The sequence below is a fragment of the Balearica regulorum genome, chromosome 25, assembly GCF_011004875.1.
Source record: "Balearica regulorum gibbericeps isolate bBalReg1 chromosome 25, bBalReg1.pri, whole genome shotgun sequence".
NCBI lineage: Eukaryota > Metazoa > Chordata > Aves > Gruiformes > Gruidae > Balearica > Balearica regulorum.
The window spans coordinates 5060713-5166114 of NC_046208.1; the positions used below are offsets into that span (position 1 = coordinate 5060713).

The 105402-nt window shown below is 56.8% G+C and overlaps 6 protein-coding genes and 1 long non-coding RNA gene across 18 annotated transcripts; 2 read left to right on the forward strand and 5 right to left on the reverse strand.

Annotated features, from left to right (window-relative positions):
• Window positions 1–16098: 16098 nt before the first annotated feature.
• LOC142605200 (uncharacterized) lies at window positions 16099–18683 on the reverse strand. Its single transcript, XR_012838927.1, has 4 exons — window positions 18472–18683; window positions 16863–16940; window positions 16689–16758; window positions 16099–16258 (listed from the first exon to the last, which is right to left on the reverse strand). It is a non-coding gene; the product is annotated as an uncharacterized LOC142605200 (long non-coding RNA).
• A 525-nt stretch (window positions 18684–19208) lies between these two features.
• HMGA1 (high mobility group AT-hook 1) lies at window positions 19209–28457 on the forward strand. Of its 7 annotated transcripts, none has more exons than XM_075775839.1 (6): window positions 19209–19317; window positions 19538–19699; window positions 24463–24568; window positions 25395–25535; window positions 25970–26020; window positions 27317–28457. In XM_075775839.1, the coding sequence occupies exons 3-6, from the start codon at window positions 24467–24469 to the stop codon at window positions 27371–27373; spliced, it is 351 nt and encodes a 116-aa protein (XP_075631954.1). In that variant the 5' UTR covers window positions 19209–19317; window positions 19538–19699; window positions 24463–24466; the 3' UTR covers window positions 27374–28457. The 7 variants fall into 7 exon arrangements, with proteins under 7 accessions (XP_075631954.1, XP_075631953.1, XP_075631956.1 ...); XM_075775838.1 differs by having other exon boundaries at window positions 25395–25478; window positions 25970–26024; window positions 27320–28457; XM_075775841.1 differs by having other exon boundaries at window positions 25395–25478.
• On the reverse strand, window positions 28209–30998 carry SMIM29 (small integral membrane protein 29). Of its 4 annotated transcripts, none has more exons than XM_075775847.1 (5): window positions 30925–30998; window positions 29980–30152; window positions 29863–29888; window positions 29684–29789; window positions 28209–29286 (listed from the first exon to the last, which is right to left on the reverse strand). In XM_075775847.1, exons 2-5 carry the CDS (start codon window positions 30088–30090, stop codon window positions 29224–29226), a joined length of 306 nt encoding a protein of 101 aa, XP_075631962.1. In that variant the 5' UTR covers window positions 30091–30152; window positions 30925–30998; the 3' UTR covers window positions 28209–29223. The 4 variants fall into 4 exon arrangements, with proteins under 4 accessions (XP_075631962.1, XP_075631960.1, XP_075631961.1 ...); XM_075775845.1 differs by having other exon boundaries at window positions 29680–29789; XM_075775846.1 differs by lacking the exon at window positions 30925–30998 and adding an exon at window positions 30378–30501 and having other exon boundaries at window positions 29680–29789.
• Window positions 30999–39460: 8462 nt separating this feature from the next.
• Window positions 39461–66626, reverse strand: NUDT3 (nudix hydrolase 3). Of its 2 annotated transcripts, none has more exons than XM_075776185.1 (5): window positions 66367–66626; window positions 51593–51703; window positions 43721–43765; window positions 42840–42924; window positions 39461–41919 (listed from the first exon to the last, which is right to left on the reverse strand). In XM_075776185.1, the coding sequence occupies exons 1-5, from the start codon at window positions 66388–66390 to the stop codon at window positions 41750–41752; spliced, it is 435 nt and encodes a 144-aa protein (XP_075632300.1). In that variant the 5' UTR covers window positions 66391–66626; the 3' UTR covers window positions 39461–41749. The 2 variants fall into 2 exon arrangements, with proteins under 2 accessions (XP_075632300.1, XP_075632299.1); XM_075776184.1 differs by lacking the exon at window positions 66367–66626 and adding an exon at window positions 63825–64530.
• Window positions 66627–66771: 145 nt separating this feature from the next.
• Window positions 66772–72985, reverse strand: RPS10 (ribosomal protein S10). The gene is made up of 6 exons (XM_075776186.1): window positions 72848–72985; window positions 71626–71775; window positions 71014–71185; window positions 67797–67874; window positions 67419–67474; window positions 66772–66860 (listed from the first exon to the last, which is right to left on the reverse strand). Exons 2-6 carry the CDS (start codon window positions 71773–71775, stop codon window positions 66819–66821), a joined length of 498 nt encoding a protein of 165 aa, XP_075632301.1. The 5' UTR covers window positions 72848–72985; the 3' UTR covers window positions 66772–66818.
• A 994-nt stretch (window positions 72986–73979) lies between these two features.
• Window positions 73980–90236, forward strand: PACSIN1 (protein kinase C and casein kinase substrate in neurons 1). 2 transcript variants are annotated; one of them, XM_075775947.1, is made up of 10 exons: window positions 73980–74054; window positions 86225–86357; window positions 87076–87232; window positions 87365–87600; window positions 87744–87899; window positions 88244–88419; window positions 88743–88863; window positions 88946–89070; window positions 89352–89545; window positions 89896–90236. In XM_075775947.1, the coding sequence occupies exons 2-10, from the start codon at window positions 86295–86297 to the stop codon at window positions 90003–90005; spliced, it is 1338 nt and encodes a 445-aa protein (XP_075632062.1). In that variant the 5' UTR covers window positions 73980–74054; window positions 86225–86294; the 3' UTR covers window positions 90006–90236. The 2 variants fall into 2 exon arrangements, with proteins under 2 accessions (XP_075632062.1, XP_075632060.1); XM_075775945.1 differs by lacking the exon at window positions 73980–74054 and adding an exon at window positions 79728–79849.
• Window positions 90237–94508: 4272 nt separating this feature from the next.
• On the reverse strand, window positions 94509–103076 carry SPDEF (SAM pointed domain containing ETS transcription factor). The gene is made up of 6 exons (XM_075775685.1): window positions 102778–103076; window positions 96850–97323; window positions 95644–95841; window positions 95506–95553; window positions 94917–95057; window positions 94509–94827 (listed from the first exon to the last, which is right to left on the reverse strand). The coding sequence occupies exons 2-6, from the start codon at window positions 97295–97297 to the stop codon at window positions 94649–94651; spliced, it is 1014 nt and encodes a 337-aa protein (XP_075631800.1). The 5' UTR covers window positions 97298–97323; window positions 102778–103076; the 3' UTR covers window positions 94509–94648.
• Between the last annotated feature and the right edge of the window lie 2326 nt (window positions 103077–105402).

Below are 105402 nucleotides of genomic sequence, written 5' to 3' on the forward strand. Positions count from 1 at the left end.
CGCAGGGCAGCAACGAGGGAGGAGGCCCTCCCCAGAGCCACGTTGCCCCACACCGTTGCCCTTCTCTTCAGCCTCCCATAAAATGATGCCAGCACCCCGCTCCACACACGTGCCTGCGGAGCACGGCTCTTGCCTCCTCGCATCGCCTCCTTTCGCTGTCAAACCACCCCCCCCAGGCCCCGGCAGCTCTGAGGTCGTGGTGTGTCAATTCATTAATCCAGAGAAAACACAGCCCCCTAGTAATGGTCATTGACACATTAACTGCTCCGATCCATCACGGTAATGACTGCAAGATAATCGGTCACTGGCGCGATTAGGGAGTGCACCTGCCTGCACGTGGGGCTGAGGGAGCACCCAGCCCATGCAGGGACCCTGGGGGGAACCTGGCTGTGGGGAGGGCTCTCTGCAGCTCCACCTGCCCCTCCGAGCACCAAAAAGCAGAGCACAGCCCTTCCAACACGCATTTCCAGCCCCACCTGCCCTAAGGGTTGATTTGTGTTGCTTGCTTGGAATAGCAAAATGCCAGCCCTGGTGCGGGGTCAGCCAGGTCCCGCACAGGAGGGGTGCCACTGCGAAGGGCTTGGCGCTGGGGACGGCAGCCCTGTCACCCAGACCCTGTTTGGGAAGCTGGAGACGAGCTGGTTTTCCAGAAGCACTCAGGACTGCCCAGCTCCCAGCACAATGCCCTGGCCAGGCCTTTGAAGGAGCTAAGTGCTCTCCAGCGAGATGCACTTGCCTGAAAAGCTGGCCAGCCGCCCTCCTGCCATTAAAATAAGTGGCGTTATTCCCATGGATTCAGATGCTCACGGGATCATGCCCAGAGCGCTGTCTCCTGCGGAGATACCAGGCTGTTGCAGTGATTTCGTTTACAGCGAGAGCTGGAGAGGTTCTCATTGTTATTCTGCTGTGATGCAGAGAAGGGCAGCCCCGGGAGGGGCACAGCTTCATCCAGCCCCCGCAGACGAGCACACACGGTGTGCAACCCTCATCCATGCCAGCACCGATGCCACCTCCCCAGGAATCGAAGCAAAAGAACCTCTGCACTGTGGCTGATGGGGACACAAGGATGGAGGATGGTGACAGCCCAGCTCTGTCAGCTGCCCCACCAGGAGCAACCTCCTGTCCCCGAGCCGGGCTCCGGGGCAGCGGCTTTCACCCAGCATCTGCCTGTCGTGAGGGTCCAGCAGTTATTTCCAAAAGGCTCTCAGGAGGGCGAGGACTCTCCTGGGTCCTTCTGCGCAGGGAGCAGAGTGGCTGTGGGGCAGGGTCCGAACGTCGAGGACTCACGTTGTCCCCAGCGTGGGCAGCAGCTGAAACACTGCAACAGGGTCAGGCCACCCCCTGGGACCCAACAAAGGACCCACATCTGGGATCACCTGGTGACCCAAAGGGCTATTTGGACCAGCACGATGTAGGGCAGAATCATGGGCAGGAGGGGGGTCAGTGCCCATCGGTGCCCAGGGCCCCCGAGCCCCTGGGAGGAGAGGAGCCCCCCGCCTGCCCCAAGGCCGAAAGAGCCTCAGGGCACACCAGAGGCACCAGCCAGCGCCTCAAGCTCCTGGGTGACACATGAGACAGGGCTGAGGGGCTCCAGCCACGGCGGGATAAGCCGGGCACAAATCCCCTCGCCAAAAGCAGCTCTCAGAGGCACCCTGAGGTCAAGCTCCCTGCTCCAGGTCGGGTGAAGCCCTCGGCTCCCCAGGGGATTGGTAAGACACGTGCTCTGCCTTGGAGGAGGAAGGAGGACACCGCGCTCAGAGCCTGGGGTCTCACAGCGCCGGGGCAGGGCTGTACCCCCAGGCATGAGGACACCAGGCCAGCCTGCTCGGCTTTGCCCAGGTCCCGAGGAATTGCTGGGAGAAGGGCTCTGGGCTAACTTACGCAAAAGTTTGGACTGAAGCATCACCTGAATTGCTCCAACAACCTGCTCCCCCAGCTCTGATGGAAAATAATCATCATCCAACACCGCCCCCCAGCTCTGGGGAGAAGGGAACAGTCTCCTGGGGTTTTGGGGGATGCTCTTGCTGCCGTGGCTGCAGCTGGCACCATCTTGCCTCCTTTCCCCAAAGCTCAGGGACCACACATCTCCCCTTCTCACATGCCCCTCCCCACCGCCAGCCAGAATCAAAATATCGTCAGTGCTCGTGTGACCATCAAGAAAGTCAAAACACAATCAACATTTGGAAACCCAGCTCAGGCCGATGGGAAAGGCCACGCCGTGGTGGCTGAGGGGACGGGTAGACGGGCACGGGGATGGACAGGCGATGCCCCAGTGATGCTGGGGAAGCAGTCCGTGCACGGGGTTACCTCGAGAGCGGTTCAGCAAATCCCTCAAAGGTCACTGCTGCTGCGGCCAGGGCTGCTCCTCGGCACGTGGGTCAAAAGATGACCAAATACTCCAGGAGAGTTCGATACCGTCAGCAAATGGATGCAGTACCGTCCTCCGCAGGATCAATACAGCTTCGTCAGGCTCAAAACAAGAGGAACTAAACAAGTCGCTGCCTCTCCCTTCCCAGAGGCAGGGTTGGAGGGGTACGCCCCGAGCCAGTTCCCAGCTCTGAATCCGCATCCACGTGGGGACTACGGGGTGCTCCAGCATCTCCGGGGCCACCAGCGGCCTCTCCCCCCACCTCCAGGCGCTGCAGACCCCGGGCAGGAGGCTCTGGCGTGCCCCGAGCCCGCTCAGCCCACGGCTGTCTCCCAAACAGCCACAACTCCGGCCGTGTAGCATCAGCATCCACGGCCCAGGCGCCCAGCCAGGCAGGAAGGTCACTGTGTCCACTGCTAAAGCCACCAAGCACCACCAGCGAGACATGCTGCTTGCAGGTTTCTTTATTTTATTTTTTTTAATATAGGAAAACATGAAACCGCATCTTATGGACTGGACTTTCCGGCTCGGCTCTGCAGAAAGGCTTTGAATAATTTATGGCCAAGCCACCACTTCCTCCTCCTCCTCCTTCTTCACGGGTCACTCGTGTCAAAGAGACACAGTCCCAGGAATCACGCACGGTCCTTTTTATCTGTGGGTTCCGTTGCCAGCGCCTGCAATTGCCTTGGGTGTGGATTTAATTCCCTCCTGGATAGGAGGGTGGGGAAAATAAATCTCTAATTCAAAGTGAAATATTAATAGAACTGTAATTAGCTGTAATATCTACACAATTAAAAAGCAGGAGTCCCAGCAAGAGCTATTTTCATGTGTATTTAAAGAAAAATAAGTTTGCAGGGCAAGAGGGGGAGGGGGAGAAAGCTGAGGATGTTTTTCTGGTGTCCCACTTGTCTGTGGGAGAAACGTGGCTGGGAGGAGCAGCAGCAGAGGGACACAGGCTCCGGCAGGTCAAGGGCTCCTGGCCGGTGTCAGTGATGCAGGAGGAAGCAAAAGGCCAGTCTGCAAGAAAATAAAAGCGGAGGAAAAGGATTTAAGAGGGAAAAAGAAAGAAGAACACATCGACACTTTTGTCCTGCTCCCCAGGGGAGGTTTTGCAGCAGAAGGAAAGTTTTCACTGACAGAGGAGAGCTTCAGCGAGAGGATGGGGAATGGAAAAAGTCTCTGCTGGATGTTGGCAGGGTGTTTCAAGGCTGGGTGTCGAGTGGGGTGACCTGGGCTCAGCCCCCCACAGCTGTTTGCCAGCAGAAATAGCACGAGTTGGTTGCAAAAAGCCATCGAGTTGTCCTGTGTTGGGCAATTAGAACTGGAGATGGGATTTACCGAAGGAATAAACAAAATTGCAAAACAGAACCAAGCGACAAAATAATCCGACTTGCCCCCTGAAAAAGTACCTAAATAACAGGCCCAAGGAAAAAAAAAAATAAAACCAACAGCCTTGGATTTCTTTCCAGAAGAAAGGGACTCCTACACACAAACAGCACATGAATATGGGTAATAGATATGGATATTTCAGAGAGCAAAAATGGTACTGACTGCACTCTTATTGGATCAACATTCACACATCGAGTCCATGTTTCTCTTGAGGAGTGAGGATAATGGGATGCTGAACGTCAGACCATTTTAAATATATATAAAACTCATTATACGCTTCATGACTAACCAGATTTCAATGGAAAGAGTTGCATTTTAAAGAAATGGGGCGGGGGGAGGAAAGCCCATCCCGGCTTGCGGGGAGGAATTAGCAATGAAAGAGGGATGATTCGGCTGCAGACTGTGAGTGACAACTCCTCCTCCTCACCAGGAAGGCTGCTGTGACTGTACCACTGCCTGGCAGCCCCCCCGGTCGCCCCTGGCCCACCTTGGGGGCTGCAAGCCCCCCGCCAGTGGCTTTTCTGCAGCCCAGAGTCCTGGCTGAGGCAGGACCCCCAGCAAAACCCCGTTTGGGGCCAAGCAGCCAGACCCCTCTTCGCTGGAAGCCACCAAGGGGGGGGATTTTCCCTGGACTTGTGGGCTTCTCCCCCCCCCCAAAAAAAAAAAAATAAAATCAAAGCCCCATTCCAGCACTGGAGGGGATGGAGCGAGCGCTGGGGGCAGCGGCAGGCACCGCGGCTTGGTGGCCGTACCCCCCCGGCCGAACCTCCTCCAGCTGCCGTGTCGGGGGGGGGGGGGAAGGGGGGGAAGGGGGGGAAGGGGGGGAGTCCCCCCCGGTGCTTCCAGCCCGGGACGTCCCCCCGTGCGGCACCGCTCCGCGTTTGGGAGGACGAAGGATCCGCGCCCGGCTTCGCCGAGCCCCGGGCCGGGCGGCACCAGCGCTCTTCTCCTCTGCAACACTTCCATCTAACGGCGGGAGCGCCGGCAAGGAGACAGCGCCGGGCCGCGCACCCCACGGCCCCCCGGCACCCACAGCCCCCGGGTGCTGAGCAGAGGCCAGCACAGCTCAGTGCACTGATGGATCTAGCCGGGCTCAGACCTCAGTCGAGGAAAAGCTGCCGGCTTTGCCCCCAGGACTGACCTTGCGAGCAGGTACCGGAGGCTCCGGCAACGGGAAGTTTTGCTCGATTAAATAAGAAAGTCGGTTTTGTGACAGAAACGCACTAATCCGGCACACGTTGCCTGGACAGCGTGACGTTTCACCACATGCTTTGCGTTCGGCACGCCTGGCATCACTCGGGCCGCATTTATTCCCCACGCAACCCGTGACTTGTATCCCCGTGTTACACCGCTCTGGGGCCAAGCCCTGCCCTCGCAGCCCTTCCCGGGGGACCAAAGCCATAACCCGCACAAACGGGGGGTTTTCACCCCGCTGCTCCGGCCCTCGGCCGGCTCCATCCCCTGCCTCGCTCTTGCGGCTGCCGCTCCGGCACGGCTGCGCCAGGAAGGGAGAGCGGATTTGGGAGCCTTGCACCCCACTTTGCTGCTCACCAGGGACACGAGGGCTGCTGTCAGCAATCATCTCCAGTTTGACCCACTCGGTGTAACTGGTGATCCCACCCCAGTTAGAAGCTGTTGCTTATAAACAAGGATGAAAAGGAGCCGTTGCCTGATTCACCAGGGCTCCCCCCAAATCTGAGCTGCCAACCCAAGTGCTCAGCAGCCGAGCTGGTGGCAGAAAAAGCACCGAGTTATTTTACCCAGTACCAGCCTGGGGCGGGCTGGGACATCTCCAGACAGAAAGCGTCAGAGCTGTCCGTGGACACACATGCAAACGCTTTGACAAACACATTGATTTAATTTCCCCCCCGCCGCTCCCTACAGGGATCCGTGGCTGAGCGAGATGCCAGACCTCACCCAGAGGTAAAGAAAACTGGAAACCAGAGCCAACCCTTCTCCCCTCCCGCCCTCCTGAGAAAGCTGATGGGGAAGAGAAGGGAAAAGGGAGAAGAAGGGGTTTTGTCCCTCGAGCAGCAATCTGGGGCAGGATCCGGTCCCAGCATGAAGCACATTGACGCTTCTCCGGCTCATGCCAAGCAGCAGCAAACACCTCACAGCACCTTCCTGCTCTCGCCTCCCGCTGACATCCAGCCATCCCTCCTCAGCGCTAAAACCCTTTAAAAAGTCTTTAAAAATGAAATAGCCGTGACAGATTTAATGGTTTCGGAGGAGTTGCTCTGTGTCGGAGAGCGCGGGCTCACGTGGTGCAGGCCCAGGGATGCGGCTGAGCAGTGAGAGGCTATTTTGAGCAAGCGATTACTCTGGATTTTGGGTCTAAACAATACAGAAACATGAAGAGCTGAGGCACAATGTTCCGTTGGAAATCTCTCGTTATGCACCTTCAGCACCTTTTTTTCACTGGTGCTCCAGAGAGTGCAGGACCAAGCCCTGAAGCAGTGCAGAGGCTGCTCAAACTCATCACACCCGCACCCAGCTCACCCTGCAGCACCACGGGTTTGGGGATGCTGGCGATGCACCTTCGGTCAAAGCCGCCGTCCTGCTGCCACGGCAAAGACGCACGGTCAACAAGGGTTCGTGAGCCCCAGCGGGACGCGGGGCAGGACCCGAAGCACGGAGCGGCCTAACGAGCCGCAGCGCTGGCCACGCCAGTGTCATTAGCGCAGCCGTGTATTGCGGGCTCAATACCGCACCAAGCATTTGACTGGGGGCAACAGCGGGTGGGGGGGGTGTGTGTATGGGTTATTCCCATCCTAGTTTTAAAGCTTCATCTGGCAGCAAGAGCCTGGCATGGCAGAGAAGTCGCCCACCCCACCCCACGTAGCCTCAGAGGCTCTGGGGTCCCAGCGATGCTGCCCTGCTCCCCTGGACCGACATTCCTTTTCTCCTCCCCCTAATTTTCTCTTTAAAGCCAGAGACGTCCCCCCGCCCCCAGTGCAACGTCCCGGGGACACAGTCCTGTCCCCCAACCCCAGCGTGGGGGGGCTTTGGGGCAGACAGCTCCAGCTGCATTTCCATTTGGATGCAGGAGGAGTTTCTCCACAGGGATCATGGGCAGCTGGAAATGCTTTCCTAAAAAAAAAAGGGAAGGAGAGAGCACATTTGGTGGTAAAATTAACTGTGACGGCCAGACAGCACAGACTCCCTCTGCACCAACAGCACAATTAGAGGAAAATCTTTATGTATTAACTAACGTGAAAGCCACTGATGGTGGCTTTCTGCTCATGCCGGAGCAGAGCGGCAGCAGCGCCCTGGATGCAGGACACCGGCAGGGACAGGGCTGACCGGAGAGCAGCACCTCGCCAGCTCCCAGCCAGAAACAGCCCCCGAGCTGCTGGGGAGGGACCAGCGCTGGAAAACGGGGGGATGTTGGATGTGCCCAGCGCTGAGCATCGGCCTCTCGAGCACCCAGCCAGGCACGAGGATACGCAGGAGACAGAGCAAAGCAAGGAGAGCATGGAGCCAGCCAGTGAGGCTGCCATTGCCGGGCTTCTCCCCTCCAAGCGCTCGGGGAAGCTGCCCGATCCCTCTAAGACCTCCGAGCCAGCAGCGAAGGCACTCGTCCCACGTCCGACCCTGCGCGCAAATTGCCCCATTCACTGCGCATGCACCAACCTGCTCTGCCGGAAAGCAAACCGCCCCAAATTGGGATGGATTTGCACCAAGGGCTCCTCCAGCACCCTCTGCCTGCTGCAGCGGGGGGCAGACCTTGTCCCCCCACCCAGGGAAAGGGACCCCAGGCAAGCAAAGCCCTGCGGCGCCAGGGCAGCCTCCACCACGGAGCCTACCCCATCGAAACAACACCCGTCTTCTCCTCCCAACTTTTCCATAATTCATGCAACAACCTCCTGAAAGAAATATCCTCCTCGGGCATAAAATATTCATGGCCTCGTACTTTGCAAGGAAACACTGTCTTCCTTGGAGCCCGACCAAGTAGTCAAGGCCGGCACAGATTTGCCTTTGCAAGAGTAATTATGTTCCTCATCGATTGGGTGCTGCAATGAGAGGGGCTGCACCGGGAAGGGCCCCCCCCACCGGTATCAGCGTATCCCCCTCCCCGTGCAAGAAAGCAGCTTTCGGAAAAGGCTCGGCGCCATGCTCCGGGGGGAGCTGCCGGCCATCAAGGAGCTCGCTTCTGAGCAGCATTTTGGGGCAGCAAGAGTCCCACGTCCTCAGCCCAGGACCCCGCTCGTGGCACAGAGTGGCATCACCTCAGCCGGGGAGCCCAGAGCAGCCTCCCCACGGCAGAGCTCTCCTCCTTTCCTTGCATCAGCTCAGCACGAGCTGCTGGCGGTGGCTTTGCTGAAGCGACAGCAAGTGAAGCCGCAGCCCTTGCGGGGTGCTTGGAGGCACCGCACCCGGAAATTTAGGGTCGGTGCCATCGACTGAAGATGCTTTTATTACTGAGAGAACAGCTTCCCACAGAGAAACTGTTCTGACCTAGCTATTAAAATTAACTAATAAAAAATTCTCACCCATAAACCGATCAATTCCCAGGCAGTAAGTCAAGCCCCTGCTCAGGCCAGGCTCGCACGGGAGGTTCTGGCACCCAGATGTGCTTGGCAGCACCCAGATGTGCTCGGCAGCACCCAGATGTGCTCGGCAGCACCCGGGCACCAAACCCCCGGGGCAGGCGGGTCTGGGGGCTGCTGGCGTGGAGGGGACATCTCCCCGGCCACTGGCAGGGTGCGCTGGGGCACACAGGGACAGCCGCACTGAAGTGGAGCCCCCAGCCTGGTGACAGAGGGGTCCTTTAACTGCCACCGCTCGGGGACCAGCTGACGCCCAAGCGGCAGCATGCGTTTAATTACTCCCATCTTGTCCGGTACAATATGAGCTGTAATAAAACACGGCCCAGATTTCACGGTTCCTCACACCATAAGCCAATTTAAAAAATAAATAAAATAAAAAAAGCCTTTGCCACCAAGCCTGCTGCCAGCAGCCGAAGCTCGTCTCGAGCCAGGCGCTCCGGCCGTGCCAGGGCAGCGCAGCTCCTTGTACCCCGGGCGGGGGGTCCCGGGGGGCTCCGGTGTGCTGCCTATAGCGAGGTCCAGCAGAGCCCCCGTCCCCTGGGGCAAGAGGGGAGATGAAGGCAGCTGCCGCGCTCAGCTCCGAGGGCTCTTGGCAGCGAGGAAGGAGAGGAGGGGGCTGTGGGGTCCCAGGGGAGAGAGCGCCCCAGCAGCAGGGGATGGGGTTTACCAGGAGGGGGGCTTGGCACAGTGGGCTGGTTTTCACTGAGCAATGGAAAACGATCTGGAGAAATCTGTGCAGCAAGGATCAAGAGCCAGTCTCGGCGACGAATGGGTCCCAGGGGAGCACTGCCAGCCCGCAGGACCCCCGGCGGGGCTCACAGGCTGCACCACAGCCACGGTCCCCGCACCAGCGCTCCAGTCCCAAGTCTGGACCCAGCATCTCACATCCCCAACTTCTAGCAAAAGCCTCCAGTGCCTTCCTGTGGCAGCCGTCCTCACTGCAGCCGAGCGGCAGGACGGATCCAGCCACATCGGGCTCCCTTCAGGCCGGGGGAAAGGGAGGAAGGTGTTTGGGACAATTTGCTGATTTGCTGGCCTAACACCCCACGCACACATGGCCGCGGTGGGGACCGTCCCCTCCTGCCCCACGTGCAAAAGGTGTTGCACAGCGTGAGCACGCAGGTCCCACACAACCGGTCTCCCGTGACCCTTGTGCAGCAGGTGAAATGCAAGTCATGTTCTAACCCCCCCCAGGAGCCTTCCCTAAACCTCCAGGGAAAATCCCCCTTCCCAGCCGATGCACCCCCAAGGATGCTGCGGGGCAGGGACCCCCCAGGAGCCATTGAATACCTCCTCCTATTTCAGGGTGACGCGTGGGTGCTGGCCGGGGGTGGGCTGGTTCAGGGGTGTTCTCCCTCCACAGGGACCCCGGGGCTTCTCCTCGGGAATGGGAACACTGCTGTCCTCCCCCAGCTCCGAGTCACGCCGAGCCGCCCCCCAGCCTGTGCCGTCGTGACACTCCCCTTCGAGGGGAGACACGCACGCACCTCGTTTGGCTTCAGCACCTACATGCAGATTAGCAGTTGCTAAGCGAGCAATTAATCAGGCCCCGGAGCTGGCTGGGAAGGTGGGTGACAGCCTTGCAAACTCCCACCGAGCTGCTCCCGTGATGGATGGGGGGGACCGGAGCACGCGAGAAGCCTCCTGCCCCCCGCAATGAGCCACGAAGGCAGCAGGTGCCGTGCGGGACCCCCCTCCCACAGCCCGCTTCCCCCCCCGCCGCGGGTTTGGGGCATGGAGGGGTGGGATGCTCAGCCCCATGGCAGCTTCCAGCCTTGTGGAAAGTCCCCCAGCCCCTCACCCCTTCCCTTCGTGACCCCCCCAGCTCGTGCGTCTGTGCCATTTGAAAGATGACCCCCTGGCATCGCCGGGCAGCGTTCGGGCCAGGCACCACGTAACTGGAGCCGGGAACGACCGGTGACCACCCGGCCCGTTATAGCCAGACCTAATCCTCTGACCGGGCTGGATGTCACGTCCCCCCCCCCCCAGGGATGGATGAGCCACGTCGCAGGGTCAGGGACACACCACGTGCCTGGGTGTCCCCTGCTAGGGACAGACACGCTGCCCCTGCAGCCCTTGGGGGTCAAAGCAAGCAGCCTGTGGAGGGCTCAGCCCCGCAGCCGGCGTCACCAGCATCCCCTGTCCATCCCCTCCCCAGGGGACAAAGCAAGCCCCCACGGCGACTGCCATAGGCAGGCTGCCTGCTGGGAGAGGCAGGGACATGTTCCAGCCCTGCTCAGCCCCGCACACACCCCCCACCCCAGAACCATCCTGCTCCCCAGAGAGGGATGCTGAGACTCACCATGGGGACAGGCAGATCCTGCCTGCGGGCAGGGCAGGGTGCAGGGCAGGGCTGGCTCCTGCCCACTCTGCCTTTGAGGGGCAGGGACCAGCTGCCGGCGCAGCCCCCGTTCACACCTCCGTGGGCTCCCAGCTGGGCTCAATCCGCTGCACCCACAGCCGCAGCCCCAAGCTGGGTGCAGCCAGCCCGGCTGGAGCACACCCAGCAGCACCCACGTGTGGGCTGTGCTGAGCACCAGGACACCCAGGTCCCTTTCCAGCCGCAGCGCAATCAGCCCCTTGCGTGCCTCAGTTTCCCCTGGCTGCAGAAGGATGGGTGCCCCCACCCCACAGCTCCAAGGTGACGCTCCCTTCGCTCCAGCAGGTCTGACCCGCAGGGAGGACACAGCCCTCGGGTGACCTGTACCCCACGGCAGCATGCGCCCACCCCACGGGGAAGGAGGGCCCCGGGCAGGGTTTCCCCCCCCCCAGCCCACCCCGCTGCCGGAGGTGCTTCCCGTTAGGTGGCAGAGGGAGCCGGGCCGGCACCCCTGGTGCGGGTGGGCACGCACGGATCAGCCCCCGCAGCCCCAGGGGACGAGGCCGCTGGGGCCACCGACTCGGTGGGCACACAGGCTTTCCTTCCACCAGAAAAGAGGTTTCCAGCCCCAAAACCCCACTTTGGCAAGGTGGGGGTGTGTTGACCCCAGGAAAACCTGCCAGCTACCTCTCAGGACACTCTGTCCCACCAGCCCTGCTGCCTCTTGGGTCATTTATTGACCCATAAGGTGCTGCACCCGCTGTGCACCAGCACCCATCTCCCTCAAAGCCTGCTAATTAAACACCCCAGACCACGGAGGGGGACACGAGTCACAGCATCTGCAGCAGAGACCGCGGCTGCTCCAGCTCCCTCCTCTACACCAGCAGCCAGCTTGGCCCCGTTCCCCGTCCCGTCACCTCCGGCATCACCCGCTCCTCCCGTTTCCCTGCCTCTGCGGTCACCCCGGGCCCCCCATGCTGGCGGAGCGGGGGACGCTGCCAGCGTCTGAGTCACGCGTGACCACCACCTGAGTCACCGGGATGGAGGGAAGTCCCTCCGGTCCCCGATGCTTTTCCAACCGGAGCTGAGTAAAAGAGAAAGTGTCAAGGAATTTGGCTGGGAAAAATGTTTTCTTGGAGCCCCGACAAGGAGCAGCCTCTCCACCGCATCCCCTTTGCCACAGTGAACTCGGGGCCACCAGCAGCGAGCGCAACCCGGGGCAAACAAGTACCCGGTGCCTGCACCCACACACACACATGTGCACGGGGGCAGCACTGGGGCCACCCCCCGGGGGGGCAATGCGAAAGGACAGCAAGCGGCAGCAGATCCGGACACGACCATCCCCTCAGCTGGGTCTTCTGTCCCAGAGGTGCCAGGGACGCAGCTGATGAGTGTCCCCTGGGATGCTGCCCCGGGTGGGAGGATGAGATCCGGATGTGCCCCCCCCCCCAAAACTGGGTGCCCACGAGGGACAGCTCAGGGTGCCGGCTGGGGAGGGGGGGGGCTCCTTCCCCATCACATGGGGCTTGCGGAGACCCCAGGGGACAGAGGAGCCAGCCCTTCGACTGGGCAGGGCAGGGAAAACACGTCCCCTGTCCTTTGCACCGTGCGTCCCCCATCCCCTCACACTGCACGTCCTCCAGCCCCCTGCAAGCCCCTGGCAGCGTGTCCCCCCCGCCCATTGCTGCACACGTCCTCCGGCCCCTTGCACCGTGTGCCCCCCACCCCTTGCGGCACCTGCCTCCCACGTTTCCCCTGCACCCCTCGCCGAGAGGCTGCCGGCTGCCGCCAGCTTCTTCGCTGCCCTGTTTAGTTTTGATGTGCCACTTGCAATAAAATACCTTGATTAAAAAAACCGAAGGCAGCCAGACTCCCCTGCGAGCCAGACAGCAAGTCCTCAATTAATGACCCTTCACATTCTCTTCCGCCGCGTTCCTCCGTTAATGATTTACAGCAGTTCCTCCCCGGCCCTGTTACCCCCCTTCGCTAGCCCCCAGCCCCGGGAGGGGCTGCAGAGGGACAGGGGGCTCCAGCGAGGGCCCGCAGGTATTCCTCACCTGCTGCACGTGCCCTGGGTGCCCCTGGGGAGGACTGGGGAACGATGGTGGGGAGCTCTTGGTCTGCTGAGGATGGGGACCCCCAGGGTGAGGAAGGTGCTGGAGCCCCCACCTTGGCTCCTTGCACAGGGGCTCCCACGGGCACGGGGACAGCACATGGCTCCGTTCCTGGTGGTCCCCTGATTTATGCCACCCCTTTTCTAGCAGGAGCGATGTGATGCGGGACCCTGCCTCAGCTGGCGGCCGCCCACCACCCACCTGAGCCCCAACACACTCGGTGCACATGTTCCAAAACGTGGGGGGAGCTGGGAACAGGCTGGAGCTGCCCCCCCCAGCAGCCCCAGGCTTTGTGCTCCGGAGGCAGCCCCGAGGAGGTTTCATGTTACTGGGAAACTGGGATGGCGGGATGTTCCCGGGGCAGCCCCGCAGACAAAAGGCCATTGTGCACCGCAGCCATGGCTGCAGCCCGGAGCATCCCAGCTCCCCTGCCAGGACCAGAGCCGAGCAGCACACCCCAGGCCCCGGAGGAGGCACGGCCAGTGGCCGAGCAGCCTGCTGGACACCGAGCAGCTCCCCAAAGATAGCGGGATGCTCCACCTTGGGGTGCTCGAGCCAAATCAGCCCCCCCACACACACCCCCTTCCCCATCCCGCTGACAGCAGCACCCAAAATACATCCTTGCCATCCCAGGGAACGGGAGAGGCGCACGCTGGGCTCAGGCGGGTAAACCGGACGCGGGTGCAGCCGAGCGGGGGTGACAGGCAGGGACACATCCCCGTGGGTGCTGCAGGTCGGGGCACGCAGGCGGGGGGGCCGCCCAGGCACGGCAGGAGCGTCCCTGCCTGGGCCAGAGCCACTTTCCAGCCCCACCGGCTCATCCTGCTCGCCCTGTGCCGCGTGGGCTGCCACGGCTCAGCCAGCGCTCTCCCGAGCTGTGCACTGGGGGGTTACGGATGTATTGACATATACGGGGTTATACATTACAACCCAGGCACGCGGAGCCCAGGGCAGCGAGCCCCTCCAAGCCTGGCTCCTGCTGGCAGGGGATTAAAAGCAAATCCCAATTTTTGTTTAAAGAAGGGGGGAATTAAACCTGGCTTCTGGGATCGAGGCAGGATGAAGCCTGAGCCTCACGGCATGGAAGGCAGCACCTCAGCACCCAAGGGCGCCCAGCACCCCTGAAGCCAGGTTTTGTGGGGACTGTGAATAGAGGAAGGATGAGACACGGTGTGCGTGGGGACAGGGACAGGTCAGTGGTCACTCTGGCTGATCAGGGCGTCAGGGGCCCATGGCTGCCCCCAGCCGCTGTACCCCCATCAGGGAAGATGTGCCGTGGGCATGGAGGTGGCTTCCCCTCTGGTTCCTCTGGAACGGCTGCAGCTGCCTCATGCCGCAGACAAGCTCTCCTCAAAATCCCCAGCTCCCAGAGTCAGGGGATCTGGCCCCCATCGCCTCCCAGCTGCAAACACAAAACGCCACGTCCAGCAGCCGGGCTGGAGGGGCAGGTCGGGGCGGACGCCCGGCAAGCACCCGTCGGCGCTGGGACCAGCCTCGTGACTCTCCCCCCAGGCGGCCAAGCCGTCCCAGGGGTGACTTCCCAGCAGAGCTTTCAAAACAAGACAGCACCTGACATGCTTGGCTTGGTCCAGGCAGATTTGGCCACTTCTTTCCAGGCACAAAGGGCACCCACGCTCCTCGTCAGCCCGGGCCCCTCGACGCTGGAGAGTCAGGACAGGCATATAAGCCGTAATTTTCCCTTCCTTCCCCTCCAACTTTGCCCCACAGCAGGCTCCACAGAGACCCACGCACACACGGCAGCCCTTTTCCCCTCGCACCCCCCACCCCCGATTTCCACCCCATTGCCCCCCGGGTGTGGATGGGGGGCAGGCGCTCAGCAACCCGCACGCCTTGGCCCCGTACCACCCTCCAACAGCAAGCAGAGGAGCCGGTTGCCAGAAATATCTTTTCCTGGGGGCTAATTATTGATTGCAGCCAGTAATAAATATTTCAGCAGGGATTTGCACGCAAGCTCCGAGGTTACAGCAATGGAGGAGGGATGGGTCTCGTGTGCCCCGCTCCACTAGTGCCTCTCCTGCATGGACCTGGGCAAGTCCCTCTGCTTTTTGGAGGAAGGAGAAGTATTTCTTCTTGTCTGCTGGAAACTCTTCAGGACATGGTGAATCTCAGGAAAGCCCTTCCCCAGGGCTCTGGTCTCAGGAAGCTCCACATCGGAGATGTCCTCCCACGAGGAGTTCAGCCCTGCGCTGCCTTAAGAAACTCAGAAACATGGAGCATGGCAAACGTGATGCAAGAATTAATGAAAGGAGTTAATCATCTTGGACCCGTCTGCAGAGCCTTCCTGCTTGCGCAGCCATCACTTACCTTGCAGGGAAAGAGCAGAAATGGGTGGAAACGTGGGGGTCTCCACTCATGCCTGCAGCAACCGGAGGGACGCTGGGTCCCGCAGTGCCACGACCGTTGCTCCCAGCCATCAGCGCTCAGCTAACTCCTGCGCTGGAAGAGACGGACACGGCCAAAGCAGTAAGCCCAGCCCTGGGTCAGCCCTTGTTGCTGTCCTACCCGGCCTCGGGCACCTCCTAAGCCTGAGATGTGTTGTCCCGGCTAAGACACGTCCCCTCCCTGAGGACACCGGGAGCATCCGAGAGGCTGCACGGAAAGGGGCTCCTATATGCGGAGGAGCCAAATACACGTTCCCCTGCCCACGTCAACCCAAGGATGCTGAAATAAGAAAACTCGGCTTCAGAGCGAGACGGGTCCTGCCTGTGGCTTTGCATTTTGCAAACCCACTTGTGCAGGAGGAAGATCTTCAGCAAACGGTCCTCACGATGCAGCCGGGGACCAGGGCGATGCACGGGGATGCTCCAGGCACAGCATGAAACCTCCCTGGCCAGCAAAATCCCAGCGATGCTGAGTAAAGGCACCCGAGAGGGACACGGTGCACCCCAAGCACTGGGCCAGACACTAACATGGGTGAAACGTCTCTTCACCTGGCCTCAGACAAGTCACACCACCTCCGATCCGCACGTTTCCCCATCTGTGAAATGAGGGTAACGACACCTGTCTCCGCAAGGCCCAGAACGCGGATTAATTAACTGTTGTTCAAGAGGGCTTTGGAGGTGACAAACACACCACGCTTTTAATTAGTCGAGTAGCCCTTCCAATTACCCAGCAACCTGGGCTGAGATTTTTTCCAGAGCTGCCTTAGAGGATCTGGTTTCCCCTTTCCCAGGGAAATTAGCAGGAATTAGGCACCCAAATCCCGAACGCAGCTTTGTGGGGCTCGGTGGCAGTCACCGGGATGCAGGGCAGGGCAGAGCGAGATGTCCTCCCCCCGGGGCCACCCTCCAGCCCCTACATCCCCCCCCCGCCCAAGGCAGCTCTATTTCAGGGGCAGACGATCAGCACCTCCAGTTTTGCAGAGCCCTGCTGAGCTGAAGGAGCAGGGAATGATTTCAAGCACCTTTTCAGGGCACCTTTCTGTGGAGGCACAGCTTTTCCCAAGCGCTGGGCACCCATTTCCCCATCAGATCTCCTCCCAGGCCCGAAACATTCACTGAAAAGAAATAGGGATACCCAATAATTCATGTGTGCACCCCACATCTGCAGCTCATGCATCCCACATGCATCAGTGTGTCCTGCAAACCCGGGGCTCGCGTTCGCAAAAGCGGCAGCATTAAGCCTATAATTTATCAGGTGATTTAGGAATTTGTCCCCGGAATAGGGCTACAGGAAAACACTGCCCTGGTGAGTGCTAAATCTGCTCGGAGGGTGAGAAGGAAGGAGCTGTTTAATCAAATTAAAAGGACTGTTTCGGGGTGGGTCGGGGCTGTTTGGCCGCATGGGGCTTTATCAATGGGGCCGTCGGGAAACAAAGCCGGGAGGGGAAACAAAGGCCCCGTCCCCTCCCGCCATGGCCGGCCAGCCCCGCAACCGGGGACATCCCTGCCTGCGTCCCCGCGGCTTTCCCCGCTCGTTTGGCTCACCGGGATAACGTGGGCAGCACCGCTCGGTGCGATGCCGACCCCGGCACAGCACAGGCTGCTCCTCCGCATCCTGCCTTGGGGGAAAAAATAAATCACTTCTTGTTTCACTATTTCCAGCCATTTTCACTTTGTGGTCTTGCTGCAGAACTGAACTGCAGGTTGTGGGAACCTCACTGGTCCTGCTCCCAAATCCGCACCGGCCGCAGGCTTGAACTGCGGGAAAAGCCAACCCCTGGCTTTAACTCGGGAAAACTGCAAAAACAAAAGTGAAAATTATCTTCCTGGACCAAAATCCTGGCCGCAGCACTGAGCTCTGCTCAGATCCCAGCAGCCTCACGCTGCTCTGCATCTCACCCTGCCGCACAGGCATCTCCCCCCCGCCCCCCCCCCAGTTTCTTTCTATTTAAAGTGGGGGGCTCTCCCCCACAGCCCCCTCCCTGCGGGTGCAGACCTCGCTGCCATGTGTTGCCGGGCTATTTCTGAAATCCCCTGGGTCCTCCCATCCTGGCAAACACACTCTGAGCACCAAACAAATCCTATTTCCCCAAATCCCAATTTTCCCCCCCACTTTCCCCCATTGCACACGGCTGGTTTCCCATCTGGGCTTTGCTCCCGGGAGCATCTCACCGCTGCTTTTTAGTTTCCGGGGACCGCTGCAGCACTATTTAGCTTTAACGACCAAGTGGTCACCCCACGGGTGAACCCAGCTTGGGGGGGCTCCGATGGCCTTGGCAAGCGGGGAATGGCCAAAAGTTTCAGGGATCAAAGCAAGAAAGAGCAGCCCCGGTTATTCACAGCTCTCCAGTTACAGCCATTCACTGCCACGGCAGAATAAATAACGAGTGATATTAATAACAACGAGCCTCTGCCAGGGACAGAAACCAAATTCCTTGCCAGGCTCACGGCAAAGCGGGGAAGCCTGAGCACGGCCATGGGCAGGGCTGGGGCTGCTGCGGGCAGAAGGCACCCCGGCACCTCCAAGCCCAGGCAGGGCTGCCTGCAGCTGGGGGGGGGACATTGATTTTAGGAAGAAAAGAAAAAAAAAGAAAAAAAAAGATGCTCAGGGTCTGCAAGCACCACCTTGGCTGGATGCAAGGCCCTTGGGCGGAGGAGACCCACCACCACCACAGGGGCAGGGAGCCACGGCCGGGCTCAGCCCCAAAACACAGCGGTGCAAGCAGGGTGATGCCTGCTGGTTTTGCAGGCGTTTGAAAACAGCTCAGCCTCTTACAGGGTGTTTCCCCCCCCTTCTTTGCTTTCATTTTTTAATCGTCAGAAAGGGACACTGCTTTGATTGTGTTTTAGTCTGGGGAATTTGCAGGGGATTTTAAAAATCCAAATAACAACTAGCAAAAAAAGTGCCACAAGTCTTGCTCGGCTTGATTTGTTTCTTTCTACAGTGTAAATCTTCCCCGCTGAAGAAGTTTTGCACGTGCAGATATCGATACTTCAAAGCTTCACTTTTTTAAAGGTGCTTTTTTTAACAGACATGCCTGAAATCCAGCATCAGCCAGTCTAAAGTCCAGCTCCTAACTCCGGATTTCAACCCTTAGCGTCAGGATCGTCGAAAGCACTTAAATCGGAGTTTCCACTAAATTTGTGATCGGAGTTTCCACGTGAGTTTGGGGGAATTTGGCACAGTCCCATCACTGAGAAGATGCTGACCTCTGGATTTCCTTGTATCCCCTCAAAAAACCCCACCACGAGATCCCAGAGGCCTGACATGCCTTGGAAAACCTTGCCCCTGGCACAAGGGGGGGGGTCTGGGTTTTGGGGTACCTACCTGGAGACCTGATCTCGCCTCCTATTCCAGACTGACCTCAACCACTTCCAAAACAGATCACAGGAATTCAGAATAAAGCTCTTTTACTGCAGACCAAGCCCACCGCCTGCTTAAACCCCAGGAGAGCCTCAGGGCCGCTCGCCAGCTCCCAAAACCCCACGGCGCTGAGCCGTGCGGGACTTGCATCCACACTGGCCTCCCATTTCTGCAGTGGTGCTGCAATGAAAAATAAAATAAAATAAATATCGTGACAAAACCCGGCCGGCCCTGGGATGCCCCAGGGATGGAGCACCCGCGGGTGGTGCCTCAGATGGGGACCGGAGGCTCTTTTTGGGGGGGGGGGTTAACGTGACAGGGAGGCAGCAAAAGGAAAGAGCATCGTGCTTTGCCCACCGGTGCCGGACCCAGTGCACGGCACAGCCCCGGTGGGTGCTTGCCCCCACGGTGATGCCAAACCCCTCCACGCCAGCCCAAAACTGCCCCGGGGGGGGGGGGGGGGCAGCTGGGGCTTTACCCAGCGGCGAGGCCAGGTGGGGGGCACTGCGGGGTACCCGCGCCCCCCAGCCAGGACCATCCCCGGAGCCCCCCGGGGGGTGGGGGGGGCCCTCTCCATGCTCCCCCGGGGAGCCCCTCCGCCAGCCCCGGGGGGAGCCGCCGCCGCCGCCGCCCGCCGCAGCCCTTTGAACGGACCTATCGCTCCCGGCCCCGCCGCCGCCCGCCCCCGGCCGTGATGCAGCCCGGCTCCTCCTCTCCCCGCTCCGCAAGGCTGGAAGCTCCCCTTAGCCTGTTTGCCCTTATTTAATTTCGAGTGTGATTTTGCTATTTTTAGCAGCTGGATCCCCTCCAGTAAGGCTGGGAGCTCGCTCCTTCCCCCCCCTTCCCCCCTCTCCCCCCCCCCATATTTTTTTTCCTCGCTCCCTGCAAATGATTTTGACCCAGCTTCCTTCCTCCTGGAGCAATTTTTTTTTTTTTTCCTCTCTCTTTATTATTTATATAAATAAGAGGGGGGCCTGGCTGAGCTGTGGATGTGTGAGTCGCAGCCTCTCTCTCTGCCTTCTCCTTTCAGATCCGCATTTGCGAGCAGCAGCAGCCGCCGGGAGGGGGGGGTTTAATTCGCTTCACAACACAGACACGCCAGGAAAAAAAAACCAAAAAAACCAAAAAAACCCCCAAACCCCCCCACCCAAAACCACCACCCCAAGCACCCAGCTCCGAGATCAAGCTGACTGTGAGTGCCGGCCTTCCTCTTTCCTTTCTGCTCCGGGGGGTGCGGGGGAGGGCCGGGGGGTGCTGGGGGGGCCCGGGGCTCTGCTCCCCCCCTCCCCGCATGCTGTGCACGATCGCCCCCGGTTTGTTCGGTATTTGCAAGGACGCGCGTGTGCGTGCGGCGGGTCGGCTCTGCAATGCCTCTCTTTATTATTCTGGTTATTAATTATTGTTATTAATAGCGTGATGCACCTGGCGGGGCTGCCCGGGCCGTGGGGGGGGGGGGGGACGGGGGGGCACCGCGGGCCCCCGGTGCCGGCAGCTCCCGGCGCGGCGGGACTTTTCCTCCGCTTACCCGGTTTCGGGGGATGCGAACGCCCCGCACCGCCGGGGGGGGCCCCACGGCCGCGGGGTGCAGCCCCCGCCCCGGCCCGGGCTCGCAGGGTGCGTGGGGGGGTCGGTGCAAGGTGCGTGGGGCCCGGCGTAGGGGGCGCGGGGTCGGGACCGTGCGTGGGGATGGGACCGTGCAAGGTGCGTGGGGCCGCGGCCGGTGCATGGGCGTGGGATCAGGGACCGTGCGTGGGGCTGGGACCGTGCAAGGGGCCAGGCCAAGGATGGGGCGGGGGGGGGACACAGGTCGGTGCAAAGTTGCAGTGCTGGGGCTCAGCTGCCCCCCCACACACACCCCGGACAGTGCCCACGCTGCGAGACCGTGGGGCCCCGCAGCCCCCGCAGCCCCCGCACCCAGCCCTTCCCGGCGGGGGGTGATGCCACACCGAGCTGGCTCCGCCCGGGGTTTTATTGTACCCCGCAGGACAGGGGCTGCACAAAGCGTGTGATGGTGCCCTTCCTGCCTCTTGTCTTTCTCCCCCACCTCCCTCCTTCCTTTCTTTTATCACTTCCTTTTATTATGCATGCCCAGGAAGGAAAGGGGGGTGGACTTTCCTTAATAGCAGGCCTGGGGGGGCTTCAAAGCAGCCCCATGGAGGACTTGTCCTCATGAGGAGCCGCGCACATCCCTTCCCAGCCCTCGCACCCCTGCCGAACAGGCTCTTCAACTTCTGCTCCACTATTTCTTCCCCTCCTCCCTCTCCCGTCCTCCCTCTGCCAGGAGGTGCGGCCGGGATCCTTCTCCAGCTGCAATCAGGCTAGATTTCCTGGGCGTGAAGAGATATTTTTTTTATTATTTTTTTTTAAGATCTAAGCCACCGCCTCGTCTCCCTGCTTCTCCTGGGCTGGTTTGTTTTAATCTAAGAGTAGGTGGCCGGAGCGAGGGATTTATGGGGTTATTTGCACGGAGCGCTGTAAGCCAGCGCGGATGGGTGGGGGGAGGCGGGAGCAGGCCCAGGGCAGCGAGGAGCATCGCTCCGAGGGGCCAGGTTGCCCTTTTGCAACCCAGCCATCGCTCGTGCAAGAGGTGGCTGCTGAGAATGGCCCAGCTCGTGTCGTGGAGCAGAGCGAGCCGATGGGGCTGGGGGAGGAGAGTCCGGCGGCTCACCATCCATAGGGATGGAGAGGGGAGGAGTTTTTCATCCCCCAGCTCCATCGATCGAGAGGCAGATGTAGCCCCTCCACCTCCAAACCTTGCAGAGATTTATCTCTCCCAGCCTTGGGGGAGCCCGGCAGTCCCCTGCCCTCATCTCTGACCGATTCCTCCCTGCGCAGAAAGGTTTCTCTCTCGGCTGCTTCCTTTCCTCCATGGCAACACAGCTGCTCCCTCCCTCCTATACGGCTTTGATGCACGTGAGCGGGACCGGAGCTGCTTCCCGCGGCGTGCCCGGCATCGTCCCGTGGGCTCGGGGCGCTCCCGGGGCTGGGCAGGTGCCGCCAAGCCAGGGAGCATCGCGCCGAGCCAGGGCCGCTCTTGGGAAGAGGAGTGTGGGGTGGGAAGGTGCTGGGGAGGGGGAGAGGGGCATCCCCCATCTCCCGCCTGGGCATCCCCCATCTCCTGCATCCCCCTCTGCCGGAGTGGGGCACGGAGCCCCTGGGACGTGCCCGTCCTTTCCCCAGCACCAACAGCTTTGCGGCAGCAGGCTCTGGCTCGGGGGGCTACACCTGGTGGCGTCCCCACGGCGGGGAGGGTCCCCTCGGCATCCCTGGCCGGAGCCGCCGCGTGGGGCCCGTGCCCGGCCCCAGCGGGGTGGAGGGGAGCGCGGCAGGGTGGGGGCCGTACTGGGCCCATCTGTCTCCAGCTACGGGTGAGGGTACGGCACTGCGGTTCCCCAACCAAGATTGACTTAGAAAGAGACAGACCCTGGTGAGCCGGCCGGCGTTTTTCTTTCCTAAACCTAAACCATACTTTTTTTTTTTAAGAAACTCCTTGAAGGGCTCTGGGATGCTGTGAGTAATATTTTTGGGGTGTTTACATGACAGCATGGTTTCTGTCTCAAAAAAAAAAAAAAAAAAAAATCCGAGGGTGGTTTTTGTTGTTGTTGTTTTGCACTCGTGAGTCACTTCCAGAGGGGAGCGGGAGTTGACGCGTGTTTTTTTAAAAAGCCTCGAAGGTCTGAGCGTGGCTCCTCTCACCGTGTGTCTCACGCATACCTGCTCCAGCTGCCCTGATGGGCTCAGTTTCCCCGGGGGGGCTCAGCACCCCGGCTGCCCCCTGCTCTCCCCGGTAGCACTGTCCCAGCTGCTCTAACACCATCCAAACCGAAACCAGTTGTTCCAAACTAAGCGTTACTAACCTGGTAGGAAGAGTGCCCCCACCCTGGCACGCAGACCGGGCACACAACCTTGTATCTGCAGGAGAAGCCGGGCCGGGGGGCTGCCGTGCTCCGGAGACGTGGGTCAGAGCCGGGGCAGGGGCACAGGGACCGTGCCTGGAGGGAGAGGTGGCCCAGGGGCATTGCACCATCCACCCCAGAGCAACACGGTGATTTTCTAACCGGGTCTCCCGGGCAGCTCCAAGCCCCGCGCTTGCAGGCAGCGAGACCGGGACGCTGCTCTCGCAGCCCTGTGTCTGCTGGGAAACATCACGTCGCCGCTCTGCGCGGCAGCCCCCGCTCTGCATGGCCACGGTCGCCCGACCGAGAAGCAGAGCCGGCACCTTGCGCTCGGGGTCACGGGTAAGCGCCGGGGCTGCGGTAGCGATCCCGCTCCCTTCCAGCCCAGAGCCCGTCCTCCTGGCTCCTGGGCTGGGAGCTGGGCGTGGAACCGGCCCCACAGCTCTGGAAAAGCAGGTTTTCCCAGCGCCCCTGGGGAAGCATCAAGGTGGAGAGGGGAAGATGGAGCCTCTTCCTCCATGGGATTTCCCCATGAGCGAGGAAAGCCATGCAGCCCTTTGGGATGTGCACAGGGGAGGGGATGACCCGGCACCCCAGGACAAGTGACGAGCGGTGCCCGTCCCTAAACCCAGCCGGGGGGGCAGGAGCAGGGTCAGGGGTGCAGCACCCCACCCTGGGTGCAGCAGTGCCGGGTGTCGAGGTGGGGGGTGCTGGAGGAGGGCCGCAGGAGCCTGCACCTCCCTTCTGGGGCACTGGGACCCCCGTGGGGATGCCCGGAGGCCCCCGGTGCCATGCCATCGCTCGTCCTGTTCCAACTTGCCGGTGCTGACAGCATGTCTGGGATTTAAAGGGCTCCAGATTAAATCTGGAGCCGCTCTGCTCCTTCTGGGGAAAGGAGATGGGCTGTGGGAAGGGCTGGCCAAGCTGCCGCTCCCCAAATGCCTGCTGGGGACCCCGGGAGCTGGCTCAGCACCGGGGCACTGGCTAATTCAGCAGGGGCGTGTGTGCCACGGGCTTGGGGCAGGACCCCTTTGCTCCCCAGCCAGTGCCAGGAGGATGGAGGTTGCGTCCCCGGGAGGGATGCAGCTGCAAACCTACCATGGGGGAAGGCAGGGAGCAGGGAGGGGTGAGATGAGGTCTGAGCACCCAGAGCCTCACCCAGCTGGTGCGAGAGCAGCAGCCACCACATGGGGCTGGTCATTAGGGCCACGAGAGCGGGGAGCAGCACCGGCACCCCGTTGCCAGAGTCCGGCCCTGCAGCCTCAGACACGCCGCTCCATCCCCGCGCATCGGCGCTGGCCTGGGCGCTTTGCACCGGAGCATCGCCGCGAGGCACCGGCGGGGAGCGGCTGTGCGAGGGGATGCACAGCGGGGACCGGTGCGGGCCAAAGGTCTGTTTGCAGAAGGGACGCGGCTGCAGCAGGGGCGGTTTTGCAGATACCGTCTTTGCAGCAGCAGGAGGAAGGGTTGCGCCTGCCCGAGGTGCTCTGCGTTTCTGGGGCAGAAAATCCCTGCACCCCACAGCGAGGTGCCGCCCAATGGGCTCAAGGGGTTAAAAAATACAGGCGAGGGTCTCTTCTAGGCATAGCTCATCGTGGTGCTCTTGGTTTCGTGATGCTCTTGGTTTCTCTGCCGCGGGCACCCCGGCAGCGCCCCAGGCACGGGCTGGTCCCTGCTCAGGGAGAGCAGCAGTATGCGGGCGAGCCTCCGGGACGGGCTGGGGTGGGGCAGAAGCCGCTCTTTTCAGCTGAATTTTAATTTTAGGAGGCACTCTCAGAGGGGGGACCCTGCTCATTGTCACCTCCTGCCCCTGCTGATATCCCAGCGGCCCCCCCCAGCCCCACAGCGGGGCCAGGTGGCAGCCGGGGGTACCAAGCATCCTTCTGGGGGGGCAGGGGCACGGCCGGGCTGACCCCACGGGAGGCTCTGGGGGCTCCGCTCGTCCCTCGCAGCCCCCAGCGCCTGGGGCGAGGGTGGGGGGAATGGCACCGGCCGGCCTGGTGAGCCGTCACTGACCAACCTTCCTCCCCCTCCTGCTCCTCCTCACCGCTGCCGCCAGGACAATGAGCGAATCCGGCACCAAATCCAGCCAGCCCCTGGCCTCCAAGGGGGAGAAGGATGTGTCGGAGAAGAGGGGCCGGGGGCGGCCCAGGAAGAAGCCGCAGGTACGTGGGGGTCCCCTGGGAGGAACGGGGGGGGGCACCCCACTGGGCAGCTGTGCCCGCAGCGATGCCCACGAGGGCCGGGCACCCCCCAGGCTGCGGGGCAGCAGGAACCCCCCCACTCGCACCCAGGCAGGGGTGGGGATGCCCACCGTGCAGCCCTCGTTACCTCCCCAAGGGCTGCAAACCCCTCCTGGGGGGCTTCACAGCCCCCCCCCGGCCCTGCAACACCCCAGAGCTCCTCCACTGCCGGGGAGGGGCTGGAGGCCCCCCCTTGCTGCTCCCCGGGCTGCGGCTGAACGGGCTAATTAAAGCTCCATTAGCAAAAGCTGCTCAGAGGGATAAGATGCTGCTGGAGCCTTTGTGGTGCCAACTCCACCCCCCCACCCCCCCCCGGGGCAGGTGAGGTTTGTGCACCCCATTTTCCCACAGAAAAGGCGATTTGCGCTTCCCCGACACTTTGCCAGGCAGCGGCACCGACAGCGAGCTGGGGTCCGGGGCTGAGCGCCCCACGGGGACCGTCCGGCTAAGCCGAGGGATTTAATGCCAGGGCGGGACGGGTCACGTACGCGCCTGGCTGAAGGACGTGTGGGAGCCTGTGCCCGGTGCCCGACTGCTGATCCCAGTGCAACCAGTGCTCCCAGTACCGCTCATGCTCCCAGTGCCATGTGCAAGCGCATCCCCGCCCCAGTGGGGTCTGCTGGGCAGAATGGGGCTCCCAGCCCAGAGCATCCCGGGGTGCACTGCTGCACCGGGAGCTGCTCCAGGCCTGCATCCCTCCCCGCGGACCCCCAGTCTGCAGCGACCCCCCCCTCTGCTCTCCCTCCAGCAGGAGCCCACTGAGGCCCCGACCCCCAAGAGACCCCGCGGACGGCCGAAGGGCAGTAAAAACAAGGCCACCCCGAAAGGCAGGGTAGGTGGCCGGGGACGGGGGCTGCTCCGGCCAAGCAGCCGTGCACTGGGACAACAGGTCTGTTTTGAGCTCAATTATAGACAATTTGGGGCGGATGTACCCCGGGGGGGGCTGGGGGGGGGGGGGCTCGGTGCTGCCCCCAGGGAAGGTGGGCGGGGGGAGCCAGGGACCGCGTGTGTCAGTGTGCGGACACCCGTGATAAACCTGTTTGCAAAACGCGCGACTCACATCCTGCACCCGCCTTGTGACTCACGGGGCCGGGGTGTCCCGGGGCTGGAAGCTGGCGGGGAGGGGGTCCGGGGGGGGCTGGCTGCGGCCCCAGGGTGCAGCCGCCAGGGAGATGCCACTGGGGTGATGAATTCGGCAGTCGTGGGTGGCAGGAAGGGGAACGCTGCCCCCCCCCCCCCCCCCCCCCCCCCCCCCGCAGCATCCTGGGGACGAGGGGACGGCCCCAGCCTGACAAAAATGTCTTTTTTTTTTCTTTTGCTCAGAAAGCCACAGTCACACCAGGGAGAAAACCTCGAGGCCGACCCAAAAAATCAGTGAGTGGGCTTTTCCCTTCCTCCTGCCCCGGCAGGGCGCTGGGCACTTTGGGGGCACGGCAGCCCCCGGCTGTCCCCACAAGTGCGGGGGAGATGCTGCCGGGTTGGAGAGCAGAGCAGCGTGAACAAGGGGACACGGCACGGCTCTGAGCCCAGCCATGCTGTGCCCCGGCACGGGGGGTGCTGAGCCATCCCGGCCCCCCCGCCCCGTTCCTGGGAGCGGCGTGTGGGAGGCAGCTGGTCCTGCCCCCCCGGCGTGCTGGCACACGCCTGTCCCAGTGCCCGCTGCGTCGCTGGCACAGCGTTCCCGCAGCCTGTGCGCGCAGGAAACCCCCTCTGCTCCCACGCACGCGGCCGCCCGCTTATTTTGTGTTTCCCCTCCGCCATTTCATTCCGTCCCCGCTCTCCCCCTTCCCACCTTGGTTTGCAGCCCCCCGGGAGCTCAGGCAGCGGCCGAGCACCCACGAGCATCACCCAGACGGCTGGAAGCAAGTCTCCTCTCCCTTCCCGGCACGCGCATCCCACCGTCCCCAGGAGCTGCCACCAGGCACCGGGACACGCGAGCCACCACGAGCATCCTCACGGTGCGGCGGCTCTGCCCCGCGCGGGGCCTTGCCCCTGTCCCCAGCCAGGACCGCAAACCGCGGGGGGGTCACGTCCCGGGGTCTCCTGCACCCCCTGTGCCAACGCCATGGCTTGTGCCCCCCCAACGCTTTGGGGACCCCAGGGCAGGAAGCCGTTCGGCAGGGTGGGACCGAGCGGGTCCCGTGCCGGTGGGGCCGTGCCGGGGACACCGTGTCCCGCTCTGGCAGCTGCTGGCTGCGGTGGCTTTTTTATGAATGAAGCGGGAGGAAGCGGGGGCCGGCGCTGACTCACGCTCACACTCAGCCCTGACTCACCCCGCGATGCTCACGGCCGCCCCAGCGCGCGGTGCCGGACACGGACACCGGACCCGCCGCCACCCGCTCTCCCGCCCCCCAGCCCCCGGCAAGGGGGAACACGGCGGCGGCGCTGGGCACCGCGCTCGGGCGCTCGCAGGGTGTGTGTGGCTCCCCCCGCCTCGCTGCCAGCCTGCCCGGGGGGGGTGTTGGGGTGGGTGTCTGTCTTACCTGGGATTTAACCTGGAACGGTTAAACCTGGAGCAAGGGCCAGCGCCCAAATCCAGGAGGGTGCTGGTGCCTCAGTTTCCCTCTTTGCACAAGGGGCGTGATGTGCCTGGTCAGCCCTTCATCCAGAGATGACGGGGGGTGTCTGCAGCCCCCGGCGCCCCCCGAACCGCACTCCCTTGCCTTGCAGCAGCAGGACGAGGAGGAGGTGAACATTTCCCAGGAGTCATCCGAGGAGGAGCAGTGAAACCTCCCGAACCGGCGCTACCTCATCGCCCGACGGTCCCGCGTCCTCAGCGCCCGGGGGAGAGGGACGGGGAGAAACCCACCGCGCCGCCCTGGCTTTTTCCTCCTCCTTCCTCCGCTCCTTCCTCACCCTCCCACAACGGCAGCACTGGAAAATGGCCCGACCCGGGCGGCCCCTGCAGCCCCGCGCCTGGGGGGGCACCCGCCCCGGCTCCCCCCTCTCCCCAGCGCTGGGTTTCACTGGCAAAGGGGGTGCCTGGCAGAGAGCCGGGGCTGGGACCCCCCCACCTTTGCTGCCCCCCACCAATGCAGTGATCTCACCCATCCAAAGCGGGTGCTGGTTGCCCCCCCCCCCCCCCCCCCCAGCACCGGGCTTTGCACCGGAGCCTCTGCAGGGAAGAGGGGGGGGGTCAGCCAAGGCGAGACCCCCAAATGCGTTAGACCTTTGCTCTGGCCTGCTGCTACCCCAGGCAAACCCCCCCGTGTCCCCCCCAGTCCTGGGCGACCGCAGTGTGCGTGGGAGAGCAGCTCCCGCGGCGATGCCGGGGCTCGGTGCCCGTCCCCGGGGGTGCCCGAGTGGGGCCGGCTCGGGGCGCCCCTTTCCTCATAGCTTCTGGTATATATATTTTTTTTTAGTACTTTTTTTTTTCCTTTCATTCACAACTACCTCTGGATATTTAAGTTCCACTCTCTGAACTCACAGACGTGCTGCTGCTGTGCCGGCTGCCGGGGCATCGTTGGCTCGGTGTTTCCTTTCTCGGGGTGTCGCTAGGGGCTGCTGGGTATTTTTTTCCCTCCCCTTTTTTGGGCTTTTTTTTTTTTTTTTTTTAAATTGTTATTTTAAGGTCTGGGCTGCTCTGCTACTCCAAGGGATAGAGGCTGGCAGGGCGGTGGGGTGGGGGACCGCGGGATGCTCCCCCCACCATGCCACCCCCTGCACAACGGTTGCAGCAGGACTGGAGGTCGGTGCCAGGTGGCCCCGGTGGGGAAAAATTGGGGTTTGGGGTTTTTTTCTGGTCCACTGTTAACGACCTTTTGGTTTCCTATTTGCAGTTACTTGAATAAAACATTTTATGGATGTTTGACGCCTCTGCCCTGGACTCTGGCTGGGGTCCAGCCCCTGGCAGGGGGGGGGGGGAGCAGGATTTCTCCGTGCAGGGAGATCCCATGGGCACGGAGCGGCCGCTCCGCTCGGTACCTTCTCCACAGGGCCGTCCATGCTGGGGCCATCCAGCCATCCTCTGCGGGGACGGACGGGAGCTGCCGATGGAAACAGAAACAGGCAAAACCCCGCTGCCCCCCCAAACTCCCGTCCCCCGCGCCTTTTTATTACCAATCCGAGTCACGACGCTGCCGAGGCAGGGACGCGCGACGCCGACCGCCGCGACGTCGGGCTGCTCCACGGTCCGGCAGCGTTCGTGCTGCTGAAACCCTCCCTGCCCGACACGGGAGGCTCTTGGCCGAATGCAGAGAAACACGTTTATTTGCTGCAGCACGCGCGGCGCTGCTCCTCTGCGGGCATCCTGCCCCGCGCAGCCGGCAAAGCCCCGGAGCCCGGCTGCTCCCCCGCCGGGGTGCCAGCCCCGGCCGTCCTGCTCGGCGCGTTCTAAGGGGCTTGCGGGGCAGTTCAAGCAAAAAAGTGGCAAAACCGGGCACCGAGGTGGCAGATAACCCGTTATCGTCAGCGCTCGTGGGGTGGGATCGCTCCCAGGCAGCGGCCGCCAGCACCGCCGCACTACCGCGGGCGCATCCTGCCCTTCCCGGCGGACGGCGAAGGCAGCAGCGCCGGTGCTGACACCGTCCTCTCTTGCCTCCTGCGGGCAGGAATCGGCCCCAGCTCTCCGGGCAGCATCAGGACTTCCAGTCCCCCCGCGGGGGCCGATGTGCCGAGGGCCCCCCCCAGCCCGGCACCACCTGCAACAGAGAGCGTGCCCTCAGCACACTGGGGGCCCCAGCCCAGACCCCCGCCGGTGCCAACCAGGGGGGCAAAGGAACCCCGAGAGGCACCAGGGCGGGTGCAGGAGCCCCGGGGTCGCAGGCACCGGCTGCACAGCCCAACCCTCCCAAAAACCTCTGGATTATACCCAAACCCTCGCCCGGCTCCCAGCACGCGGTGCTCCCTTGGGGCGGGCTGGCACTGTGGGCTCCCTAACTCGCTGCGGCTTAATGCTAATTTTTCACGCAAAAAAAACCCGCAAAAGCAATTCCCGGCAGCACCGTGCGCGGCCGGTGAGCGACCCACGCAGCCGCCCCCGCCTGTACCCCGCCCCAAAACCCAGCTCGCGTCCCCGAAACGCGGCGGCTCACCCACCCGGGCGTCCTCGGCCTCCACCAGCAGCTCCTGCTCGGACTCGTGCAGCTCCTCGGCCGGGTCGTAGCTGTACATGGGCAGCAGCCGGTGGCGCAGGCGGTCAGACCTGGCGGGGGGAGGCGGCTGAGCGGCGACCGGTCCCACACCCCCCAACCGCAGCCCCGCGCCCCCGCGCTCACCTCCGCTTCTTCTGGACGTACATCGCCTGCAAGGAGAGCGGGGCAGGGCGTGAGTGGGCGCAGGGCTCGCGACGGTGTTTGGGGCCCCCCCCCCGTCCTGCCCACCCGCCCACTCACCGCGGCCAGGAGGGCGCCCAGGAGGGTGACGAGGAGGAAGGGTCCCAGGACGTAGCCCACCAGCGAGTCGCTCGCCGTGCCCGGGGCCGTGGGGGCCGTGGCGTTGCTCATGGCTCAGCGCCGGCTCCTCTCCGCATGGGGACGCGGGGGTCCGGCCCCGCCGGACGGGACGTCTGCGAACCCACGACCACCCGGTAATACCCACCTGGTAATGACCCACTGCCCGGTAATAACCACCTGCCCAGTAATAACCCACCGCCCGGTAATACCCCCCCGGGTAATGACCCACGGCCCGGTAATAACCACCTGCCCGGTAATAACCCACCACCTGGACACACCTGCCCGGCACAAACCACCCGGTACCGACCCCCGGGGCCGGGCAGGGCCGGTACACACACCCCAGCCAGGAGGATGCTCCCACGCCCGGGACGCGGCAGAGGGGTGCCCAGCGCGTGGGGAACCGCACTCGGGGCCGGGGGCGGCCGGCGTGGGGGGGTCACCCCGCACACACACCCCCCCCCCCGCACACGCACACACCTCCCTCCCCCCCCCCCCCGCAGAGCCGGGGTCGGGGGGGTTCCGCCCCCAGGAGGAGGAGGCTCGGGGGGCGGGGAATGCGCCAGCGGCCCCTCCACCCCACGCTCTGCCCCCCCCCAGCCCCACGCAGGACACTCCGCAGCCCCCCCCGCCCCCTGCACCCCCGTCCCTAATTCTGGCCGCGTTCCGGCCCCCCCCGCTGCATCCGTCCCGTCCCGGCCGTGCCCCGCTGCCCCCACTGCCCCCCATTCCCCCCCACTGCCCCCCATTGCCCCCCATTCCCCCCCACTGCCCCCCATTCCCCCCCATTGCCCCCACTGCCCCCCACTCCCCCCATTCCCCCCCACTCCCCCCATTCCCCCCCGCGCCCCCCAGCGCATCCCCGCGCGCGACCCCGCCCCGCCTCACCTGCGCGCGCCGCGCACCGCCCGCACCCGGAACCCGCGCGGCGCGTGACGGGCGGGGCGGGGGGCAGAGGGGCGGGAAATGGGCGGGGCTGTTTGTGGGCGGGGCGGGGGCAGCGCCGGACCGACAGGGGGCAGCAGAGACCGGGCGGGGGCGGGGGAAGGGGAAAGCGACGGGCACGGGCACGCGGGAAACGGCACGTGGGAGGGGCGGGGAAAGAGCAAAGGGAGGGACGGGCCGGGGGGGCGGAGACACGGACCCAGCGGCACGCGGGGGGGGGGGGGGGGGACCCTGCACCACCGGGTGGGCGGAGGGACGGAGGGAGGGATGGAGGGATGGACAGAGGGACGGACAGAGGGAGGGATGGAGGGAGGGACGGATGGAGGGATGGATGGACAGAGGGACAGAGGGATGGATGGAGGGATGGACAGATGGAGGGATGGATGGAGGGACAGAGGGACGGAGGGATGGATGGAGGGAGGGATGGATGGAGGGATGGATGGACAGAGGGACGGAGGGAAGGACAGATGGAGGGATGGATGGACAGAGGGACGGATGGAGGGAGGGATGGAAGGAGGGACGGAGGGATGGATGGAGGGAGGGACAGATGGACAGAGGGACGGATGGACAGAGGGATGGAAGGAGGGACGGAGGGAGGGACAGATGGAGGGACAGAGGGATGGAGGGACGGACGGATGGAGGGACGGATCTGCAGGCACAGGCTGAGACGACAGACCCACGGGGCTGCCATGGGGACCCTGGGACCCCAGGCAGGGGCTGTGCCGGTGCCACCCACGGCAGAGCCCCGGGCGGTGGCGGGGTCCCAGCCCTGATCCCGGCACACGGCTAAGCCGCTTTGCCCGCACGGCGACCAGATGGCCCAGCTAAGTGGGTCAGGAGGGAGCGGGGGGATAGCGGGGAGCAAGGAGCCCCATTTTGCTTCCCAATAGCTAAAAAAATGAATAATGAAGTGACATGAGATGAAAGAGAGGAGCCTGGAGACGGCGGAGCTGGGGGGACACGGTCCCCGGTGCCTGGGCTGATGGTGGGACGGGGCTCGGTGCCACCGCAGAGCATCCTGTGCCAGCGGGATGGCAGCGCTGGGGAAAAGCAGCTCCTGCTCTGCAGCCCCCGGGCTGAACCTGCCGCACAGCTGGGGTCCCCCTCCTCCTGCCTGTACCGCCTGCCTGTACCCCCTCCCAGCCCAGCGCTGCTGTGCCACGGCTAAAAATAAATTCAGCAATTTCTAGGAAAGTTCCTTGGAGAGAGCGTGGGCCAGCAGGAGCGAGCGTGGGCCAGCAGGAGCGAGCGTGGGCCAGCCGGAGCGAGCGTGGGCCAGCCGGAGCGAGCGTGGGCCAGCCCAGCCCAGCCGGAGGAGTGTGCGGGGTCCTGGGGGAAGCAGCGTGCCCTGGGAGCAGACCGGGGGGGTCACCGAGCCCCCCTGCGTGGCTGGAGGCAGCCCTCGGCACTTGCAGCATCCCCAAATCCCAGGTGAATGTTTTTCCCCGTCCATCGCTGCCCAGAGCATCCGGATGGGGAAAAAAGGGAGTCGAGGCTGGGGCAGCGCAGGGGCTGCTCATCCCTGGCCTGGGGAAATCTCCCCGTTACTTACCCCCAGGATGGGGGAAGGATGCCAGGGGGGCCGAGGGCAGCACCGCCTCCAGTCCCAGGGATGTGGCATCTTCGTGACCAGGGTGGGAGGGAGAGCAGCCAGGGGGCAAATTTTTGGCAGGCGACGAGAGCCAGAACAGTGCCACGGGGTATTTCTGCTCCAAAACCGGCTGTGAGAGACATCAGCCCCCTCCGCTCTGCTCCTGGGCCCCCAGCAGATAATTGGGGACAGCTTTGCTGAGCTGCTAAGCTCCCGTTTAAGCAGCTAAGCGCGAGTGGCCGGATTTCCAGCCAGCGCATCCCTCCGGCTGCTCACCCAGCCAGAAATACCGGGGAGGGGGTAAGCGCTGCCACCCCCCCGCCAGGCACAGCCCGCTCCAGCTCTGCCTCGCCACTCACCCGCAAAGGCGTTAACTCCGCCGTCAGCAGAGATTAATTTTGCCCTCGGCTCTGCGCCGCAGCTGTGAACGTGCACGAGCCGGCGTGTTTTCCCTCGTCGCAGTAACGCGGTGCAGGAGGAGCCCGGCTGCATTCAGACCCCGGAAGGAATTTGCGAAGAGCGGGGTAAGAGATGATCTCCAAACCAGGACACATTTGCTTTGCTGACAAACGCCAGAGCTCCCACGGCTGCAGTTACAGCGATCCTGCCCAGCGTTTTGCCTCGTGGCCCAGAGGAGGGGAACGGCAGGTATTGGTAAGAACGGGACCCGACGCAGCTCGCGTTATTTCTCCTTGACCTACACTGGCATCTCCGAACACGTTTCTCGCCGTCTCCAGCCCTCGCTGCCCCCCCTTGCCGGGGCAACATCAGGCTGTTGGCGACATCCCTCCAAATTCTCTTTTCCAGGCTGCGAACGTACCAAGCCAGTTCAGGGACGGCTTTCTCCTCCGGTGACACTTTACTGCCCATTCCCCAAGTTCACGTGCGCGGGTAACGGCGCCGCGAAGAAGAGAGACCACACGCCAAGCAGAGCCGTGTGTGAAATACCGGTGTGTTTATTGGTTGGCACTAGATTACAGCCTACGCTCTTGTCAAACTCGCATCCACAAATTTTATGTTTTACTTTTTTTTTTTTTTTTTTTAAAACCTTTTAAAGACAGTGATGATCTCCCCCTCGCGCACAACTCAAACAGAGGAAACCCCTTGAGAAAGGGCCCCGGCTGCCAGCTGCCGGACACCAGCGCAGCTTCACACCGCCTCGGCATCTGGCCCAACACACACCCCGGGCTCTTTGCAGAGAGGGACGGGGGGTTGTAACGATACCAGAGCTGAGCGTGGACATCGAGCCCTCCAGCCTTTCTGGGAACGCTGCGGGTGGAAAGGTCAAAATTACGTAGGAATACGCTATACCTGCCAGCCAAGACCAAGCAGGAGCAAGAGAGCACCTGCGTTATTCATGGGCTCGAGCTAAGATCTGACCCTCCAAGGAAACAAAACGTGTTTTCTACTGAATGCATTTGACTTTGAACAAATGCATGGTAAGTAAGAATGAGTCCAAGTCAGTAAGAAAGAGAAAAAACATCAGCTGAAACGCTAGATTTCCAAAGTGCCCTTGCAGTTGTAAAGCGTTTTTGCAAACCATTTCAACTTAATGTCTCATTTAAAGAAAACCCCCATGTTAACTTTACCAGACTAGAAACACAAAGCACTGGAGCGAGGAACAGAAGTCTGCAGCCAGAAAAATAAACCAAGACAGATTATGGGCATTACAAGTCCAAAACCATCTAGAATTGATGGAGAATTGAGTATTTAACTTAAAATTCACTGAAAATCACTGCAAGTCTCGGGCTTATTTAATTGTAGTAAATTAGCAAGTTTGTTCTCCACACCAGCTTTTCCTGCTCCAAACTGACACTTCCGTGTGGGAGCTGGGCAGCAGCACAAGAGCATCCTCCAAAGACATCCCAACAGACACCACCAACTCAGGGGAGCAGGAAAGCCCGGGAGATCGCTCACCAGCCGCGCTCTGCTGCTGCCATCGTCCGCCCCGGGCCTGGACACTTGCATGACTCGGAAAAATCATCTGCAAGGTTTAAACGAAACCACTTTCCATGGGGACTGCTCACGCTGGCGCTGCCAAGCCAGAGAGGTCGGTATCGAAGTCCTGCCCTTGGCCGCGAAGGTGAGTTCGAACGTACCGGCTCAGACACAAAGAGAGGAGACAAAGCCCTGCAGCTTCGATCTTGGAGGTTTCTCAGTTCGCTAAGGAGGGGAAAAGCCTTCGGCAGACGTGCTCGTGCCCGCCGCCAGCCAGGCCGTGCCGTTGGCAGGGTGGTGTGCCCTGGGTGTTCGTCCCAGCGCCAGGCACGGGCTCCGAGGGGGTCGGGATCCTGCCCTGCACCTCGGGGTGCTGCCAGGGAGTCTCGGGTACACAGAGTTCATGGAAACACTGAGCAGAGAGTGCCAAGTGATGGTTCCAGGTCTTCTGATTTAATAAATAGAAAATAGGACATACAGGAAGTTCAGTAAACACTCTTGAACCTCCCAAGATTAATCTGAGGCAATTCTAGAGCCAATTTCTCAAGTATAACTTCAAAATTCTCACTTCCCCCCACACACCAAAAAAAAAAAAAAAAAAAAAAAAGAAAAAAGAAAAAAACCCGCTACCAACTAGCACCAAAAAGAGATTTTATAAATCTCCTGAATACATCTTCAGTCAAGCATTTTCACCCAGCTCCACCTCTCTCAATTACGTACAGACCTCATGACACTCCACCCAGTAAAACACTACACGTAGCTACGCACCACATTCCACCGCTGAAGCCCAGTCCTCTCTAACCCTATTAACTTCACTCTAACGTTGAGAAAAGTGAGGCAAGCGTGTATATCTATCTATCTATCTCGATATATCTCTGTATGCTGCAGCGTCCAACACCGAGACGCGATGGCAGAGCACACCAGAAGGTCACTGCATCCCCGGCTGTGGTGTACCACTAGATGATGCTATCTTATTAAGCAGGAGGGAAGAGAGTCTCATTTAAAAGCAGGACCAGAGCAGTCAGTGAAGTACACAACGCTGAGGATCTAAGATAAAAGCTCTTCACACCAACAAGCGTCTGCACTGACTTTGTTTCTTGGTGCGAGTTTGGCTAAAGAAACCAATGAATTTTGATTCTCTCCTGAGAATCGGCACCAGTCGTAGCTTCTACTCCGGGTAAGTTAAATATTCAAACCTGATTTTCACAAAGCTCCCAGATCGCTCACGTTTCCTTTCACTGGATGCTTCGCGCAGGTACAAACATCGCATCCGGCTGTCTGAAAAGCACAAACATCCGTTTGGGATAAAGAGTGTTTCTGAGAACGAGCGAGAAAACCTGAAGTTGTTATAATGGGAAAGGCAAACATTCGATCTGTGCGGCTTCAAGTATTTTGCTCTTCTGGAGCAACCAGCACGTTGCAAAATGGTGAACACATTTTCTGCAGGGAAAAGCTGAGGCAGAGGCCCAAAGTCCAGGCTAGAACTGGGAACCGAGGATTCCTGACATTCCCTACCCACATTTTTAGCCGCTGAATACTTTGTGCCCGCACAAGGGAAAAAGCAACACCAGCAGATTCCGATCCCTTTTCATTTTTCAGTGTATCGAGTTTGCTTTAAGGCACATTCAAGATCACACCAAATTAAACTGCCTCCTCGCTCAGCAGAAATCTGGGAAGCGCACCCTGCGTTCATCTGCTGAGTAAAAAAGTGATAAAGCTTGAAGTGCAGATCCTCTCCAGCCCCCAGCCATCTCTTACCTCTCTCGACGGCAGCGAGACCCAAGTCCATCATCAGAGGAGACGCAGGGGGTGCGTGGGCAGAGCTGGGAGGCAGACCCCAGGTAAGTCAGGCTCTGCTCCTTCCCCTCCAGCGCGGCGCAGCGCTGGTATTTCACAGCACAGCTGCTGGAGAACACGCCTGCCTTGCTAAGCTGGAACCAAATCAACCTAAGGAGGAACCATGTCCCCAGAAGGGAAGAAAAAGGAAACAAATCCCAAAGGACAGATTTCAAGAAGATGTTGAGAGACAGCAGGTGGATTCACCTCTCCTGCCACCGAGGCAGGAGATGTTATCTGCGAGGAGCCCTGGCTGGGCCCCCCACCCCGTAAATCTAACTGTTTCTGACAGCGTAACGCACCCAGAACTCACTTAAATCGCAGCACGTTTACTATCGAGAACCAACAGCCGCTCCCAGGTCTCTCTTGCATCTTACCGTACTGCACATGCACAAGGGATGGGGGGGAGAAACAGCAAGACTTTAACAAGGCAGATACACTGTCCCCATCTGATCCACGCAGCAAAAAACTGATTATGAAGTGCCCCTCCATTAAAGCCCGTATCTGTATTCCCTTCTATTCGGTTTTAATTACAGTTTCTGGCTAGTGGAGTTTATCAGTTATACCAGCCTACGACTTCAGCTCTGTTTAACAGCATTAAACACAAACAAGTGAGCCAACCATCAGCAACTTCTGAATTAATTTTGCTACAGGTGACGCAACTGCCCTCCACTTACTGAACAGCCTCCTTCCAACACCCCTCTTTGACAGCTTCATCTCAAGATATTCCACCTGTAAAACCACCCAGAGGCTGCACGCCTTGTTCCCAAAGTTCAAAATCAGGAGCAAGGAATGTTTACCCTATCCAGCACTCGTACTTCTAAGAAGTCACTGCAGTTCTGAGCAAGGGTTTGCTGGGCTCTGCCAGAGCCCAGAACAGCTCGGCCAGTGCTGGTCAGAAGTAGAAATGCCGTGCAAAGATGAAGGAGGTACAAACCTCCCCGGCTTTCTAACAATACCGAGTTTCTCTATCGCCAATAAACTATTGTCTGGAATGAAACAACCCATCTTTGTGAAGAAACCAAAAGACATCTTTGTGAAGCGACTAGAAGTACTTCAACAGCGCTGAATGGCAGATTTCAGGGGGAATGGGAAACTCTCCTTTCGCGCTTCTCATCTCCCAGGAAAAGGCATCACCTCCATCTCGCCCTCGCAGCCAGACACCAGTACCAGCGTGCACAGCCCTGTGGCACGCCTGTTAAATACTGCGGGAAAGCTTCACCAAATGGAAAGCCATAGGTGTGACTTTTAACTGAAAGAAGGTTCTTCCTTTTGAAACGTGCCTTTGAAAAGCCTCAGTGTGAGCACAGCCAAATTTGAAACCCAAACCCCGTTTTACAGGAACCACTTCAAGACAAAGTGGCTTTACGTTTTCTACAGTAGGCGATTTCTAAGCTGCCTTTAACCAATGCATCGAAATCCTTGTTCCACCACACCAAAACCCGATTTGAGAGAGACTTCCTGCAGCTCAATACGTACGATTTCAGCTCCACTAAGATGAATTACACTTGGCACTCTACTGCAGAGAGACGTCCACCTGCCTCTTGAGTTTTACTCATCAGCTAAGATCATCAGAAAGGGACGGGATCTGACAAATCCTGCTGGAAGAATCAAGCAGTGGCCGCTGGAGACGCTGGTTTCCCAGAGGTGTCTTCTTTTTTCTCCTGCTCCCGTGCTGGAGTCCACAAACACCAGTACACCCGCTACCCAGCATCAGCTTAAGCCACCAGCTAACACTTTCCTGCCAGAGCAGTAATCCAAGCTGGTCTGTCAAACACTTCCAGTGACAGAGATCCAGATTTTTTCCGAAGTATTTTGAGGTTTTAAAGATCATCACGCTAAGCCGCAATGTCCGAGTGTTGAATGCACTTCCCTTCTTCCATTAAGGACTCAAATACGTTTAAAAATCCAGATGGCAGGATGCAACTCCACTATACGAGGATTTCTAATTTTGACAATACCAGGGGAAGTGAATTGATGTTGAAGAATGGGAACTGCTCAGAGAACCTCCCTGCGCTGAACAGTGGGTCTCCCTCTTACTTCATCACTCATCTTGCAACCCTGAGGTGACACTTAGGTGCATGAAGAAATCCAGTCCTCGAGCGTTTCGTGGGTCATTATTTTTCCCCCTCTTCCTCGCTGCAGGCAGACTTGCTTCTTGGTGTATCAAGAGTGAGGCGTCCTTGTATATAGCACAAACACACGTATGAAAAGCAGCAAGGGAAAAAGTAATCTTATTAGTGAAATTACCCTACCCCTTACAGAGGACACTGGAAGTCTTTCAGGAGACCCTGGGGTTCAGAGGTGTGCCGGAAGGTAATTAACAGTAGCCCCTCTAAGTCGGAGGCTGTGCATCATCGAAACACCGGGCATTGCTCCCAAACCGCCGGGCACTGCTCCCAAACCGCATCTCAGGGAACCCAGACAAGCGCCTGAAACCTGCAACTGGAGGGTGACTGACAAATCTGCTGCAGACTTGGTATTCCTCCGGTTTACCTACGAAGGCACCAGTGCCAAGAAAGATGGAAGCTGTGCTGAAAGCCAAGCTAAGAACACTATCCTTCAAGGGGAAGCCGAGACACATTGTAATGCTCGATTTAAGGGGTCAGGCTAGACACTACATCGTTTGAGGTAAGAATCCCGCTATCTCAATATAGCACCAGTTTTAGCAACGCTGGACATCTGAGTCTAATCCTACAGGTTTTTTAGTGGTTGGTCATGACAGCAGCCCTAAGCAGTTTAATCAAGCAGGCACTAGTCTGCAACCGCGAAACCCAGAGCGCGTCCCCCCCTTAAAACAACTCTGTTATCACTAATAAAGGTAGTTTGATTGTCGGTCCCAAACCAATTTAACAACATTTTGGATAAAGTGGCGTAAACTGCTAGGGCACGCAGCTACATCAGTTACTAGAGAAGAACCTCAGATGCTGAGGAAGACGGGAATTCGCATGGTGCAGGGAAGGGATTCAGGTAGCGCAGGACTAAAGCCTGGTTTGAAATCTGCATCTGTTGAATAAAGGCTATTTCTACCCCAGGAGCTATTTCCAGTTAAGGCGGCATAATATCAGCCACTCGATGTTACTGTGTTAACAACATCAATTCATGCCACATTAAAACACTTTCTTGGCACAATTTATTTTTCTGACCCAAACAAAGAAGCCATTAGCAAGTCATTAACAATATTCTACCCTAAATTGTCAGTTTAACAGCCCTGTAAAAACATTTTTAGTTTAAAAACAAAAGTGTGCATGCTGCTGATATTAAAACTGCAGTTACTCTTTCAGGAGTACCAGCTGTTTTGTTGCAAAGCAATTTCAACATACTAATCTGTACAGTAAAGACAAAAACTCAATTGAAGGCAGTAGATGGCTGTGTTAGGCGCCACTCACGGCTCGGTAACAGCAGACCGAATTTCTTGTACACTTCCAGATACAATATTCAAGCCCTTTTGAGAAGTTTGGTTCAGGCCGATCAGCACAGAGTAAGAAAGTATTATACATTCGTCTCTAAGTTGAAGTGAACTGAACTGGTGTAATTTAGGCTCAATTCCAGATGCTCGGTTTCAAGCTACTTCTTGAATAATGCCTCTCAGCTTTTTCTTATGCGTGGTTTTTCGTGTTAGCGATCACTGGCACTGCTTTTGGCCTTGCTACTCCACACTGATGAAAGCAAGGAGAACAAGTAAAGGAACAGAATAGGATCTTAAAATGAACAGCTTCTTGCCAAACCAGCAAGGATACCATTCCCCCTTGTCCCAGGCTCCATGGATATTTCTATCAGATTTTCATATTGTAAGCGCTTCTCAGGAAGAGAGAAAACTCTGGAACAGTGAGTATTTATTAGAATATTTTTTGTTAAATAAAGAGGAGAGAAAAAAAAAAGAAAAAAAAAAAAAGAGTACTGCAGATTTAATTTCACATCTTGGCTATGCTCTGACAAAGGAGAAGTTACTGAATTCAGCAACTACTTCTTGTCCCAAGCCAGGGATTAATTAATGCCCCTCCCAAAACTTGTACCTGTCCCAACCCACCCCCCCGCCCCAACCCTTCCCATTTTATTTCCCAACTAGACAACACTGTTGGCAAATCAAGACAGCATGAAACTTACATCAATAAAAACAACAAAAACTAATAATGTGAAGTGTGCCAACGCATCGGGGAGCTATCCTATTTAACGGTGTACTTCTCCAACTAGCAATTCTGCTCGGGAGTCAGCTGTACCTTTCACGGAGGGAGAGTTTAAACATTTTGAGCATGCTCCATGGTGCAATTGTAAGTGCTGCAGAACCACAGGACAAGAGATTGAACACCTGAATTTTTCCCCAGGACTTCTTTTGAGGGACACACAGTTATCCAACCGAGGGTTCGTGCAGTAACACTCAGTAAGTACAATCCGATGCTTTAGCACAAATTACAAGTATCCAGTTCAGCACGGTATAAGGCATGTGGACAAGAAGAGACATCAGCAGAACGCAGCAGGATCAGCAGAACAGCATTGGTGATCGACGCTCCAGTTTGTCAGACTTTGACCCCACTTTGAATCCCTGATTCCTACCACAGACAATGAAATTCAGTTTCTATCGTAGCGTTTCTGAGGCTATTTATTTTTGGCCAAGTGTTAAAAGACCAACTCCTTTTTGTTTCATTTTGATGTAAATGTAGAAACACTGGCGGAAGCTGTAGGAGATGCAACGGAGCAGCAGGGATGTCTGCAGGTGATCAAAACTCTGCCCTCATCTTCAAGTGTCACTGCACTAAATCAGGAGATACTGCACGGGGAGTATACTGGCCCAGCCACTAGCACTGTCACAGAATGTGTATTTTTTTTAAAAAAAACCATAACAAAAGGCAAACAGATTAATTATGAACCCTTCTTTTCAGAAGCAGACCAGGATTAAAAAAAAATTCCCGCAAAATTAAAGTGTTAGATTCTCCATCTAAAAAAAGTTTATACATATGCGCTGAAAGTGACCACCACACAGGTCTGGACAGCACCTTACAGTACAGACTAAGACTTAAAGAGCTGATCTCACATTTGAAGTCTTTTAATTAAAAAAAAAAAAAGTGGCTATGGCTGGGATGACACAAACGGGACACTTCAGAACACAAGGCAGAGGCAAAACTGGCAGCCTCGCTCGCCAGGCCATGGAAGCGGTGTAACGGGAAAGGGGCACTTCATGCACAAAATGTATTTTACAAAATACATATCCAAAAAAGCAAAAAAAGCCAACAAAAAAAATAAAATCCCACCTTGCACTAAATTGCAGCACTCTTAACACTTGCTCTGCCACAGGCTGCTGCCCATGCCTTGTTTGATAGAGGAGGCATGTGAAAAGGGGAAGGGGGGAGGGAAATCCATGTTTCAGTCTATTTTTCAAAATTTCTCTCAGAGGGACGTCTTCAGTCATCTGATGTCAGACACGGAGCTCTCAGAGTACGTCGTGGTCATGACAGGAGTGCCGTTGTTTGCCAAACAACCTTGCCTCAAGGTTTCAAAATACGAGGCCTGCACTGGTTTATGATACTGCAGAACTTTTATGGCATCTTCTATCTTAAACCATTCCCTTTTCCTTCCTGTGGGTAAAAAGAAAAATCAGTAGGTGCCACAAAACGATGCTACCCTTTCTATGTTTAAACATTACTGTTGATTAGCTTTCAATCATTATGACGTGCACTAATGCTGCAAGAATAATTTCATTGTGTAGCAAGGCATCGGTTCAAAAGACACTGGGAAATTTTCTCTCTGTATTCTCTGATCTCGTGGGCCACCAACTCCAAACACCACACTGATGGCTCCTCTATCCCCACGACACGTATCTGTTTAGGGCACTACATCCACTGTCCAAACAGACTGGTCTTGCATTTCTCAATTTAAAAAAAAAAAAAAAAAACCACCACATTTATTTTGCTATTTCTGCAATTTCTTTTCAAGTCAGATACTCATTTTAAAACAACCTATAACAACACACAGCAACCATCACCAATTTCCATCAACTTGCAAGTGAACCTCAATTTTTGGTGGACAGCACTCATTTCTTACTCTTTCCTTAAAACCTCTTCTGTACACAGCCTGAAGACAGTCATCACAGGTACTACAGCGCTATTGACAATAACAGGTTCATTTTCATTTGGGAATCCGATTTAAACACAAAGATTTCAAAAGAGAATGGGTAATGATTAATCCATGCTGCCCACATATATTTTCTTCTAGTCTTAGGACACTTCCTCATGCTCTTTGCTTAGCATCTTCAAGTGCAAGAATTAAACACCAAATTCCTGTAGGGGCAGCTGTGCAGCTGAATTGACTTCTCTTGGGCCACAGAGGTTACAAAAGCATCAACTTGACCACAATTTTTTTCCGCAGCAACCAAAGGACACACCACTGCAAGTATTCTCGCCTGCTCTCACAAGGATTCCAGCTCCCTGAGGGATGCTAAGCTGACATGTTTTGTCCGCATCAAACCAGTTAATGCTAGCAAGCAGAAAGAGCTTACCAATATTGACAGAGTCCTCCCAGTCTTCCAACACTTCTGTGACAATAAGTACGTAAACATATGTCCTGTGTTTCCTGTCCCGATTCTAGAAGGCAAAGGGAACAGAATAACAACAAAGCTACCGAAGGAGAAAAGGCAGGTGGGCACATGGCAACTACAAGTCGCGAGCTGCCTCACTGCGATGCTGCGGTACCTTATGTGCAGTTTCCCTCTCATTATAGCTCATCTTAGCTATTAAAAATTGTTGGCTTTTAAATGAGAGGTCTGAAAATATTAATAGGGATTGCAGCCAAAAAGTCTGGTTCCTCATCTGTAAGGCACTATTTGGTGGCTGAATATGCTTCTAAATCAGTTCCTCAGCTGGGAGAAAAAAAAAAAAAAACCTACAGGAAAGATTTTTATCTATTTCACGACTGAAATAGTTAGTGAAAAAACAACTGTAAAAAGCACTGTGTGGGGTACCTGTTGACTATGTATCTTACCAGTACTCATCAGGTGCTACCGCACTCCTAATAGGAGCACACACGCTTCACCCTGTTGCAGAGGCCAGTTTGGCAATGGGTGATGGCAGGTGGTAAAGAACAAAGGCGAGCGACTGCTCCCCAGCTGGAGGGTGGCATTTTCTGGCAGCAAGAAAGGTATGACGGCACTGAGAATATTCACTGTTACACTGGCTTATCACTCAGGATTTCAGCTGAAGTGGAAATTGCTGATGATCAGTATCACTGAAAGGATCAGCACGTATTTTTATTTAAATGGAGAGTTTTAAGTTTTCCTTCAAACAAGTTAGCTAGTTTATTTCACAACAAACTGGGAAATGGTTTTTACTCCAAGACAATTTTTTGCATCAAAATTTCACAGCCCCAATATCTGAAACTTACCTCAAAAATTCCCACCAATCTTCCTAACGTCCCTTTCACTCCAGCCTATGAAAAGTTCAAAGAGAAAAAAACATGCTCTAACAACAGGTCAGCACATATTTCCTTATTTGTTGTGCAGGAGCAGTTCCTTTACAACAGGAAGCAAATGTTGTAAAATTCTGTTAATCTGAAAACAACATGGTCACAAGAAAAACGACACGAATGTACCAGGAGCTCTAACCATGCATGCGTTCCCAGGAATTTTTTTTTCTTCTTTTTCTATATTCAAACCATTTTAGATTCGTTCTGGAGGGGAAAAAAAAAATATATCTTCTAAAGGTTATTATAGTCTAAGCATGGAGAAAATTTGCTTTGGGGTTTAGTAGTTTTACCTCTTTAAAGTTATCGTTTAATAACTTCAAAGTATGTATAAGGCATCCACTTACACCATCAAAGCAACATGACAGCTACCAGGTATTTCAGGGATACCCTGCATATATTTGAAGCAAGCTAATATAAACATAAAATACTTTCAATGTTGTAACGTGGCCTCCGCAACAAGAGCAAGAGCATTTTGATATACCACAAGATGCAGACGCACATTGAAAGAAGACTTTCTAATCAAGCAGACACACAAATCAAGAGAAGATCTAAGCAACAGTTTTGTCTTTTATTTGAATACTCCTGAAGATCTACCCACTTTATCAGATTTGCTGTCACTTTTTATACATCCTCTCACCGCTGTGGCTCAGTTGCTTTCTCAAAGTGCTGTTTCTCATTCCGCTCTCTCTGAATGCAAAATGCCATCCCACTCTCATGCCCTCAGACCACCACTCCGCTTTTTTTACTAATAATTTACATTCCCTTCTTTTTACGACTGTAAACGGTTGGAACTCAAGTGCTACAGACAAGATGAGAATTTGCTCCATAATTAAATTGGTCTGAAACAACACACACAATTTGGCATACAACCCAGCCACGTTTGGAAGGTAACTTCGGCTGCCATCTCTGGAATACATCCTGAACAGTTCAGGAAAACAGTGCCTCTGCTCTTGCAGACAAGATATAGAGATCTGATTATGTCAGGCTTTTTTTGTGTCCATCCCCCCCTCCCGTTTTTTTTTTTGTTTTGTTTTGTGGAACTCTTTGGGTGAGGGCAACTAAATATCTAATGATAAGACAAAGTCTCTGTCCTGAGCAGCTGAGATACACCATTTCCCACTTGTTCAGCTACTAACCAACTGCTGCACAGTCACATACTTTTAGAAAGGCAGAACTTTTATTAATTAAAATATTTTACTGGTTTAGTTCCCAGCCTACTAAATGAACACACCCAGATACTAAACAATACAGCCAGAGCACACCTCACTACTGCTTCTAGCAATAGCCGATGGCAGATCTGCCCCAAGAGAAAAGGATTTGTAGCTCCCCCTACTACAAGCACTCATAGAAATCTATAATTCTTTCTGTAACATGCTCCCTGACCTGTACTTCTAGTAAGGAGCTTTTCAACTGAATCTTTTATGTTGTTTTTGGATGCAAAATTTATTGTCTCATCAGTACTTCTGACATTCTGCTCAGCTCATAGGTGGACCACTGACTACGAACCACGAGGCTATTTCGGGAGTCAAATAGCAATTCCATGAAGGTCAATGTACGCGTGTATGTGTACACCAGCATGGCTAGGACAGATAACTGGTTCTGACCTTTGCGGACAAGGGATTTTACCTCATCTGCAAAACTGTGGCTGCTAACCTGGACTAATCTCTCTGAAGTGAACTGGAAGGCAAATACTTCAAATGAATTTCATTCAAAGAACTCCAGCAGCCTCCAACCCTGGTCTTTGGGTTTTGGTTTGGTTTTTTCTTTTTTTTTTTTTTTTTAGCTAAACCACCATATCAACCAGCCAGCAATAACACAGAGAGGAACACAAGGCTTCCACCTTCACAACATACATACATAAATATATTAAAAGGTGAAGTGTAATCAAATGTTTCAGGTAAATAACCATCTTAAGCCAATTTTCTCCACCTGTTCATGGAGAAGGCTGATGAATTTCTGCTCGCCTTACTCACCTGCAAAGGAACTGAATCAAAGGCCAGGGATGATGTTGTGACGGTTTAGAGAACTCTCAAGCCTGACTAGAAACAAATTTATCTCCAGGCAACTAGCCAGCCTGGACACTAAGCATGAATAAATACTGCACAACCAGCCTCCCAAGCAGTTTATCCTCAGCTCTAAAACTGTGCTTGAAGTAAAACAGGCAGGTGAGGAGCCCTTCCTTCTGTTCTGCTTAAACAGAGAGGAGATGGAAATAATGCTTCCCCTGCAAACTAAGATCATCCTTCTTCATTCTGCCTAGTCTTATTCACCCAAAAAGGCACAAAAAGTGATGCCAAGACAAACACGGACTACAGGAAAATCATGTTGAATTATCATTAGACAACTCCAAAAAAATGCTAAGGTTTTCTTCATGTATGAATTTACCACATGTAGTAGTAAATGGTGACATAAATTAATGGTTTGAGTCAAACAAATATTGGGCCAATTTTATAAAGAGAGTCCTTACAAAGATGGCAACACCCTGTAGAACAATGGCTTGCTCATTCTATTCCACTGGTATAGGGGATTTTAAAGACAACATATAGGACATCTAACAGAGATTGACTGGCTTGTTATACATTTATTTTTGATAAAGCTCTTAATTCACACACAAAGTCACAGTCTCTGTATAATCATGCACTTTGTTTAATGGAACAAACAAACGTGGAAGTGGAATTCAGTCTCACACAAGTTTCTAACAGAAAAGTTGCCCAAGGCATCAGAGAAAATACTCTATAGCTGTTATCGCTAACAAAGCAAGCTAGATAACGAGCAACAAAACTGCCAGGCTCCTTTTTGGGCAAGCCCTCGCTTTCCTACCGGCCAACCCCTCAGCACCCTCCTGACTCATCTTCACTGCAGGACAATGAACATTTTCTTGGAAAGTTAAAAGCATAGTCACAGGCTCATCCAGGAATGAAGCTGGATCTAAATCTTAATTTGCACCAGATGACTCGGGAATTTTCTCCTCAGTAGTAAATGGACTGAGAATCCTCCGCCCCCATGGGCTGCAACAGTAAGTGTCTGGCAGAGACAGCACAATTTTATTTGGGCACATGTTCCCCCTCCAAGCATTAGAAGTGCTGCCCGCGGGGCCCATGCTGCAAGGAGCATCCTAGGAGGATGCTATTAAACCTACCGACAAGGGGTAGGAGAGCACCAGCAGCAACTTTCTAACTGCAGGTGGGAAAATAAAGCAAATCAATCAAACAACGGTATTCCCCGGGAAGAGACACTTGGGTACAAAAGAGGACAGGCAGAGCTGGCAAAATGAGCTGCTTTTTCACCGCTCTGCGGATCCACATCAGTTTCCAAGGTCTGAGGTAGTCCTCCCTGCAGGAAAAGATAATCTGGCAAGACAGGGCCAGTGTCACAGCAACAGCCAGCTGCCCCAGAACAGCGCAGGACTTCAAATTGCTGCCGGACGCCCAGAGGGGTGGGCTGGGTGTTCAGGACAAGGAACAAAAATCTGGAGGAAATGAAGCTTTACTAGTTCTGCTGCTCATGGAACAACTTGTTTTAATAAAGAAAAATTACTGAAGACATCCAAGAACAGCAGGTTCAGGTTTCAAAGCTGAAAATAAGTTCGGGTCAGATGCAAAAAGCAGCCTGCAGCAACACCATCTGTTCCTAGGGACAGCTTTTATTTCCTTCCATCTGAGCTAAGGAAAATGTGGGTTGGAATTTTAGCTATTTTACTTTGCTCTATTAGGCTCAAAGCCTGCATCTACTACAGATTACTGCTGGGCAAGAGGACTGTGGTAAAACACCCAAATCTTTGCTCTACTGCGTGCAGTACTGAAGGTAGTAAATCACACCCATAAAGACTGCTAGCTTAGACAAGTTCTGAAGATGCCAATTACAGATCTGCTTGGCAAATTTTCTTGCTGTCTCTACTGTGTCTCAGAGAGGGTTATACTTACTCATCTAATTCTTTACTGCATTACAACCGATACATGCTTTTATATCTGTGAAATAGATTAAATACCACGACAGAGCAAAGAACTTGAAGATGTTGCACTCATTTTTATGAAGTTTGAGTACACAGGGTAACAGACAGTAGTGAATCTGGTCCACTATTTGCACTGAGCATTACTAAATCTAGGAAGAGTTCAACGTCACCATTCATCCATGGTCCTTGCAGTATTTAAAAAAAAAAAAGTCTTCCTGTTTTAGCACTGAAAGATAGCAATATTCATATTCTAAATCACTCACAAAATACATGAAACAGAAAAGATTATTTATAAAGCATGTTTAAGAGGGAAAAAAAAGAGGTCTAGCAACTAGATCAAAGTACTATCACGATGGACTATTTTTGATATTGGCATCAATTGCCTGTTTGATCACAGATCAAGCACAACTTATCTGGCTTTTGATTCCCACAAAGAAAGCACAACTAACGCTCCCATAATTTTATAGAACTTGACATTTACTAAGTATTTAAAGGTCAGGATGTGAAAGATGCTGTAAGTGCAAAATGAAATGCCTTTGGGTTTAACAGATGAGTGTGGAGGCTTTTTTCAAAGTCAGTCTATAATAAGTTTAATTTAAGGCATCTATTTCTAAAACATGTTCTTCACCAGTTGCTCACACCCATAAAAAACCCTTATTCCTAACACAAAATTAATTTTGGGGAGAGAACACAACAGTAAAAAAATCCAAGAATGAAGAAGCAAAAAATATACTCCATTGGCACTAATGACTGTTTTAAAGGAGCACATCATTTCCCTAGAAGGTGAACCTTAGCACATACCTGGAGTACACAGCTGTGTAAGGTTGACTACAATGTTTTGCAACAATCTGTCAGAAATAAGTGGGTTTATTCTGAAAAGGCTGCTCTCATTCAGAGCTAGCATACTTGTCTACTGCCACTTCACCAGAAAACAATGCCCAAGAACACAAGTCACTTCAAATTTTATGCAGACAACAGAAAGCATGACAAATGTTGGTACCTGTCTGCTTTAATACTTCTGCTGGTAGAGATTAATATAGATAAGGACTATTGCAAACTAGGACAAGGACTTCTAACTCGAACTGGGACAGCGGGATCACAGGTTTCACTCAGAATCAACATTTTTCAGAAGTCTTCAACTGAGAAGAATTTTGAAAATCAGAAAGAGGGAAAAGTCAGATTTCTTTCGATGACAATTATTCCAGCAATCACATGGATAAATTCACTTATGTGGTGAAATTGAAATAGTGAATGCAGAAGTTAAATATCTTAGTTTAGGGAAGCAAATGCATACCATGTAAAAAAGAATGAATTGAGAAAAAACAGCCTATTGTCATCTTCAAAGACCACAAGCAACTGAAAGGGTAATGAGTCCTTCCAGCTCTTCCAACTGTCTCTTATTAAGACAGAAAAGGCATTCCAAAGCCAGTGAAAGAAAGTCCACAAATTTCTTCCATAACTTTGACCAGCACGCAAACCACCTTCTCTTAGGATAAAAATTACTTTGTGTTCATCGACATGGAGGAAAACGGATTTTCCCTTTCCCAACTCAAGCAGCAGACTCTACCCGCTCAGCTAACCTCTTGTTTCCTTGTGAGTGACAGACATATCTGTCCCAGGAGAAGAGCAAAGACACCAAACCTACTAAGAAATCAGCCTCAGCCTAAATTCACATGAAACAAGGATTACCAGCTAGCACACACACCAGTTACCCAGCAAGCAGCCTCCTAAAACACCTCCCCTGCCAAATCAATAGCATAAGCTGGGAAGCCAGGTGCTTCATAGTGTTACAGCTGTAATATAACAAACACTCCCCTACCACGCACATTCCCCAGCAACGTTTTACAGTAAACAGCTCGCTGAGCTTAAGACAGTTGATGTATACTACAATTTTGTTTGCGGATCACAAGCAGCGTACTGGAACGCAAACCTATTTGAGGAAGGCCCCACACACCTAAAAGCTCGCCCGTGTCAGCTAGCCTAATCATTAGCTGCAGAAATGCTCAAGTAATTTTATACACGACAGGCTGCTTTTCTGCAGAGAGCTTTCAGGAAAGCCTTTATCGTAACAGCATCTGATAGCCCCATTTCAGATTCCCACCCTGCGTTCGCGTCAAACACTACGAGGTGTCGTGGAGGTTAGCCGTTAGGGTAATCCTGCTGCTTTTGGAGCTCTTGATGTCTACTGTTTGTCAAGCGGCATTCAAGCAGATAGGTGCTTCGCTGAGAATGACTCAACCCTGCCAGGCTGCCACAGTTTGAATTACATTCTCATTCGGCACCGGTCCACGTGAGCAAGGGAACACCAGCTGAGCGAGAGGGGATTATCTCAGCCAGCCCAAACCAGTTTCTTCACTGCAGACTGAGCCCATGCCAAGGCTTCCTTTCAGCCCCCGAGCTGTCATGGAAAGAGAGGCGACTCTTCCAAGGCGCTGCACTGCCCGGGAAAGGGAGGGTCGATACAGATTTATTTTAAGGATTTGAAAGGCAAAGCCATGCATCTCCTGAATGAACCCTTGCCTTCTGTATCAAATAACTTAATAATTAATAACGATTGGGCTGTAAAGCAGGAGTCTGCAGCTAAAAATATTTCTATCGTTCTGGTTAAACTCACTTTGGCTTGTGATGTGTTTGAAAGATCGCTCAGTGACTAAAAAAGCAGGAGCTGTATTACAGGCTGGAAACGAAATTTGCAAGCAGCAGTCCCCAGTGCTAGAGAGACCTAAGGACATCTAAAGAAATAAACTTTGCATAATCTTTCACATCTTTCTGATAAACTGCTAGATAATAAGAACATCCAAAGAGAAACACGCAACTCAGGAACTGCCACATTAGATTAGTCCAGAGGCCTAGATATTCAGCATTTTGTTAGCAGCAGGTACTTCCAAATACTTCAGAGAAAAACCTTCATATACCAGACAATTAAATAAAGCAACTACTGGAGAAGCTTCCTCCCAAGTCCCATCAATTAGCTCTTGATTTCTGTTCCACAGCACAAAGATTTATAACCCTCTTGAAAGCATTTTTAATCCTGCCTTATATAACTATGAACCTACTTGGTCATCCATATATAATCATTTAATCATTTCTGAATCCAAGCATCTCTCCAATTCAATAATATTCGGAAGCAGATTCTAAAGACATGTTTTATATACAACGTAGTCAACTGCCATTTGCTGGCTTTAAATTTCTTATGAAGAATAAAATTGTTCTTCAAGCTTGAACAGAAAAATATACCTTTTCCAATACAGCTCATCAATCTGTTTGATCTGCTGCTTGATCCCCTTTCTGAAATGGCTTCAAGTAAAAAACATGAAAACATTAGGAATTGTTGCTTATAACTCTTACGATCAATTTCTCTTACTCACATAAAACTCAAAATACATATTAGACCAACACATATGGAGATCCCTATATTTGGAGTCTCTTTAGTGGCTCATAAGGTTTTATTTCCACCTTCTAGCCAGGTATTAGATAGCTCCACAAATGTACAGCTGTTTGAAGTTCTCTTTTAAAAAACTGTTCTTTGTGCAGAGAAAAAAAAATGGAGAGTATCACCATATGTATTGAAATGACTATCACTTAATTTCATCTATTTTCAGTTAAAGGTATCAGGCAAGAAAAAGTTCATTCTGACTAAGACCCTGAATTACATTCCTATGCTATCTTTATTTAGAACTCTGGTTTCCGTCCCACGTACGATGTGGATATCACCAGTGACCCTATACTGCTCTTCACCTTAAGGAAAACAAGCAAGAGTGATGAAAACAAATTCCCAGAGCCTTGGCTAAGAATCAGCACCGCAGCTCCAGGAGCTCCCGTTCTCATTAGACACTCACCTCTTCACAGACTTCTCGCACAGCGGCCACATTGGGCTCCTCCTCGGGCTCCATGCCACCCCCAGGGACAATCCATCGGTCAGGATGACGACTACTGCTAACCAGCAGCACCTGCGGAGAGTAGAGTGCAGCTGATGTATAAACTCAAGACAACGCTCCTTTCCAGAGCCCAGCTGAAGAGAAGTTGTCTTTGCACCTCTCACCTCCACACATGACCAATCCAAAACAAGTCCTTGAAAATAATCCAATTTTTCCAAGACAATTTCCTCAGCCCCTTTCAGACAGCTGTGCAAACTCCATTATCAGTGACACCAAGGCACTCCAACACTCCAAATTATTTCAGCCATTACCTTCTCACTGCTCCAATGTGTCGCAGAATAAATTATGCCTCTGCATACCAAAACAACAATTTGCTATTTGATACAGCATCACAATACTTGCAGTGTAAGAGTTCCCTGCCGTACTCTAAGTCACTATCTATTCTTGACAGCTCAGGATACACGTCATGCAACAACATCAGATGGCACAAAAACTGCTCAGCACCTTCACCCTTTGCAGAAGTAGCTTGATTTGATTTTATTGGTACCTTTGGCCTTGTCTTCCTCTGCAGTTACACTAATGACACATAAAAGTCAGGTAACTTTCCTTTAAATATTTATGTGCAATTATTTTAGCACAGATTTTCAACTTCCCTGTCTGCCTCTTCTTATGCAGCAGGCACGAAAGAGTTCAGCTCTTGGTTACTTTTGGTTTTGATGGGGGTTCAGTGAGATACAAGCAAAATACAAGCCTATATTAAACCACTTAAAAACCCTAGGAAAAGGCTGCATAGAAGGACGGACTTTTCTGAACGAGAAAGAGGGTTCAACCATGTTCACCCATTTTCACAGCAATAATTTTTCATAAGCATGCTTTGTGGCAGTTTTTCTTGAAACACATTTTGTTCCAGTGTAATTCTACTTTGTACAAGTTCAGGTTTTGTTTTATCATCTTCTGGAAACAAAAAGCTAACTAAATCTCAACTGGCTAAAAATTTTCCCAAATAATACGGAGAGACTGTGCTTACTAAATCTACTTGCAATACATCCACGAGCAGAGATGGAAACTAAAAACAAAACTAATACTGTTTTTCAGCTCTCCAAACAAAGCTTGTTCATTAGAGTCATCATGCTATACTTCATCATTTCACTGGCACAAAGCTTACAGCCAAAGCGACTTGCTCCAGAAACTTTCCAACATACCAGTCCAATTAGATTACAGGCCAGCTGTAACAGTTTCAATCAAACATTTCAAAGTTAAACTGTGTGAGACACTAAAATCCCAGGCTTTACTGTGTAAATGTTGATTTACCAGTAGGATATGAAAAGATTTGCACTAATTATCAAGAGGAAACCTACCTACAGAATTCAAAATTAAACTTCTGAAACAAAAACAAGTGTAAGATTTCCAGGGTTTCCCAGCTCTTTTATCTTTTGAAAATTCTCATCTGCCCACCGACCACCCTGCAAAGTGATTTTTCATTTTCCAGGGTCACCCAGCCCACACCAGCTCGGCACAGGGAAAAGAGGGGGGCTAACAGACTAGATCACGCTGGGGTGAGGAGAGGAGGGTCAGTTGCGGGGGTCCAAACCACAGCTCTCAAACCCGGAGTAGCAAAGCTTAAGGCAGAAACTGAAGAGGGGTCACAACATTTTGGCAACTGCTGGCCTAACCTTTCCTACGTCAGGAACTAAACTCGGTGTTCTCAAGTGTCAGCACTCCTCTAATCAGCAATTTTCTGTGGATCCCACCAATAATAATGTCTCAAAGCCTCTTCTTCCTGCTTCAGTCAGGACCCACATCTCAATCCTGCAATGCACGGAGAAACATCATTTATCAACCAACCTCATTTCCATGCCTGAACACTCCTCAATCTGTCTATTGAATTACAGTATTAACAATGCATACTAGAAACGAATTAAGCTGAATGGGCTACCTTAATTCTGCAGTTTTCTAAAGGAGATGCTTACCCACCTGACCCATCTTCTGGCTTAGCTTGCAATGGAGCAGCATTTACATTATAGTAATACCCCGTGGTGTTTGGCCTTCTTCAAGAGGAAGACAGAATTCCTTTCCCCCCAACATCTTATCCATATAAAACGCGATCAGTAAAGCATGCCTAAATAGGGAATGTAAACTTCATTCATCCTCAGAACCTTCAAGCTCGGGACAGCAGCCAGGTGCCGTGGGCTGGGACTCACCAGCAACCACCTCTGGTTTGCCAAGACTTGGCCACTGCAGGCTCAGCACACAACGCACCCCACTGACCTATGCCATCTTATCACGGTACTTTTTCCTATTATGTTACAGGGCTTTGACTTCATCCTGACTCATTACCAGTATTGTACACTGCAGAGCTTGGACTGAAATTCCTAACTTGAGGTCAGCAGGTGATTCTGAGGACAAAGGTAAAAGAAAAGTAATAGACATTTCAAGTATACGTTTTCTTGCCAGGTAAGGAAGCATCATCTTTGTTGTTTCAGAATTCAGAGTCCCAGCTCAAAGGGGAAAAAAATATAGAAAACAAAAAAAAATATTAAAAAAAGCTGCAGAAACATATCTTTGAAACTCAGCACAGCACACTTCATGCCATTGAACTCAAGCCACTTGTGAGAAAAAGTATCTAAGAAAATCCCTGTACAAAGACTTCTACAGGAAAGCCTGCTGGACTGCTCAGACTAAGACAATGCTTTAGCAAGACACTAGTAGGAACTTTTAGGTGTAAACAACAATTTTAGGCAAAGTAAATTAACTTCAGCTGCTCTGGCAGTTGAGAGTTTTCTGAATAGAATTAACATGAACAACCCTCACTGGGAAGGAAAAACCTGTCATTCTCACACTTTTATGTAATCAGACTATTTCCTGTTTAATAAAAAGGAAATCCCATCAAGAGAGAGCAGGAAACATGCCCTACAAGGTCATTCTTTTAAAACAACTTTAAACAGGATATTGCTACCAACAAGCTCTCCCAAGACAAAGGGGCCTAGTTCAAAATGAGGGTGAGACATCGTTGTGTTTAAAAAAACCCAACACAACACATCTAAAAAAGTCTTGTGCCCCAATACATGCAACCATTCAAAGGGATCGGGTAAAAAGGTCATTATAACCCAAATCCCTATTTTCACAAGGCAATATCATTCAAATATTTTACAAACTGCCCCAAAGCCAGTAAAATGAGATCTGCTGAAAAACAGCCTCCCTCTGAAAACCATGACTATTTGGGCGGAACAGCCCAAATGCTGTTTCCAAGATAAGAAATGCATTCCTCAGCACAAACCTTTTTGCCCCGATAGCTGGCTGGGTGACCATAAAATACCTGGGGAAGCGAAGATATCAGCTGAGCAGGTTGCAGAAGAGGGATGCAGTAGTTTGTATTCCTGCCGTGACGAGGTCAGAATTATTTTCCAAGTTTCAGAACAAACATGTGATACAGCATAAGCCTAACTTACACCAAAAAGACAAGACAGAGAATGGCAACTATACCTTCATTTTACAACATGACAAAAGTGTCATTCGATTGCTCAATTAGACTGAATGTTTTTCCAATACTGAATTCTATAGAATAAAGAGTACTTTTTTTTCTTTTTTAAAAAAGGACCACTTGGTAGCTTCTATGTCCTCAACACTTTTAATTAACTCTTTTATTACATAAAAACATTCATCTGACTATATACTAAAGAGGAGATTTTAACCCGAACAGTCATTAAAAATATACCAAAAATGACTTATTTGATTTTTTTAAAATCAGGCCAAAACACAAAGGAAGGTTGACATTTCCATTTTATTCTTGCCAGGCAACCGTGTTTAAAATGGCTACTGAGACTCTTGGCCTAGCAGGGATTTTGGGAGCAGACTTTGGAGCCAAGTCTTGCAGCCTTTTTGGAAAAGCACTCACAGGTATCGGATCACAAGGCCAAGTTCTGTTTTCCAGGATTTGAAAGACAATGATGTCATTTCAAAGCAGGGAAATGAGCAACACAAGCCTCTTTGGCAACGCACAAGGCAGCCCTGAAGTAGCTCTCACACACAATCAATGAAGTAAGAGGTTAGAAAAATAAGCAAAGTTTCAAGTCTACAGCAGGGGCTCCTGAACACTGCTAGACTGTAGCCCTTATGGTAAGCAACCTTCAAAGCAGCATGCAATCAAACAAACCAACCAACCCAAACAAATCTAGAGCAGCCTACCAACTTTCCCCAGGAGGAGACAGGAAACATGAGGAAACATCTAAGCCTGCCTGGACAGCCACACATGGAGCTGGGAGCTCCATGGGAAAAGGGGAAAAGAGTTTGTCACCAGGATAAATCTGAGAGTCCCTGATACACGATGCTGACCTTAAAACAACCTCAGTACACACAAATCCGCTGTGCTCACAGTGGGGCTCTTTTGGTTTGGGTTTTGGGTGGTTGGTTGGGGTTTTTTCCACCCAGAAATAATGGTTTTCTGCAAAGCAAAAACTGGGCAACCAAAATAAGGCAGAGAATTAACTCTCAGTTAACAGAACAGAGATTGAGGGATTCCCTGGTTCTTTCACACTATGCTGGATTTAAACAACCACCACCCATAAATAAAACAAGAGTAGCTACACTGTACGGAACACGATTCCTAGAAAGAGACTCCACAGAGCATTACAGCAAAGACAGAAAGGGCTACAGCATTACTAGAAGCTAGGCTACAACACTATTAGACAACGAGCTGTGAACCTTCCAGGCTTCCAGGAAAAGACCGTCCTACCCACGTGCGCCAGGCTAAGGACAATCCCACTGGCAGACGTAGTAAGAAACAGCAGACAAGATGTGAAATACCTGGGGTTTGGCCCAGCCAGCATTCTGCCGCCAGAAGCCAATCTATAGCTCCTGGCTACCGAAACAGCCTCTGCACTTTCTTTCATGTTTTCTACCAATATTAAGGCACAAAAATAATGTATTTTACATAGTGACTAAAGCACAAACCTCTCCACGTTTAAACTCCTTTCACACTTTAGCATCATTATCAGAACATAGACTGCAAGAAAATAACATCCCATAACACGCTGTAGTGAGACTGGTGGAGAAGATGGCTGACTTAAATGATTTTCGCTTGTACAATCTGGCTTTGTTTGAAAGTTTCAATTTAATAAGAGTCTCTGTATTCAGGAGTTTGGAGCTTAGCTGTCCTAGCGACTCTCCGATTTGCCCTATGACCAGGCAGGATATTGTAGCTGCTGCAGTTCTGTGTCCAGCATAATAAAGACCTTTCATGCTTTACCCAAAGTTAACAAATGTTCTCACAATCCCACTATATTATTGTTACCGTACTTGATGCTTTTATATCTGACAAAACTGGGATCTCAATTTGACCACATCAAACCACCTTTAAACACTAAGAACATCATATGCTGACAAACAAGAGTTCAAGATGAGCAGGAGGGGAGAAGAGACACAGTAGTTAGCAGTGCCATGCAAAAATTAATCTAATTTAACCGGCAGAAACACGGCCTTGATTACACTACAACAAAACATGTATTTTGCCAAACTACTAACACAGGATGGTCTAACCACGCACGCCAAGGCTTAGAGAAGAGCTTCTCCCAGCCTCTTGCTATTCAGAGCACGTTCCAAAGTTAGCACATAGCAGTAACAAGTACAGCCTGTGGTCAGCAAGACTACAGTTGGCTTTAAACGTGACAATGTCTTCAGCTAAGACAAGAATACACACAACCTCAACAGCAAGCCACAAAACAACCCTATCCTGACCGTAACAGCACGTCCTTACTGTTCCTCAACAGTATACAGTTCCTTAGACAAGTGTTATTCTCGCAGACATCCACACCTTGATCTGTGGCATAACGCGATCTAACCTACAAAGCAGTACCTAGAAACTGGAAGCAGGAAATTAATGACAGAAAGCTAGAAGGGGAAATTATTCGCGCTACAGAACTTCACAAAGTAAAGCGCAAGTCTTGAAAGAGGAGTAAGAGGTGAACTGGAAGAAGTTCAAGTCATTTCAAGTGTTTGGATTGCACCTACGGTACTATAACGATAGAGGAAAAAATAAAGAAGATTCTGTTGGTTTTTAGGCTACTTCTTACAATAACAATAATAAATCATCACATACTGCACTGCTACTCTGGCTTCAAAATACCAAGGGTCATATTACTGTTACTACAGTTTTCTTGTGACTTCAGAGCAACTGCTTGCTCTTACCAAAGAACACCACAATCCGGAGTCCTCTCCCTCCATCAAAATTATGTTTTAGATAACCCCCAAAATTATCTGCAACCTGCCTTTCACAGCAGGGACAGGTCAGAGCAAACAGCTGAAATGCCTGAACCAGCAGCCGCTCGTTTCAGAAGCGAAGGGCTGATAAGGAGGCACTCCCAGCGGAAGACCCCAACACCCATAACCTATTTCTGCCTGTCAAAACCAGTTTGTTGGTCACTCGGTACTTACACAACTCATCCAGGCAAACTTTTTCCAGAAGGAATGCTAGCTTTTAAAGTGCGCTTTTTTTTTCCCCCCTAAGGGGGGGGGGGGAGAAAAAAAAGAAACGAAGGGAGTATTTTGGTCTTTTTACACAGACCAAATGACTCCGGATGTCAGCAGTTGCATATGCTTACACTTACTGTTTCGATTAACAGGTCCTATTCATAAAGTAAAGCATGCAAACACCCTACAGCCATGAAAACTCTTGAGCTTTCCAAATATAAGTAGTTAATTCTATGCATAACATCAATATATGTTATTTACACTAGAAAAAGTAACTGCCCAAGTCAATACGAATGAAAATAACATTCAAATCATCTGAAGCGTCTTCGAAAAAAAAATAATCTACCCAGTAGGTAATCATATGTGTCTGAATTTCACATTAACATGAAATTTCTGAGAACAAAGAGTTACTGTGCATTATCCACTGGACAACAGACAGCTACAGATACACAAATTCTCAGATAAATATGCACAAAATTTGAAAGATCCTTGACTAGTCCGTGCAGTCAGTCTCTCAGCTAGACTGAAAAGGAACTACTGTTTAAAGAAATCGAGTACCTGCTTCCCAGTGGCTGGATATTACACACAGCATCTGAACACTGATATTTACTATTCATAAGTTAGAACTGAGAGTTTCTTAATTTTGTTCTATTCAATTTTTCTGGGTGACCCCATCACAGAGGTATGCAAACCAGGATAATCTTCCTTATTAAAAAAAAAAAAAAAAAGATAAAATCCAAGCACATGATCATTTTCCTTAGACTGAGAAGGGAAAAAGTTGTTTTTCCAGACCTTAAGAGACCATCCATGGAAAGATTAGGTCCTCTGGCAGCAGTCCCAGCTGGGTACACCCCCCCAACTGCTTGTACCTGCCTCCACGCTTCGGTAGCTTGTCTGAAGGGTGCTGGGTCCTCAGCAAACCCAGAGGTGGATGGAGTACACGCTCTCCTCTTTCCATATTCATCACTTTCCCTGAGCTACAGCACAACAAAATGGACTCAATTCTTCAGTTTCACAACAGCTTACAGAGCTTCCAGTAAACTAAGTGAAAATTTAACAATTTTCATTCTTTTGTAGTTTGGGACCATGGAATTGCTTGTAAAATTGTTTATGAAAACTGCCTTTATGAAAAGGGTAGAAAACACTTTTTAAGCTGAAAACCAGGTTTTGCTGAGGATTATAGTCTTGCTCTTGGAGAAAACTAGCTACAAGCACAGCAGAGAGGGCCAGGAGAAGCACAAGCAAGAGAACTATTTCTAAACTGGCCTATATCCTACTGGAGATGTGGTAATGTGTTAGCAACAGACAGGGAGAACTTTATTTGGTTTCAACCACAACTCTTTTATGTAGCTGAAGGGAATGCACAGAGTCAAGCCGAGCCATCGGAACAGAGACTCTGAGACTATATTCCATGGAAAATACGACAGTCATACGATGCTAGGCTCCCTTTACGTCCCAACAGTACTCCAAGTGTTTTTAGCTATTATTTTTACATTGAAGCAAATGCACAAAGGATGTCCTAGGAACACTGTGCGATCATCAACGTAGCCTACAGTTAAAATCTGAGAACTGCTGTATTACATCATAGTTTGGTTTAAAACTGACCCAGGAGAGGCAAGAAGAAAAAGGATAGTTTGCATTCAAATTGCTTTCCCCAGCCGAAGCTGTTGTGGGGCTACATAAACGTAGCTTTTGGTGACCGCATTGGCTTGGCGCGCTCACAGAGCGGCAGAGCCAGGGCGCTTACCAGTCGCTGTGTGAAAGTTCTGTTTTCTCATCTCAATTTAGACTTCATTCACAATTAAGAAAAGACGACCAATCCTGGATCCTATTCTTTCTGAAGCATTTCCTCCAAAAAGTCTTTAAAAATACCAGTTGTTAATGAGCAGCTTGTCCTTTCACCAGATACAATGCAGGCATGCTTAAACCTGTAGCTACACCAGCACGGGACTTAAAGCCAAACGGTTCCTTTTTATTTCTGTTATATTTTAACACAGAGATGCTGCCATTGAGCAGGCTTCCATCTGCCTGCTAGTAAGACACCAGTGAAATTTTCTGGAACATTTCCTCATTGAAACAGCTGGTCTACACAAAAAATACTCGTGTTATTTAAAAATAACACCATAACAGCAATATTGAGAAGCACTGACATCACGAGCAATAAAATGCGTGATTTCAGAGATAACACAAGACTTGGGATCTCTTGACCCGCACACTCTTTCTGCGGAAGCAACAAACATCAAGGGAGTTTACTCCATTTGAGAAGATGAAAATAGCAGAGTCCTGGTGTTCGATTGCCGAAAGGTCCTTTGAAGCCTGTTGGCACTCTCTTTGAATTGAATTAATCCTGTTGATTCCCCTGTTCTCTCTCCTTCCCAAAGAGACATCACTCCATGGTGGCTTACTATTTATGAAACAACACAAAATATGTATTTTTTTCCCACACAGTCCAATTAAGAAATGTATTTTTTGCTCCATTTGAGATTCATGTTTAAATGAATTCTCCCTGGACTGCTTTTTTAAAGGAATACGTAACAAAGAAATCTTTTCAGCCAACGTTTGGTCTTCTAAAGACGTTCCAGAGCTTCTTTCATGTCCAGAAGCAGTAGCTTCCAAATGTAATACAGAGAAAATGTGCAACCTCAAGCAGCATAAAGAAAAAACAAATCACTTAACAACTAAAAAAGAAACTAAGTAAGAACTATTACGTTAAAACTCGCTATTTGCAAATTCAATGCCTAACCAAAGACATGCTGTTGTAGCAATCTCCATTGATTACTAAGATTTTGAAGAAAATTAAATCAATAACTGAAGAGTTGGGGGGTAAACACCTAAAAGAAAAAAGTAGCTTCCTCTGTAAATGTAAACAGAATTTTTCTTATTTCTTCTTGTTCATTGATAAAACTGTTTTATTCAGACACTAATCAGGGGTTCAAAAAGGGAGAAAACTTGTTTTTTTTTTAAATTCAGGCCAGGAAATGAAGAAGAAATGCAAGAGGTAAGATCTACTATTTCTTAAGTGCTTAAAAGAAACAGTAACCAGAAACAGCCAGTCCTAGAAAAAAATAATACTTTAATACAGCAAGTTTAAGTTATTTATCAAAACATGTTCCCCCCTGCCTTTTCTTTTTAAACAGTAAGTTTTTAATAGATCTTTAACATACTTTGATTCTGGCTTTTCCCCTCCTCCCTGGAGAGGCCTTCTAAATAGATCTGTATTTCCATTTAAATAGAAGTAATCAATAATAAAATACGGCAGTAGCACAAAAAAAATTGCATTATTCTCCAAGGGAAAAAGAAAAGCAAGAAATCTTTCACAGACATCTTAAACTATATAACTACATGTGTACAGATAAAACCTTTCTTGATATCAAAAAAGCACAACTCGCAGTAAGATTAGGCAAGTAGACTTCTCTCAAATTAAAGTTTAAGTAAATGCCAAGAAATGAGAATTAACCTAAGAAATAATTAAAAAGATAAATTAATAAAAACCAAAGTTTCTTGCTTGCTGATTTCAATAATGGATACAAGCATAACTTAAATGGCTTCTAGGCCTTTTGACCAAGATCAAGTGCAGTATCTGCGAAAAGAGTCCATTCTGGCACATATGTGTTTGGTATGGCATGACTTGATAATAACTTTCCCAAATTTGTTGAAAAAGCCCACTTCATGGCTGGCTACCACAGTAGGTATGTCATAGATGAGAACACAGGATGCAGTTTCGGCTCTGTGTTAAATACATAGATACCCTAAATAAATATGGCATTTGAAAGGCTGTGTGATGTCCTCAGGAGGCCAATTCAAAATAAATCAGAACTGTAATTCATGCCCTCACTATTTCTGTGGCTCACTTACAAAAAAGCACACACATGCAGGTACTTGAGGAAAATCAATCTACATCATTTACAAAGCAATTAGCGCTCCTTATTGTGTCACAGAACAGTACAACATACCACCAAACACTAACAGCAACCAAGGCTCAGGTGAGAAAGCAATGCTCATGTGAGAACCTCTGTTGCCCTGGTACACAAAAAGTTTCCCAGAGCTTCACTCCCAGCCTTCGTACCAGACCCATGGAGATGACAAGGCACAATTAGCACAGGGAGACAGCTACCTCAACTCCTGCCTTTGAAACTGCAAACAGATTTTTCTACTTTAGGTCTTACCTAAAAACTAAAGCATGAAATTATACCAGTTTAAATTAAATGAGATTTTTAATCCACTTAAAGTTGTTGCAAACCACAACACAGACACAACTCTGACATAAAAATGGCTTTAAAGCTCAACCTTAAACAAACCTAACCAGCTTAACCTATGCTGAAAGAAATTTGTCACAAGTTAGCATGCCTTTAGAATGAGTTTACTTTTCCTTCTTCAACCATCTCGGGTCAGTATTGTGAAACTGCCATGTTAACAAAGCTTTATGTCATCAACACCATAAGAGCTCTGGACACCGGTTCCCACCGGCCAGAAGACGTATCAGACCACTGCCACGGGGTAAGCTGGAACCCGTATGACACTGCAAATTGAGGAGGTGGAAAATAAAGACTAACAGCCAGTCAAGAGCTGATTGCATCAGGTAGCTGTTAAAATTACAGTTCTGTCTTCAAACATGGTCAAGCATCTAACTCTTGAGAAGAATTGCCACACTTGCCTCACAAATTGTGTAAAATCACATCAGGAAACTCTGATGCCTTCAACCACCCAAGCTGAGTAGCTCCAGTATCGTTACACAATACTATTACGTTCTTCTTCATAGTCAGTTCAAAGTATCACAAATTTCCTCAAAGTCAGCAGGGAGGACCAGCTAGGATGAACGCTGCACCAAAACATATTGTTTTCATTTCAGACCATTTATGCTTGAAATGTTGACGCTCTTCACCATGACAGCACAGCTACAAAGGGTTTGTCAAGCCTCCTTCACCATGTTAAATAATAACTGAACGGTATGCTAATTTACTTTCCTCCGGTGAACTGTCTGCATTCCCTTCCGATTTCCTGTAGCTACAAATATGATAATCAGGAGAACAAAGACTTTAGCACAGCCACTCAGGAACCAGTAAATGAGATGAAGTATGCCTGACTCCAGAAGAAGCAAGAAAAGACCTGCAGCCTAGCTTGTCCAGAGTACCCCAAGCCCACATTAAGAAGATATTTAAAAAAGAACAGTGAAACACTGCACATCTAAGTTTCTCTTTTTAACTTCACAGACAATACAACCACTTAGCAACACAGACGTTCCTAACTAACCAATCTACCTTTAATTCCCACTTCCTCCCAGGCCTCTCTGGACAGCAACTTCTGGCACTCCATCAGTCCCCTTTTATCCCAGTTTCTTTTTATAAATCCAAGGTCAGGTTTCCTCTCCCATCTCATGTGATGTGCTGGACTGAAGTTCTGCCAGCGTGGTCGGTCCACTCAACTGCCAAATCCCATCCCGTGCCACAACACTCCTTACCAGACTGTTCCACCACCCCACGAGCATTTCATTCTGGGCATTTTTCTCGTGTTTAGCAGAGAGAAATAAAGAAGGTGGAGAGACACCAACTTTCACAGCGACGCTTAATCGCATCTAGAAAAATAAATCCCGCTGCAAGCGAGTCACACCCGGGCGGCTCCGGGGACGCGGGGTGCTGCGCGGCGGTCCCCGGCGGGACCCGGCCTCGCCCCCACCCCTGCCCCCGGGGGACACACATGCCCTCGGCCGGCCGCGGCCCCCGGCCCTCACCTCCTCCTCGGTCTCGCTGCGGAAGCACAGGCAGGCCGCCCGCTTCTTGTAGCCGTCCCCGTCGTAGGTGCGCGTCTGGTTGGACTTGAGCTTCATCATCCTCCGCTCCGAGGGGGCGGCTGGGCTGGGCTGGGGAGGGGGACAGGCCGGAGGACGGCGAGGCCCGCGGCCTAGAGGGCGGGGGCGGGGCGGGCAGGGTGGCGGCGCCGGGAAGGACCCGCCGGGGCTCCCGTGAGGGGCGGGCGGGGAAGGACGGGGGGACGGAGGGGGGCCGCCTCCCCGCGACAGTCTCTTTCTCGGTCTCGCTCTGTCTCCCGCAGGCCGGGAGCCGCCCGCTACGCGCTGCCGCCTTTCGCCCGCCTCATCCCTCCCTTCACTTCCAGCCGCTCCGCCGCCGCTGCCAGCGCTCCGGCCACCGACGACGACGACCGCGACGCCATCTTGGGGCACGCTACGCAAACGGCGTAGAGCCGCCGGGCGGGGGAGGCGGTGGCTGCCCCCTGCCGCTTCACGGCGCGCCCGCCACGCAGACGGCGCAACCCAGCTTCCAGAATCGCTCCCCCCTCCCGCGCAGACACGGCCACCACGCCTCCGCCTCCTCCCGCCCTCCGCGCCAGCGGCGGAGGCCGCCTTCGAGAATAAGGCGGCTATTCGTAAGCCGGCGGGCGGCTGCGTGCTGGGGCGCCCTAGCAGTTACGCAAAAGACGCCGGGGCAGAGCCGGCCCCCGGCGCACATGGCTCCACTTTGACAGCGGCTCTACGCAAAGCGCGTAGACGCCGAGGAGGGAAGAATGCCCATCTTACGCAAGGCGGGGGGCGGCTTACGCCAGTGGCGGAGCGCGGTTAAGGGGGGTCCCATTGTACCCCGCGGGCGGGAGCGGAACAAAGGGGGGGGGGCGGAGGGGCAGATCCGGGACGGAGGGTCCCGCACCCCGGAGGGGGGGTCCTGTGCAGCCAGGTGCCCTCAACCCAAGAGGCACCAGCAGTCACCTCCCGGGGGGCACTTGCAGTCCCCCCACTATCACACACCCTCCTTGCTCCCCACGGGCCGTTCGGGGGCAATTTTAGGCTTCAGCCTAAGGGAACAATTTCAGCGGGCAGCCTGCAAGCCCCAACATTACACCCCAGGACGGGGGGTAACATCACCATCACCCCACTGCCGACACCCGCGCACAGGGCTTGACTTGTCTGCGCGGTAGAGGGGTGCTGCTGGACGCCACCGTCCCCAATTCTGTGCGCTCCCCCCAGGAGGAAAACCCTGGCGAAGGGTCACGTACTTGTCTGAGCAGGATTTGCCCAGCATGGGTTTGGCTCCAGCAGCCTGGTCTCTGCTCCGCAACAGGAGACAGTCCTGTTGGGAGGGAAAGCGGAGAGGCCTTTAACATCTTCCGACGCCATTCACGGGTGGAACAAAAGGCTCTTTGCCAGGAGCGCGTCCCACCGCAGAGCACCCGCGGAGGCACCGTCCAGAGGCACTGCGAAGGGCCGTGCCTCTCACACCCCCGTCCGCCAGCTCAGGCAGCTGAACGCTAAAAAGCTTTGAGAGGACGAGGATGCGATCCGTTCTCCACCACACACACAGCTCCCGTCCCAGGCTGGACGGACCAGTGGGTTAGGAGATTAAAAACGTGGGGTAATACTTCCCTGGTGGAAGAGTCTGTTTAAAACTGGTGTTTTAAAACAAAAAGCAAAAGCAATTTTTACTTGGTCATTTGGATCTTCCCTTTAAAGAGTCAAACATTCTTTTAGAAGAAAACATTTAGCATTTCATACCAAAGTACTCCAAAGTGATTTGAAATAGTTGCTTAATTTCACACGAAGCTAAACGTTTTACTGAACACGCTGCTTCCCAAACAGAACTAGAAATGCAGCAAGCGTTAACATTACCACTACGCTGTAGGATAAAATAAGCAGAAATGTGAACAAAAAGCCCCAGTAGATGCAGACAACCCAGAAACTCAGTAATATCACTACCAAAGTTGAAAAAAAAAAAAAAAAGCAAGCTGCTTTAATGCACGTTCCTGTTAAGAACAAGGCTGTAAAGCGTCTCTTTGCTAAATCCAGTCACCCGGGATTCAGCAGGTTAGTCTGGATTAGGTTTAGCTAAATCACAACCTACAAACTTCAATAAGGCAGGTGGATCAGTTAAAATGAAGATGTGAAACACCTTGTCTCTCCCTACAGTGCCAAGTCCCTCAGAAATAAATTTTTAAAAAACTAATAAAATCACATGCCCACCATTTCCCTCACCCCAAACTAGGACTGGAATGAACCCCTTTCCCCTGGGTTAGTGTCTAGCTGACTTCTGTGATACTAAGGCTGCCCTGAACAAGGTACCATTTACCAGGCTACAGAAACCCATTCCCAGTTAGCATCGTCCCGTTGTTAGCTGGCGAGTGACATCTACTGGCAGGCGGCACGCTGCAGGGGACTGGGGCTCTGCTCAGCTCCAGGCAGCAGCTGCTGTCACAACCACCCATCCTTCTTAAGCCACCGTTAATTAACCCAGTGATTTCTGAACTGGGATAAAGGAAACGCTCACCTGCCTGCCTTGGTGGTGTCCCATTCACAGAGGGCCTCCGGACAACACAGCTGAACTTGATGAATTTTCTGTCTGCAAAATAGAATTGTCTCTCAGCCCAGCTTTACTGCATTACTGGGGATTACCAGAAATGAGTGTTTTCCCTGGCCGAGTAGAAAACCTGCCTGCAGTGCTTCTGCACTGCCATGAGCCAACGCTCCTCGTTCCTCCCTAAGAATCACCTCTACACAGCAGCAAAACCCTGTGTCAGTAACCACCAAACCTACAAAGTTCCCTCCTATAACCTGCTTCCAATTACAAGTTATTCCACTACTGTTGTTACACATGACAAAGATCTGAGTCACCTCTCTGCTACGTGAGCTCTAGGTTTATGCACTGAAGTAAGACGCAGTGATGCAACCCAGGTGGTATTTTCACCTATTTTATTATACACAAAACATGAGCAGGAAGTTCTACTGAGGAGGCTGACCACGTCCACGACCAAATCCACCTCTCTGCAACAGAAAAGGAAAAGCATTAGAAGTCACCATATTAAGCAAGTGACAACAGCAGTTACACAGCAGCAAGAACCACCAACATCATAAAAGAGCTAGCTGTCCTTCCTCAACTTCACATGACTTTGATAAGCATCCCCTGCTCCAAGCACAGCCTAACTGATCTGTTGGAGACTAGCTACCTGACACAGGTTAACCAGATAAGCGATACGAACAACAAAATCAACCCATCTAAGCCAGCTCTGTGCATCGCATCTAAAACTCTTCTATTTCTGAAGTATAAAATCCTGCATTGCCTCCAGAGAGCTTGGCTTGCTTCTCCATGTGTCACTGGCTTCCCGTCACAGCAGCAAGGAATTCCCCAGCAGGAACGCAGCAAGCGAGCTGGGTGTAAAGGGTAACAGCTGCCAGCCTCTCTTACACAATCAGAGCCAAATACCTGACCCCAGCTGGCATACCTGAGAAACACCACACTGAAGAGCATGCACAAATGACCTATCCAGTTTCTCCTAATCAAAGCCTCAATAAAGGAAACAAATCTCAAATGCAAATACTCACAAACTGGAATTCAGTGGCTGCTCCAGCACCAGCTTCAGCCTTCTTGTCAGCACCAGCTGAAGAGAGAGCAGAATGGGTTACTAACCAAAGAATCCATTCCCCAAGCACAGCACTTCTGCTTGGAATCAAAACTTTACAAACAAAGACAACTAAAACTCAGGCTAAATATACCAAAGTAAAACCCACCCCAGAGAAAAATCCAACAGCCCAGCTTGACAAAATTCAAGACAAGACTCCTATCCGTAAGCAGATACAGATGAACTGTTGCGCAAATGCCTAAGCAGGAGGCCAATACTGAAGACAATTCTCCCAAAGAGGTAAGATGCACAAAGAGCAAAGTCAGACTGATGTTCCTACAGCAACACAACAGACACTCACGTGGAACAGCACTGCGTCTGTACGTATCCCTGTCAGCTTCTCCCCGAGTAAGACGTGCAGGGCGTTCACCTTCCAGACCTGAAAGTGAAAACAGCATCACCAAATACATCGTTTATCTGGGACACAACGCACTCTATGGGTGACCCTGCATCTCAAGGTGGAAAAAAGCCCTCTGGTTAAGCATTGCATTACAGCTACTAGCAGAACTGCCTCTTGGACAGCTTGGTGTATATAAACCTAAAAAACGTGATATAATAAGGAAAACCTCACTTTAAGGGTAAAATCTGCTAAAGCGCACCAGCTTGTGCTTGAGTTGAAGTTAAATAATGTGTGGAAAATGAATTTACAGCATCATCTCAGCATTCTTCTGGCCTTCAAGAGCCAAAAATCAATGATAATAAATAATCGGAAATATAGGGAATCTGTCATATCTGACAAGCATGTTCATAGCTAAGTCACAAATTGTGTGACATTCCGATCCCAACAGCTACACTATCAGTATCGCAAATCCTCCACAATGGAGTAGATTAATAAAACTAAGAGCAGATTATCTATGTAACATCAGATTAATATCAGACAGAACACTTGCAGGAAAGAAACAGATGTGGTGGAACCGGCAGCCTTTGCACAACTCTTACGGGGTTCCCCCAGAGCATCAAAGAAGAAATACGCTCCCACAGCACCAGGCCCAGGTCTTCATACTCGGGCAGCAAGACGCGTTTAAGGGCCGTTGCTGCCTGGCACACCACAGTGTACTAGCAGTCTCAAGCACACTGCAAGAAACAGGAAACTATTTAACTTATCCTACAAGTGCTTCTACATCCTTCGTTTCTGTCAGGTTAAGCCATTATAGCGCATCCCCTAGCCAACAGATTATGTTTTTTTAACTTCAGATCTGTCCATCCTTAAATTTCTAACAGTTCAATTACACCTGTAACAGAGACTGTAACAAATTGCAAATATCAAACACACAGTATTCTAAACCCTGCTTCAGACTAACCATTCCAGCTTTTGAACCAAGCCTTACTTGAAAAGTCGGTAGCACTCCATGGAAGTAGGAGAAGAGGCCCCAAAACCCCACAAGGTTGAGCAAGAGCTATAAACTTGGATTCTGCACCACCACCCACACACACCCCTGCGAGTCCTACTCTGCTGCAGCCTAAGGCAGGTAAACCACAGAGAAACAGCACAGAAACAGACAATTCCCGCAGCTCTATCAGCTAACCCTGCCAAGGTGTGGACCGCATGAGATCACCAACACCGCACGGATAAGGGCTGTGATGCTGCAGAGCGAAGCTTCCCCACCACAGAAACCCTGAGGGAATTTTAGCCAGGGACTGTAAGCCCCACCCTCCATTAGACAGGCACTTTCTTTAGCTCACTGGATAAACACAACATCTAAAGAATAAATTTGATAACATCCACAGCTACTCAGAGATCAAAGAAACCATCATCTTCCTAGTTTCAATGCAATTCCTTCCTTTGAAGCAGATGACGGTACAGTTTTGTTAAACTAAAACACCAGTTACAGGAAGACCTCAGCACCCCATGCCCGCAGCCTCCATCCCTGGGGCAGTGTCCAGTACCTGGGGACGGGATATAACATAGCTCAGAAGCTGGAGTAGACTCCCACCATCTCAGGAAGAGCTCTGTCATGCAGGACTCCCCTTTCACAGAGCGAGTCCTGCTTTAAGGGCAGGATGACATCCAGAGCCACCATCTCACGTCTTGAGGGAGAAGAAACATTTCTCACCCCTAGAGACTTGACAACGCTGTTCTGCCAACCACAGCTGCAGTAATTGTCTCTCCCCTTTCTCTAAGTTTCCAGAAGTTTTTATTCCCCCAAAAATCTTCTGGGCAGTTTTACAACCCATGCGCTGCACTGTGGTGTTTCTTCTCTACTACTGAACAAGAAACCAGGAAAACTAAGCAGAAGGGATTTTACAGAGCATTTCAAAATGCAACGTAACCACCCTTCCTGTTCTGAATTATTGCTTGGAACACAGTAACCTTTTCAGAACTGAACCAAGGGGCACAATGACTTCAGCACATTCACCTCAAGTTTTATACCGCACTATTCTACTATATGACTTTGCTGACCACGAAGGATATCAAAACGGTTTACAAGTCATTCATAGGCCAATACCAAGCATCCACGAGGAAAAGCATAGCTTCTGCCCTGTGTGGACTTTGCAACCCAAACTTTATTATTTAATATTGCCATTTGCAACTGGAGAAGAATACCTTCCGGAAAGGCATTTCAGCTACCTGCAGGTGGGTCTACAACACATTTTGTAAGGAGGCAGCTGCCACCAATCTGAGAAGTCACACCTGTTTGCATGACCAGCATCTCCTTCACTCACCAAAAAAATAAATCAGAAGTACATACAAGCCCAACATACCACATGTATTTGTTGTAAATCTTTAAAAAAAGCGAAGTCACCTTTAAGAAGGTGACTTGCCTACCAGCATGTTAAGTATACACGATAAAGCCCGAACTGCAGATGTCCAACTTGAGCTCAGGCACCAGGGACAAAACGCACCCAGGCTTACCTTTCGCTTTCAGCCACTGAATCTCGTGCCTCTGTGCCACATCTGAATGCAAGCCTGTTCCCTATCTCGGCAATCCCAGCCAAGGCCACTCAACCTGTTACACAACAGCCTCCCGGGTAGTTCTTCTTCTAGGGATAACTCAGTCAGAGACAAGGTTCTCTGTACCTGCTGGACTAAACCAGCAGTGCACACACTGTCTTCCTGACAGAGAACTGCAGTTCTGCTGCAGGCTCTTCCCAAAAGACAAGAACAGTTTTTGAAGAGCCCTGGCAACTAGAAACATGCCCCATCTCAGATCTCAGCCATGTCTGGGCACCAACCGGTACCTCGATCCGCAGCCTGCAGTTTCAGGACGCCTGCGCGCAGTAACTCCAGGCTCAGTGTAACCAGAGACGGCCAAGTCCCACACTCAAAGCGTTTCTCCCAGTCAGTCTCACAGCTTGCTTTAGCCCTCTCCCATTTTTCAGTAGGCCGGTGCCCATCAGACCAGTGCCAAATACAAAAGCAATAAAACATAATACATCCAGAAATCACAGCGACTCACACCAGCCTGCTCTGGAAGATGACGTTCAGCCGAGTATCCACCACATCTGCACTAATACGCTTGACCTCGCTCCCTGCTTCCTCCTGCTGACTCGACAGTTGCCTCTCAACCGCCGCTTACCTTTGGGCCGTGGTCTGCCAGTCTCTGGGCGGCTCCGGCGCAAGGTTGCGGGGACGATCTCCGGGGGGAGGTGAAGGTAATCGCGCAGGTACTGGATGCCCTCGTTGGTAAGATACCAGTAGAAATGCCTCCACGCAAACTGCTCTTTCACATAACCACGGGATTTCAGAGACTAGAGAGAGAATTCTCAGTTACTTCACGTATAAGCCTTATCATTGTTCGACATTTCCAATCAATACACTCCCTAAATGCTTTTATGAACGCAAGAGCTTATCGAGGGTACGCAGGGAACAAAAATCTAGATACAAGTTCACAGGCGCGAGACAAAATTACAGCACCATTCCCGCTCTGTGAGAAAATACAAGGCTACCACACACAGAGGTTATCATAGCTCCAAAAACAGAGGTAGAGATGGGGATCAGCAAAAGAACAGAATTCTGCAGGGAACAATAAATCAAAGAGGAAACAGTAAAAGTCAGGAAAATGGGAAAGAAGTCAAATAGGAAAGAAACTGCAAATGTAAGGCAACAGCTGACAACATTTATTCACGGGTAGGCAACAATCTCGCGTGCCCAGATCCCGGCTGGCTGGCAGCCCGCGTCGCCTCCCTACCTGCATGGCTTTCATGACGTGGAGGTTGGGCACATTCTTGTCAACGAGCTCGGGGTGCTTCGGCATGTGGACATCTTTCTTGGCCACCATCACGCCCTCCTTAAAAAGGAGTTCGTAGATGGCAATTCGGTTCTTCTTGGGCATCAACATCTAAACAAGAGACAAGCGGCAGACAGTAAATACTGTTGATTTAAAATAAATGCATTCAGAGTCTACCAGAAGTAATAACAGCAGTGCTAGTTTGTGTGAAAAGCCTAACACTTAAGTAACACTCCCCAGCCTACTCTCTCCTGTAAGACCTTTCTGAACTACTCTTCAACACCTGAGCTGCTGGACACCCCTTCTCATTACTTGCCTGTGAAGGAAAAACCAAGCAGTGCCAACGTTTGATCATTGACATTAAATCACGCCACCATATTAAAGACTCCAAACTATCTGATGTCAGCCTGGACAAGAGTCAAGGGCTGACAGTGGTGGGGCAGAGCCGCAGCTCGGGGTAAGGCGTGTTTGGGCTCCACCAGCGGTGCCTGAGGACGCCTGTGCTGCTGCCGTGAACTCACACCTAACCCAGGAACTCGGGACCTGAGGAAGCCGCTCACACAGCCCTCAGAGCCGGGAGCGGAGCCCGGCAGCACCGCTCGCTCCCACGGCAGCGCACCCGAGGCCCGTAAACGCGCACCAGAGCCGCGCTGCCACCGGCGCACCCGAGCGAGGGGACGCTCGACCCCGGTGACGCTTCCCGACACGCCAGCCCGGCAGCGGGAAACCGCAGCGCTCCCGGTGCTCGCTCAGGGCACGGAACATGCACGGGCTGCCCAGCGGCACCCTCGCCAGCCGCAGCCCCGCGCCGGCCCCCAGCAGGGTCGAGCTCCTCCGCCACGGGAGCCCCTCGGGGTGGAAGGCCCCGGTGCCGCCGCCGGGAGCTCAACGGGGTTCCCGTCGCGGCCCGTCCCTGCAGCCTGGGAGGGAGCCTGGAGCAGCCACCCCAGCCCAGGGCCCTCCAGCCCGAGGCCTACCCCCCCCGGTAACGGGACCTCCCCGCGGCCTAGCGTCCTCCGGCCCCTCCCGCCCCGCAAACTCGGGCTTAGATCCCCCCGTTCCCGGAAATCCCCCCGCGGGAGGCCGGGCCAGGGCTCCCCACCACTGCCAAGCAGCGGCCCCACGACGCCGCCCCGGGATGGCGCCGATGCGAGGCCGATACGGGCCCGGAGCGCGGCCTCACCGTGGCGGCGGCAGCAGGCCCACGAGCGGAAAGGAGCGCGCCTGCGCCGCGCGGCCGCTTCCGGCCTCCCGAAGGCCCCCCCGGGGCTGCGGGTGGCCGCGGCGCTGCCTGAGCGGGGCGGGGAGGCCCCCTTCCAGCCCGGGCGGGGGGCTGCCCGCTGCGGTGCCTGACAGAAACTGTCCCCGCCGCCGCGGGTGGCGCCAGCCGGGCCCCCCCCCCCCCCCGCGTCCCCCCCGTGACACCCCCCCCGTGTCCCCACACTCTCTGACCCCCGGGGGTACCGGGGCAGCCCCCCCGCCCCGGACAGCTGCTCCACGCAGGGCACGGGTGGCCGTGGGGGTCCGGCTGCCCCGCTGTGAGCACGGGAGTGTGGCGGAGGCCGCGGCCGCCCGTGCCCGGTGCCCGGTGCCGTGCCGTGCCGTGCCGTGCCGTGCCGTGCCGTGCCCGCAGCGCCCTTGGCAGCCGGGCCTGGCTGGGCCCCCCCGGGCTGCTCCCCGCCGGGCTCACGCAGCGGAGCGAAGGGCTCGGGGCTCGCCGGGGGCACACAACGTCCCCTTGGCACCCCAAAATGCCTGGGGGGGCGGGGGGGGGGAGAGGCACCTGCGGCCCCCCGGCCTGCAGCCCCCCAGCCAGGCTCTCGGTCCGGGGGGGCACCCCGGGCAGGGTGCAGTGGGGGACGGGGGCCGTGCCCCTGAGGTGCCCTGTGCGATGTCCCCCCCCCACCGACCAGGGCAGCCCCCGCCCTGTGTGAACACCCCGCTGTGACCCCGTCACCCTGTGTGACATCCCCGCTGCCCCCCGCAGACAGCCCGGGCCGGGGGGGGTTTGCCACATGGCAGCCCCTGACCCACGCCGGAGCCGGAGAGGAGACAGGAGGGGAGGCTGTGAGCGGCCGCTCGCGGGGGGAGGGAAGGGGCGACAGCGCACGGAGGAGCACGGGGAGGCTGGGGACCCCCCGCCACCGCCGGCCGGGCCACGCGGGGCTCCCGGCTTATTCCATCCGTCTCCGCAATCGTGTTTTCACCTTGTGCGGCCAAGCAGCCGTTACGCCGGGACGGGGATTGGTTGGCTAAAAATGCTTCTCTAATCTCCGTGCTGATCTTTACCCCCCTCCTCCCCATCTGCCGTGACCTTCCCGCCGATGTGCAGAGCCGGCCACAGCGAGAGGCAGCCGGCCCCGCTCCGCCGGTGTCCCCACGGCCCAAAGGTACCGCCATGCGGCCCCGGCACATCTGGGGCCGACGCGGCTCCCGGCGAGGCAGGAGGTTGGCGTCGGTGGGTTGGCTGGGGCTGGCCGCGGCGAGGGTTGCCAGCACGCGGTGGGTGACGGCGGCGGCAGCCCCAAACGGGATGCCGGGGCCGGGCGTGCCATGGCAGTGCCGTCACCCCGAGTCCCCTCCGGTGGTCCCCAGCTGGGGGTGGGTTTGAAACGGGTCCCCCCCACCGTGACGGTGGTTGCTTGCCGGGAAATGAAACCTGCTTTGGCGGAGCAGGTCCCTGACCCATTTTAAGCGATTTCCAACTTCTGCCGCCTTGTGCCGAGGGGGGCTGACCGTCTGCCTCGAGTTCCGCCCGCATTTCGGGTTCACCCGTTTTTCCTGGCCTCGCAGGGTCTCTGGCAGGGTGGGAAGGCAGGATGGGTTCCCCCTGCCCGGAGCGTCAGCGAGGGGCAGGGGGCTGGCAGGGGTTTGGCAGGGATTTGGCAGGGGGCTGGCAGGGGACAGAGCTTCTGAGGGCCCATGAGACGTGGCACCGTGGGGCTGGTGGGATGCAGCACCCACCAGCCCTCGCACGGCCCCACTCTGCATGCTGTGCCCATCGCCCCCATAGCCCACCCAGGCACCCCTGCACCCAGGGCTCCCGGGGGGCTTCCGGGGGGGGCTGCTGGCCCCACACCCTGACCACGGGGCCAGGGATCCCCACAGCCATGCTCACCCTGCCAGGCTGGGGGCTGGCACTGCTGGTGGGTCAGCTCTGGGCACAGGGTCCCTCCAGCCCCCCGTGGATGCCTAAGGGAGGGCTGGGACCCCAGCCGGGACAGCCTGTGGTTGGGGGGCTGGCAGCAACCGTGCCCATCTCCCCCCCACCTCCCTGGGACGCGTTTGGCATCGTCCTACCCGGTGAGAAACGCAGGCTCCTGCTCCAAGCCCTGCGCTCGAAGGGGTTCAGCCTGCGCCGGCAGCCCCTGCCCAGGTCCCAGGTTCTGGGGCCGAGCTGGCGGCAGAGCCCCCCCGAGCTCCCGAACCCCGTCAGCCACAGGGGTACGGCTGGGCACCACGACGCCTGAGCAGCTGGCAGGGACTGAGGGTCCACAAGACGGCTTAGGCTGAGCCTGGGCACGGCTGGGGTCTCTGCCATCCTGGCCGCAGGCAGGGACCGATGCTCAGCCCCCCAGGGTGTGAGCTCTGGAGGCACACGGGGCAACAGGGCTGAGATTTTGGGGCTGCACTAGGGTGAGCGGGGTGGTCGGAGGGACCACTGCCTGCCCTGGGAAGCTGGAGGGAGCAGCGGGGTCCTGGGGGCTGCAGGGGCTGGGGGAGGCTCATACCCCCCCAAGGGTTGTGCCCGCGCATTTTGGGCTCCCTGGGCAGAGCCGGAGGCTGGCGCAGCCCCAGGGCAGGAGAGGCTGAGGGATGTGGCACTTCCCGAGGTGCCTGGAGCTGCCTGGTGCCATCTTGGGGCTTTGTGACCATTTTATCACCTCGTTTCTTCCTCTCTGGCACAGCAGGGATGGAGCTGGGGAGGAACTCCCCCGCAGGGCAGCCCCTGGGGCGCCGCGACAATCACAGCAAACCCCTGCAGAAACGTGTCTCCAAGCTCATCCCGTGGAGCGGCAGAGCTGCTCTTGCCCACCTCGTCCTGCCGTGCTGCCCGCCTCTGCCTGCGTCTCCTCTTTGCTGCTCTTGCGCCTGCCTTGCAAATGGCCAAGCAAGCGCTTTGCTAAACGGATTAGAGCTTCTCCGGCAGCCTCTCGGGCTGCTCCCGCTTCCCTCGGCCCCCACACCACTTTCCCTGGGCAAACCCCATCCCTAAGCCAAATATTCGGGGCAAGGCCATCCCTGCAACAGAGCTGGTCTGGCCAGGGAACCACACCGCCAGCCCCAAACAGGGATTTGGTGCCACACCGCAGCTCCCATCGTGCCTGACCCTGAGCCCCGGCCAGAGCCCTGCGGATCCTTCCCACCTCCTGTGATTTTTCTTTCCCTTCGCAGGAGCCCAAAGCAGACCGGGGACCTGGCTCAGCCGCTGCTGGCGGTGCTGATCCTGCCGCGGGGTCTGCACCGATCCGTGAGCCCCCCCCCCGGTCCTCTCCCACCTCTCCCCAGGGCGCGTGGCCGCCGTAGGGGCTGCAGCAGGACGGGAGCTGGATTTAACTGTAAAAGGATTGAGGAAGGCAAGCCTGGGCGGCTGGCAGGCATCGATTAGTGACGTGCAGAGGGGCAGGGTGAGAAAGGGGAGGGAAAATCAGTGCTGGCAAAGTGTGTCTGCACTGGGGCCATGTTCTGCAACGAGCCAAAGCCTGGGTTGGGCTCTACGTGGGATCCCCCTTGCTGGAAAGCCCGTGTCCCCAACCTTTTTGGTCTCCCTGGTGTGCCAGGAGGCGATGCTGCTGGGGCTGGGATGGAGCTGAGATGGAGCTGGAACGGAGCTGGGATGGAGCTGGGATGGAGCTGGGATGGAGCTGGGCTCCCCTGGCACAGCTCGGCAGGAGGAGGAGACCTTGGGACACGGCTTTGCCCAGGGACAGACTTTGTCCCCACAGGGCGGCCAACCCGGCCGGTGTTTGTGCACCACCTTGAAGGCAAACACAGGACGCTGCCGTGCTGCTGCAGATGAGTCTAGGAGAAGCAGAGGCCGCATCCAGCCGGCAGCTTCCCGGAGGGGCTGAGCCGGCATCTGGCTGCCCTCAGCGTGGCACGGCACAGGGGGAAGGAGGCAGCGAGACCCCAGCACCGCCGTCGCTGCGGCGTGGGCAATACGTACGGGCTCCTCCAGGCAGCTGCCTGCACCGAGCTGCACGCAGTTTCCCAGGAAAAATGGAGCCTTTATGTCCTGTACCCGGCCCCTTCCCCGGAAGGGCTCGGGGATGCCCCAGGGCCGGTTCTGAGCAGACAAGAAGGGGATTGTTTTGGTGGGAGCTGGGTTTCTGGCAGCACCTGCCCCACGCCGGGGCCCTCTACAATGGCTGCCTTTCTGCGTAATTGCTGCAGAGTGGCCAATTATCCTCTGCTGCTAATTAGAGATGCAAAATAGCTCTGCACTTGCATTTTCCCAGCAAGCCCAAGAGGGCTCCCAGGACCGGCAGCACATCCGTGACGGGGGCGCAGCCTGGGCACGGGGCGAGCACGGGGGCACGGGCCCCATCCAGCCCCGCAAGCCCCAGCTCACGCTCCTCTCTACCCCGGCATCGAGTGGGAAGGGGCAGCGGGAAGGCCGGGATGGGCTCGGGATGAGCGGGATGCCGGGACTCCTCTCTGCCCCAGGCCCCGAGCAGCCTTCCCTGGAGCCCCCTTGGCTCTCCCATTGCTCCCAGCACCAGCCGGCTCAGCAGAGACCCCCAAACCCGGGGGCTCTGTGGTGATTTAGGAAATGCATTTTCCTTTCCTTGCTAGGGAGGCAGATGGGAGCAGACCACGCTTGAAAACCCGCCCCCCCCCCTTATTCGTGCAAAGGCTGGCACTCGCAGCCGGGTGATGGGCAGAGTGGCTGATGGCTGGTGGCATTTCCACCCTCCCGCCCGCACCAGCTCCCTGCGCAGGCAGGCTGCTGGCAGCCGCGAGAGCACGGTGTGGGCTAATTTGCTTTGCTTCTCAGTTTGCCGTGGCGCTCGAAGAGCCGTAATTTCAGAGCGGCAAGTGGCTCGATAAATCAGGGCTTATTTCCTGCCAATACTGGCTGCTGCTTCCCACAAGGAAACTCATTTTACAGGAGGGGAAATGACTTACCGCGGGAAATAGTGAGCGGTGGGATGGCGAGAGCCAGGGAAAAGTTTTTTGTGGCCGAGTTTTTTGGTGAAGGAACTGGCTGACACTTATTGCGGGAGCCTCGTGCTCCTGCCTGCTGCCAGCACAGAGGAGCCCGAGCTGCCGGGGAGGGAGACATGGGTCGGTCCTACCTGCATGGACCACGTCTGCCACAAAGCTGGTGGCAATGGGCTGTTAGCACTGGGAACCCCCCGGGAGCCCCTCCCCAAGTCATTGAGGTCCCCCCCGTCACTCCCCTGGAGAGCATTTGTCACTCAGTGCTTAAAGCCAAGAACATTTGCTCCTCCGCAGCGTGGACGCTGCCAGGGCAGAAGGCAGCTGGGACAGCCCAGCGGCGCCTGCACTGAGAACTGCCAACTCATTGCATGCAAGGATGATGCCCAGTTAATCAGCACCCTCCGGTTCCTCGCCCCTGAAACCCCAACGGACAAAGGTCCCCCGGCACCTGCAGGAACCACAGTCCATCCCCGCTCCCGTGCTGGGTTCGGGGAGCGCCAGGTCGCTCGGGTCTCACACGCTGCTGCCAGCTGCAGCTGGGCATGACATATTTCGGGGGCCTTTCTGGCCAGCTGTGAGGTGGGAAGACACGCTTGGGTGGCACGAAGCTGGAAGGAGCCGGAAGGCGGGCAGCATGGAGAGCCCCACCGAGCTTCATTAAGCAGTCGAAGGCGCTTGTTAGGGGAAAGCTGAGCCGGCATCGGAGGCCGGCAGAGCCTCCCGGGACCCGGTCGCATTCTCCGAGCAACACGATCCCAGCGGCAGCGGCCGGCAGCCTCGTTACCGCAGCTTCTGCGGGCGGCTTTGGTTACTCGGCTGGAAGCGCTCGTCTCCTGCCGGCTTTGAATTTCCCTGACATCACCCGCGGGCTGGGGGAAATGCAGGCGCGGTGCAGTCGGGCAGTTGAGAGGGGGAGAGCTGGTCACCAACCCCATCCTCATCCTCCCGGCTCCCCGCCAGCCCTGGCCGTGGGGCCGGAGGGCTCCAGCCTCCTGCTCCTCCCTGGGACCAGCACCCCCTGATAAGCCCTGGTGACGCCGGGCACAAGCCCCGGGGCTCGGGAGGAGGCAGATGGCAGTGGGAAGGGGCTGCCCAGCTCCCCGGCCTTGAAGAAGCCTTAGGGGGGTGCAGCCCCTGTCACCCCGTTCCCCAGCCCAGCCCTGCCGGGTAGGAAGGATTGTTTCTGCTTCTCCTGCCAGCCTGTTCCCAGCTGGCACATTTGGCAAGGAGGCGGCACCGGCTGCCTCTCCGAAGGCGTTTTGGGGTGTTTGTTTCTGCAAGAGCCACGGCTCAGCCCTAAAACCCTCCCTGCAGCCCCTTCCCGGGGCCGGTGGAGGTGGCAGAGTGCCTGGGGGAGGAGAGGGTGGGCCACGTTGCTCTGTCCCATCCTGTGCAGGAGGGACAAGGACCCGAGGAGCAGCAGGACGAGGACCCTTGGGTTCCTCACTCAGCTCCACAAAAAGCCTCCCAGCAGTGCAGGCGAAGGGGGAAGGAGCCCGTTCACAGCCCGAATGGAGCCCCGCAGTGACAGGCAGCTGGGACCAGCCGCCCACGTGCCCCTGGCCACAGGCTCCTGGCACCCCTCTGCCTCCCCCATCCCTGTGCCCCGGGGCGCAGCACCCCATGCAGCGGGGTAGCCCTGTCCGGTGGGTGCTGAGCACCCGCCTGGCACTGGGGCAGGTGCCTGGGTCCTGCCCTTGGCGAGGGTCTCGGGCACAGCCGCGGTGGGGACAGCGGCGGGGGGGCTGGCAGCACCCCAGGGTGGGTGCAGACCTGGGGGCAGCAGGCGTATGTCCATCCCCCCCCCCCCCCCCCTCCGGATGATTTTTGCAACCTTTGCAGGCAGCGGCTCCATCCCCGGTTGCCATGGCAACGGGTGGCTGCAGGCAGGGCGCGTGCCCGCGGCCGTGCGCGTCGCCGTTGCTGCACGGCTGGTGCGGAGCGCAGCGCAGCGCAGCCTGCCCGTCCCGCCGTGCTCGGCGGAGCCCCCGGGCCCCCGCGGCCCCTCTGCCTGGCCCAGGTAAGCGCCAGCCCCTGCGGGGCTTTGCCGGGAGCAGCCGGGGAAGGGGCAATTGGCGCCCGGGTCCCCTGTGGGGATGGGGCCGGCGTGGGGCCTTTGCGTGGGTGGGAAAAGCGGTGCGGGGGGGCACGGACGGGCCGGATGCCAGGGTCCCTCGGGGCGATGGGGGGAGTGCGGGGGGGGCGATGCTGCGCAAGGACCAGGCAGCTCGGTGTGGGTTTGCACCCCCCTGGCAGGACGCGGTGTCCCCTGATCCCTTCTGCAAGCTGGGGAGGTGGGGGGGCATGACCTTCAACCCCCCCTCCGTGCGCCTGAGGGGGTGCTGGAGCAGGGGACACCCCCTCTGCGATGCTGCTGCACTCCCAGGTTTGTGCCTCAGTTTCCCCAGCTGCAAATGATGGGAGGGACTTGTGCTGTCCATGTCGTCGCTGTCCCCCTGGCCAACCGAGCACCTCACCCCATCGCTGAAACCCCTCCTTTTGCCGTGGTCACCCCAGCTTCCCCTCTCCCCACCCTGCCCCCCTGCTTTTCTACCCCCCTGCCCAGAGCCCCCTCTGGCTCCAAGTCCCCTTCCCCCACCACAGACAGCTAAAATCCTGCTGCCCCTCCACATCACCCTGCTCCATTCGCCTCCTGTCACCGCCAGCCCTGGGTCTGTCCCACCGAGGTACAGGGGACGGGGACCCCCCAGTGCCAGCACATGACGCCCTGGTTTCCCCCCTCCGTGATGCAGAAGCGGGGGGACGGCGCCGCCGTATCCTCCACCACCATGGTTTGCTACTTCTCGGTTTAATTGCAAACCTCATATTTGGATTTCTGCCTAAACCCCGCTCCTGGGACCACAAAAATCCCCGCTCGCGAGTCTGAGCATCCTTGTTTACAGTGGCGAGCTAAGGCGGCAGGCTGAGAAAAGCCGCAGAGCTGGAAGGCAAGTTGAAACCCCACAAGCTGAGGCTCGGCCCCATCTCCCTTCCTCAGGCCTGAGCACATGCACGGGGCTGGCAGTCCTGCTTCTGCACCCCGCGGTGGTGCCTATCCACATTCCTGGCACATCCGCTGTACCTGAGCCCGGCTGCAAGCTCCCCTGGAGAGAAACACTTGCGTTATCTGCAAATGCCATGCATATTTCCAGAAATCTTTGCACAAGGCTTGTAAAATCCCTAGAAGACTTTGGTGGGTGTCTGCGCTCAGAGCAGGGTAACTTTGGGGAGCACGGGAGGAAGGTGAAGGTTTCTGCAGAGCGCACACAAAATGCAAAGCCCTTTGCTGCCGGCGCTTGGAGCAAACGCTTCTCCCTCCGGCTACTGCAACCTGGCAGCACCTACGGCACGTGGCCCCCAGCCTGGCCAGCGAGGTGGGCGTCCTCCCACCCGTCCCATGTGGGACATGTGGCTCCCAGCAATGTTCCTGGATCACTGAACCTCCTTCACAAGTGCTCCGGTTTTGGGGACCCTCCAAGCCCTGACCTGGCAGGGTCCATCGAGTCCCTGTTGCAGCTGGCCCCCCCATATCCTCAGACCCCCCTGGCTGTTGCAGATGACTTTAATTGAAGCAAGGTGGCTGCCGCAGGCGCATCCTGCACAGGATTCATCGGAAAAGCGGCTCTCAGAAGTTGTTTCCCGCCGTTACCTACGTGCCACCTCCGGGGACCTGCTGTCCTCACAGCCACCTCGTGCGCTGCTCGAGCAACCGCGTGCACGGGTCCAAGACAGCCCCACGGCGCTGCCCAAATCCCACGGAGAAGCACCCAGTGTACAGGGAACACCCGTTCCCTCCCGCCTGGCCACGGTTCGGCTCTTTGCCTAGGGGCTCCAACCAGATCGGTGTTGCAGCCGAAGGGGTTTTGCCAAGGGGTGCAGGATGGGGCCCTGGCACAAGCAGTTTGCAGCCCGCTCGCGTGGAGCTGGCAGCTTGGGAAGGGCCCGGGCTCACCGCCCGCCTGGCCTTGGGCTCGGTTTGATAACGAGGGGGGAGGACGCGTGTTCAGGCTGCTCAGCCCTGAGCCCCAGCTCCGCTCCTGCCTCCTCGCTCAGCGCCTGGTGCAGAGCCGTCTGCCAGCGTGAATCAGCAGCACCCGTTTAACCGTTTCCTCACAGGGTCCACTCGGCTCCGGAAAAGGGGGACGGTGCAGCCATGCCACAGCCAAACCCCTCCGCACCCCCCTCGCTCCCTTGGCTGTGACCCTCGCCGGCCCCACGGGAGCGTTTCCCTGTCCCAGCCCCGTGGATTGCACGGATCGGCCCCGCACCGGTGCAAAACCCGCAGCCCCCGGCCGGGTCAAAGCTGAGCACCAAACCAGGCGGCAAACCAGCCTCTTGCAGAACACACCGGCTTTGCCCGAGGACCTGCCATCGTGCCGGGGGCGTCTCACCCTCCCCGTACCTTGCCATAACAGGAACAACGCTTGGGCATCGGTGCCCGCGCTGGCTGCGGCGCTGAGGTTGGGTCCTGCCGGTGGCCGATGCAGCAGCGCAGCAGCCTTGGAGCCGTCGTGGGAGACGCTGCTGCTGGGCTCCCCGGAGCGTTTGCGGGCGGTTGGGCTCTGCTCGTGGCGCTGCCCTGGACTTCCTCAGCCGTTTCTAGTCCATTTGTCTTTGCCGCGAGTGGTTTTCATGTGGCGATAGCAGTGGTGCGTTGCGGTGGCATTTGGTGCTACACCCCCCCGGTAGAGCCACAACCAGCCCCGCGCCGAGATAAGGGAGAGCGAATGACCTTCCCCGTGGCCCAAAATCCCAAACCCCAGGCGGGTCCCTCCCCCTAAAGCCCGGCACTCATCCTTGGCCTCGGGTGCTTACAAAAGGAGCCAGACGTAGCAACTGTTTCACGTTGCAGCCCCACGGAAGTTTGATTTGACAGGCCAGGTCAGTCTCGGCGTTTAATTACGATAAAACCGGCTCAGACCATTGGGTCCTTTCCAACTGCCGAGCTTCGGCTTTACTGCCGGGAGCCCCCGGGGAAACTACAAGGCGGCAGCGTGCAGCAAATTACCATCCCGTCCCCAGCTCAAGTGCTCTGGCAAACAAGGTCCCCAGAGCCCTCGGCTCGAGCGGCACCAGCCGGGCTGGACTGCGGCTCCGTGTCAGGATGCTGCGGTTGCAGAAGAGGTTTGCACCAGGGAAACGTCGCGTCGGTTTGTGCTCGGGGTTGGTGTCAGGGAGCTCCACGCTTGCTCTGATTCCTGCAGATCGAGGACACTGCCAGCATGGCTTCCCCCTTCGCTGGATGCTCTCACAATAATTAGCCGCTGACTCTCCCCCCAGCCCCACCAGCGCTTGCGCTCCTGCCGCAGGGCTCACACCCGGCCCCCTCCGACCCTCCTGCCCCGGGCAGGATGGGGACAGGGACAGGGACGGGGACGGGGACACAGGCTTGCTGTCTGCTCTGCTCCCCTCCTTGCAGCGCATCCACCGCCGTCCTGCCGTGGCAAAGGGCTCTCTGCAGCAGGACAGCTGGCACTGGGAGGCTCTGCAGCCCCTCCTGGCCCTTGGTCCCCACCGGGCTCAGCGGTGTGCAAGCAGGCAGGATGGGGACACACGCAGGCAGCTGACTGTCCCCTGGGTTGCGTCCTCATCACCCGCTTTTGGCTGCAGCAGAGGTGCTGGGGCCAGAGCAGCCAAAAAACCTGGAGGCAGAGCAACCTGCCACCCGGACACAGCTTCTCCCCGGGGCTGGGGCTGGTGCCTGGCACCTCACCGGGGACCCCAGAGACCAGGACGGGGCACCCCCATCCGAGAGCACACCCCGAGGTCACTGAACCTGGGTTTGCATGTTTAATGGCGGTGTTACAGCAAAGGCAAAGCTCTGGCAAAGGCAAAGGGGGGGGGGGGAGTCAGGGGCCGGCTGGTGCCCCTCAGGGGACCTGGCTCGTCCCTCTCGCCCTTCCCGGGCCCTGGGGAGCCGCAGGAGGCCGGCAGCAGCCAGCGCGGATGCTGGAGCCCCAGAGCTCTGCCCACACCCCGGGCACCCGGGCTCTTCTGCCAGGGGCAGGGGACAGCAGGACCGGGCTGTCTCTGCCGGCGCGGGGACTGGGCACTGCTGGGGAGCGCTGCCGGCTGTGCGAGTGCGGGCAGCTGCCCGTGCCCGCAGTGTCAGCAGCGCCAGCCTTCTGCATTGCAGCAGCCTCCTGCCTGTGCAGGGTCGGCGGTCGTGTCCCCGGCTCCCGCAGAGGGCAGAGACCCCCCTGCAGCACTGGGGGTGGCAGGACCTGTCCAGCGGGTGAGACGAGCTGTGGCAGTGCTCAGCACCGAGTGGGCTGAGGGGGAGAGAGATGCAGGGGGATGGCTGCCGCAGGAGCAGCCCAAGGGCACGCGCGGGCAGGAGCTGCAACGAACTTCACCATCACTCGATGCCAAACGCTCTGCGGCTTCTCCCCGGCAGCTTCATGGAAAAGTGGGGCCAGGGGGGTGAAGCAGAGCCCCCTCGGCCAAGGGTGCCCAAGTGGCAGCACGTGGCTGGGGCTGGCACCTTGCCATGCCGCGGCTCGGCCGCCGGCACTGTGGATGCCAGGATATCACCGCCAGCCGCCTTGATGCGAAGCGATGGGCTGTGCCGGCGGGGCCAGGGTGGCGGGCGCGGGGCTGGCGCACGATGCGCAGGCAGCCGGGGCGGCCCAGTGTGGCGGGGGCACACACGCGTGCGTGGGCACGCGAGGATGGTCGTGCGTGGGGGTGCGTGGCAGGAGAGCGGCAACAAGGCAGCAGCGTTAGCTGGGAAGTGATGCAGAGCCAAAAATAACCCCCAGGCTGTGGCTCAGACCAGGTAACGGTGGGGAGCGGGAGCTGCGGCAGCCGCGGCAGCCATGTCCCGCAGTGTCCCACGGCCTCAGCTGCTGGCGGCTCGGTGGGAGCACTCAGGGCTCGCTCATGTGCCCGTGGGTCCCAGGGTACCCCCAGCCATGGGCGTGCTCCCTCCCTGGGGTGCCCGCCCTGGCCTTGAGCAGGGCTGGGGCTGTCACCCCAAGGATGCCCTTGCCGCGCCAGCGCAGCCTCTGCAACAAAAGGAGGAGCCAGCGACCAGAGGCACAAGCAAAGACCCCGGCGCTGAGCGCTGCGCCGTGTCCGGGGTTTGCAGGAGACACAGCCACACTTGGGACCCTGCGGGGTCCCTTGGGGGCTATGCCACCGGGTGCTCTGCCACCGCTGCGGGTGCTCCGGGGCAGCCCACGGGTGTTCAGGTTGGGTGCTTTCGCGGTTGGGGAGGGCGGTGGTTGTGCCGTGGGTGCCAGGCAGGCGCGGGCGCTGTGTGCTGTCAGCTGCGGGGGGGACAGTGCTGGCTGTGCTGCACATCGCCGCGGTCCCCCATCCATCTGCGTCTCGGCGGCTGAGCGAGGGACAGTCACGCGTTTATTTTTAACTGGCTGGGGAGGGCGGCGGGGATTGGTGCCTCCCTGGTTATATCACTAAATCCCTGCCAGGCCCTGTTAGTTCCAGCACAGCGAGCCCTGCGCCGCGCTCCAGTAACCATTTCGGCCCCCCATCCTCCCGGGGCCGTGCCCTGCTGCTGCTCTGCCCCGGCCCACGGGCTCCTTGGGGCCAGCTGTGCGCACAGCTGGAGCGCACAAGCACCCACCGTTCCACACGGGTGGGCACTGGGGTACAGGTGCCCCCCGGCCCTGCCATGCCACCCCATCACCCTCTCCCAGGTGGGATGCAGGCAGCCAGGCCTCCCGCTGCCTGCTCCATCTCCCCGGGTGAAGGGATGGCGCGTGGGGACCACGGCCACGTCCCGCTCCCCCAGCCCTTTTGGGGACGTGGCAGGAGGAAACCGGGGCAGTTCACGGCCGCTTCGTCCCCGTCCTGGTGGCAGATGCCACGCAGGACAGACCCAGCGCTTTCCCGTGGAAGCGCTGTCCGAATCCGGGGCAGGATGGGGATGGCGAAGACGCTCATGGCCACCGCGGCCCCCCCTCCGTCCCCCCGCGGTGCCCCCCCAGCGCCCGGCCCCGTCCCAGCCCCGGCTCCCGGCGGAGGACAAAGGGTTAAGGCGTGCAGCGGCGGCACGTGACGCGGCGGGGATGCCGTTTTTCTGAAGATCAGGACGGATTAGGGTGGGATATCAGGACCAGAATTTCTTCGGGCGGCGCATCCCCCCCCCCCCCCCCCCCCCGGCCCCGCCACGGCCTCTCGCCCGCGGCTCCCGGGGACGCGCCGTGCCGAGCCGGGTCCCCCCGGTGAGCTCCCGGCCCTGCTGCCCGCCCCGTTCTCCCTCCCGGCTCGGGGGGGGGTGGGTGGCACCGAGCGGGTCCGTGGGGTCCGTGGGGTCCGTGGGTCCGGAGCTGGAACGGGCACCGACCCCACCCCCGTCCCGCCCCCTCCCCGCAGGAGGGGTGGGGGTCCCCGCTCGCCCCCCGTGACTGCCCCGTTCTCCCCCCCCCAGTGCATGCGGCTGGTGTTCGCCCGGCAGCCGCCCAGCGCCCGCACCGACGCCCACGGCCGCGCCGGGAGCCATGTCGGGTTCCTACGACGAGTCGGCAGCGGCCGCGGAGGAAACAACCGACAGCTTTTGGGAGGTGAGTCCCAGCCGCCCCCCGTCCCGTCGGGCCCCCGCCGCCGTCACCGCATCGCCGGGTGTCCCCGGGCTGGGGGCGGTGCTGCCCCCCCCCCCCCCCCCGCAGCGAGCCCTGCCTGCGGGCAGCCCTGCGGGGGAAGAGCCAGCCGGCTCTGCCGGGGGCCGAACCTCGGCTGTCCCCGAGGGGCGCAGAGCCATGGGGGGCACCAAAAGGAGGCGGGTTTGTGCAGACCCAGAGCAAAAGCTCCGTCCCTGCACCCCCAAAGTGCTCACCCCGTCCCCACCCCAGCCGGGGCTGAGCGGGGCAGCCCGGCCGCGGCTCCCACGCCTGCCTGTCCCTGTCCCCATCCCGGTCCCCATCCCCGTCCCCATCCCCGTCCCCGTCTCCATCCCCATCCTGGTCCCCATCCCCGTCCCCATCCCCATCCCGGTCCCCGTCCCCATCCCCATCCCCATCCCCATCCCCATCCCCATCCCGGTCCCCATCCCCGTCCCCATCCCCGTCCCCGTCTCCATCCCCATCCTGGTCCCCATCCCCGTCCCCGTCCCCATCCCCATCCCGGTCCCCATCCCCATCCCTGTCCCCATCCCCGTCCCCATCCCCATCCCGGTCCCCATCCCCGTCCCTGTCCCCATCCCCATCCTGGTCCCCATCCCCATCCCTGTCCCCATCCCGGTCCCCATCCCCATCCCCATCCCCATCCCCATCCTCCTCCCAGGTGGGGAACTACAAGCGCACGGTGAAGCGGATCGATGACGGGCACCGGCTCTGCAATGACCTCATGAACTGTGTGCACGAGCGGGCCAAGATCGAGAAGTCCTACGCGCAGCAGCTCACCGACTGGTCCAAGCGGTGGAGGCAGCTCATCGAGAAAGGTACCGCGGCCCCCCTGGGAGGAGGCTCCCGCCAGGACACCGGGTCCTGTGGGTCCCCGTGCACCATCACGACTTCACCTGGTAGAGGTGGCTGCAGGATGGTGCTCAGCTGTCCCCCCCTTTGCTCCCCAGGTCCCCAGTATGGCAGCCTGGAGAAGGCGTGGGGTGCCATCATGACGGAGGCGGACAAGGTGAGCGAGCTGCACCAGGATGTGAAGAACAGCCTGCTGAACGATGACTTTGAGAAGGTCAAGAACTGGCAGAAGGATGCCTACCACAAGCAGATCATGGGAGGCTTCAAGGAGGCCAAGGAGGCTGAGGATGGTTTCCGGAAAGCCCAGAAGCCCTGGGCCAAGAAGCTCAAGGAGGTGAGAGGAGAAGCGCAGCGTGTCCTGGGGCACCCGTGCTCTGGCTCTGGGTGCCCGGTCCAGGCTGGGAGAGCCGGGTGGCACATCCCTGCAGGCAGAGGGATGGGCAGGGGGCTGTGACTGCTGCTCTCTCCTCTCCACAGCTGGAGACAGCCAAGAAAGCTTACCACCTGGCCTGTAAGGAGGAGAAGCTGGCGATGACCCGGGAAGCCAACAGCAAGGCAGAGCAGTCCAACACGCCCGAGCAGCAGAAAAAGCTCCAGGACAAAGTGGAAAAATGCAAGCAAGACGTGCAAAAGGTGCGAGCCGCTGCCCTGCTCCAGGCTGACGAGGCACGGGGCAGGGAAAACCAGCGGAAATGGCCATGACCCCCCCTTTGCCCCCATTCATTCCCATTTTCCCATCCCTACGCTTCTGTAGAAGGGTGAGGACTTGCAGGCAATGCTCAGGGGAGCGTGAGCAGGGCACCTGTCTTACTGGGGCAGAATCTCCCCAGCACCCAGACTGATTTCACCCCACAGAGGCTCTTGGCTCAATCTGGGCTCCCCAGCATGGTGGCCTCCAAGCCAGACCCTCTCAGCACCCAGAAAAGGCCTCTGAGGTGCTCAAGGTATAACCAAGGTACCCTCCGGCACCTTTGCAGACTCAGGAGAAGTATGAGAAGGTGCTGGACGAGCTGAACAAGTGCACCCCGCAGTACATCGAGAGCATGGAGCAGGTCTTCGAGCAGTGCCAGCAGTTTGAGGAGAAGAGGCTCAACTTCCTCAAGGAAGTGCTCCTGGACATCAAGAGACACTTGAACCTGGCCGAGAGCAGCAGGTAGGTGCCTCCCGCGCTGGCCAGGCAGAAAAGTGCCCACGCAAAGTCTCCTTGTGCTGCCTGGAAAACAAACCGAGCCCTGGAGGGACCGGGTGCTTCCAGCCTAGCCCGTCCCCTGCAATACCAGGGAGAGAGGGTCTGGCCAACACGGTGGTCACCAAGAGGTACCAGAGTGGCCGAGGGCTGTGCAGGAGCCTCGTGCCCCCCAGTGCCTCGTGGGAGGTGACACAGCCTGGGCATGTCCCCGTCCCACCCTGTCCACGGGGCACCCCGCTGGAGCCCACCCCCACCCACAGCACCCCGACCCACGTCTCTCCCTGCAGCTACGCCAACGTCTACCGGGAGCTGGAGCAGACCATCCGCCTTTCGGACGCGCAGGATGATCTCCGGTGGTTCCGCAGCACCAGCGGCCCTGGGATGCCCATGAACTGGCCCCAGTTCGAGGTGAGGCTGGGCACCCCGGTTGGGTGCTGGCAGCCCCACAGGGCAGCCGGGCGCTCAGGGGCCGGTGGCTTTGTGCTTGCAGGAGTGGAACCCGGACCTGACACACACGATAACGCGGAAGGAAAAGCAGAAGAAGGGCGAGGGGGTGACCCTGACCAACGCCAGCAGCATGGGCGAGACAGGGGCGCCGGTGGGCGAGCGTGGGAGGTGAGGGCCGGCGGGGAGGGGAGATGCCGGGGGAAAGGCATGGCATTTGCCTGTGCAAACATTGCCAGTGCTGCGGGGACAGGCGAGGGGATGCGGGATGTCCTCGGTGACAGCCACCACTCTTACTGGCCTGTCGTTAGCTGGGGGTCCTGCTCGCTGCAGGACCCGTAACCTTGGGAAAGCCGCAGCATCCTCCCAGGTGTCGGCAGCACACGGTGCCTGCCCACCCCACCACCCCCTGCCCGCCCTGACCGCCCCTCTGCCTCCTCCCCCCCCCTCAGTGTGAGCAGCCACGACCGTGGGCAGACCTACAGCGCTGAGTGGTCCGATGACGAAGGCAGCAACTCCTTCAACACCAGCGAGGCCAACGGTGGCACCAACCCCTTCGACGAGGAGTCGGCGGGGAAGGGCGTGCGGGTGCGGGCTCTGTACGACTACGACGGGCAGGAGCAGGATGAGCTCAGCTTCAAAGCAGGTACGGTCCGTCACCGGTGCCGGGTTGGGGCTCGTCTGCCGGAGCTGTGAGTCCCCCATGTTCCGGTGTGAAATCCTTCAAATAATTTCTGAGTTATCCCAGCCCTTCAAAAAGTTGTACTGGCAGAGAGAGGAAGGCACGAGCTGAGCCCAGACGCGGGTGGGAGATGGTGAGACAGGGGCAGGGCACATGAAGTCTCATGGGTGACCCGTTGCCTTTCTACCCTGCAAACCGGCGTGCTCAGCATCAGGCCTAGAAACCCCCAGCAGCTCCATCCAGGGGAGAAACAGGGTGGTAGGAGAAGCTCCAGCACCTGCAATGAGCTCTCCCCTTTCCACCTCCCTCTCCAGGTGATGAACTAACCAAACTCGGGGAAGAAGATGAACAAGGATGGTGCAAAGGGCGCTTGGACAACGGGCAGCTAGGGCTCTACCCTGCCAACTACGTGGAGGCAATCTAAGTCTTGTGGTGTGCTCCTCGTCACCGTCAGCAGATAAATCCACCCTCCATTGTCTCCATCTCTCCACCAGCCAACCAGCCATTTTGCCGTCTGGTCCTTCACTCCTCACAGTTAGAGATTCAGACATATTTTCCGACCAAGCTTTTATTTTTTTAAGAGTTGTCTCCGAAGAGTATTTTGCATAGTCGCTTTCTTCTTCTTCTTCTTAAGATAACGTGAAGCGAAAGATGACGTTGTCTGTTCGTCTACGTTAGTTGATTTTTTTTTTTTTTCCGAGCGAAAAGCCAATACCTCAAGATCTTAAAGCCCAACCAGTGAGAGCTCCTGATTGGTTGGTTTTTAAAGATACTGAAATCATGAGCCGCCTTCTGATTGGCTGGAACTGTTCCAAAATGCACAGTGATGAAGCTCCTGGGACCAATCAAATTCACCCCAAAAAACCCAAGAAGGATTGGAGTCTGACTCCATGTTTTTGGTGTTTTCACATCCTTCTCCCCAGTTCATCCTCCCTCCCCGAAGGAAGGGGACGAACGTCCCGTCCTGCCGCCCGGCCCCATCCGCGGGCAGGTCCCTGCTCACGGGCAGGGCTGGTGCCGCGTTGATGCCCAGGTGAGCTGGGACCAGCCCTGCCATGGAGCTTGGTGGCATCTCCTCAGCTTCCTCCTCCTCCTCGCTGGGCTGTCAGTGTCCCTGGAGCCGATGTCCCGCGTGTGCTGCAGGGAGCAGCATCGCCCTTCGCCCGGGCAGTCCCCCCGCACACGCCATTCCGGGCGAGGTGGCCCTAAGCGCTGTTCAGGAAGGACCCACCGCAGCCCGGTGCTGCTGGAAGCACCTTCACGCCCAGCCTGGGATAGCAGGGACCGGCTTGGATGCTGCCGGGGACGGTCCCAATGCAACTCCCCACCCGAAGAGAGGCAGGAGCAGAGCAGGAATTTGGGATAAGCGATGTCCAGCCCCGCACGGTGCCGGCAGGAGCTGCAGCCAGCCGGAGGACGAGCAGAGCTCGGTGCAGGCAGCAGACCCCAGCCCGGGCAGCAGAGCAGCTGCCTGGCGAAGCCGGCCGAAAACAAGACACGCCAAAGCAGGGGAATGGCTGCAGGCTCTGCCCTTTGCTTTTCCCCAAGGGGCTCTACCCCTCCTGCGCTTGGGCTCTGCAACCAGCCGCAGCGTGGGTGGGAGCCCCTCAGCACCCACAGGTGCTGCCACCCAGCACGGTCACCCCAACCCCTCTGCCCCCGGCAGATTTGCCACCCCAAGCTCTTCCCTACACATCACCTCATCTTTTTCCACACCATCACCCTCAGCAGCATCAATGCTATCACCTTCCTGCATGCTCCTCCCTCTCCTCTCCTGGCCCCTCCACAGCTCCGTGAATTTTTTGGCTCCAGGGATCAAGTGTTCTCGCGGAGGCAGGAGATGCACCATGTGCCGGGCACGGTGGGCGAGAGCCGCCCGGCCCTGCGTCCCCTGCCAGGTACGCAAATGGGAAAAAAAATATGAAAAAAAGTCAGAGAAAACCCAACCAACCACCTGTCTCAGCAATGCACCCCGGTTTTTTGTACATTGATTGTGTAATTTAAGAAGTATATATATAATATATATATATATCTCGTGATTGTATTACCGTGGATACAACAACAAAAAGCAGCAAGCGAAAATAACTGAGCTCTGTAAGCGTCCTCCGGGTCTGGGTCCTCGTTTGCCTCCATGCGCCAGTCTCACCCCCCGTGGAGGCGGCTGTTGGGGTTACAGACACCCCCCCCAGTACGGGCACTCGATCCCCCCACGCCCCGGGGAGCCACAGTCGCAGCTGCGGCACCCCCAGGTAGGGATGCTCCAACCCTGAGACTTTGGGGTGGAGCGGAGCAGAATGGGGGGCTCGGATGCATTGCCAGGGTCCTGAGGGACAAGGGGACTGCGGGAGCGGGGGGGGGGGGGCAGCCACTGACTTTGGGGACCCCATGTCAACCTGCCAGGCAAAGCCCTGTGAAGCCCACGGGGGGATTCAAGATGAAGCAGTTTTTGGGGCAGTCCCCAGCACCAGCAAAAGCAGCGGCCCCTGACCCAGCCCCCCCACCCCGGGCAGGGGGAGACGAAAGCCCCAGCGCAGAGATTTGATGCTGGCAGAGGGGGATAGAGCCTCCCGGGCTCCCTGCAAGCCTCCTCACCTTGGGGAAAGGCTCTGCAGGTCACACAGCCCTCTCCCCGCCCCGGAGAGCTGGGACAGCCCCAGGACCCAGGACGGGGCAGTGGCCAAGGGGGACAGGGTGGAGGGAGCGGGACGTGCCAGGGTGTGGGGGGCACTCCCTGGGCTTCCGATGGGGAGAGGGCAGAGAAAAGGGATTTATTTTCCATTATTTAAGGGCTGGAGCTACAAGGGGTTTGGGGGAAACCCCAGCCGCGAGCCCCGCAGGACTGGCTGCCCGTCCCATCGCAGCGGGTGCCTGCTGGGTCAGGTCCCCGCATCCCTGGGGACACCGCGTCCCCCAGCGCACCCTGCCCAGCCGCAGCAGCTTTCCTCGCCGTTTAACCCCCTCCCTGCCCGCCATCCCCACAGGGACGTGCAAACCCCCCGCACCGTCGCCCACCCCACCGAAGGACCTGTGAGACGAGATTTGGGGCACCAGCACCCCCAGCCCATCCTCCTGGTGCTCCCCACGCCGGCTGCGAGAGCATAGGTCACAGACAGGAAATCACAAGACACATTTTGCTTTTTTTTGCTTTTTTTTTTCTTTTTTTCCCCCTTTTCCAGAGGCCAAGGCAGTTTTTCATCCTCCTGTTCCTCTCCTCCCTCCAGCCACCCTCCATCCCTCCAGCCGGGATGCTTGCAAGGCCGGCTGAAGCGTGTCTGCTCCTCTGCCACATAAAGAGTACGAAACAGGCAGAACAAAAAGAAAAAGGCAGGAGCCGTCACAGGCAGCTATTTTAACTTAAAAACAAAAGACCAACAACCAGGTGTTTTTTCCTTCTAAACTCCCACAAAGCATCTCGTGGGTACCCGAGCCACCCGTCTACCCTCGTCATTTGAACCTGAACCACAACTTGCTGCCAGCCAAAACCAAAAAGCAAATAAACAAATAAAAAAATTGTAATATAAAAGATCAACATTGCCAGGTAACTTAGACTCTCGCGAAATGTGCAGTTGAAACAATCCCCAGTTTTCCGTCCCAGTCCAGGCTCGGCGGGTTGCCTTTCGGATTTACTGCCCAGAGGGAAACAGCAAAGCTGCCCTCTCCCTTTTCCCAAACTCAGGAATCAGGCAGTCCAAATAAAATCCAAATCAAGGGAAGAACCCTGTGCCAGGGTCAAGGACCTGGGGGCTTTGGGGGGGCTCTGGGTGTCCCCGTGCCCAAGGATGGGGGACCCAGCTTGGGGGATGCCTGCGTGTGCACGGCCCCGTGCCTGCATTTTACAGCTGCTCCTTTTGCAAAACACCCATTTTCAGCCCCAAATCCCTGCAGAGGGGAGAAGCCGAGCGTGTCCCGGAGCGGGAAGCAAAGGGGGGATGCGCCCGTCCCGAGGGGATGCCCGTGGTCCCCAGGGGCACAGTTACCCAGCACCCAGCTCCCACGGCAGGCAGCATCCCTGGGTGCTGCTGGTGCCAGGCTGCTCCTGCGCGGGTCGGGTCAGCGCGGGCCCAGCCAAGGGCAGCTGCGGGCGCCATTGTCCTTGCGGGTGCCATTGTCCCCGCGGGTGCCATTGTCCTGGCTCATGCTTGGGCTTTGTCCTCCCCGAACAATGGCCGGGGTGAAGGTACCCGCAGCCAGCACGCGGGAGGGAGGGCTAGAGCCGAGCCTGGCCACCATCTCCCCGTGAACTCAGGCACCCCTTTCTTTGCAGCTGAGGGTTGAGGTGCAGCACAGGGCAGAGCCCCCCCCCACGCTGCCCCCCATCCCGAACAGGGCGGAGGGCCAGGAGCTGCTTGTTGGGGTCAATCCAGAGCAGCCCCACCGCAGCCACAGGCTCGCTCCCGCTGGGCACCGAGGGCAGCCGGTCCCACGGCCGGGCTGGTGGTGGCACGGGGACAGGGTCTGGCTGGAGGGGAGTGTGACCCCGATGGTGTGTCCCCAGATCAGCCCTGGGGCAGGATGCCACGGGGATATCGCGGTCTCCTCCTGGGACGTGCCCTTGGCCCCCGTGTCCTGACGATGCCGTGGGGCTGCAAAGTGAGAGGACGACGTGCCGGGGGACAAGAGACCTGGGGGCAGGACTCCCATGTCCCCATCTCCTCCACCTTCAGTCCCTGCCAAAGGGCACCAGGGTAGTAGGGAGCCCCACGACAGCCACAAATTCATCTGCCTTTACCTCACCCCAGTCAACCCCACGTCTCCTCCGCCAGCCCCAAATTCCGTGCCCACCCATCCCTGGGAGCGCTTGCAGGAGACGAGGGCTCTGCACGGTCCTTGCCCCACATCAGGGCACGTTGGTGGTGGTCCCTTGGCTGGGGGTTCATCCCTCCCCTCCGAGGCTGGGGGGTGAGGGGGGGTCCCACAGTCTGTTGCCAGCAGGTCTGGGGGGGGTTGAGCCTCTCGGCACCCCAGCCACGGTCCTCAGCGCTGGAAGATGGTTTCTGTGGCTGGGAGGCAGCGGGAGGCGGAGAAGGTCCCCTGTCCCTCCCGGGGCTCAGCCTGTCCCGCCGCCGCTCAGACCGGGTGGACGAACTGGTAGACGAGGCGCTGGGAGATGTCGGGTTTCCGGATGATGCCTTTCTTGTAATACTGCCGGATGGAGCGGCTCAGCTTGTCGTAGTTCATGGCCGGGCGGTTCTTCCGGATGCCCCACAGACGGGCCACTTGCGCTGAGTCCTCGATCTTGAAGATGCCTGGGAGTAGGGCACGGGGGGGTTACAGCCTCGTCTGCTCCCCCAGCCCCGCCAGCACCCACCCTGGGGCCACCCACCCACCCACCTACCTTTCTCTTTGTTGAGCCAGCGGATGAAGCGCCCGTAGTTGTGGGGTTTCAGCAGCAGCTCTTTGAGGAACTGCCAGAGGTGGATGGGTTGGCCGGCGCAGGATGAGTCCACCTCACTGTCCGCCCAGCTGGCATCACCTCCTGCCGCAGGAAGGGATGGGGATGGGTGAGATGGGCGTGGGGAGAGACCTCTCTGCTTTGCACCACCCCAGGGACCCACACGAGTCCTCGTCTGGGAAATCCCAGCTCGATGCCCGTGGGTCTCTGGAGACAGCCCAGGCACTGGGTCTCCTCGCCACCTTGGAGCAGGGAAAACAGCTCAGTCCTGCCCTTGCGCAGCCCCTGCAGGGATGCACGGGGTGCAGGATGGGGCCAGCGAGGGTCTCAGGGCCATTTCCCCTCTGCTGCAGCTCGCAGACAGCCCAGGGGCTGTTCCTGGACAGAGGGAGTGCAGCCACACGGATGCTGCTGCAGCAGCCGCTCCAACGCACCGGATAATTGCAATTAATCAGGGAGCGACCTCTCAAATACCCCAGACCTGTCTGAGGCAGAAGCGAGGTCAGTGGAGCTGAGCCCACGCAGAACTCACCGCAGTATCTCACATCTCCCGGGGCGGCTTTTTCCTTCATCCAAGCGGCTGGAAGGGAGGAGCGGGCAGTCAGAGGGGCATCTCCCCCTGCACAGCATCGCCACCCTCCCCAGCTCCCTCCTGGTCCCTGGCACCTACCAGACTTCCAGATGTCGAGGTGGGCGTGCAGGATGTCTCCGCAGGCAGGCGAGCGCTGGCAGAACTGCTCCTCGGACATGGCGCACAGGTCCTTTCCCGACAGCTCCTGGAAGGACTTCCCGATCTGTGGCAGCCGGTACTGGTGCTCCGTCCACAGGATCCACTTCTGCACATTGCCGGGGCTCCAGTCCGCAGGGTCTGGGGGCAGAGGGTGAGCGTGGCCAGCGGCAGCCAGGGCCAAGCCTGGGGAAACTCAGCTCACCCCGCAGCAGCCCCAGGAAACCATCCCCTCCTGCGTCGCTACAGCATCGCCCACCAGGATGGGAGCACCCCGCTCTCAGCCTGCCCTGGTACCCCGGGGACAGGACCACCCCCTTGCCACCTCCTTCACTTTGGGATGCCTCATCCAGCCTTTTGGAGCCCCGCGTGCTCCCTGCACCATCCCAGGTGACACCAAATGCTTCGAGGGAGGGGGCGGCAGAGCCCGCCATAAACCTAAGCACATCCCGAGCGCTGGTGTCACGGCAGCGATGCCCCATGGCAGTGTTACCCCAGGGAACTCGGTCCCGGGCTGTCCTGCTCCCCTTGCACCCAACCCCATGCCCAGCTCAGGTGGTGCCAGCTGGCTCCAGGCTGTCCCCAACCCCACATGCTCATCCGCCTGTTCCCGATAGCCCAGGGAAAATGGGATACAGGAAAGGATCATAAAAGTCCTGCTGTTTGCTCTTGCTAATGCACACACACCCCCCCCCGATGTGCGCAAGGCTGAAAGGCACCTCCGTGACGACGCCCTGAGAGGGGAAGGGACCCCCAGCGCAGGGAAAGGGACGGGCTCAGCATCGGGTCACTGTGTCCCTGCACCTCCCTGGCTCTGTGGCACTGGTGGGGTCACACCAGCACCCCACACCCAGCGCAGGCTCTGCGTGAAGCTCTGCTAACCCCTGCCGCAGCTTAACTCCGAGCCAGCGAGGCTGGAGGGGTATTTTGCTGGCAACCCTGGGCGTTAGCAAACAGCCCTGCCCAGGAGCGATGCCCGGGGAGCCGAGCAGCAGCCGCGCTCCCCCAAACCCCAGCATCTGGTTGCAAACCCCCCCGAGCTGTAGCACAGCTTTAGTCCCTGCACCGGCACATCCCTCCCTCGCTGCACCCCGCAGCGGGACTGACCCTGCCTGCAGCCCCCCCGGGGAGGGCTGTGGGGACACCCACCTGCGGCGATGTTGAGGAGCTTGCAGGCCGTCTCGATGTCCTTCAGCACTTCGCCCACCACCATGCTCTGTACCTGCTCCAGCGAGTGCTCCTCCAGGTGCAGGCTGGCCTGCAGGTCCCCCTCAGCCCCCAGCCCCAAGCCCTGGCTGTCGATGATGGGACATTGCTCCGGCTCCTTCTGCGCCTCCCCTCGCCCCCCCGGGGCACCGCTTTGGGACGGTTCCCCCACGCCCTTGGTGGTCCAGGCGATGTCCTCCGAGTAGAGCATGTCGAAGTAGTGCAGGCAGAAAGCAGGCAGGGGTTGCTCGGGGGTGGTGGGGGGGCTTGGGCTGTCCGGACAGCCCCAGCTCCGGGTGTCGGGGTCTTGGGGGGGGGGCAGCAGGGCAGCGTCCGGCCGGGGGAGGCGGTTGGGGGGCAGAGCGGTCAGCCCGGGGCTGGCGCTGCCCATCCCTCTGCTCAGCGCCGGCTCCAAACCTGCCAGGAGAGGAGGAGGAGAGGAGAGGCTCACCCCGGCACCGATTCCTGCCCTCCCGCCCAGCAGCCAGGCACAAAGGGAGGAACTAAGCCTGTTAGAGGGGAAAAAGCCTCCAAAGAGACCCACGGCGAGCCCCCGGATGAACGCAGGCTGTGGGTCAGCCATGGGCCTGGGGGGCTGTCCTGACCTTGGGGGGACCAGCCACAGCAGCCAGGAGGGAGAAGGACTCCGGGAGGCAAGCGGGTCCCGACCACCGCGGGCTTTTAGGGTCTTCCCCTGAACTGCACAGCGGGTCGGCAGCGGTTCAGTCCCAGCGGGGGCTGAACGCTCTTGCAGGAGGCAGCGGGACGTGCTGGAGGGGCTCCAAGGCACCTACGCAGGGCAGCCCGCGGGCACCAAGGGCTGCGGGATGCCTAAACCACTCAGGCGTGTTGCTGTGCACGGGCAACGGCACCCGCTGCTTTGGCCCGAGGATGCTCCGGCAGTGACGGCACCCAAACCCGGCCCTCCCGGGCCGGGGATCAAGCCCAGCACCGCAGCACTTGGCTCTTGGCTGCTGCCGCCAACCCCCGGAAAAGAACTTTCCTTTTACTCTCTTGCAAGAAAAACTACCCAAAATCAGCCCATCCCCATCTGTCTCCGGAATGCGGGGAGTCCTGGAGGCCAAGGAGAAGAGGATGAGCCTGCTGAATTTCCATGGCAACACCAGGGAATGGCTCCATCTGTGGAGAAACCTCCCCAAGAGCCATCCTGAGGCTTCGGGAGGAGAAAGCCCCTGCCAGGGAGAGGCCGGTGATGGGCATGGCCAGGGCACCGCTGAGCTCCTTGCCTGCCTCCAGCATTGCTTTTTACAAGAAGAAAAAAAAAAAACCTCACCCCAAATAGGTTACCGAAAAGCAGAAAAAGTAGCAGCTTTTGCAATGGAGCCACGCTTAAGAAAGGAACGTGCAAAGCCTGAACCAACCCCAAAGCCCCTCCAAAGAAACAAGGCAGCCCCCAAAGGGGAATGGGACACAGTGGCCAGGGAAGGGGGGTTCCCGCTTGCTCTAAATCCCAGCTAGGGGGTTAAAAAAAGGGTTTAAAAGACTAAAGGGGAAAATACGCCATCGGGTTCCTCCGGGCAGAGCGCATCCCTCGAGCACAGGAGCCGAGCAGCCGGCTGCGTGGCGCAGGAGGGACACTGACGGCCGAGCGCCCAGGACGGTGCGTTACCGTCCCCGCAGCTCGGCTGTGCCACACGCTGCTCGGCTCCACGCTGCTGGGCCCAGCTCTGCTCCCGAAGCGTTAATTAAACATCGTTAATAGCCACGCGCCACGGCCCTGTTAACCGCAGCAGTACCGGTGGGGATGAGTTTAAAGCTCTCGCTGGGGATTTTAATGCCCCCAGAAGTCTGGGGTTTGAGGGTCTGCATCACCTGCACCACGAGGAAGCTCTGCCCATCGTTTCACCCTTGAAAAAGCCCCAAAAGCCTGCAAAAATGTACCGTGGCCACCTAAACAGCACCCACGCCAGGCTGACCCCACGGGGACCCAGGGAGGGGTTGCGGGTTTGGGAGCTGGAGCTGACGTCCCCAAGGGGTTTGGGTGGCACTGCAGCGAGGAGGAGGAGGGAGAAGGGGCGCCCGTGACACCGAGCTGCCCCCAGGGACTGAAACAGTTTCCCTGAGAGATGGTGCCAGCTTCCAAACCTCTTCTTGATTTGCTCTGGATTAAAAGAAGAGCTTTAGCAGATCAGCTTTAAATCCAGCCTCACGCTGCTCCCGGCACAAAAGGGAAGCGGTAACAGCTTGCGTGGCTCCAGCCTGCTGCACGGTGCCGGCTGCGGGGGCTTTCTGGGGAGGGGATGGGGCTCTCGCCCCCAAGGCCTCCGGGATGCTCTGGAGTCGTGGTGCATCCTCTGCCCATCCCACCTCCGCTGGGCTGCGCTCCCGCAGCCGCCAGCCAGAGCACGGAGGAGCCGGGCTGCGGAGCCGTCCCTCTGCACGTGGCGGGATGGACGGCTCCATCCCCATCCCGTCCCCCTCCTCCCCATCCGGACCAGAAGGACCCGATCCCTTGGGCAAGTGGCCCCAAAACCCTGAGCAATCACCTGCCAAACGGTGCTGTACTCTCAGGGCGGGGGCCTTTGTTTGACTTTCTCCAGCTCTGGCACGCAGGCGGCCGGGCTGGGTGGGGACCTGTTTGCTCTAAGAAACCGCTTTGGGTGGCCGTTTCCCTCTCCTCTCCCTTTTTGCTTTTCCCTGGAAAAGGAGAGCCGGAGGGGCAGGCCTGGGCACACCGAGATGCTCACGCAGAGCACTGACCCGCGCAGCACCCCGAACACCTTCACATTCCCCATCCGAGCTAAACGGGGCTGCGCCGGTGATTGCATTAGCCCTGGCAAACGCTGTCCGGCTTGTGCACGCTGCCGGTGGTGAGCCCAGCCCCGGTCCCATGGGCTTTGCACCAGGGCTTGCCCAGGGTGAAGCCACACTAACGCAGTCCTGCACTCATCCTGCTGCTCCGGGCAAGAGGATCAGAGAATTAGCTCTTCCAAGACTTTAAACATGCCGAATTATAAAGCCTGCCATTCCCCAAAACCCCACGGTTTGCCTCCGTGGGTGCACAGGGGACAGGTGCCGTCCCTGGGGTGCCACGCAGAGCAGGGTGCTGCCTGCAGGACACGCACCCCTGCCCCAGCACCCTTGCCCAGCCCTCCCCACGCGCTGGTGCTGCCTGCAACCCCGGCACGGGCAGGCAAGGCTCTGGCGCAGAGCGGCGGAGGAGCAGAGCCCGAGGCGGGATGGAGCCATCGAGCGTTTCTTTGTGCCCACAGCAAAGCTCTGCAGCCGGTGCGCTGCGGCACGGCCGGGAGGTACATGCCATCCCCGAAACGATGAATGACTCGGCATCACTCCCCGGTGCTGCCCACGGGTACGGAGAGGATGCCCCAGCCAGCTGGGATGGGCGCACGATGCCCCTGGTCCCCGCTCTCGCCGGCACTGCAGGGATGGTGCGGCAAAGGGGCGAGCTGCCAGCACGAGGGCTGGTTCCCCACGGCAGCACGGAGAGGGGCGAGGAGGAAAAGGCCGCGGCCTCCGGCCCCGCGCAGCCCCCACAGCACCTGAGGAAACGACCCCAGATATTCCCTTCCAGCAAAAACCCCGGAGCAGTGGGGCTGGGACAGGGCTCCTGCGGCATGGGGCCAGCAGTGAGCCCAGGGGTTTGGGTGATGCTGGGTCATGGCTCAGCACCACGGGGTTGCAGGGACTCAGCACCATCCAGAGCCTGAGGAAGCAGCAGATGCCTCAGCTGAGGAGGATGAGGATACGGACCTGCTGTATCACCCCGAGCTCTCCTGGCAAACGCAACCCGCCGTGGCTCAGGGTCGCAACACCAGCACCAGTGATGGGGGAGAGCTGGGATCAGCCCTTGGGAGCAAGAAAAAATAAGTAAGAAATCCACGCAACCACCACCCTCAAACAATGGGTCCGTTAATTAAAATTAAATCTGCGGTTAAACAGGTTGTGCCGGAGCACGGCTCGGGAAGCCCCGTGGGATCGGCGGAGGTTGGCCCGCTGCGGGAGGAGGTGCTGCCCACAGCACCCGGGATCTCTCCCAAATCCTCGGGCACTTCCAAAAGCCCTTCCCAGGCGGCCGGGGTGGTGGGCTCAGGGGTCACCTCCAGCCCCCGGACTGGGGATGGGGACAGGGACACGCTGTGCTGTCCGGGGAGGAACTGGAGGGATCCAGAGCTGTCCCAGCCTGCCCGGAGCAGCCCCCAGGCAGCGGGATTTGTCTTTAATGGATCCTTGAAGCCTCACCCGCCCCATGTGCCTCAAGACAGCAAGCCGGGACCCGGGGTGGGAGAGGACAGGGATCCCACGGACGCCGTAATCCCCTCTCTGCCCAAAAGCCCATCTGGGGCTGGGATTTGGGTGGGTTTTCCCTGTTTTCTGGTCTGACTCAGCACCTCTTGCCCCAGCTACCTTCCTGGGCTCAGCTCTCCGTCTCGGTCCCGGATGGACCCACGCCACGATGCACCCCGAGGCCAACCGCACCCGGGCACGGGGGGGCGATGGAGCCTGTGGGTGCTGCCAGAAGGACCCGAGCCGGTTTGTGGGGCCCGGATTAAGCAGGCGAAGGGACCCCCACGAGCCGGGGCTGCAGCAGACACCCGGGTGCCCAGAGGCTGCTGACAACGTGGGGTCCTGCCAGCGCGTCCCACCCACCCTGCCAGCCTCACCGTGCCAGCTGTGCCACGTCCCTCCCGGCTGCCAAACCCTGCCCGCCTGTGCCACGCACCCCTTTTATCTCTGGGTGGAGGGAGGAGGGATTGGCCAGAATCACCCCACAGCCGGGACGGGGGCTCAGGGCAGCGGGGGGTCTCGCTATGGCACCTGCTTGGTGACAGGGTTGGGGCCAGGGCAAGCCCAGGGCTGCCGGCGCACACGTGCACAGGAGAGATGCAGCCCATCCCGGGGGTCCTGGGCCCCCGGCTTCCCCCCCCCGCCTTCTCCAACACCACCGAGGCTCCTCCTGCCGTTACCTGCATGGGTGCTGGCACAGGGACCGGGCGTCCCGGCAGGTCCCCACGCCCCGGGTCAGCCTGCCCTCTCCCTCGGCGCAGGGAGGCAAACAGCAGCGGGGGGGGGCACGGGCACAACGCACCGGTGGCCTGAGCGAAGCCCTGGTGCTCAGCGTCCCCCAGGTGAGCAGCAGAGCTTGGTGTTCCCCATGCAGGGCCAGGGAGTCCCTATTTATAGCAGCACCTTCCTCCGCTGCGAGCTCCCTGCCCATGAGAAAGCCCGTATTGTGGGGGATTTGGCAGCCGAGCGGCATTTGTGTTTCACTAACCGAGCAGAACCGTAAAAATCAAACCTAGAGCCAATGTGCCTTTAGCACTGACAAAAAAAAAATACCCAGCAGAAAAGCAGAGCAGCGCCGAGACGGTGCGGGTCTGGTAAAGGGGCTCAACAGAGACACCTGCGAGCTGGCAGCTCCGCCACGGCCGCCAGGACCCGGGACGTTCTGTCAAGGACCCCGGCTGCTTGTGGGTCACTCGGTGCCACAAAACACCTCGTCGGGCTTGTGGGACCCTCCCCAGGGACCCTGCTGGTACCGCGTGGGCTCGGGAAGAGCCGGCTCCAGGAGCCCCGGCTCCCTTCCCACCTTCCTCGCTCGAGCAGGAGGGGATTGCGAAGGCGCAAAGCTGTCAAATCCCGTTTTGTTTCGGGTGACGCCATCCTGAGAAGTGCCGGGAACCTCCGGCCAGGGGACAACCTGTCCCTGTTTAGCCCTAACGGCACCGGGAGGGGCGAGCAGCCGTGGGATGGGATGCTCGCAGGGGACGGCACCGCGTCTGCCCCAGATCGGTGCCACAAGGGCCGTAGGAGCCCCGGGAGGGTCGGGAGGTGGGTGCTGGTGGAGCATCAGGCAGCCAGGGAGGGTGACGGCAGCAGCGTCAGACTTACCTCGGGGGTGTGCGTGCGGCTCAGAAACCGCATGGGTCCCGGCGCAGGGTGGGAAGAGCCGTTCCTGCGGCGCTCGACACGGTGCCCAGAGCGGGCATGGCCCGGAGCAGGGTGCCCTGGCACCGGCGGGGAGGGCGGCCAGCAGCACCCTGCCCAGCTCAACGCCGGCCCTGCGGCAGGAGGGTGGCTGGGTTGAGCTGCATCGGCTCTCAGCAGGCACCAGCGGGGACGGGGCACTCCGAGCAGCTCCGAGGGTCGTGGAGGGATGAAGCCGTGCGGAGGTATGCGAGGGGGAAGCCAGCAGCCCAGCCGAGCGCAAGGTGCTCAGCAAATGCCTCCTTTGCCCATTATATCTAATTCCTTCCTTATTTACCTGAACAAACAAGCTGGGTGCTTACCTCAGCTGGAGGTGTTTGAATAGCCCAGGCCAGGGTTAACCCTTGAGGGGTGCATCGAGGCACCGGGCTCAGCCCCGAATGGGCCCTGGGAGGGGAAAGGGGCAAATCCCGGCACCGTTAACCCCTTCCCACCCTCAGATGAGGCACCCACCCAAGAGATGGGGACGCCGCAGCGGGCAAAGGCTCCCCCGGTCTCTGCAGCACAGAGATCTGTTGGATACAGGAGAGTCCCTGGCTGGACCCTACAGCACGACATCGCTCCCCCAGTGCGGGCTGGGCTGTTTTGGGGCCAGGAGCATCACCGACGATACCCCAGGAGCATCCCTGACCGATAGTCATGCAAGTGCAGCCATGTGGGTTTGTGATGGAGGCAACAAGCTGTGAGTGAGGATGCTCAGAGCCGTCGGGGACAAAAGCAGCCCCTCACACCAACCAAACCACCCCTCACACGAGGGATACGCACTGTCTCCTCCCTGGGGGTCCGTGTGGCTGCTGGCTGGGGGCAGGACAGGGCGCCCGGGGGCACGGCGGGATCGTGCAGCGCTCCGGGCCCGGGTTGTCTTCACCGGCACAAGCAGGAAAAAGCTGTTCTGGCCGAGACAGACACCAACTTGGTATTTATTGTCTTTTTTTAACACATAAAGAACGCAGGGCAGTTCAGGCGGTTCTTCCGCGCACGTAGCACTGCTGAAACCAAATTCCTCCATGCCCGAAAAACCCACGTCAGACAAACCCCCGTCCACAAACACCTATGGTGCAACCCAGGTCAGACCCACGTCACTGCGTCCTGGCTTTGCATCCCCAGCCCAGGGAAAGCGCAGCGGCAGAGCCAGCATCCCTCGGCCACCCTGACCCCGGGGCCGGTGTGCGGCGGCGGCGCACACAGCCGATAAGCCGTCCATTGAAGCTGGTAGCCGGCAGGAAAATAAAACCCTGCAGGAAGGCAATCCCTGCGTTACAGCTTCCCCGGCCCGCCCGGCGCGTTGGCAAAGGGCTTCACCGCACTATCGGCAGCACCAGGAGTTTCTGCCTCCCTTTTGAAATGCCTCAATGTTATCTTATCGGTGGGGAAACGTTCCCCCCAGATTAGGGCTTCTGCCATCCGAGGGGAGCTTTTCTCCCCTGTTTTGGTAAACACGGCTGGGCCCGTAAGACGTGGCGGCGGGTGGGGGGAGACGTGGGCTGGGGAGGACACGGGCGAGCTGCTGCAGTGGGGAAGCCACCAACTCCCAGCCAAGCTTTGCCATGGGATAGGTGCGTAGGATGGGGACGTGGCACAGACAGGAGCGGGGTCCTGGCCACCCGGTGCCCCCCCAGTGCTGCCGACTCATGGCAGCCACAGCACAGCCCCCCTGTACCGTTCAGAGCATCTCCTCTCCGCTTTGGGCAAGGCACCACGTGCACAACCCAGCAGCGCCGCCCCGCAGCCACAGGCCTGATCCTGCATCCCTCAAAGCCCAGTGCAAAGCTCCAGCGAGCTGCAGCGTGCAGGGCTGCCAGCGCTCCGCTCCCCCCGCTTGCTCTTGTGTGCGTTTGACCCACGATGCAGGTCCCGGCCAGAGCTGCTGTGGGAAGCCAGGAGCAGCAGGCACCGTGCCGGGGCTCTGCCCGGCTCAGGAGCTGGTGCACAGCACCCAAACCTGCTCCCATGTCCCACCCCAGCACCCCCACCTAGGAACCAGGGGCAGGAGCATCACAGCATCACAGCCTCGGAGCTGAGGCTGTAGCCCTCCATGCACAGAAATGAAAGAATAGTATAGAATAGTATAGCCTAGCATAGCATAGCACAGAATAGCCTAGCCTGGGTGGGCAGGGACCTCCCAGCCCACCCAGTGCCACCCCTGCCATGGGCAGGGACACCCTCCACTAGCCCAGGTTGCCCAAACCCCCATCCAACCTGGCCTTGAACACTGCCAGGGAGCCAGGGGCAGCCACAGCTTCTCTGGGCAACCTGTGCCAGGGCCTCAGCACCCTCACAGGGAAGGATTTCTGCCTCAGATCCCATCTCCATCTCCCCTCCTGCAGCTTCAGGCCATTCCCCTTGGCCTGTCACTAGGGGTACCCCAATTCTCTCAGCCTGTCCTCATAGCAGAGGTGCTCCAGCCCTCGCATCATCTCCGTGGCCTCCTCTGGACTCACCCCAACAGCTCCGTGTCTCTCCTGTCCTGGGGACCCCCGAGCTGGACGCAGCACTGCAGGGGGGTCTCAGCAGAGCGGAGCAGAGGGG

Excerpts from the sequence above, each read along its gene's own strand:
- HMGA1 (XM_075775838.1), top strand. The coding sequence starts at position 24,467 with ATGAGCGAATCCGGCACCAAATCCAGCCAGCCCCTGGCCTCCAAGGGG. Across the intron at positions 24,569-25,394 it reads GGCCCAGGAAGAAGCCGCAG|CAGGAGCCCACTGAGGCCCC; the intron begins GTACGTGGGGGT and ends CTCTCCCTCCAG. Across the intron at positions 25,479-25,969 it reads AGGCCACCCCGAAAGGCAGG|AAAGCCACAGTCACACCAGG; the intron begins GTAGGTGGCCGG and ends TCTTTTGCTCAG.
- SMIM29 (XM_075775845.1), bottom strand. The coding sequence starts at position 30,090 with ATGAGCAACGCCACGGCCCCCACGGCCCCGGGCACGGCGAGCGACTCG. Across the intron at positions 29,889-29,979 it reads TGGGCGCCCTCCTGGCCGCG|GCGATGTACGTCCAGAAGAA; the intron begins GTGAGTGGGCGG and ends CTCTCCTTGCAG. Across the intron at positions 29,287-29,679 it reads GGCCGAGGACGCCCGGGTGG|GTGGTGCCGGGCTGGGGGGG; the intron begins GTGAGCCGCCGC and ends TCTCTGTTGCAG.
- NUDT3 (XM_075776184.1), bottom strand. The coding sequence starts at position 63,923 with ATGATGAAGCTCAAGTCCAACCAGACGCGCACCTACGACGGGGACGGC. Across the intron at positions 42,925-43,720 it reads GATTGGTGGGAATTTTTGAG|AATCGGGACAGGAAACACAG; the intron begins GTAAGTTTCAGA and ends TTTGCCTTCTAG. Across the intron at positions 41,920-42,839 it reads GGAGGACTCTGTCAATATTG|GAAGGAAAAGGGAATGGTTT; the intron begins GTAAGCTCTTTC and ends TTTTACCCACAG.
- RPS10 (XM_075776186.1), bottom strand. The coding sequence starts at position 71,775 with ATGTTGATGCCCAAGAAGAACCGAATTGCCATCTACGAACTCCTTTTT. Across the intron at positions 67,475-67,796 it reads CAGACGCAGTGCTGTTCCAC|CTGGTGCTGACAAGAAGGCT; the intron begins GTGAGTGTCTGT and ends CTCTCTCTTCAG. Across the intron at positions 66,861-67,418 it reads CAGCCACTGAATTCCAGTTT|AGAGGTGGATTTGGTCGTGG; the intron begins GTGAGTATTTGC and ends TTTCTGTTGCAG.
- PACSIN1 (XM_075775947.1), top strand. The coding sequence starts at position 86,295 with ATGTCGGGTTCCTACGACGAGTCGGCAGCGGCCGCGGAGGAAACAACC. Across the intron at positions 88,864-88,945 it reads TGAACTGGCCCCAGTTCGAG|GAGTGGAACCCGGACCTGAC; the intron begins GTGAGGCTGGGC and ends TTGTGCTTGCAG. Across the intron at positions 89,546-89,895 it reads TGAGCTCAGCTTCAAAGCAG|GTGATGAACTAACCAAACTC; the intron begins GTACGGTCCGTC and ends CTCCCTCTCCAG.
- SPDEF (XM_075775685.1), bottom strand. The coding sequence starts at position 97,297 with ATGGGCAGCGCCAGCCCCGGGCTGACCGCTCTGCCCCCCAACCGCCTC. Across the intron at positions 95,842-96,849 it reads GCTCCTCAACATCGCCGCAG|ACCCTGCGGACTGGAGCCCC; the intron begins GTGGGTGTCCCC and ends CTCTGCCCCCAG. Across the intron at positions 94,828-94,916 it reads CTGGCTCAACAAAGAGAAAG|GCATCTTCAAGATCGAGGAC; the intron begins GTAGGTGGGTGG and ends CCCTACTCCCAG.